The sequence below is a fragment of the Diadema antillarum genome, unplaced genomic scaffold (assembly GCF_040938485.1).
Source record: "Diadema antillarum isolate AM-2024a unplaced genomic scaffold, OU_Dant_1.0 scf00000225, whole genome shotgun sequence".
Taxonomy (NCBI): domain Eukaryota; kingdom Metazoa; phylum Echinodermata; class Echinoidea; order Diadematoida; family Diadematidae; genus Diadema; species Diadema antillarum.
Genome location: NW_027271114.1, coordinates 444,833 through 559,132, shown reverse-complemented (window position 1 = coordinate 559,132; position 114,300 = coordinate 444,833). Strand labels below are relative to the sequence as shown.

The 114,300-nt window shown below is 38.7% G+C and overlaps 1 protein-coding gene across 1 annotated transcript; it reads right to left on the bottom strand.

Moving 5' to 3' along the window:
• Positions 1 to 10,310: 10,310 nt before the first annotated feature.
• Positions 10,311 to 66,552, bottom strand: LOC139724641 (adenylate cyclase type 3-like). The gene is made up of 20 exons (XM_071635774.1): positions 66,538 to 66,552; positions 59,554 to 60,842; positions 48,432 to 48,581; positions 47,181 to 47,299; positions 27,921 to 28,032; positions 27,096 to 27,223; positions 25,518 to 25,676; positions 22,111 to 22,255; positions 20,359 to 20,472; positions 19,279 to 19,409; positions 18,690 to 18,851; positions 17,691 to 17,895; positions 16,905 to 17,009; positions 16,152 to 16,306; positions 15,531 to 15,615; positions 14,488 to 14,646; positions 13,329 to 13,475; positions 12,381 to 12,603; positions 11,947 to 12,071; positions 10,311 to 11,093 (listed from the first exon to the last, which is right to left on the bottom strand). The coding sequence occupies exons 2-20, from the start codon at positions 60,220 to 60,222 to the stop codon at positions 10,917 to 10,919; spliced, it is 3,270 nt and encodes a 1,089-aa protein (XP_071491875.1). The 5' UTR covers positions 60,223 to 60,842; positions 66,538 to 66,552; the 3' UTR covers positions 10,311 to 10,916.
• Positions 66,553 to 114,300: the final 47,748 nt, after the last annotated feature.

Here is a 114,300-nt window from a genome sequence, read left to right as displayed (position 1 = left end):
ATATGACTCTGAAGATAGATGAACTTTGACTTACCCCATTATTACCTAGTTAAATTGTTTTGACTCATGAATTTTCTATTCGAAATTTTCAGAAAGTAATCACTGACTGACGACTGAGCAATAGACCGTTCAATTCAGTTCAATTCAATTCTATTCAAATCAATTCAATTCAATTCAGTTCAATTCAATTCAGTTCGATTCAATTGTTTTATTATTCCCATCAACAATGGTACCCATGATACAAAGTGGTACAAGCCCTACTGGAATGAACACAGTGTCCCACAGTGTGTTCACATAGTCGACTATGTGAAAACGCTCGAATTTAACAGTGTGGAGATGATTTCACACTGTGGTGTGGTTTCACAGTGTTCACATAGAAATGTTTCGTTTCACACTGTGAATTGATGACTCACACTGTGTTCACACTGTTAAAACGCTCGAATTTAACAGTGTGAAGATGATTTCACACTGTGGTGTGTTTTTCACAGAGTTTTGACATAGTAATGCTTTGTTTCACGCTGTGAATTGATAACTCACGGTTGTTCTTTCTGTGTTCCTTCCAGCAGGACGTGTCAATTCGACTTCAGTTGGGAAGGACAAATCACTGAAAACAATACAAAATATACGCACGAATGGTATAGCAAAAAGGAAAAGAAACAATGTGCTCTTTGCCACCTTTAGCTTTCATAAAACCTTTCTTACGTTCTGATTCCAATTTGTTTCTTTTTTTTTTAAGTGATTGTCATCATGACCGCCATGTTAGATGTGGAATAATCCGGGGATTGGAGCTGCTTTTAACGAGATTTTGTGCTCCATATAGAACCCATCTAAAAATGAGAACGATCTACTCTTGTTCATACTCAGTACTTGACAAAGTCTATTCTCACGCCGAGATCTTTAAGCAAGTGGATTTCACTGAATTGGCGAAGAACCAAAATCAGTCTTCTCTGGTTGATTTTTTTTTCCCGATAAAGCTCCACCATCTCCCGTGCTCCTAGTCCTTAAAATCAAAGTCTTATACAGATGATATTCATGTTATTCATGATCCTCATGAGCATAGAAAAGAAAGGTGCATTTCAGGGTTTTGTCGCGCATTGGTCTCTGCCACAAAATCAGATTTCTATATTTTTTTTAACACGTGAGATTTCTCCTTGTGCACCATTTCAATTTGTTCACAATCATCCTGTAAGTCAGAAAAAGAAGTACGGCAATTATGCCTCTCTTGCACCATTGAAATGTTAAGAATATTTTCATGTCTAAGGATTTCAGGTGCTCGTCTCTATAAGAATCGAGCATTAACAAAATTAATACGAATATCATGAATACGCATAATGCTTAAAGAATCATATTGACATCTATATAGTGGTCATCGATGCAGCCATTTGTAATGAAGTACATTGTAATTATATAGAATATGCAACAAGTTTGATAAGAATACGAGAAGAGATGAAGAATATTAAACAAGTTTCGGCGCATAAACCAGTAGGCCACACTACTTACTCCAGCCGAAATTTAGTAAGTTCACATCTTTCGAGCCATATTTGACGGCCATGAAGCCATTTTGTATTCCTATTCGGCAAAATAAAATTGTAAGTGGTATCTTGTTTTCATAAGCTTCGGTATGATGTGAATATTAATCTTTTCCACCCGCGTATAAACACTACATGCGGCCATTTTGAATACCATTGATTTCTGGCTGATTTCATATTTCATTCGCTCAACTGACTTGTATTTGAAAATATGAACTATTGCTTTTCACCCTGGGTTCAATCCCCTGCTTCGCTTTAGCGCACAATATTTCACCATTCATATAAAGTATATAATCCGTATAGGAATTTCCACTTATTCAGGACAGTTTTGAATATCTCAACTCTTTCAAAGCTGCAAGATTTGCATCGACCAGATACGGCTTTAGTACCCTCGAAATAGGGATAAGGCCATCAATTTATTTCCAATCTTATTATCATTTATGAGAGAAATTTTCATATTGGAATTTCCATTTTTGGCAGCCATTTTGGCAGTCATCTTGAATATTAGAAGTGAAAACCTACAGGAATGCAAATGTTGTATCACTGTCAGATTCCGCATTAGCTCCCACGAATTGGAGTAAGAACGTTAAAAAATTTTAAAAATATTTTACCATTTAGAAGAAAATACATTTGAATGTCCGTTTTTTGATGGCCATTTTGGAGGCCATTTTAGATATCTCAAAACCCTGCAGGATACAGGAGTTTCATCATCCAGATTCGGATTCAACCTCCCCGTAAAACCATCCAAACATAGGGCAGACGGCAAACAAGGTTCAGCCTCTGGCACCCAAACTAACAAGTCCTAAACTTACTAGACCCCCCCCCCCCCCCTCCCCCGAAAAAAAAGAAAAAATACGGACATTGCTTAGTCTTTAAAAATATGAAGAGTTTTATTGCAAAATGGTCTAAGCCCCATTTTCAAACATTTCAAAGTAAGTCCATCATCAGATAGAGCAAATTAAACGTTTCCCTAATACCTCACTTGTAACATAACAAGGAATATTCTAGAAGTCATGATTAAAATTATCCTGTATTTTCTTATAATTTTTTTTTGCTTTTTAAGCAGCTTTACTCACAATAATATCTCAACTTAACAAAAATGGATTTAGCTTATTTTGCGATAAAGCTCTTCATGATATCTGTATTTTTTTAATGTATGCGTTTACTGCTCACGTAATCATGTTGGTAGGCCCTACTTCATATGTATATACACTGTATTAGATTAACAAAAAGAGAACTAAGCGCCAATATAGATGAACGCCAGTTTCAAAGTTTTTAAAGTGATACCATTATTAAAAAGAGAACATGCCACTTTTAATGACACAGCTCTAGTTATTCACTACAACGAGTATCTCAGAAGATGACACATCTCTAGTTATTCACTACAACGAGTATCTCAGAAGATTATCATTAAAATCATCACAAGTTATATTTTAACTGTTTTCTTTGTTTGTCAGCAACATTAATCTTAAGAATCTGAAAGGGGAAAAAACTTATGCATAATCTTTGAAAGTTTGAATGGGTTAAGAAGGTAATCATGCATAAAAATAAAGAAAGGAAATCATTTCAATTATGCCGCACTTGTTACATAACAAGATATCCTTTTAAACATAATATTACAAGATCACATACTTTCCAATTATTTTATTTTTTACGAGATCTAATTTCGAATAACTGTAGATGATTAAAAGTAGATATATCGGGTCTGTTCTGTTTGGATTTTGTTTTATTTTGTTTGTTATTATTATCACTTTTTTGCATTGATACTCCTCAAATTTACATGAATATAATCTGATAGTGGAAAAAGTAGGGCCTAGCGTCTGACACGTATTCGGAGTTGTCTTTCGTGTTTAATAGCGACAATGTTTGGAACTTTGTGATATATTTTGTACGTTCTATGACAGAAAAGCAGCAAACTATAAAATAAGACGTATGGACCACCTTTCTATTCTAAATTTTCGCTTCAACGAAGAATGGTCCTCACTCCAGGAAACCCAACATTGAAATCTGACAAGGATCCAACCACATCATCAGAGTTTACAGACCAAATGTGACCGTGCATCACAAAACGAACAAAAAGTCGCACGAAGAGAATTTGTGTGAGGACTTGAAATAGGTGAAATGGGTCAACCTAGCCAATCTTCAGTTTTTTATATGTTCTGAAAAAACAAGTCTTCTTCTACATTATGTTAAAGTTTGGGATCATAAAACAAACAGGAAACTGTGTTTTTAGCAGTTTTTCTCACACACTTTATTGTAGAAAAGTGTGATTAGATGTTTCTATTAAGAGAGTCCACATTTCATTTCTTAAAAATCCTGTACACACTCTTCACTTTCAACTCTAATAACTTTTTAAAGGATTATGCTACTGCTTTGAAAGTTGTCATTAGTCATGGACAAAATGTGTTGATAAAGCATGCCTAATTTAAGCTAAATCTAATAATCCCTTCATTGTTATCACTCCGGTGGTTAACACCCTGTTTTTTTGTCCCATTCATGATACAACTAGCGTGGCTTGGAAAAGAATAAGCGCTTGAATAGACTCTACTTCAGAGCCTCTTTTCTCAGTTCACACTTTTCCTGAGTTTGTGCTTTCTTTCCAACATTTAGATAGGTTAGGAGAGTCCATTTGAATTGAGTTATGCATCATTTTAAAGCTCAGAATCTTCTCTTTTAGGATATGCCCTTAAGTAAAAATCCGTGTCTGGCGACTTTTTGTTTGTTTTGTGGTGCATAGTCACAAAATATATTCTCTATCAGAGGGGATGATTTAATGAGATAATGATAATGTAAATATTAAGACAAATGAATAAAAACAAAGGGATAAGCTCCTTTAAAATCTCGAAACTGGTTAAAACCTGCATGAGGAACGAAACTAGAATATGAAAACCATAATTTATATCGAAATTGCTGGTACATCTCACTAGCAATGATAAACAGTTACCTTTAGGACGGGGCAAAATGTAGCTTTAATGTGCAGCTGCTTATGGTTTCTGACATCAGAAAATAACAATACACCCCGTCCCAAAAAGCCAAATATCTTACCTGCATTTTCTGAAGCCGTCTCTGCGTTTCTTGACAATGAAAATATTCTCGATTCAATCTTGCAATTCGACTTTGTAACGTGAAGCGGAGAGGTTCGTCAGGATAAAAATGTCCCAGCTCATGCAACCCAGCTGCCCTGCCACTTTACCCTCGTTATGTGACGTTGCTTGTTACTGTAGCTACGCCCATCATTCCTTCTTGATCTTCACAGTTGATTCAAGAAATATTCATCCGCCATTAGGGTATAATGAAAAAAAAAATGGCATTAAAACAGTATAAGCACCCTAAGGAGAAATACAGGCAATCAAGGTGTTTGTTCGGTTAAAACCAGGAAGAACTTCAAGTAATGAACGGTGAAAGATCCACAGTTTATTGTTGCTGTTGTCGTTGTTGTTTCCTCTAATATTTGAGTTCAAAAGACCTGCCTCCGTCCAAGCTGAACAGAACATGTGTCTATCTGACTATTAACTTTAAGAACTATCTTACAGGCGCAAGGATCAGGGTAAACCTCTTAACGTATCAGCAAGTAGGCTGTATATACATCCAGCCCTGTCAAATATTACGTCCTAGAAAGGACTTCGGAGATCGACTGCGCGTAGTGGCAAAGAGAAGCCGGTAAAATGTTCATTCAAAGACTTGACAGGGAAAAGTCAAGAGTAACCATATCCACAGCGTCCAGATGGCGCTTCCTGCAATCGCAATTCTATTTTACGATGCAGCCAAATGCATACGGGGCCAAAGCGATATAACTCTCTTAAACAAATTACCTATCTTTTTAAAGCTTGAATTGATTTTGTTTTATTGATTTATTCTCTGTATGGCATATCACTTTACAATGAATTTCTTATTTTTCCCCCGCAGCAAATATATTCTTCTTCCATTGTATAATCACAATGTTCCTGTTACATGGTTAGCAGCGAGCGTGATCATTATTACATACATGTATAAGCACTCATCCATGCGTACATATCATATTCACACATATATTTTGATTTTTTTTTTCATTATCACACACCTCCCGATGACTAGAAGTTGTACGCCGTACCGTCATTTACGCGTACATAACCACACATATTATCAGTTTCTGGCAAATGACTTCAAGCACTAAATTACAAGTGTGTGTTTTTTTTTTTATAGAGATTCAGAGCTAAAAAAAAACAAACAAAAAAACAAAAAACAAAAACCAGGTTCTTACACTAAAAAGGGGATGATTACGCAACCTCAAAGTTTTGTAAGGAATTTTGTCATGGTAAATGCATTAGAGTCGCCGACAAAATTATTTGTCAAAGTGCATTCACCTATATAATGAAGACACACAAACTTCGGGTACGTGGAATTTGATTTCTGAAAAATTTGAAAAAAAAGTGCGAAAAATAAATTTTCCAAACGTGGAATTTCTCAATTATTCTCCTACGTGTGCGTCTCTGCATTGTGTAAGCCTCTGCGGGGATGTGGATCTGGAATAGTTAAATCGTGTAGCCTACTTATAACAAGATTTGTGATTGATCAAATCTGATGCTCTCGATATAAACTGGTCGGTAATTGGTCATAATGCAATCACGTGACTAATACATTGAGTATAAATTCGTTATATTGCGAGTAGAGACGTCGTGATAGGTAAAATTATGATTAGCACAGAATTTGACTGGCCTCCGATGGGGCTAGAGGAATGGAACAATGTGCATTCATTAGATTAAGCCTTTATGATGTAACAATATTGTCCTGTGTGTCGTTATGATATTACACTCTATACTCCCTTGGGAGTCATATTTTCCTTTCTTGAAAATAAAATCTCTTGAGAAAAATAAAACTCCAGCGGTTATGTCTAGTATAAAATAACTCCTCTATTTAAAGACAATAGATCACTCTGCATAATATTTTTTCTTTCTTTTTACACACACACACACACACACACACACACACACACACATATATATATAAATATATATATATATATATATATATATATATACATATATAATATATTATATCATAATATTATATCATATATATATACATATATCATGTTATATTATATTATATTATATATAAATATATATATATAATATATATATATCGTATTACCAATCATAATATTGTATTATTCCGTTATATTACGCATTGCTGTATAAGCTTTGATGAATATTTAAAAGCCGAATACATCTAAAAACAACAAACGTTTTGATAACCATTTTTTTTTTCATAAGTGTCTCGTTTTTATTATCGAAAGTAAAGAAAGATACTCTCTTATAAGTACAAGGATATTGCACATAGTCGATGGTAAGAGGGTATACACATCAAGATATCATTGCACGCCTACAGTATAATCACAGCTTTAACACTAAGGATACGACAAAAGAATGTTACACTCTAAAAATCATCGAAAATGTATCTAAGCAGTTCATTTCCGATTCAGCTGATATTCTGATATACGTGTTCATAATTTTCTTAGAAGAATGAACTTATTTTTTTTTTCCTTTACGCGGGAGCCTGGAATGATTCAACTTGAAAAGGTATCAGATTGTCAGAAGTGCACTAAAAAATCAAAACCTTAACAATACCTCACCACAATTTCATTTCATGATATCAGCAATAATTAAATGGTGTAACAGTAAAATCTGTTAATACGAACTAGATCATAATGAATTGAAGTACACACGTAACAGTTTTCTCTTTTATTGACCTTTAAGATGACCCTATTAATTTCTATGACGTATTTTCTGTCGAGGGACCTGCTATTAATTACCATCGTTACGCCCATGTCAAGTCAATGGCAGCAAATACCTGGATGAAAGATGCGTGTAGTGGTACATGGTGCACCCCTCATCCAGGGATGTACGCCTAGTCACTTGAGCGGGAATGTAAGTCTAGTCACTTTAGCGGGAATCGAAGCCAGGAACTTTCCCGCAAGTGCATTCCCAGCATTCTCATCCACATCATAGTGTCCCATCAATCTCAGAGATATTTCAATGATATCAGGTAAAAATCATAAAAGGAAATAACTTACATCAACATTCAAAGTTAAAGGCTTATATAAAAAAAAAAGAAGTTCACACCGTCACACGGTTTAATAAAAGACAATTCATCAAGATGTAAGGAGTTTCTTTCCCTTGTTATTTCCTGAATTTCATTTTCTCGATATCTTGTAGCAGGTAATGAAACGATTATGGCAGTGGTGGTGATCTTCACTAATTATTCATATCATTACTTTTTAAGCTTTTTATCGTTATCACTATCATTATTATTTTCACTACTATAACCATGATCATCACTATCATTATCATATCCAAGATTATTACACGATATACTTACTTTATCATTATCATTAACATCGTCATCATCAATCCAAAAGTACAGATTCTTGCCAGCAATATAGTTGTGCTTTGTGACTTTCAACAACAGAGAATGCACATGATATATATATTTTTTGTAAAACCTGCAGTGCTACATTTCCGTTAACATAATTACGGCATACAGAATCATCACATAATTGTGCCCCCCCCCCCTTCTTTTACACATGGTTACACTCAACGTTCATTTCCGAGTGTTTATCAACACGAGAATCTTAAAAAACTGCGTGACCAATATATGTGTCTAGCATAATTCAACTCCGTTTGGCACACACACAATTTTAAAAGGTTTTGTTTATTACACTGCATTATGTTGGCTCGTGCGATGTGTTGAAAAAAAAAAAGGACGGGCAAAGGACAAAACGGGAGCTAAGACACAAGTATATACACCATATCCATTATTCGTGTCTATTATATATTGTGCTGTCCAATAATGCTAGTCATTAGATCCTAGATCTGCGACCGGAAGGCTAAGACGACGCTAATTAGGCAAAAAATGGTGTTCTGCACACGCGCGAAACAGCTGTTTCCATTGTCCAACTCGGGATGCTGCGTTGTCTTAGCGTTCGCGTTGCAGATCCAAAACTCGCTAATGCTAATAGGAGGAAGAAGAAGAAGACAAATACGACATCGGTTCAAAAAAAAAAAACATCAACAAAAGGCATACAGGAATAAATAATCATAAAAGACAGTACTATATGTCACGTGACAAAGCAAGGTAGGAATGTGATGAATGGGAAAGAGCACGCATTCCATTCACTCGTAAAGTAAACTCTCAGTTAAGGCACTTCTAATCACGACAGAAGAATTACAGAATCACACAGTAAACACAATCATAGAGAAAAAGAATCAAACCAAACCGCAGATATCCACTGTCTGGTATTACAGGGATATAATAGGCACTCAATAGAGGGCGTTACGCATATTTTCTTTTTTTCCCCATGAATAACTTTTTGTACAATAATTTCGAGGCAATATTTGTATATTTCGTTTGTTTTGTTCGAGTTGATTAGTCACTTGTTCCATTGGCTACCGCAAAATAAAGAAAATAATGGGACACGATAATTCCTGAAGTTTGCAGCCTAGCTTTAATATAAAGTCGACTATCAGGTGATCATTCAACGGTCGACAGGAAGGACAAAACTGATTGGACTAAATTTGTCCAAAACTTCATTGCGATAATGGGATTGGACACGAAAGGATAAGAAATAACAACACTTTGGCGGAATGTAATCATGTTCTCGACGAGATATTACAATTCTAGTAATCCAAACGTCAACAATGAATTAGGACAACGGATATACCAGCATATGCTGCGATGCTCTAACTGCGTGGTGGGGGAAAAAGAACACCCAAGGTAATCAAAACAAAATAACAATCGAACAAAAACAACAACAAAAGACGTCAAGTTTTGGACGTACTGGAGCGTGTTACATCACTTGGAATAGAACACCAAATTAAGGCAAATAAGCCCTCATCAAAATAAAAGGCCCGTACGGAAAGTCACACAAATACAATGATTAGGTAAGATTTTGACAATATTCTGCTTAAAATTAAAGAGATATGTAAGTCATATACACTATCACAAATAAACATGTTCTCATTAGGAATGCATAGGGAGAGGTATATATACACCTTTTTTTTGTATATTATATACATCTTTTTATTCCTAAGCTCTATCTATCAAGAATAAAATATATTTACATAATATTCTGTCGTATCATACACGAAATTTGTAATGTTTCCTCCATAATCTCCTATGTTATATGCATAGAATTAAAATCGAATATCTACATGCACGGTGCTTCATTTGCATAACGATGAGAAAGCTCAATCAAGGTATAAATATGACGAATAACTTTAGCTGCAGTCCAGTCGCGCTCACTTTACTAAAACACTCTTCAGCAGAACGTCTCATAAAACAAAGCACGCCGCTATCTTGTTCAAGCATGCATGATAGATTTTGATATTGAAAGGAAAAAGGAGTAAGAATCTTCAAGGTTGAAAGAAACAGATTACTGACAAGAAGAAGAAGAAGAAGAAGAAGAAGAAGAAGAAGAAGAAGAAGAGTAAGCTGATCAGATGAGAGTACTATTAGCTAAGCTGAAGTTTGAAAAAAATAATGTCTCCAATCCAACGGTGAACAATAAACAATCTTGGAAAAAAATGAAGTGTCAACAACATGACAACAAATAGGATTGATGATTTAAAGGTCAAGATCAACATTATCCTGACAACTCTCCAGAGGTGTCATCTCAACACCACTGACTCATATCAATTATGTAGGTAAGTTCTCTTTTCTTCAACAACAACAAAAGAGAAGAAGAAATATCTTTTTTTTTGCTGTTGTTGTTGTAAAAGCGTAACGATAAAACGAGTCCGACTTACAACATTACACTGACCGTGCCTGGTCTACATTTCTTATCATTGGCTTTGTTGTTTGTTTGTTTGTTTTTTATTAAACACGATTCGTGGGGCCAAAATCGACCATCGGCAAAGCGCCCTCGTACTTCCATATCGGTAACAGATTGCGAACTTGTCCTCAGCAAAATTAAAGGTCAACGTATTATAATATTAAAAGCAGAATTGCTGTATTACACACACAAGGTTCAGCTTCAGTATCAGTCGAGATAAGCTTTGATATGATTTTGAATATCGCAAAATTTCTGTGATTCGCTCTTGTTCGTATCATGCTTATGTGTATATGTCTTCGTCCATCCACCTCACATGTACTGTATAGTAACATCGAATATCTGCAAACCAGTGTATTGGTGTCGTAAGGTTTGCAAGTATACAATAAAACACTCTTGCTGATTACAAGTTATAGCGTAAAATCAAACTTCTGGTGTAAAATACCCTCATTAAAAATATCCAGACCAGCTATCACAAAAGGAGCGCACACATAGGCTCGCGCACCCACACACACACGCACACACAAACCAAACACACGTGACCAGGGAGTTATAAAACAAGTAAGCCTTCTGGAGTCGTGTTATGTCGCGACGACCATGTTGGGCATCGAATTCTCCAGATCGCTGGTGGTGGTAACTTCGTCTTTGCCCGTCAGGTAGTACGTCATCAGCTCCCCTTTACCTTTGACCTTGACCAGGCCGCGCTTTTGGAACTTGAAGCCGTACTTCTTGAGTATTAGCATACATGCCTCCACAACCTGCAACGAGATTCAAACGGGAATTTTTCAACCTGGGTTATTTAATACGCTATATGACATCGCCACTATACAACGTCTTTGTCCTTTAACCACCAAACCTTCATTCCACTTTGTTGATGTATCAGCGCTGGATTCTCAACAGTAACAACAAAAATGTTAAAGTTCACTTGGTGCCTAGAAAAATCAAAGAGGTCATGAACAGGCACAGGTTATTCGACTGGAGTCACATTAAACACAATTGGTTACAATATCTAGAAAAATGGTAATTCATGATGGCAATGGTTATCCTCGAAATTGAAAAAAAAAAACTGCGACGTCACAGTAGCTGTTTAAAAGTTTTAGGCGACACTGGGCGAGCAGTCTTTCGAAGGATTTGTTTTATGCTCAAATTGTTTCTTCAGAGTGTTCACAATGTCATTCTCTCAGCTTTGTCAAGCGTAAAACCATCAAAATTCTTCCGCGCTTAATTCAATCGTGCGAAATACAGCACCTTAACCTTCATGAACTTTTCCTTTCTTTTCACGAAATATACATCAAACACAATTAGACTCAAGTTCTAGCGAGCGAGTAAATACTATAATCATGTTAAACAGGCATACGTTGTGTAAGGTGTATACCTGGCTAGAAGGACCATAGAAATTAACAATGAACGAAGCATCGACATGGCAGAAGGTTGTAAATACTTAAACACCCATATATATACATACAATAATCTTCACAAATGTATGTATATATATTTATAACTTTATTACTATATTATGTTAGAGATCCTAGATAGAGGGATATATAGAAAAATTATGGGATAGAAAACTTACAGACTACAGATACAGACCTACTTCGTATGCATTTTTACCTGTATGTGGCCAGCTTGTCCCGTGCTTTCCATTCGACTGGCTACGTTGACGGTGTTTCCCCAAATGTCGTAATGCGGCTTCTTTGCGCCAATCACACCGGCCAAGATAGGACCGTGATTGATACCTGGAGTTAGAGACATACATGTATCAATGAAAGCAATTATATATTTTGATTTTAACCACAGTCATTTTAATGCGTGATATAGTGCCTATGTGTAACAGTCATGGTTGTGGATGCATATATATGAACTAATCCATCACAGCATTGGAGTAGACAAGTTAACTGAGATGTAAACAGGAATAGAATTTCTAATTTTGCCAGTTGATTTGGTGTAGGGCCTACCCAACAACGACAACAACAACGACAACAACAACAACAACAACAACAACAACAACAACAACAACAACAAGAAATGTTCGATGGATGGCGTACCGATTTTCAGCATGAAGTTGTTGAAGCTTTGCGCGTTGATGGTTTCGAGCGTGCTCCGCAGCGCGAAGGCGAGGTCCACCAGATCGGCAAGGTGCTGCCACCGCTCCATGTCATCGCGGTAGTGGATCTCTTCCGGGTTGGGAAACATCCCGGATGCTGCCATGTACGTGCTGTTGATGGTTTTGATTTTGCTAATGTTCTTGAAGCGCGGTTCGTTCAGGAGCTGAAGATATAGCAACAATGACGGTGAAAAGACATAAGATATAGGATATAGTAAATATTGTGCTCTTTCATTTATAATTAAGGTACAATCGTGTAATATTTTGCCACGTAAAATATAAGATAACCACACAGATGTGTAGGTAGCTGGGATTCCTGCTACATACAGGCTTGTGTCCGTTTTAATTGTGGCCAGTTGTTGGGAAAGAAGCGAATGGACTGGCTGTCTATTCGATTGATGCTCCCAAAAGGTTTTATGAGGCGCATTAGCCTGGAATTACGTGAGGATTCTTATGATTTTAAAATCCATAGGCCTCTATTGCTGCAATTGTTTGTGTTATTGACCACGGGAAGGTTTAATGGAAATATCTTCCACCAAAGAGCCCACAAACGTATTTTATTATCTTATTTATTTACGTGTTGTGTTTCGGTTCGGGGGGGGGGGGGGTTATCCCTCACCAACAGGCTAATGTTTGTATAATGATGGGACTATTTCACAACGGACTTTTAAACTATTAATTCGAGTTCACAATACAACTTAAATCACATTTATGGACGCGTTGTCCCTACAGAAACTGCAAAGCTGTAAGTAACAAACAAGGCAGACCTCTCCATGGAAATATGTTCCCTTCCCTTCCCCCAGTGCATGAATTGGTTGCAAGGAACCCTCAAACTGAGGACAATACGTTATTGTAACAAAAACCATGAAAAAAATGGAGGAGCACTCACATCGTCAAAATCGCTGATGATTTCGTTGAGAAATCGGAGGCATTCGGTACCCTGATTGTTAATGGCATCCTCCGAGTAGAAATCGGAGAAGTTCGGCATGGAGGCGAACATGACACCGGCCTCCGTGTAACTCTGGGCGTACAACTCCTAGACGGGTCAAAGTTCAAATTGAACATTGTGTGAATAATAAAAGTCATCACGTTAACTTCTCGACATATTCACAAAACTTTCGTCGATAGAATTACTGCTATTAATTTGAAATATTTGAAAAATAACGAGTGAAGACACTTTCTTTGCTTTGCATCATTACAAGGACAGAAGCAAACAAAAAATAAAAACAGGAACAACAAAAAACACACACAATGCTCTGTTTCTAGAACGTGCCATATCTAATTTGTGTTGTCTTAACACAATGATTACAACAATTAATAAATCATCGCTATTATCATACAAGGCATGGCCTATTGAGAATACAATAATAAAGTGGCGATTCTATCCACTTTTGAGGATCACGGCGTCGTAAAACTGGACCGTATTCGGTGAACATCAATTTGCACAGAAACGACGCAATAACATGACGTCAAATTCAAGAGTGGACTGAGTTAAAGAGGGTGAGGCAAAGTAGGCGGCCGATATCAAATTAACACATTGTGTGCATTGAGAGCCGATGGACACGGAAAACTCCATAGCGTTGTACACACTGACCGAAATCCCCGGCACAGGAAGGGTTAAAGGGATGGTATAGTATTTGTTGAGGTGAAGAGTCAGCTGTTGACTTTTTTGCGAGATACTTAGAAACCGCTTTGTGAAATATTAAAGAGCATACAATTCTAAGAGGAATTCACAGTTTATTTGATGAAAATTGGTTTTGAAATGGCTGAGATGTAAAAAAAAAGAAGCAAAACAAGGTGATTTTAATACTAGTAAAGAGTGGGTCCCATCTTTTATTAGGGTCGCTTTGTTTTGGATATCTCAGCCATTTCAAAGACAATTTTCATCAAATTAACCTTGAATTTCTCTAAAAATTATTTGCTCTTTCATATTTCAAAAGAGGTTTCTCATTAATAAAAAATAAAAAAAAGATCATCAAACAACATTGAAAACCATGAGGTCCCATCTAAACCGAATTTACTGTCCCATCGCTTTAAGTATAAAGTACCTCATCACTCTTTCTGCTTCCCAGGAAGTGCTTGGCCACGTGTTCGGGCATGATGTTGAGCACGAGGTTCTCATTCTTCACCCTCATCCGACCCACCTCCTCCTTCTGCTCCTTGGCCTCCGTCTTCCAGTAGAAGAGAAGTCTGGACGTGACCTCCAGCTGTGCGGAGTATAATTAGCCGAAAGGGAGGAAAACAAAAGTGCGGAGCATAATCATCCAAAGTAAAACTATCCAAAGTATGCGTAGTATAATTAGCACCATGTTATATACGACATTTCAGTATTATATAAGAATATAAATTATTCAAGTAGTACATTCTCGTGTAGGTCGATGACAAATCTGTAAAGCCCTTACATCATAAACTTATCTAAACTGCGTAGTGTCGTTTCGATCTGTCTTGAAAAGAAAAAAATATCTTTGGTCTTTTACGACGTTTTAACTTTATGCCCCATTTTGATTATATGTCATTTTTGTCCGTTTGCGTTGTATTACGTAGTTCGCTCAACAAACAGGTAAATACTTTCGCATGCAGTGTAAACAATGCTTCGGTTCACATCACTGTTTTATGTTACCTCTCCTTCTCATTCTTTCTCAAGCTATTTTTCTAGTTTTCTGCACTGTTTCTTCTTCATATTGGTTCATGACAAGTTCAAGTGTAACATTCTCTAAAAGGCTGCTATCTTGTTCAAGCATAATATGCTTACAATGGTGGTCAAACGACAACTCAAGTTAGTGACCAGCTATAGATTGAATTGAATTGAATTCATTTTCCATTTCCATGGTAAAATTGCCTGAACGGTTAAAATGGTTGACAATAGGAATGGAAATTAAGAGGCAGAGAAGAAAATACTTATCAAGCCTAGGGTGGACCATATTGTCGCATCATGGGAAATGACATAAAATTAAGCTTGTGCCGGGTTGTATAGTCATTATGTGTGGGTTTTTTTGGCATTTGTTTTTGTTTTTGTTTTTTGCTGGGCATGTAAATCAATACACTTTGCCAGGATTTTGAAAGTTGTCACGTGAGAGTTAAGGATACTCACGTGAGAGTTGAAGTAGATGAGAGCGGCTGCCACCACGACCAGTTGAACGGTGTTGGCTATCCGAGTCTCAACACTATTACATGGTCTGTATGAGGAAGTGGGAAAAACAACAACAACAACAACATTATTATCATGTCAGAGCAGTCACCTTTTCTTTTATTGTTCTAGCGGAACTGTTTGGCAGAGCATTTGCACCAATGATAAAACGAAATATCAAAAAGCTATGCAACAGCAATGACAACAACTGATTTTGGCTCTAACTTATTTGCTTTTTATTTATGTATTTTCACCTTCATCAAGAACCCGTGATGTGGTGATGAGCCATGTACTAGTAGTTTCCGTATCCCTGCTTTGTGCGTGTCAATTCATATCATATGATTCAATATTGGACGCACTTATTGCTAATGCATCGGAGCAAAGTCGAAACACATGACGCAAAACATTCTGTTCTCGGTTGCACACGACAACCAAGCGGAATGTGGGGGTGAGCACGGCACTTTTTTCTTTCTGTTTTCTGGGGGGGGGGGGGGGGGGGGGGTTCAGTTTGCGAGAACACAGTCCAGGCCAGAAATTTACGTCAACCCACGAAGTCACAAAAGAGTGACGAATGTTCGTCCTTACTGGTCATCGGTGACCATGGCTTCGAGGTAATCATCGTGTCGGTTGTAGAGCACGGGTTTGATGACGTTCATGAGGACGCAGTAGAAGACCGTGAGGAGGATGGTGAGTGTGAGCTTGACGAGGTGCGTGATCTGAAACATGGTGGTGATCACAGCCTGCCACCAGAACAAAAACAAAAACGAAGAAAAAGATGCTTAGCATTGCACGCGGCGCTTCGGACGTTACGTGATGTGTGTTGTTATTTGTTTGTTTAAGTAAATAGTCAAAACCATAATAAATATAGTGTACAGTGTAGTGTACACAAGTTAATGTCAGGATGCCACAAGTAACAACAAAATTGCAATAACAGTAGTGACATAATCATATGGGCAAAAATATTCAAACCAGATACGACGAGGTAACGTGGTAATGTTTCAACGATATAGATAATGATTATAATGATGATTATGATAAAAAAGAGGGGGAAAAAGAGAAGAATAAAGATGGAAAGGGGACATTATATATTCAATGTCGACAGAAAGACAAAAAGAGATAGATAGATAGATAGATAGATAGATAGATAGAAAAGAGAGAGGGGGAGTGGTGGAGATATCATTTTAATCAAGTAAGACGAGTTTTGACTTATCATTGCACTCCTTCCCTCACAACCCCATGCCTTTTGCTCCAGTAAATAATGACTTTCTGCCTCTCTATAGAAAAGATGTGGTTACTATGGCAACCAGACTTTGTGCGTATATGCACTCAATATCTCACCATGACAAGGAGCAGCATGTAGTTGAAGTACTGTGGGTTGAGGCAGCGTGCATCTTGCGGATCGAGCGAGGTGACGTTGCCGTATGGGGTATCTTTACAGGTGAGCTGCGTTAAACGAAAGAAGTAAAGAGATGCCGGGATGTAAATAAAGAATCTAATAGTGGCACAAACATCAAAAACTGCTTTGTGGGCTGTAGAAGTAAAAGAAGGACCAAACTACAGCCTCACTTCCTTTTAGACTTTTAAATAACTCCAGCGATGAACATTCATCAAGACACATTTGAAAAAAAAAATCAATATCAATTTGAAAAAAAAAGTCGTTCAGGCGGTAGGACTATTTATTCGTAAATAATGTGGGAACTACTTGGACTTAAATGGGATGAATGCAATATCATTTAGGCTTTGAAAGATTTCTCGTGTTTGTCCTGAACCCAATTCATCATTGGTAATGGCAGTCGCTTAACATAAAAAGTTAAACAAATTATATGTCAGTTATTAATGTCATTATTGTCCTTTTTGCAATACTACTGTAAACTATATGAAACGAAATTTCTATTGTTATTGCTACTATACTGGTCTAAACAAGGAAGAAAAGCGACAAATAATCGTGTGTCGGCTGTATTTATCATTGGTCATTGCTTATTTTAATTATATTTATATTTAATAATTTTGATAATTTATCAGGATGACGGACGCAGCCTCTTTGGGCATTCTGTCTGCTGTCGGCAGCCGGTAATCGAGTACTGCCTGAAAAAAGAAGAAGAAGAAACTATAACATGCACATACCACATCGACGATGTCGGTGGCGGAGACGAGGGTAATCACAAACGTGGCGCACGTGATTCTCGCCCAGGGCGTTCGCTCGACGAACGTTGCCAATTTGATGAGGATGGAAGGATAGTGCGCCTTGAAGCTGGGCGCGAGCGACACGTAAGTGATGATAGCTAGGACGGCAGCACAGACGGAGAACGTGGCATATGTCAGGCTTGTTCTGTGGTGGGCGCAGGAAAAGTTAGACAAAATAGACGAGTGTATTATACCTAAAACACAGCCCTGTGTCAGTTGTGGATGGGAATGCACGAAATGAAGTATAGACAAGAAACGGGAGGAAACAATCATGAGAGAGAAGTCGGAGTGAACAAAAAAATAAAGGAGAGATTTGAATCAGAATTTGTGATTGATTTTTATTCACTGTGGAAATGTTAGAGTCATTGGTTTTTTTTTTTCTCGATTCGCTTCAAGGATGGCAGTTTATATAAATGATTACTGAACCCAAATGTACCATTAAAGCAATATTACATGTATTATACATGAATGCACATGAATCTTGTGTTCAAATGTTACTGCTAGTATTGCCCAACAGAAATAATACTTACTTGTATAACACACACACACAAAACAAACGCACATACATGATACATACATACACAACAACAAAACTGTCAATACACAATAACCCACAATATCAATTTTCAGACAAATTTCTATCTGCTAAACGCATGAGAACAGGGAGTTGACTATCAATTTATAACCTTTTGTTCCTCAGAGGTTACCATTATTTTGCCAATTGCAACTCTGATTCCTGCTTGAACACGAAAAGCACTGTCAGAATTATGCCCTAATCAATGATTCAGGTAAACCGTACATAATAAAAGACGCCAATCAGACTGATATCTGCGTAAACTGCTGCAGACACCGCAAAAGAATGATGCAAACAAAACAAAACAAAACAAAACAAAACAAAACAAAACAAAACAAAACAAAACAAAACAAAACAAAACTCACCTTGGCAACATTAGAAGCTGGACGAAGAAAACAAAGAAGACGACGGTGAGGGCGCTCGATATACCAGCTGCGCTCATTCTGTCTTTTCCCTGTTGGAAGCGGGACTCCATTGATTTCTCCTTGAAGCGCAGAGTGAGGAATTTCGTCTTTTCTCTCAGCTTTCTGCACAGGAAAACATCACGAAACTCGTAAGAAAAGTCTAGGCTACTTCATAAACCTCATTGGCGGAAAAAAAAAGAATAAAAATCTGGCAACATTTCATTTATCTTGGAAGTAGATTGGGGTGTGGGATAATGTGATCACATTCTGTTTTCATTGCTACATATTTTAATTCATTATTTCAAATCCCCTTCCCGATTGTTTATTTTGTTTTTGCAGTGACTCCGGGCAAAAATTATACTTAATCTCTCAGTCATTGCATCGGAGCGGCATTCGAGTTTAACGTAACATCATCATACAAAAAATCTTACATATATTCATGTTGGCACAACCACCAGACATTTTTTTTTTCAGAGATTTTCGAGTTGTTAAGTGATGGAAAATTCTTCATATCCACCAGCCTGACCAACTGGGTGACGTCATTACTCACGTGTTACTCTCTCTGTCCGCAATGGCTTCGTCTAGCCTCTGATTCTCGTCCTTCTGATCCTCACGAGCTTCCACTTCCGGTTCAAAGGACACCGTCTTGGCCTTGTCCTTGAATTTGATCTCAGTCTCCATCTACGTTTGGATTTTTTTTTTGTTGAAAACCATAGGCAGAGGAGGTCGGTTATACCATCCGGTCTCAGAAAACAATTTTCCGTGGTTTGGTGCTTCATCTCTTATCATCAATCTTACGATCGTACATTTAAAAATTGTACATTTCAACCATTCATTAATTATTTAAATCTCCTTGGGGCAGAGTAAAAATAATGGGGCTGTTATTTCAGTCAATAGCTGCTCATGCATAACAGTTCTTTCTTTCAGTTGCAGGATTCTTAAATACATCTTAATTGCTCCAATTTGTCACTAATTTTGGCAACACCTTTTATAGAAATACGAATCTTATTTCTCTGACAACGTGGCAAATAACTGTTCATTTCATTTGAAATTGTGGTGATGGAAAATAGCAATGTTAAGTACCTGACAAATTCAATGAAACCCAATCATGACACATTCTATAGTCTTGATAGAGATTCGTATGTAGAAGTTGAGAATAATGGAAATCGATTTAATCATTCAAATTGACAACACATACGCCTCAAAATAAGATTTTAATCATTTCTTTTTTTGTATATCAGGAAGGAACATGCTCTGTTCTGTCAATAGTAAGGTAGCATTCTGCCAGCATAAAACAATTTGCTGAAGTTGAAAAAAAAAAATCGCAGTTGAATGTTAAGGCAAGTCAGGGAATTACGCCCTATCAGATTGATACGACACCTGTATCAGAAGAAAAAATAAGCTGACTGACTTCTTCCAAGACGATTCATTTTCAAAATGTCTTAAAGTTAGAGTAACACCAGCATACATGATGTAAGAAAACATAGTCTCCTTTGCCTGTTTGCAAAGCTCATACTTATGATGGTTGCCTATATGTATAGCGCCACCACACAGCACTGTCAGTAAACTACATCAAGACGGTAGTTAGCTGCGTATCCACGCAGCAGCTGCAGTAGTCGGCTTATTATACCTCATCTTTCTTGATCTTGTCCACGCCTTCTGGTATGCTTTCGGATGCTGGCTCGTCCGACGTCTCCGTCGCCTCGTTGTGGTTGTTCATTGACAGACTAAGCCCTGAGGCAGGCTGCACGGACCAGATGAGACAGAAAATCAATTGATTAATCACACACACTGGAAAAAAATATAGACTGACTAGACGTTAGGATAATGATGATGGCGATGATGGTAAATATTTTCGTTAAACCTTTCCAAATTATTGTGTAGTATTCAATAACTCAATAAGATATTATGGAATTGGGCTTCTCTTGTACCTTTCTGTTCTACACCTCACAGTGGGATTTGTGTTGACCTTCTTAAAGATGAAGAGTACCTGGTCTGTCGAGGTGCTGGTAACCAGTGCCTGAATTGTTGTGACTTTAGCAGTGACTTCGCAAATTTGCAGCATACATCATGCCTGTGAGCCGCAAGAGACTGAAGTTGTGTTATTTCGTTGTCTCTCCTACTAGTGACACTGAGCCAAGAAGGAGAACATCATTCTTTCCCCAGCACCTTCCTTGTTGTATCCCCCCACCCTCTCTCTCTCTGTTTCTTTAGTCTATTATTTTCATCATTATTATTACCATCATTTTCAGTCACTTCCAAGGTACCAGTTGCGTATAACAATGTCTTAAATCAGCCAGGGACCTTCTTACACGTTGGATTACATCCTAATCGTTTACATTACAACTGCCCTTTACACGCCTAGATCAAAATGAATTTATTTGTTGTTGTTTTTTTATTATATCATATTGTTATGCGCAGTTGAGTATAATTATGTGCTTCGTAGAAACTGCGCAATATAAATTCACAATTAAGATCCACCGTTAAACGTATCATGTAGCTTTGACCCATAACCCTTTTAGTGCTTTGGGTCCCGATTGGAACAGAAAACGCCACAGCATCGTACACGTCTCTGGCACAGATAGGGTTAAAGGGCCCCTGAAATCCAAATGCATGTTAATTTGTGTTGATTTATGATACTTTACGGTGAAATGAATATCTGGAAACATTCCATACATTTTTAACGATTTTTTTCTTCTATTTTTCTCATCTGTCAATCATTGCTAAAGTACTGAAATGTTTCACAAAAGACATTGGAATGCACCTTTCCCTCGACTCAGCATAACTTGCATGTTTTTGTGATATTAATGTGACTAACAAAAGACATGGCGAGGGAACATGCAAGTTATGCTGAGTCGAGGGGAAGGTGCTTTCCAATGTCTTTTGTTAAACATTTCAGTACTTTAGCAATGCTTGACAGATGAGGTCATCTACAATCTGAGGAATATTGGTTTGGAAGGATTTTTTGTGGGCGTTCCCAAGTAATCTGAAGAAAAATAGAAGAAAAAATCGTAAAAAACATATATTATATGGAATGTTTCTAGATATTCGTTTCTCCGCAAAGTGATGTTGAGGGTATCATAAATCAACACAAATTAACATGCATTTGGATTTCAGGGGCCCTTTAAGATTGAAAAGACTTTAAGCATGACTTTTATGAGCACTGCAACCTCGTGATCATGTGTACAGAATGAGGCATCAGTAGGGCTGAGCATCGAGTGGACGAGTTCGCTTGCACGTTCTCACCTAGCCTTTTGTCAAGGCCCTCTCGCTGTATAGTGAAGAGAGCCCAGCCGAGTGGGGTGCGCTGTCGCGCTCGGCTGGGCTCGCCCGTTGCAGCCATCTTACAGCGAGAGGAACTAGACAAACGGCTAGTTCTCACCTGGTTTTGATTCTTGTTGACTTTGATCAGATACGTCTTGATGCCGGCGTGTTTGATGTGATCGCTTCTCGTCTCCCCTTCACCAGGCTCCACGTCGAACTCACCATTCAAGCAATCAAATGTGCTCTGAGAAATGTGAACACGCCTGTATTTTTATCGGAGAAGAAAATGAAGAAACAAAGGGTCACTCATACTATATCAAAATGAAGATTGAAACACAATAATTTTCAGTCAACAAAAATGATTACACTGATTTGTTTTTTCTTTAAGTAACAGGTGTGCACGCAATGTGTCCGTAAAAAATACTGACCGGATCGAACAAGAATAACAAGAGGCCTATATTTATAAGCTCTGACCAAACTTTGATCCAGAAATATATTTCCGACTACTCAGTTATTCACCCCGGTCAAGCTGCAACTGTACGTGGTCAGAGAAATGTGAACACAGTACGTCAAGTCTACAGCAGAATACAGAAAATGTAATGCCAATGTACAACTGGTACAGTGGAGACTGTGGTCTTCTCATAAATGAGGATATTTTGCTTGTGATGTTCGCCCTGTCATACTTAAGCACATTAAGAGACGTTAGCGCGAATCGTTTTTCCTGGATGGTGCCGGGAGTGGAAAGTGGGTGGCGGAACAAGATACAGGGAAAAGGGAAGGATGAAGCCACTCATTATTTTCTGGGTTAATGATTAAACAATTAGCCAAGATATCAGTCATTCCATCCCCACGTGGATTGGGATCCTGGTTTCCGCTTTGATACTTATCAATCGGATATGTTGCCTGGCTCGAGCTATGTGCTCTAATATAGAATTATGTACAAAAAGAGCTTCATTCTCTCTCTCTCTTTTTTTAGGGGGGGGGGGAGGGGTTGGACTCCTACATGAGACATTTTTTTTTCTCAAGAGAGTTTGTGCAATCGTATTGTGTGCTGTTCTTCATATCGGATAGACTAAGATCGACTTAAAGACTTCGTCGTGAAGCATAATTCATGAAATGCATGCATGGTCGTATTGACCAGTTAGCGCACTTGAGTCTCACCAAAAGCGCCCTGCGAGGTCTTTGCAGAGTTTTGTAGCGTTTTGAAACATCAAACAATAAACAGGTAGCCAAGGGCAGGTGCCCATTAGGATAGGACAAGTTTTGTTAGATGTAAACGAACAGTCACATGCGTGAAGTTCACACTCTCAGGTGTTTGGGCAGAAAGTACAAGCACCAATGAAATCGATTCACCCATGGTACACAACACCTCTGGTGTTAAGTGTTCTTCCACGACTTCCTGCAAAGGTTACAAAGACGGTTAACGTTCGTAAGATTTTCTGTAACACCGTTCCTTTTCAAAGGTGCTCCCTATGATTTAGCATAATTATGTGTGACTTAATGTGTTTTTATCGAGGGAAACATAAAAGGCCATTAGCGTTTTGACGTTGTAGGTTGTTTAGGTGAGAATCGCGTCCATTAAGATTGACGATTGCTTCGCGTGCACGCGTTACAATGCACATCAGCTTGACTTCGACTTGGCACTCAATCTGGTTGTCTTTTTGTACACCATCTGCACACTCTCAAAGAACTTTTCTTTTCCTGTTGATGTGACTGAGATATGGAAAACAGTATAATGGATAAAGAGAGAGAGAAAAGGGGGACAGGAAGGGAAAAAAAGAAAGGGTGGGGAGCCCGGCGGGTGAAGAGAGGGATATAAAAATGGCGGGAGAGTCGCCGTGATAGATAGTGATAGATTGATCCGAAATTTAGGGAGGGAGAGAAAGAATTAGATCTGCGAAGAGATTCGACGAAAGCCGTGATTTTGTACACGGCGATGAGCGCAAAGTACTTTCTGGAGCTGTAGCTATGGTTACGGGAGATTGAATCCCCGATAAACAGTGCCCTCGCTATATGCTCTGCGGAGAGAATTTGATCTGAGAGATCGGAAAGCGTAGAGCATTAACGACTGTCTACTTAACTCTCTGTTTGAGCAAGCGCAATTAGGTCTTGGGTAATAAACAGCCGGGAGAATTTGTTGAATTAAAGGCTCCAAGACAATATCGCAATGAATTGGAAAACCAAGAGCAAAATCTGATATCACACTCACACATAAACAAACACACACACACTCACTCATACAGACAGACAACTGTAACGAGTTTGCTAAATAGATAAACATATAGCTTTATGAACAGCTCTAGTAGACGAATATATGACTAGGTATGCAGAAAACGTGTGTTTGTTTAAGAAATGGATAACCTGGATAGATGGGTTTGGCGTTTCAGGTCGACAGCTATTGTCGTTAGATGGAGAAACAGGAGGGAGTACAGTACTAAAAGATAAGCAAATAGACAGACAGGCACACCATTTCATAGATAGATAGGTAGATAGGTAGATAGATAGATAGATAGATAGATGAATAAAGAAATACAAAGATGCATAGATACATAGATACATAGACTACACAGCTAGCTAGACAGATATAATTATTATGTATATCACATCCAAAGCCATAGCCGGGCAGATAAATAGGTATGTAGAAAGAGGAAGAGATAAATCATTGGAAACCGTGAATAAAAAACAATACAAACGCACAGATTACATAAATTTAAAGCTGATATGAAACATATATTACGTCAAATTTCCTTCGCCCATACATGATTTGTATTAAATTTATACTGTATATTTGTTGTTGTACGAGATATATAAGGACCCTATCGTCAGAGCGAAGAATCAAGAACATGAAGAGGATACAAAAAAAAAAAAAAGACATCGAGATAACCAGAAGAGAACGATGCTCCTTTCAAGGAGAATGTGGCCAGATATTAGGCGCGGTCAGACTGGCAAAAGATCGAGAAGTTTAAGATCGAGAAGTTTAAGATCGCGAAGTTTTGGGCCATTCGTACGCGCGCAAGAAAGAGTGCGCCGTCCGATGGCTAGTGATTGTGACGTAACAATGCACACCTGTACATGACAATGGTCTCGCGCTTCGGAGACAACGCCCGCAAACAGATCGAGACGTTTCGCGAGAAGTTTCGCGGAAAGTTTGCGGTCACACTGGCAAAACTTCGAGATCTTAAAGATCGCGATCTTAAACTTCTCGATCTTTTCCCAGTCTGACCGCGCCTATCGAAAAGAAGTTGATGAAGAGACCATGGCTATTAGGAGACAGGGGAGTAGGGGATTTTAAAGTACAGGAGAGACCGGTTGACCGGGTATGTAGAATTCTTTCTCTATACATTAGATATGTACATACATCATGACGAACATACATACAAACATACAAAAATACAAACATACACGCAAACATACATACATACATACAGACAAACGTACACACACACACACTCATATAGAAACATTCATTTATACATGCATACGAACACACATACATACATACATACATACACGCATGTAACCTACCCTGGTATTCCGCCGGACTCCATGTTGTTGGCCAACACGACGTCGGTACTCCATACGTCGAACTGCCAACGCTTTTGACCCATGACGCCTGCCAGCACGGCCCCTGTGTGTATGCCCACCCTCATGTCGACGCCCGACTGCGTGCTTTTCCTCACCGCCCTACCGACAAAATTGATGGAGAATATTAAAGAATGAGGGTGGTACCAATTATTTCATGCACGGTCGATGGCACCTGGAAATTTGACTCCAGTCACTACAAGCACTTTATCCCCTTTTATCACACTTAGAAACAGAAATATAAAAAAAAGATACACGATTAATAAAGTTTGATCGCAAAAACGAATAAAGCGCCACACATTGGCATTTTTAAGTAGGCCCATAATCAGATAAAGCAAAATAAAACCTTTTCCAGCGATACCTCACATGTTATGTAACAAGGCGTATTCTTGATTTTATATTGAATATGTTTAAAGATATCGTAGGCCTACATTTTCATCATTTGTACATTCTATCGTACATGTTTTTCTTTCTTTTTAGCAAAGCTTTAATCTGAAATATCTAAAATCAACAAGAATTGAGTTAGCTCGTTTTTGCAATCGAACTCGTATCCATACATTTGACCACTCTCTTTCCAGAACGGTAGCCATTCGTTTGTGATTTTTTTGAAGCACTAAAATTATAATGTCAGAAAGTGGCAGTAAGCGATTTTCCACGTTTCTAAGCGACAAGCACTTTGTAAAGCAAAAGTGTATTGTTACTACAGGGGTCAGCGCTATACAAGAAAAGAATTAAATACCAGCATAGATACAGATCGATATGAAATCATAAAGAACTAAGATAGTGACAATAACAGGAGTATTACGTTAAACGCACAGAGTAGTCTCTTCAATTCAGCCTCTACTAGAGACCCATATAGTTATGACTACCGCATTATCAAGTATGTTTGGTCTACTCTGTTTAAAGCTAGAGCATAGTACTCGACAGCACTCAAAATTCGTCTTTCATCAGTTGGAATTTGCACACGAGAACTATGTTTTTTACTTTCATGGTTGCAAAGAAGGCAAAACACTTCCATTAATTCAGGATGAGTAAATATCACCTACAAGGGGAACACTTGTATGGATGTGATGTATACAGATTTGACATGGGCTCCATAATGATTGTGTGTTAGTATTAGTATGTATGTATGTATGTATGTATGTATGTATGTATGTATGTATGTGTGTATGTGTGTATGTATGTATGTATGCATGTATGTATGTATGTATGTATGTATGTGTGTATGTATGTATGTGTGTATGTATGCATGTATGTATGTATGTATGTATGTGTGGGTGGCGAGGGGTAAACTGTATCAGGACAAAATCCCTCCCCCACCCCCACCCCCACCCTTTCCCGGCTAAATACTGGTTAGTGATAAGGTTATAGTAAAGATTAGGATCAGGGTTAGGTTTAGGGTTAGAGTTTGGGTTAAGGATCATTTTCAGGATTAGGAATAGGGTTAGGGCCAGGGGAAGGCGGGACTGGGGTAATTGCCCAGGGGGTAACTGCCCTAGACCTGTAAACAGATCAACTTACGCGATGGCGACGACCATATCGAGCCCCATCTGGACGCTGCACACGGCGTGGTCGGCCCGCTGTTCGGGCACACCGCATATGCAGTAGTAACAGTCCCCCAGGATTTTGATGCGTAGCTGGTTGTTGCGCTGAGAGAGAGATAGATAGAAAAAGATAATAAGTATATTATGCAGTATATAACTCCATATAGTGGAAAAACATAGCAACATGGGCGTAATACATTAGTTACATCAATATTTAGGAAATCTGAACCTCTCTGCAAACAAAATGAATAAAATCCAACAACAACAGACGATACTAAACAATAATCGTAGCATTAACATGGGAATTGTGAGAGAAATACAATGACTCACTAAAACAATCGTCAGTTCAATTATGCACAAAACATTAATACAACGTGTAACCATAATGATAATAATAATAATAATGATAATAATAATAATAATAATAATAATAATAATAATAATAATAATAATAATAATAATAAAAGATAATGATAATAACAATAATAGTAATAATAATAATCATGATAATAATAACAACAATAATAATAAAAGATAATGATAATAATAATAATAATAATGATAATAATAACAATATGGTTCATGCAATCCTTAAACATTTATCATTACATTATCATAATTCTTATTATAAATCATTATTACTGTTATTTGTGTCATTGTTGTTAGTATATATTATTACTACACTAATATCATTATCATTATTAGCACAAAATTCAGCTACTACTACAATTATAGTAGCAGTAGTAGCGTAGTAATCGTACAATACAAGTTGTGCGAACGACGGAAAAGGATGCATGTTTACCTCGGCGAGTTTATCGAAGTTGGCGAAGAGGGCGTTGAGTGTCTTGACGAGTTCCTGGGCGGTCAGCTTGGACGACATCGCCGTGAAGCCGACGATGTCGGCGAAGAGAATACTGTGAGGGGGGGGGGAGAAAACGAAGATCACAAGGTTAAAGGTACTGTTTACCATTGGGTGCAGTGATTAAAAAAAAATGTTCGAGTTATTACATTTGATGTATAATGTGTAGGTCAGTTGTATCGGAAAACCTCCTACCATACAAGAAATTTGCAACAAAGCCTAAAGTACGCGGAGATATCATTACTTTTCTCACTAAACCACAACTGTATATGATTTAGTCTAGAAACAAGTTCATTTTAACTACTGTTCACATTTTGTATGTTAACAATACAAATCAACATTGATCTGCAGATTATACTGATTAACTTTTTTAAACTGACTGTTTCTATCCCTAACTCACATTTTCGAACTATTTTGAAGCAGTAAAGCTGGGTTTTTGTTTCATCTGCGAATGGTATAAAACAATCCCTTTAACCCTTTGTTCCAAGACTATAGTCCGGACCAAACTAACTTGTATGCAGGTGTACATTATGGTAAAAGGTCGGGTGGAAGGGCTCTTAGGACTTTCTGCGTCCAGCATTAAGAGTTAAGAGTGTTATTGCATTCTCTGATACACATACGAAGCTAAAGGCTCACACATGATTATCATGCAAAAGTTCATACATGTATGAATTTAAAATGGAAGCCATAAGTTGTAGGTTTTTGTTTGTTTTCTTTTTTCCTTTGGGAAAATATCTTAGTGATACACATCAATAGGAATGACGACAATATAAGGTGGGGCAGAAAGAAGCCATATCAATGCACTCATAATAGCAAAATCAGATCGTCCCCAACGGGTTTAAACTGTTGTAGGCAACACGTCTCCAAGTCTTTAGAACGCAACGAAGTGCGGGAATAGATTCTCTCTCATTCTTGAGTCGCTTTATTTTGCGTTGATCTCACATCCTACTCATCGACGTCTCTTTGTTTTCTTTAGTTTTCTTTCCTTTTCTTTTCTTTTCTTTTCTTTTGTTCATTTCGTTGACCAAGCGAAATGTGTTCAATGTGCTGATGAGTGGAATGAAACATCTAGACTTCACAACGAGATATATATATATTTTTTTCACAGATACTGCAGTTTCAGTGCTTTGTTGTTGCATACAGCAGGACGTAGTAGAAGTAGTAGAAGTAGAACGGCAATGGATATTCCAGACAAGGTCGTGACAAATTTGAAGAGCATAATGATAATAACAGAATAACAACAGCAGAAGCAACAACAAAGGGGCCTTGTATAGTTTTCCAATATGGAACTGCGACAATAATTATATTAATTTGACTGGTTTCTCTTGACAAAGGTGAAAAAGAAAAAAATGTACCTGAACAAAAGTCATCATGCGACTTAAAGAAGAGAATGAAGTGTACCAAACGAGTTTATGAAGTGGGCGAAAGCTAATGAGCTACTCGTGAGCAAAATGCAACGTCAAAATTGAAAGTTGCGGGCTGGCACGCACACGAGCTGGTCATAATTATCTATAATTTATGGGAACATCTCTGGCAAACAAACCTCGGAGTTGACAAAATCAACGAGAGGCAATGCGTGTTTCCTGATTGTGCATCATTGACCTCAAGTACGAAGCTTCTATCAATTTTGTCTGGAGTTCTTCCAACTCTTTTAGAGATGACACTAAATTGAAATCTCTTCAGCGACTAGAAAAAAAGATAATGATAATGAAAATAAAGATAAGGCATTCACATCCCTTCTTACCTTTGGGACCGTAAGGAGGACTAGCGTTGTTTTACTCAATTAAAGGATATCAAGAGGAAAGAGGACATAATTGGAACAGCATTCTCCAGATAAACAGAGCGCTCTTGGCAACTAATTTGTATTAATATAGGTCCCTCAAAAAAATCAAACCAACATCTGGGCGGATATTGGAATGAGATCTCCAAACGGATGTCATTAAGATACCATTGGGATAGACACCGTCTCTTTCCCTCACTCCCCCCCCCCCCCCCATCTTCAAATCCTCCTCTCTCTCCCGCGTCTTTCTCCCACCATCCTTTATCGAGGCGCGCCAAACATAAACTGATGCCTTCCAGAGGACAGGGGGATATATAATTGCATCTCCTCCCTGGAAGATGATACGGTGGACTCGGGAGGAAATGAAATTTATCACCGGCTCGAAGAGAAGGTACACCGCTAATGAAGATGACTTCTTCGGAAGGCCATTGTCAGGAGTGTCAACAAGCGAGGATAACGAACACTAAGAAGGAGTAGTCGGGAGGAATTCAATTCTGTGCGGAAAACAACAGACATGCCAAAGGAAATATCGAAGGAAGAGAGGGAGAGGGGGAAGAAGGGGGTCGGAAAAGAGGGAGGGGGAGGGAAGAGGGGAAGGGGACATAATGGGATAATCATGATGATACCACTATATCATGGCTTGGTTCATGATGACTGCCTGACAGAAACGCCATAGTAAGTCCGCAACACGTGGCTATAAACCTATTCCAATCTGAGATATTCATTCCGCCCGATTCTCTGTCTGTCTATCTGCATGTCTGTCTGTCTCTATCAATCAATCAATCAATTCTTCTAATTATCTATCTTTCTATTTATCAGTCTATCTATCTATCTATCTATCTATCTTTCTATCTATCTATCTGTCTGTCTGTCTGTCTATCTATCTGTTTGTCTGTCTATCTATCTATCTATCTATCTATCTGTCTATCTATCTATCTATCCGTCTGCCTGTCTGTCTGTCTTTCTATCTATATATCTATCTATCTAACCATCTATCTGTATATCTAATTATCTATCTATCTGTTTGTCTGTCTATCATAATCCTTATCCACTTATCTATCTATCTATCTATCTATCTATCTATCTATCTGTCTGTCTGTCTGTCTGTCTGTCTGTCTGGGTATACATCATATTGGCATAAATGCATATAGAGACAGAGAGAGGGGGCAGGCATGCTTTTAGTTATTTAGGTGCTTGCGAGAAGTTGGGCTTTGTTTAAGTATATCATACTCATTATGAGATTGCTATTGATTTTCAAATAATAAACTGATAGAGGTTGTATCAGTACATCATCAAGAGCGTTAGCTTCCTGTTGATACTAAATTTGGCTTCGTCGAGCCCTATCTAATGAAGACTCGAAAACAAAGACTGGCCCGTAGAGGGCCTTATCCAATTTCGACGTAATGCGAATTCATTAAAAACAAAACACACACACAAAAATGATTCATTTTGGTCCACTTTAGCAAGTTTTTCTCCTCAGAGAACAGAGTAATCTTTCGAAGTTTCTCTGATATCTTTTTTATATATATATTTCTGTAGCAGGACACCGTCTGAATTATTTCGCTGCTTCGCACCGACAGACAATAAAAACAAGACGGCTTGAGACGGAACGTCGCAGCGAGGCAGACACGCTTATTATCGCAGGAGGCGAAATCGAGAGGCGAAATCGATGCAAATTAGGTCTCCAGAGCCGAGGACTCTGCATCTTGGAAGTTTATTATGCAAACACGGACTTCGCATTCCGCTTGAAGTATATGATAGGACGAAATGAAGGGAGAAGAGGAATCATCTCTTCGGCTTGTTAAAATCAAAGGATGCGGAGACCTTTAGCGGGTCAAATTTCTTCAGAGATAATTATGATGCAGTCATAAATCAGATAAATTGAGAGAAAGACAGAGGGAGCAAAACAGGATGAGGGGGAGGGAGAGAGGGGAATTGGGTCCAAGGGAGAGGGGAAATGGTTGGTTCGAAAGAGAGAAAGATTATATTAAGAAGAGAAAGAGATATACTGCTTGAGAGAATATACATTTAGTGGTATTCACAGATAGAGAGAGAACAATGATCCGAGAGTGAGAGAAACTATCTATGTGCGTGAATGTGTGCATGTGTATGTGTGTTTGTTTGTGAGAGAAACAGAGAGAAGAGAGGGAGATCGAGAGAGATGGAATATATAAATATATATAGAGAGAGAAGAAGAGAGATAGAATATAGAGAGGGAGAGGCGGACATGTATAGATCGTAATGAGTTATGGGCCGTGCTAAATAGCATCAACAAACAGGAAAGCAAACAGCCAGGGGAGCACTTCTGGCTGCCGAAGAGTCTTTCTGGAGGAACATGATATACCGCCAGTTGGCATGGCGACCGCGGCAGTGCGTATATCTACCTTTCACTATTTGTCTGTCTGTCTGTTTCTCTCTCACTCTCACTCTCGCTAAACTTTTGGTAAAAGGTCAGTTGGAAGGGCTCTTGGGACTTTCTGAGCCCCGCATACTTTGGCAGAAGGACGACGCGTCGCGACGGTCGAATGAGGGCCGTTAATATGGTGGTCATCGAACTTTATGGGTCGTGGAAATTCTCTAATTAAAAGAATTATTACATGCTCTGAGTTATATAAGGAGCGAAAAGCTTCTACTACATGTACCATGTAAACTTTTATATCAATGTAGAATAGAAGCCATAAGTAGGCCGCTTGAAAAACATCTTGGTATAATAACATTCTTGGTATAATAACACATAATTAGGAATATAGCGACTAAGGGTGGGGGGGGGGCCTTTAACTCTCAGTGCACCCATTAATCATGCACTGTATCTTTTGGTCAGTATAAAGTTAGTGGAAATCTACTGTGCTGTGGCAGATTTTGTATTAACCATAACTGACAAACACAGGAACAAAATTATACTTTTGTGGGAGCATCGATAGCGGGTCAAAAATTTACACATCTATATGTTCTACGCTCACAGAAAGAAAAAGAGAATGGTATCACGTTCACAAACAAGGGCAAGCATCACAACTACAAAAAAGCACATCATCGCCTAGTAAGAGCAAAATAATGTAGAACTGTTTTCAAACAGAATCCTCTGACATTCAGTCTTTATATTTTTCGTCTTTCGTAACATACTTGAATCACAAGAAAAAAATATAGACCTCGATGGCCACGATATTACGAACGATAGGGACAAACAAATATCATTTTGTGACGCAGTTGTTGCATAACCAAAGCTAATTTCCCTGCGTACGTACCGTACATATTAAGGAAGAGATACTCATCAGCAAGACTGTCTAGATCATCACAATGTTACAATTATAATGCAAAAGATGAAAGTTCGAAAATAAAATGTCCTGTTCGATTTGCAATCAACCGCTGCTAGGAAGGACTATTAACTCATCTCATATCTACCATAGATTTCAAACGGCTTCGCCCGATTATACTCTTCACAGTTCCACAAACAACGATAAAGGTTCCTGCGACAAAAACAATTAATGGCATGCGGTGATTTCGAGAGCGTTACCAACTAAGGCACTAAAACTAAGTCCCTATATTTTCATTTTCTCCGAAATATAATTATGAATTTGATTGCTCGTTGTTTCTGGCAGAACATATTCTGCTTCTCAACCGTAACCTTCTTCCCTATCGCCATCATCTTCTTTCCATAATGACCATCATTACCATAATCATGGTGATTATGACGTAGACTATGATTACGATGACGCAGACAATGATGATGATGACGTAGACAATGATGATAATGATCATGACTGTCATTTTCGTTAATGATAGAAAAACAGCATTGTAGCGTTGAATTCATAAACGTCAGCATGCACTCTATGCAGGGGCTTGAGTGGGCAACCTGTACGGCACAGCAGCCTGTTGACACGGGGAAGGTTCGGGGCAAATCTTTCGTGGTCACTTCCCCAATTTACGCAATACCACTTTGAGACACTGAGTATTACAAAACAAAAGCAGTGAAATAAGACATTTCTCTCAAACCTTTAGTTCTCTTTTCCCTGCACATAGGATATAGATTTGCCACTTTGTTTGATCATACGTTTGGCAATTTCAAAGTACAACTCGTTTCCTTTCAGTGTGGGGATATATATATATATATATATATATATATATATATATATATGAATATATATATATATATATATATATATATATATATATATATATATGAATATATATATATATAAATATATATACATATATAAATATATATACATATATATATACATATATTGATATATCATATATATATATATATATATATATATATAATGTCACAACAGAGGAATGCATTAATTGCCAATCTTGATTTTAATTATTCGCACTGTCATCCATGACGAAGGGGGAGGACCTCCGAAAATTCGGATTTTTCATTAAAATCAAGATTGGCATTTAATGCATTCCTCTATTGTGACATTATTATTGCTATTTCTAGTACTGCCAATACGCGGAGCAACAACAATATATATATATATATATATATATATATATATATATAATGTATGTATGTATGTATTACAATGCGTGAGAAAATGAATAATACAAAATCACATTTACGGAAGAAATATGTGACTCCCGTTCTTATTCAATTCCAGCATCGATCTCTTATTGTACTCTTATTCGTAAAGAAACCACCCTCCTCACAAAACTTCGATGCACGATCATGAAGTAATCCAATAAATGAGCATCCAGCAAGCTGTTTGAGGGAAAAATATCTAATGTAATAACCTCGCCTCTAACTACCACATTGGATTGCCGAGCATAAAATACAAGCATGGTAATTCAATAGACATTCGTATATATTGTGAAGTTCTCGCGTTTTTGCTGCGTAAACCAACACACCTATAACGTCAGTAGCAGTCCCATGATTGTTAATTGGAAGGCAAGACAATCGCACTGATTTAATTCACAGTTTTTTTTACTGGTGAAAGCTTTTTCTTTAAATGATAATTAAGATTCAAATTACAATCGATTTTTATTCATTCTTCCTTTTTTATTTTTCTTGTTGTTGTTTTTTTTTAAATCAGAGGTGGGGATCCAGAGCACATGAGGTAGGGTTGATATATGTTTTAATTCAACCAGCGTGGACATTGACAGATATCGACGTAATTCGCATCCCCTGCGGTACACGAGGAGTGCAAGATTGCTATTTTCATTCGTTACGTCGTCTCCAATCTCCACTGTTTATTTTCTATTACTTTTACTTTTTCTTGTTGTTATCGAGCTGCGGGTACCGACTTCCATTGATAACGCAGCAACGTCACTGGGAGTTTGCCGCAGTTTACCGCACCACAATCACTTGAGCATTATAACTAATATGCAATTTTTTCTTATATGCTCGAACGAATTGCATAAGAATGTACGTGTATTAAGTAGCATGTGTAATGTATGCTTATGATTTACTCTGTGTTATGTTTTGTTGGAGGAAAAATGAGAATGATAAATAAATGAATTGAATTGAATTGAATTGAATTGAATTGAATTGAATTGAATTGAACTGAATTGAATTGAATTGAATAGAATAATGTCCGAGTGTGGGTTTGAGCGTGCATACAGTAAATAAAGGGGGGGGGGCGGAACGATGATAGCAAGCGTGTGTGCGTGTGTATGGGTGTGTTTGGGTGTGTCGGGGGAGGGGGTGGTGGGGAGGACGGGGAAACTGGTCGTGGTTGGTATGGTCAAGGGTCAATGCACCTTTGCATGTCCTCCCCCACCCCCACCTCCACCCCCACCCCCATCCCCACCCCCAATCCAATGGAAAGAATCTCGGGCAGTGTCGGGGCAGAACCTACGAAAGTCACGGGGGTTCTTGTGCTTCTTTTTCATTTTCAAACCTTTTATTTTTCGCTGCCCCCGAACTTTATAAAGATGTGTATAATACACCTATTTACTGTGTACTCATTTCTTTCAAGACGACAGGAATTCTAAATGAAGGCAAAGGGAGCTTATGAAGTTTAAAAGAATTTAATAATGTCATGAATGAAGTATCAACCATTAGGTGATCAATCGAGGAATCATCCACAGTAAGTTTGAATCTTCAGTAGCCATTGGCAGCAGAAACAGTAGATTAGCTATAAAGTAGGACGTGTATTCTTTCCACCTTGAACCTCGAGTCTTTTGAAATGTCTAAAAACCGGAAAACGCGTGGTATGTGTAAAGTGGCGTGACGTGAACAAAATGACCCCATTCACATCTCGCAATGCCGATATGACACTGGAGACCTAATTATTCCAATAAAATGAAGGGTGGTATACTAGTACCTCAAGGCGTTGCTGCAGTGATTGAGATGGTGACTGAGCGTGATTTACGTCGTGATGTCCTCGGGATAAATGAGGGCATGGATCAATCGATGACACGCAGAGAAGCGATTTGTCGATGACAGGGGGTTAATGATTCAGATTCGGAATTATGGTATTCGCGTAAATTACAATTTAGTGATCTGGTTTTCATGGTGACAGGGGATCGATACTTATAAGACTGCACTGCGTAGTTTGCAAGAAAAACAATGAAAACAAAAACAACTCTAAGCTGAAAATTGAGGGAACTCCCCAGTGAGAACTGCGTGGCTCATTACATGGTTCGTTTCTACGCTTGAAGCGTGAATCTCAGAAAATCGTTACGGCTGATAATAACTTGTCCACCATGTTCATGATGTTTTTAGTCGGAGGTTTAGGTAATTGCTATCTGACTGACTATATCATAGTGACAAGGCTAAATGCAAACTTTTTGCCTCCGCCTATACCGTGTATACACAGAGAATACTTGTAATGTGGAAGGCGGGCATAGGCAATCAAGATAACAGGTATATTTTCAAAGCAATACAATAATCGCGGAAATGAATACAGAGAAATTGCAATCGACGAAGACTTTATCGATCGTCTGCATGATCGCGCTAAAATTCCGCAAAATAAGGGAAACCGCTTGTTGCATAGAACTCTGCATCCATGGAAACGACAACTGTAAACATAACTTTCACAGAATCGTTTTGCTGGAGAGGCATTCATTCATTATCAATAGAAACGATGGCTATAGAATTGATCGGATCGGAGCATCCTCTGATTAGATGATTAATTCTACAGCTTGTGTTTCATTATACACTAAATGAGCGCTCGTCTTTTCGCCGAAAAAGGAATACACGCGTAGTCATTCTCTTTATTGTGGATCACTTGTTTTGCTTTTGTTTCTATTTTTCCTTCTTGGCTTCATCTTTGTCGATGAGACAGAGGGGGAAAAACCCCAATGTTTTTCAAAATTGGGAGAGAAATTGCTGTCTATCAGACGCATCCGTGATATTATCACCGCACGGAATTCAGCCACACGAGCTTCAAACTCTAACAAAAGTTGGCGTCGCTTGCAACTGATGAACCCATCATTTCTATTATGCCCATTTTTTTTCTTTCTTTCTCATATTTGTTCTCACCGTCCATTTGATGGGTTGCATCCAACGCCTTTTCTCCATGCACGGATGGCACGTGACCATACATGTCGCTGATGCATTAAAAGCTTTAAAGGTCGACACCCATATTTGCCACACAACGGCATGAACAATTTACTGATGACGCGAGTTTACTCTACAGTGGGGTAGGAAATTTTTTTCAACAGCGCAGTTATTTGACGAGATAATGTCTATACCGCGTCGGAAAAGAGCAGCACAGAAACCCATCATGGTTTTCATTACCGCCATTAAGAACACCGTTCGTGTGTATTGTGAGGGTGGGTATAGTAGTGTGTTTGCATGTGTCCGCGAGTGCGCATATATCCGCTTGTGTCCGCGTGCGTGTGTCTGTGTGCATGTCGTGTGTTACAAAGATAAGAGATCATTTTGACGTCATTTCATTGGAGAGTTTCCTTGGGAAACTGGTATATCGAGAGAATAATCATCAAAATTGAAATCAGTTCTCAAATCAGACAGGAAGATAAATCTCCCCCCATCCTCAATAAGATGATGATGCGACCAACATACACTGTTGTCTTCATTTCAACGTTTTTAATTTTCTTGTGTCTGTCATTGCGGCGACTACTAGTAATAGACATACGAATTTATAATTCATTATCAAAATAGTGAAGAGAGGCTAACAAGCTATCAAAGCTCACGTATAATTTTTCTGTTCTTTTGTTTTCATGGTTTTGCCTTTAATTATTTCCCCTATAATGTCTTGTTTTCAGTCCGTAAAGATTTTCGTGCCTGACTATCTCCAATGATCTCCGTGAGTGACAAATTTTGTGTGTGAACATCTACGTCTACGCAAGATAGTAAACTAGGCGAGCTCGCCCAATACCTCCTTGGTCTATGTGTGTGTGTGTGTGTGTGTGTGTGTGTGTGTGTGTGTGCGTGTGTGTGTGCGTGTGAGTGTGTGCGTTGTGTGTGTGAACACGTGTAAGAGTGCGTGTTAAATTTTTAACTATAATTTGGCAACGTGTAACTACCGTAACTAGTTTAGAGCTGATGGTTTAATAAAACGCTCTCCTTCTGCAACCTATAAATTTGGCCGTATATAAACTTCAGACGGTGTTGATGATAAATGACAAATTTGACGCGGTCTTATTTCCTTTCCGTCTAAAAAAGAGTGGGCAAGGAAGAATTGTTAAGTATTTAGTGCCTCTTTGCATTTATATTACCGTTTTCTTGTAACTCCTGAATAAATTGTCCCTAATCACCTCCTTACTTACATTCCCTGTATTCTTTTTTTCGGGGGGGGGGGGGGGGGATAGGGGGCGGGGTAGAAATTGTGTGCTAAAAAAAAAACAACAGAATCAAACATAAAATTTAAACAGTGTGTCTGGAGAAAAGAAGAGATGGTAGACCTAAAAATCCCACTGTTCTTTGTCATTTAAGTCAATTATGTTTTACAGAGCTGCAAATTTAGACTTCTGTTTCTGGAAGATACGCACACGTGTGCTCGACGTCAAAAATATTCGATCTACTTATCGGTATGCACGTCACGAAAAGATAATTATCAAAAAACAAATTAAAGAAGAAGAAAAAGAGGCATGATTCAACATACCAATCAATGAAACACTGATTTCGTGTCTGGGTTTCGTCTGGAACCATCACTTTCTCTCTTTTTTTTTTCATACCAAAAGTTAAACCGACCAGCGGAACTTAACAAGTAATAAATTATAGAAACATAAAGAGATAGATGATGCATAGTCAAGAATAGAAAGCATTATGTTCATTTACCTTGGTGTAAATATATATATGTATATATATATATATATATATATACGTGCATTTTCTTATCTCCCAAGAATCACTATGCTTTCAAAGAATTGACTATCGTTGCTGTTGTTCCTGGGTATAACGATGGTGATGTTACTGTGTTGTGACATGATTGTTCAAAGCGAGAATACACGCTGTCTGATTTTCTAACAGCAGTCGGACGTTTGGAAATTCAAATGCGACATGAGAGACGCGTCGCACCAGGCTGCAGGCCCTGGTGCATGATGAATAATGTGCAATAAACACGATAATTTTAATGATACATGTAGGCTTGAGAGTGGCAGCAAAGAAAGGGACGAGGGGGGTGGGGAGAAGATAACAGCGATACAACCCAAAAGGAAAACAGATAAAAAAAGAGAGAGATGTTCGGCAAAAAGATCACGTGTCGACTCGCACCGGGAATTCTGAAAGATGTCAGACTGATACGTGATTCCGAAATGCCAGATGGGACTATTATTTACAGATGGCTGCCTTTTGAAATGTCAATTCGCAGAGATGGAGAGAAAAAGAAATACCAGTCACCTCACCGAAGTCTTCAGAAACTTGTGCAAATATTCGTCACTAAAAGTCTAAGTAATTTCAGCAGCTGCCGGGATCGCTGCTAAAGCGCCCCGGCACACTGCAACACAACAAAATTTTATCTTCAAAGCAGTCAGTGAAAGCGACTGGTGTTGAGTCTACAGATAATACGTTTGAGCTTCATTTGAGAACACCCAGAAGAATAACGCAAGAACGAAAAATAAAACAAAACAAAACAGAAAAACACACCAAAATATATGCCCTTGGTTCTCTTTGGAATTACGAAAATGTGCTGGACAAAAATTTTAAGTAATGATAAATCACAAATCTTGTAGGTAGAGAAACAAAACAGTGCATGTCTACCTAGAAAACTAATGGGGCATACATGCTATACAGCCGATAGTATACTCTTTCGGATGCCCTTACATGCATAGACAGCTATAATTTAAAGGGATCGTATAGTTTTGGTTGAGACCTAATTTCAAGTTTCATTTTTTGGTGAGATAATGAGAAACATCTTATGAAATATGAAAGAGCATGTAATTCCATGAGGAATTCAACGTTTATTTGATGACAATTGGTTTTGAAATGGCTGAGATATACTGTATATGTGTGTGTGTGTGTTACCGGTGTTGTTTTTAGTTATTAATTTCCTGTGTGTCAAAACAGTGTGAATCTTTGCAAAGAAAAAACAAAAAGAAAAACAGAGTGACATTAACGCCTTTCTGTTCGCCTTTCGCCGTGCTGCAGCAGCAATTCCCCAAATTGTTTGACTCAAATGAGCTTGGCTGGGAAAAGGATTCCCCAAGGAATATCTCCAAAACACATCACACACACACACACACACACACACACATACACACACATTCACAGGCTTATTTACAGATACAAAAATACACAAACACGCACACGTATCTCGAAAGACGTTGACACTTATAAAAGTCGCACGCAAGAGTGAAATTGGCACACGACGTAAATATTTAAAAAAATGCATATATTAACAAACAGATTCCGCAGTAGGGCTCCATTACCACCAATGCGTGACACATCCCGCTTTGCAGTAACCGTAGTTATGTCATGCATGGAGCGAGAGGGAAATAGAGACGAAAGAAATATATTAACAGAGAGACAGAGAGGATGAGGTGACAGAAGGGAGATGAGTAAATATACTGCGACAGACATACATGTATATATAGAAGATTTCAGGGTAGACAGATAGAAAACGAAAGGGAAAGAAAGACACGCTGTAAGATGAATAAATTAAAGATTTGAAACTAAAGAGTTCCATGACATTTGCTCCTGCGACAAATGCTCCCATGAAATAATCATCTACAAGCTAAGCCAAACATACATTCTACCCACAAACATAACCCTAACAATAATCATAACCCTCACATGAAACTAAATTTAAAACCCTTGCACAACCCTAAACCTAACCCTAAGCCTAACCTTTAGAATAACTTTATTACACCCTCTTAAAATACATAACAATTAACAACAAACAAAAACAAAGGCAGAGAATGAAAAAACTTATCAATATGACCATTAACATCAATAGCATTAATCAGAGAAGATGAAAAGTCCGTGTACATTAAGATGATCTGAAAAGATGTATGAAATACCGGATGCAGCCAAAGTAATTATCTTCCTATCCATGTGTCAAGAAGTATACGTTTTTATTTCAGTTGAAATCAGAAGCATTTGCTATCATAAATAAACACTGACTTTACCTTACTTGTGAAAATATGCTGGAGATAAGCCCGAAATAGCATTTGAAGAAAAAAAAATACAAGCACTTGTACAGAATCCTTGATAGAAGGGCATTTCTCCTTTGATGATATGCTTCACTAAAAGTGCTTTCATTTTTACATCAATATCTCTCAAAGCTGGAACGACGGAACGAAATGAAAATGTCTAATCCTCGCAATACACTTAAAAGATCGTTACGAGAATAATACGCTAAAAATTTCAAATGTCCTTGCATTAATGGCATCCTAGGAGCGTCATGTATGGAAGACAGATCAAGAGAAAATATCGATATTACATCCGTTTCAATGGATGACGATATATTATCATTGCACTGAAATAACGTTCTGTTTGTATAAGAAATGGTCACCAGTCTTCAAAGACTGTTAATGCAGCGATCATATTCCACTTGTGACTAAGGACATTACCTGTCAAGTGCGATGGAAGTGTCAATTTGTACCGTTCCTATTAGTAAACAGTGATATATTATTACGGAAGGAGAGAGAGAGAGAGAGAGAGAGAGAGAGAGATGAATATATAGAGCGAGAGAGAGAGAGATATGAAATACAGAGAGAGGGGAGGAGAGGAAGAGATAAATATACACAACGAGAGAAATATGCAATACAAAGAAAGAGAGAGGGGGGAGAAAGAGAGAGAGAGACAGGAACGATCGAAGAAAGAAATGAATTGATGAAAGTCATTACGATCTCGATGACACTCCATAGTTCAAAATGTAATTTCGCGTGGAGATTGCTCCCAGAATTCAAATGACAAAGATTCAATAATATACTCAAGAAATAAAGAGAACCTGGTGATGACGGCTTGAAAACATAGTAGAAGAAACAAATAGGAGTGGGAAACAGGGATAGCAAGCGTGTGGGACAGAGAGACAAACAGGCAAATATATACAATTAGGAGATATAAAGAGAAAACAATATCATACTCTATATTAATTCATCAAGAAAGAGGGGTTAAAATAAGTTGTTCATCAAGAGAGAAATGGGATAAATTATGCCTATCGTTGACACTACGCAAAGAAGTATACGGATATGCATTTCTGGAGAGAAAAGTAAGTGAAGATGCCAGAACGGGAAATAAAATACGGGAAGGGTGAGACAAACAGATATATAAAGAGAGTGAGAGAAAGACTAAGATAGAGAGAGAGGTAAAGATAGAAAGATAGATAGATAAATAGATAGATAGATAGATAGATAGATAGATAGATAGATAGATAGACAGACAGACAGACAGACAGACAGACAGAGAAACACAAAATTCATATGTGTAAAGACGCAGCTGCCAAGTTAGTGACAAAGTCTGCCTCAAACCAGTGATCAACAAAACCACATCAACCGACACCGAGGGGTAAAAATACACCCCCCTTTCCTCCCCCCCCCCCCCCTCCAGCCCCATCCCATCCAACGAGCGTTTTTAGGGTACATAGATTCAGCACGGTAAGAGACAGGTGAGGAATGCTCCCTGGAAAACAATCACACCTGATAATTGATTCACAAAAATCGCCGAGCTATCCGTGTCAGCACCTCGTCTTCCAGACGACTGACAGGTATAATCTTCCCCAGATGTGAAAACACTGGGGTTTGTTTTTTTTTTCTTATCCCTTCTGTGCATAAGGCAATAAAAAGTCAAATGGAAATAATGGAGGTATATAAAGAAAAACAAGGGCATTTACGTAGAGGTGGCAATGTTTCGGGTAAAGAGAGTGAAAAAAGCCCCGCGATATTAAGATCGAAGAAAGTGACAAACACCTAAAATGCTTTAATACCTAGTCGTTTTTACCTAAGTGCTTCGACGGATGATTGCTCCCATGATATTAAAGGAAGACACACAAATACACACATACAAACGCACACAAGCACACGCAGACACACCACTCATAACAGATCAATCACTCCTTTTATCATAAAGCAAAGGTCTGACGTCATAACTCGCTTGCATCAAAGTCGCGGAAATTGCCCGCTAAGATACATGCATTTTGCCGTTCATTACATCATACGCAAAGTGAACACACCGTGATATAGCCCCCATGCTAAAGTAAACGCTATAATCTCCACGATCAAAAAAGCACATAATGCGGTGTGCAGCAGTACGCAAGTCAGGGATGTACATCACGTGTGTTCCTATTGAATCCTATTGCCGAAAGAAATAACCGTACAAGTCTACTTATTACCATAATGAAACAGCTCTTCTTATCTAGTACAATGTCCTCAAATGTGATATATGTGCCTGTGTGTGTGTGTGTGTGTGTGTGTGTGTGTGTGTGTGTGTGTGTGTGTGTGTGTGTGTGTGTGTGTGTGTGTGAATATTCATCACCTAGAAGCAACATGTAATTGAGATGACCGTGTATAGTACATGCAACAAAACAGAGCCATAGATACACTATTCTACACTCATTTCGATAAACCTGTAAGAACACGAACACCTTAAGATACAATTTACCCTTAATTCCTTCTTCTTTCTATGAGGATGATAATTATTCGAAGAGTGTTTCTCTGTCATTGGCATATTTGAAAACAACAACAACAACAACTTGCAGCTGATGACACCAATAGTCGCCGGTCATTGACCTTCAGCGAGTTCGCACCGCCATGGGGAAGACCTGAGCTTGCAAGAACACCTGTGCATTGACAGACAGATAAGAAGTGTCTCGCGTTGTTTCTGCCCTTCAGGAGAAACTTTATCGAGCTGCATTTGAGCAAGAGAGATGGAGTAATGTTATGAGAGGCAATGTGCGCATCTATATTACTTTCGATAGAAGGAGTTTTGGCGCCAACTCACAGTTGCGGCTGCCGCGAGAGAGTAAGATAGTCCGAGAAAAATTAACGAAGATCGATTTTATGACTGTTGCAGCATCTGACAAAGTTCAGACTCATTCGGAAACGACAAAGAGGAACCAAAGTGGTTATATCCGTCCTGGCTCGTAACTCATGCGCCTTTTGTTTTGGGGGAAGCTACCACGCCTCACTGCGATTGATATATTATAGGACTGAAGCAACATGGTGCGACGGTTTCGATCTAAAGTGGATTTCGATTTGGATGAGGCCAGTGGTATTTTCTTCCACCGCGAACGAACATCAAACAACGAACCATGACATTCGAATGAGAGCCGTAACGCACTGCACGGTAAGGAGACACGATGTCAAAATATTTAGTTTGCCGCCTGAAGAGAGAAAAAAAAATACAGAAAGAACAGAGGGGCTGGAAGACGACGGAATGATAAACAGCGACAAATCAAGACTGACGTAACCAAAGAGACTAGTGCTAATGCGCGCTACCGACCAGCGGCGTTGTGATAGATACGTGCACTGGGAATTCAAACGAGCAGCTTCGGAGGTACCCGGATTGAGAAATCTAATTTCGAAGCGGCTCCGATTTCTCAACCCCTCTCTTCGATCAATAAACACAGTACTTGTGCAGAAGCATGTGTGGAGAAGAATGAGAAATGGAGAGTGGATGGGTAGGGTGGGTGGGGGGGGGGGGGTGGGAGGGGAAGAAAGAAAACGATCGAGACAGAGAGAAGATGAGCTCGACATGCCTTACTGGAGGATGAAAGTGGTTTTTGAGGAGGAAACAAGGTGCCCCTGATTGCTTCTCTGGCACGGAATGATTGCAGTTTACATGAGAGTTGAGCAGGAGTTATTGCAACTGCACAGTTTACCCTTCTTTAGCCGCTCTGAAGGACCTAAATCTTCGTTTGTCTTCTTGAAGGTAAAAATCTTGGTAATTGTGAAGTAGATCTTTCACTTGACAAGTACTACTACTACCACTTCTACTACTACTACTACTACTACTACTACTACTACTACTTCTACCACTACTAATAAAAATAATGATAATAATATATAACAATAACAATAATATGAGTTATTTACCCAGGGTAGCCTCTTCAGTGTTGCCACTGCTCTACGAGAGGGCCCTGCCATTATCATTGCCCTAGCGTTGCCAGGTACCCATTTATACACCTGGGTCGAGAGGGACATGGTGGGCAAAACATCTTGTAAAAGGGAGTCAAGAGTCTTATCCACTATGCCACAGCGCCCCCTAATTATGAGAGAATGATAGGCGGATGGAGGATCATCCGTTAATCTGTTGCTACTTGTTAGCGAAGCAGAGATAGCGGAAATTCTCATACGCCTCATCCGTTCAGACCGTGTTCACAGCTATATGAATTATTGTCAGTCTAATCCTGACAGCACTGTTCAGCGCCCATGGATGCAATTACATTCATGTATCAAGCTGGGGGGGGGGGGGACAAAAAAAAATCAATTTTCAAATTGCAAAACATCTCGCTGGAGCACGCAATCACCATAGTTACAGCCGCTATACTTCGGATTCCAATACTCCACCAACAAAGGGATCTAGGAAGAGATGATTTCCCAGATACACCAGTATACAAACGACTCCACATAATTTGCATCTAAATATATATGTAACTTCAATAATTTGACCTCGATGAGCTATCTGCACGCCTCTGACATACCACGAAAGCGCGGCAACGAATCATTCATGATATTGAATTGAAAGGGCAGTTGTCACAACACGAGTTTTAATTGGTGTATAGCGAACACTCGTATGCAGTGCGAGAAAACAAACCAACCAACAAACAAGCAAATAAGCACACAAACAAGAACGTGGGTCATTCATCATCTTGAAATCGAGGTGAGTTCAGAGATTAATCGCAAAGTGCTCTGGCTTTCATTGACGAGGCAGAATATTCTGTGTATTATGACAACGCACAGATTTTCAGTTTTCTTTCTCTATTTTTTTTTCTTTCCCGGCTGGCTACACTCTGTGAGCTGATGATTAACGTGCGAGTGGCCTAAATTGACCCGAGAATACTGGAGAGAAGGCCGCTTCTATTCTCGAATCTCAAAGACGAACGATGGGAATACACAAGCTCGATTTCTGTGGAAGAAGCGAGGAAGGAACAGACGATATTTGGACTGTCGTTGGACAGGAATGACTAACTGATTACAAAAGAAGCACACTTGAGCTGCACTCCTTCTCTCTCCCCTCTCTCTCTATCTCTCTCTCTCTCTCTCCTATTTCTCTTTCCCATTCTCTATATATCTATCCATCTATCTATCTATCTATATATCTATCTATCTATCTATCTATCTATCCATCCATCCATCTATCTATCTATCTATCTATCCATCTATCTATCTATCTATCTATCCATCTATCTATCTATCCATCTATCTATCTATGTATCTATCTATCCATCTATCTATCTATGTATCTATGTATGTATGTATGTATGTATGTATGTATCTATCTATCTATCTATCTATCTATCTATATGCCTGTCTGTCCGTCTACCTTTATATCTGTGATAGATTATTTCTTTCGAAGGCTCCGCATTTTTTACAGTACTACCCCACCTAAAAGCATGTTCTATCATAGTAATCGAATTGCGAGTCAGTCGATGACATCATCAGAAATGCTGCTGCGCAGTTTCAAAAGCACCTGGTAGTTAAGCGGTGTCGAATATATAAACCCGTGTCTTTCCCATTATTCTTTTATACTCTTCAAATCATGATTACACAACCTTCTGGTTGCAAATGAACCCGAGGAGGTTCAATAATGTCAGTGATCGGGTCTGATTAACCCAGGGCATCCTCCCAAACGTTAGCACTCCTCTCCTAGGGGGCCCACCCATTATCATTACCCCAGCGATGCCAAGCACCTATCTCTCTTCCCGATGGACATAGAATCCGGTAATTGACGACGCTGTGACCATGGGGTCGCTATTGCAACAGGTCATTATTTGGGGGCCATTACTTTCTATTTTAAGGCCAATAGACGTAAATTCGTGCCTCGAACATAACACGACATGAGAATAACAACCCAAACGGTCGTCACAGACACAAACACGCCATCGGAGAAGGTATAAACATACTGGTCTTACCTAACGTTTTCGTGCCGTCTGATGTAAATCCGGTTGAACTGTCCAGTATTCTTTTTCCCCATGTCCATGACCATTTCGTCCGCTACGTGCTTGGGGAGGACGGACAGTAATAACCCTTCCTAGAGAAGTGGGTTATAACACCCAAGAGAGGAGGGCAATAGAAAGCAAAAAGAAACAAGAAGACGCGGGTTAATAAGAATTGTTAGCTGCTGATTTTCCAACCAAGAGGAGAAAAATTCAACTCCAAATCTAGCTCTGCAACCCAGTAATACCCAGGGTAAGTTTCCACTTCAAAGCTGTGAATAACCATGAAGTTTTGCGCTCTTTTTTCTTTTCTTTTTATTATCCGGGAGCAGCTCTGAAATGCCAATGATGTTTTCTTCTTCCTCCGCAATTTGAATCTTTTATACAAGGATGGAAGGTACTTTTATTATTGTCTGTTGAAATGAATACAGAAATTTGCCCTTAACTAGCGTAGTAAAATGTCATGATTTGTACGTAGCATAGGTGTGTATAATTGTCTCGTGTATGATCTGTTTTTCGCGTGCTGTTTTGTTGACGCTTACTCAAATTTTGGGGGATTTTCTTTTTCATTCATTCATTCATTCATTCATTTATTTTTCATTTCCAACAGAAACATATAAATATTATTACAGAAATTGAATACAAGTACATAGATTTCATCATAATACAAAATAAAGGATAAGTTTACAGAAAAATCGTAAGTATACGAAAATGTTGGAAATGGGGAGGAATGCTAAAAAGCTGGGCTTGTAGAATTGACTGAAATGAAGTGATACATGAGTGAACTAGAGGTATAGTTTTGCCCTTATCTGTCTGGACGTACCCTGCTGGGTGGCCTGCTTACTCAAATTGTGGAACTAACTGAAATGAAATACTAGTAATATAATGAGTAAACAGGGAGGTTTGTCCTCCTCTGCCCGGACATTACCTGCTGGGTGGCCTGCTTACTCAAATTCGTGAGACTAACTGAAATGACTAGTAATACACGAGTAAACAGGGAGGTTTGTTCTTCTCTGCCCGGACATTACCTGCTTACTCAAATTTGTGAGACTAACTAAAATGAATAGTAATACATGAGTAAACAGGGAGGTTTGTCCTCCCCTGTCCGGACATTACTTGCAGGGTGGCCTGCTTTTTAATACAGAAATTGTGGAACTAACTGAAATGAAATACTACAGTAATGCATGAGTAAACAGGGAGGTTTGTCCTCCTATGACCGGACATTACCTGCTGGGTGGCCTGTTCCTGTATAGTAAGCTGTGTCTTCATCGACTCGTTTGTCTCAAGGAACGCCATCCGGTGCTGTTTGTCCGACACGAGGTAGCACACGCAGCCGAGCACAATGGAACACAGGTAGAGAAGAATGTTCGCCCCAATCTAGAGAACAACAGAACAAATTTCAAAACAAAACAAAAACGATATTTTATTAGCTTCAAGGGGCAGAGAAGGTATTTTTTTTTACATTTTGGTGTGACACATAATACATTTCAGATTGAACAGAATGAAACTTAAAGGGATGCCATGGTATATGCAGTTTTGGTTGAGATGGGTTTCAGGTTTCAAACGTTTTGTGTGTGAGATAATGAGAAGCTCTTATGAAATATGAAAGAGCATAATCATAATTCTAAGAGGAATTCAACGTTTATTTGATGAAATTTGCTTTTGTAATGGCTGAGATATCAACAACAAAGTGATCCTAATAAAAGATGGCACCCACCTTTTATTAGGATCGCGCTGTTTCAGTTTATTTTTGGATATTTCAGCCATTTAAAAACCGATTTTCATCGAACAGTAAAATAAACTTTGAACTCCTTATAGAATTGTATGCTCTGCAACATTTCTTCAGGGGTTTTTAAGTATCTTGCAAAATTTTAAAAGTTGAATCTTTATCTCAACCAATACTATCCATCCCTTTAACGAGCAGCATATCTGTACAGCTTTCCATGACAAGGCACTCGTAAATCGTCCCGGTAGTACACTTCAGTCTTGATTTATTTTATTGGTATAGAGGCACAGAACTTGAAACTTTGCGGCCGCAGAAGGTTGTGGGTTCACATCAATGTTCGGGCCAGCTTCCATTCCTGGGGATGTTTCACGAAGTATTTAAGTCGATCAGACAAGTTAAGATGAACTTAAGATTAACTAAAATCACGGTACTGTATGGCACTGGATTCCCTGTTCAGTTTTATTTCATGTTTTTCCAAATCCACTTCAGGTTGTAATCTAAATTTACAAACATATAACTTTGTCACTTATCTAATTTTGTATCTGCTGCTACTGTACATGACAAAGTATTAACCATTTTCATTTTCATCAAGAAGTTCAAATGTCCTTAAAGACACCACCATGATTTTACATTGATCTTCACTGTTATGATCGACTTCAATTCTTTGTCAAACACTCCCCCCTCCCCCCCCCCCACACACACGCTAGTAGTTTTACCCACTGTTCCCTCTTCATTCGAGTAAGAAACTAGGAACAACAAAGCTATGATGGGGTAATGATAATGCCAACGTCAAAACGTAACATGATACAAGGTAACAAGCAGAACATTTAAGGAGAAAAAAACAACAACAGCGAGAGATAGGTGTAACAGTGTACATGTACCCACCCCACCCCCATATCTACCGCTGATGTTAACATACAAGGTCGACGAACATGCGAAAATGTTTAACCATGAGGATTACCACTGACGACACTATGGTGGGCAATCATGAAGACAATTTATTTCATTTTCATTTGAAAGCCTGGTTAAACAGACGATTCAGAAGTAAAAAAAAAAGGCAAAGGCAAAAGCCTGTAAAACATAAAGATTTACGTAAGTTGCTCATAGCCCATTGCTTAGAAGCAGAAGGAGCGTTGTCCTCGTCTATACATGAGCTCTCATAGAAGTATTCATTTTCGTGAGAAAAGAAAAGGTGTAAGTATACTATGTGTAGGTGTGTTCCATTACGCATATATAGATATAATTTACAGTAACAAACAGACCGCACAGACTGGTTGACCTTAATTACTTTATGATTAATTCTATGAACCCCCACAATATTCCACTTTCTGTCCTTTCATTTCATTAGCATGTGGTTTTTTTTTTTTTTTTGGTTTTTTTTTGGTTTGTTGGTTTGTTTGTTTTCTTTTTGTTCCGCTGAGGAAAATTGCTCATTTAATGCCTGTATCATAGACAAACGTTGCTTGCATAATATACTGTATTCACTCATGCAAAAAAAAAGGGGGGTAAAACTACAATATTTTACTTTTCTTTCATAGTACATGTAGTAACCACGGTAACAGTGCAGATCCTTAGGACTCATTTGTAGGTGAAATCAATAGGAAATAGAAAATGTTAAAAGAACTCGATAGGAATTAGTGATAACGCTGCAGAAGTATATGCAGACAACTTTTCATGAGATTTTGATGTATTATTAATACCTTTTTCAAAGGCCACCAAAATATGCCCTTAATGTCGTAATTGACACGGTATCTGATAGAAAAGTGTATTTTATCTTTTTAAGGTAGAAGTCTTTTTGAGCACTGCATCGTAATGAAATATTTACAATTTTAATCAACCGCCGAACCTAACAGAGAAAATTTAAATCCCTTTTCCATTGGGGCATAGCGAAGGCACAAGAGTACATCAAACACTTTGTGCGTGTATTGGGAGACGACATGCATATACCCAAGAGCAAGTGCGGATAAACCATGTCACCATTTTCTGGAGTAAGCTTTACCTGTTGTGTGTGTGTGTTTTAATATTTATTCAGCTTTATAAGGCGCGTATTCCGCCGCTGCCATTACCGGTGATTTTGTTTTGCAAAATTCATACATCGTCCGGGCCGTTTTGAGCTGCGAGATAGAATTGAAAGCATTATTCATTGATATCATTTTTCGTTCCCAGCCATCCGCGATGACTCGCTCTGAAAGTACATAGTGTGGATACAAGGTTTCATGATCATGATGATAGACACTGACCATTGCTGACTTAACTCAGTCGGTACCATCGGGCACTACACTGTGCAAACTGTCAATGGCTATTGCATAATGGTGCCCCGAGTCGGTTAATATTCATGCAACATAATTATGTATGCTCTCATCTATAAAGACAGACATGCAGTGTATTATGTACATTGTAGAGATACCACACGTCTATATCCCATTACTCCCGCATCGCCGCGTACATTAATATTACATGCGAGCCCCGTTCTGCACACGCTTGTCGTAATTGGAAGAAGGATATAAACGTATGATGGCTCAGCAATTACATCCAAATGAGAAGGACCCAATTTAATTATGTCGGGCTGAGGGACTGTAGAAATATAGCACACTCTTCGCGTATCTTTGAATTTCATTGCTGTTGTGTGACTAGTGTTGTTTGTATCTTAACAAAAATAGCCAAGGACATTGCTGAATAAGAAACATATTTTCAACTGTTTTTCGGGTTTTTAAGGCAAAATTAGCAGACTGTCTACATTGAATAGCTCGTCTACAGTAACATAATGAAAAATTTAAAACAAAAATACTGGCAAAACGTAGTGTAAAACATGGAACAAGTGGAGGTGTTTTTCATGTGCATGTACGTGGTGATGATGATCATGATGATGATGGCGGTGATGATGATTATGATGATGGTAGTGATGGTGATGGTAATGATGATGGTGACGACGACGACGGCGATGATGATGATGGTGGTGATGATGATGATGGTGGCAATGATGATGACGATTGTAGTGATGATGATGATGGTGATTACGATGACGATGATTATAATGATGATGATGATGATGATGATGATGATGATGAAGATGTGTGTGTGTGTGCGTGTGTGCGTGTGTGCGTTGTAGAAGAGGCTTTTAAAATTTAACATCTCGCGGTAACAAACTAGCTTAAAAACATACATATTCTACGAGGAATAACCACATCTATATTATGTTTCATGTTTATTGTGGATCCATCGGAGGGTGACTTGCCATCATTAAAGAGTATAGTGCGTCTGGAGCATTACTATGCGTAATCTACTTGGAAAACAAACAATAAGCAATAAAATATTGTTTAATTACTGACTCTGCCCTTCAAGGGATGATAGTACAGTATTGGTGGAGATAAGAATTGGGCTGTTAACTTTTTGCGAGATACCGAGAAAACACTTATGAAATAGTACAGAGCATACCGTTCAAAGAGGAATTCAAAGTTTATTTGATGAAAATTGGGTTTGGGATGACTGAAACATCCAAAAACAAAGTAAAACAAAGCAATCGTAAAAAAAGTGTGGGTCCCACACTTTTTTAGAATCGCTCTATTTTGGATATCTCAGCCATTTCAAAACCGATGTTCATCAAATAAACATTGAATTCCTCATGGATTTACATGCTCTTTCATATTTCATAAGGTTTCTCATTATCTCACCAAAAAAACGTTAGAAACCCGGAATTAGGTCTCAACCAAAACTATACGATCCCTTTAATGTTGAATGTGGATTTCCCTCCCCCCCCCCCCCTCCAAAAAAAAAAAAAGACAAACGAGAAAGGACTGGGTGATTTCAATGAAAGATGCAATGTCATCTCATAGCTATTATTTTTAGTCGTAACAGAAGTAATACTCTGATTTGATCACCGCAAAATAATTTGTTCTCGTGCGTTTCGTGACTCATCGCTGTCTGAATATATTCGTCAGAAAAATTCCCCATCACTGCTGAATGCACACGGTATACATATTATGTCTCACTAATCCAATTTGGTAAGGTGCACTAAACTTAATCTTAGCGAATTAATGCATACTATATGGCCAGCTTCGTTGGGTTTTGTTTTCAAGTTGCTGCATCATTTTTTTTTTCGTGCTTTTGGCGGGAGCATAGAATGTTTCTATAATTTAATTCAATTAGTTGTAGCTTCCAAATTCAATATATCAATAGTGCTATTTCAGAATAACTATACTAACTCACTTTACTCAAACATTTTCGGGAAGTGTTTATTGTGTGTGCATTTTTTCTTTGTCGTATTTGGGTGAATCACGGAAATGTCAGTGGGGAGAAAAGTAATGTAAAAATTCGTTTTGATACTATTTGTATTGACCTCTCATATATATCATAAACCCGTATCTAGTATATGCATAAACATGGTATGATATGGAGATAGAGAGCGGGTGAGATACAAGGAAAAATTCAATCATATCATTATTACATAAAAGCATACCCAAAGATTTGGAATTTGGAGTGTCTGTTTATGTCAATAAGTGTTATTTTTGTATTTTCTCCAAACACTATATTCACAAAATATTTTCCCACCAGAATGGTCGTATACTAATACTAACTAGACGAAAACTGAATGCATCAGAATGCAGCATTTTTGCCTCAAGGGAAGGCTCGATGACTTGGGCACAAAATTTGCCCAGTATACGTCATTATTTGTTAATTGCCAGACCCGACTCCTGGCGAATAATTTACCTGGGGATGCTTGTTTTCTTTTTAATGCGATGGCAAGAATATTCGTAATGGATAACAATGGATAATACACAGGAAATGGAGTCATCGCGAAAATTGGTTCCAAATATCCTTGACGGGAATGATTCAAGCGGGATTCCATTTTCTTTACTAGCATCGACGGGGAGAAATTAGGATAAAGAGCGTGATCTATAAAGGTAAACACACTCGCACCCAAACCAACGTTGAAAGCTTTAATTCTGATGAGGGTTATAGAAAAAAAAAAGCAGAAGGTGGATGGATTGTCTTTACGATTTAGTGGGTTACGTCGGTGAGGTCCAATTAGCAAGATGGAGAACAATGGCACAAATTAGTAAACAGGGAAAAAGGGGCAGAGGGCATTATACTCGCCCAGAAATGGACACTAAACAGTGTTGTGAAAGATGATGAAGAGATACAATTCGAGATTAGGGAGCAGTGTCATAATACAATATAATTGGTACCAGTAGGGACCTTGATAGATAGATAGGTAGCTAGATAGATAGATAGATAGATAGATAGATAGAAACACAGATAGATAGATAGATAGGAAGATAAATAGATAGATAGATAGATAGATCTTGATAGATAGATAGACAGATAGATAGATAGATAGATAGATAGATAGATAAACAGATAGATAGATAGATAGATAGAGATAAATGAATAAATAGATAGATACACAGATAGATACATAGATAGATAGATAGATAGATAGATAGATAGACAGATGGATAGATAGATATAGATATATAGATAGATAGGTAGATAGATAGATAAATGAATAGATAGATAGATAGAAGATAGATAGATAGATAGATAGATAGATAGATAGATAAACAGATATAGGGAGATGTGGAAATCTATGACATGTGTGTAGCTCTAGGATTCCTAAAGCTATCACACAGTACATACACTACGCATAAATATTTAATGCGTAAAGAGAGAGGGGAAGAGAGAGAGAGAAAGAGAGTGAAAGCAGGATAGAACAACAGCAAAAAAAAAAAAAAGAAATTAAAAAAGCACCGTAAATTGCGGATATGATGATTAATTCATGTTGCCTTGATGTAGGCTAGCATCAAACTCCCACTCACATGTCGACTGCGATATTGAGGTGTACGCCGCGTGCGAGAAGCACCATATTGATATCGGGGTAAGGTGTGCGCGAAGCAAATTATGCCGCTCGTTTCAGCGCCATCGCGCAAACATGGCGACATGGCGTGCCGTGTCTATGGCAACGCTGGTACCGATGCCACTGAACGTCATGTCCGTACGTCGCCGTGGCCTACGCATCGTCTGCAACGCAGACATGCATGATTCTATGGGGGAAAGATGTGTTCGTAACACGACAGGCAGCCACCCAAAGAGTAGCTGTCAGCTTGCAATTCTTTTTGATTTTTTTTTACTTTCTCGTTGCATTCAATTTTAATTTCAATTCAATTCAATTTATTGATTTCATAAAAGCAATACAGCCAATATTTGTACAATAATCAAACGTCGAGGAAAACCACGAAAAAGCCAGTGGCTTGAAGATTGTGATTCCCTATGCAGAAGTACATTAAAAAACAGATTGGCATGAAAATACAAAATGCAAAATGTTACATAATAACACTAGATACTAGATACTCAATAATAGAAAAAAATATACACATAAAAACAAACAGTACATAAATACAACACAAAACAGAACGCCATGAACGTGTAATGTTCCAATACCTTGATAAAACGTAATTAATCATACGATTCAAAGAGATATTGTTTCAATTTCAACTTAAAATTATTTAAACTCATAATGCCCTTAAGATTATATTCCAATGAATTCCATACTTTTTCACCTTCATACTGCACTGAGTTCCTATATTTCATCTTAGATCGGCATAATGGCGAGACAAGGTTTTGTTTATAACGTGTATTGAAATTATGACTCATAGAATGCGTTTTAAAATAATCATCAAAAATACACGGCAATACCAAATGTACATATTTAAGCATAAAAATACTCGTTCTATAAAAGATCCTATCTTTGAGGGATAAGCAGCCTACGTCTTTGTCTATGAGTAGAATTCCATCACTGAATACGACAAGAAAAGATCGTATTTCATATGAGAGTTCGGATGCCAACTTATCCAAGATGTTTTTTTTTTTGTTTTTTTTCACTTGTATGTGTCAAGACCAGGATAAACCTGCTGGCAATTCAAAAGGTAGTAAGTGACATGGGTGACAATTACATTTGCTCCGCGCCACAATTGCTCCGGTCTTATCTTCTCCACGGACTTCGAATTAGGGTAAGGGTTGAGATAGGGCTTTAGGTTTAGCTTGATGTGGGGATTAGGATTAGGATTAGGATTTGGGTTATGTATATGAGTAGAATTTATGTTTGGCATAGCGTGCAGATATTTCATGGGAGCAATAGTTGCAAGAGCAAATGTAATGGAACCGGTGGCATGTTACCACGAAAAGACACAATCAGGATTCAGATGTAGGTAAACGTAGTAGAGCATTTCATTGGAGCTTGCAGTATCTTAGTATTGCAAATCACTAAATATGCATGGAGAATGAATGAGGACAGTTTAATTGCCACAGTGAAAATTTTGACATTTTGGAAGACTGGTAGACAAAATGTGTGATAGAGACATCAGCACAGGTATATGATTTCATCGAAACCAGATGATAACATGAATATCCGGAAAGCCTTCTGGTAAGGGTTAGGCGTCTGCACCGACATTGACTCAATGCGGATTAAACTTTTTCATTTTTATAGCTAGTTGCTAGTTTTGCTTGGCGGTTTATTTTTCACTTTTTCCTGCACTCGGAGAAAGATCGAAAAATATGTAATCAGCTCTGAGGCCACGTACATACCTGAGTCTGTTTAGATGGTAAATTAACCCATTCGGTACAAATCTATTCATTTACTAAGTAATATATTCTTCAATGACCTTCACTGAGTTGAATTATGCATTCGTAAACTGTGTATTCAAAAACCGGCGCTCAAAAACACAACGATAGCAACAATAGCTTAACCCTGTTCATGCAGTACTGCACTTTCATGCAGCAACAGTTATCTTATAACGCCGCCTGAAGCAAGCCGTGCTCAGCTAAAAACAAAAACAAAATAAAAAAACAAAAAACAAAACAAAACAAACAGAAAAAGCAACAAGTGCAAATCCACCTTGAAAAGAATAAAGATACGAACACACGAACTCATACATCTGTCATATATGGGGACAAACATTAAAGGGATTGTACAGTTTTGGTTGAGACCTAATTTCGGGTTTCTAACATTTTTTAGTGAAATAATGAGAAACCTCTTATGAAATATGAAAGCGCATGTAATTTTATGAGGAATTCAACGTTTATTTGATGAAAATTGGTTTTGAAATGGCTGAGATATAAAAAAGAGCGTTTCTAATAAAGTGTGGGACCCACACTTTATCACGATCACTTTGTTTTACTTTGTTTTTGGATGTTTCAGTCATTTTAAACCCGATTTTCATCAAATAAACTTTGAATTCCTCTTAAAATGGTATGCCCTGTACTATATCATAAGTGTTTTCTTGATATCTCGCAAAAAGTTAAAAGCCCAATTCCCATCTCCACCAATACTGTACTATCCCTTTAAAGAATAAAGACAAACAAATGGAGAGACAAACACCTCCACAGACCTAAATTGCTGGAAACATTGTCCTACTCCATCAGTGGAACCCTTCCATACTTAAAATCGCCACCAGAAAAACAAATCCACTAATGGATTATAACTTTAACTATGCATAATGCTCCTTACCATTTCCAATATTACGCGCCCCACTTTTTCCCTGCCCCCCTGTCTCTCTCTCTCTCTCTCTCTCTCTCTCTCTCTCTCTCTCTCTCTCTCTTTTCCTGAGTGTGTTTTACCGTGGACGACGATTAAAATGTAAACGACCTAGCATTGTATTCTTTCTTTCTTCTTTCTTTTTTTTTTTTTTTGAACGATATGCTGGCGGGCAAGATTTCACTTCGTCGTACGCCAGATGAAAGAAAATCCACGCTAAGAGAAGAGAACTTGCCACAAATCCTGCCAGGGCTTTTCAGAATGAAGTGGTATTTTGCCAGCACGACGGAGATAGTGGTTTACTTCAGGATTTATTACATGCGATCAAGGAAGGGGGGTGGGATTCGAGCGAGGTAAAGGACCCAATTAAAAGACGCGAGGGCGGACACGCCTAGTCATTGTCGCTTCTTTCACAGTGTCCAAACTAATTTGTCGCATCACGCCTGTGCACCTGAGACAAAATATTGACGGATGATGGAATTTGTTTGTTAAAGGACAGAGGAGGTGATATATGAGATATTATGAAGAGACGAGGAAACATGATAGAATATTACAAGGAGAGACTTGAAAGAATTAAAAATGAGTTCGGTAGATGTAACTAAAGGTTCTCAAAAGGAGGCATTATCGTCCAAATATGTCAGCGATGATAGTAATTGTATGGCAATGACCTAATGATATCAAATATGAATATAATCACGAGTAGATGGTGACGGTGATAATGATAAGTAATGACATGTAATCAATGCTGACAATGATATGAACAAATATTATACGACTACCACTGCCATTTATACTACTACTACTACCACTACTATTACTACTACTACTACTACTACTACTACTACTACTACTACTACTACTATTACTACTACTACTACTACTACTACTACTACTACTACTACTACTACTACTACTACTACCGTACTACTAACTACTCGCTATTACTACTATTACTACTACCATTACTACTAATACAGCACTTCTAATAATGATGAAACATAACTATCATAATCGACATTGTCATCGTCATCATCACTACAGTATCTTTCATAATGATGATGACAATAATGATAATCATAAGGAGGAGAAAGAGAATGATTACATCAATATTAATGATAATGATACTTTTTATTATAATAAACCCGGTGAAGAAAGTATTTTACGCCTACAGACTTTTTTCTTTTCAGTGTAGCAGCACATTTTCTCTAAAGGGCCCTTCCATTATGATTACCCCAACCAGCCAACCATATTAACTAAGAAGCCGGATCAAGGGAAATATCATGTCAGCACTTGTGGACGATGAATGCACGAATCAGGACATGAATCGAAAACATGACTTTTCCTTCTGATGTTTAAGATTTTGACGTCCTTTTTCCGTTAGTCAACATTGGAGTGTTTGGACTAAGGAAGACTGATCGAAGCGTAGGTAGGGGTCTGTTGTGATAGGTAGACTCCTAAAGTCAACAGGGAAGACGAATATTGACGAATGCGAAAATATATATATATGTAAGCAGAAGTTGGGGAAGAAAGAGAAGAGGACACAGAAAAGGAAGAGAACGAGAAAACTGATAACAACGCGAGGGAATAATCTTGAGATGCAGACGACAGAGATTTAAAAAAGATCAACAGCATCCTATATTCCTTATATTTGGTTTACTTATGCATTGGTTGGTGATTGGTCAAAATACAACCACGTGATTAATGCAGAGAAGATCAGAATTGATATATTGCGTGCAGTGATATCACATCAGGTAACATAATTCCAGGAATTGACTAGCCGCCGACCGGGCCATAAAATGAAAAGATGTGGACTTGTCTAGATATTATGATAAAACAAATAATGCCTTATAATCATGTCAATTAAAGATAACACTTGACACTCTCTTGGGTGTCACGTATTCTCCTAGAGACAATATTTTCCCTCAGCGCTGCGAACTTCGGGAAAATATGAGCTCTTGAAGAATATATAATTCCCGGGGAATGTCGAGTGTTATGTTACACATCGTAAAAGGCAATATGCATGACATTATGCAAGGTATATTCACTTTACTGGAGAAGAAAAATCAGAAAGAATGAGAACTTCTTTAACCCACCTGATCGGCCATGTATTCCCTGTTTACCGTAGAGAGGACTCCTACCACGGTGCAGTGGATCGTGATGGCAATGGCACTGAGCAATATCATCGCTACCAAGGGTACGGGCAGCATGGTGAACGAGGCGAAGATGAAGAACACTTGCCAACCGACACCGTCACTCGGTATAAGGGGCTGGAAGTACAAGCCTAGGTCCGCGAAGGTCTGGACGCACACCAGGCTCCAAATGACGTAAGGCATGACCCGAGAAAGGGCCGAGTCGGTGACGAGGCGGTAACGAGCTAAGGCGAAGAGAACAATGTTCGTAATGGCGCAGATCGCCATGATGGAGATTGCCTTGACGCGGTTAGGGTTATTCTCGTCCAGGTAGTACAAGATGAGTACGACCGCGTCAAAGAGGAACGCGAAACCGATCATCACCGGCAGCGTTTCGATGCGACGTCGCACGAAGAACTTCTGATACGACTTTTCCATGTCGTGGGACTCAAAGCGCCGGTGCAGCGGATTGTACCGGCGTGACCGCGGCCGTCCTTTGTTCTTATCGCGCTTGCCATAAGCCTTGTCGACAAGTTCCGTGTCCATGACGGTGCTGAGCTCGATGTCCGGCGACACACTTCGGACCATCGGCTGCGTCGACGCGCTTCTCGAGCGCGACCCTAAGATACCCATTGTGATCGCAAAGCCTGGTTGACAGCGACGTCGACAAAGAAGTCGTTGAAGCTGTGTCTCAATGGAGAAAAAAAGAAATCCACTGGCCTAGCGGCCGTCAAGAACACGTGGACGGCATTGTGATGAGACGTTTTCGTTAAAATATACGGCTTCTCGTTTCAAAACCCCAAAGTCATTTCTTCTGCAGATCCAATTACGCCACTTCGGCTCACTTTATCCGAGTTTTTCTTTTCCCCCGGGTCTGGAGGAGCTATCAGCTAGCTGGCGTCTTATCTCAGACATCACGGCAAGGAAAACTCCCTCGTGTTATAAAAGGAGGAAAGATATTGGGAGCCCGGGAAGAAAATATTAATTCCTGATGCGTTCCCCAGCGAGAAAAGTGCTATCATATTACGGTTCACTCCTTTGCGAGCAAAAAACATCAAACGCAAGATATTATCCTCACGCAGTGTTGTTGTTTTGACGGTTGGCTTCGACTCGGGTTGATGTAGGTACCTCGAGTGTGTATGCCCAAGCCGAGTGACGATAATGGATAGGACCGATCGATGCCAACTCTTAGCCGTTCGTTGCTACAGAATTTCGTTTAAGAACGCCACGTTGAACGTTGCTTTCTGCATCGTCTGCAAGAATAATGATATATGGAATTACATATTGTAAAAATCAAGAAAAATACTGCTATATTTTTATCAAAGGGGCAAGAGAGATGGGGAGAGGGGTGGGGGAATGGAATGAAGAGGGAAAATACACATAATCGAAATTATGTAGGTAGACAGTATAACGCGCATTACACAGATTCATTTCTTATTCACGAAGATTCATATACTTAACCATACTTGTCCTTCAAAGATCATCTTATCCATCCATGTTAGATATTTCTCTCGCTCTTTTTTAGCCAAACATGCACATGTGAAACATGTAACTAATTATCAGTGTTATCGGTTATAATAGCGCAGTCCGTAATCACAATGTGTGATACCTCCTTATGTAGACAATACTGAATACACGCAGACGGATGATTATGTCGCAGTTCCAATCACACATACAGACATACAGACAAACACACACACACACGTACACACACACGTAAAACCTTTACTATAGAGTAAATAATATCCATCACTGAATACACGAGTGTTCATAACGTACACGGTTTTCCACCATTACCATAGATACAGTACTGCAGGACGTCCGGAGTACAATACCAAATCACATGCACGACTAAAGCCTCATTAACTAGCGTGCACATAGCATGTGTTGCGCCGATGCTGCAATATTCTACTTTAATCAGTAAATGAAGAATACGTAATCAAGTTCTTGACAAAATTGAAGCAGGTAAACGCCCAATACGTAGCGACAAGGGAAATCAAAATTTTCCCCCATAACAATTCTCTGCATTTTGTTCTAGTCCCTTATCGTTTTTACAGTGGCGGTCTAAGAGCATCGTAAAAGAAAGAAAAATGTAAAGGTGCTACCGAGCACCCTGTTATTTGACAGTTTGTTATTCTTACTTCGTTAAATTTGGTATTTATTTATTCTCACAAGAATAACATCACACGCTGGTTGCTGATAATGCTCATATTGTTCGCTTTGCAATAGGAGGGTGCATGGAGAAAGTAGCTGAACGCGGATAAGATACTCTTTTATCGCAGCTACGTTACTTCTGCTGTTTGCATTCTGGTTGGCGGCGTTGTTGCTGGTAATAAGATGTGTGAACCTATACCCACGATAGCATGCCATACATTCGGACTCGTATTTACACACACTCACAAAAGACAAACCCAAACACGCAGGTAAGATAAACGAACGTGATACACATTTACATGTATATATGTGCATTATTATGTTATCTAAATTAGCTTCCCCGTCCAATAATGATATGGTGATATAATGTGTCATACATTTTGGCATGACTGTGTTTATGACATTATCTGCGAGTAACTTCACATAATGTGTGTAGTGTCACAGTCGGATTACTATTTAAAGCGATCAATCAAAGGCATACTTCACCATATTTGCAGATGAAACAAAAACCCAGCTTTAGTGCTTCAAAATAGTTCTAAGATGTGAGGTAGGCATATAAACAACCATTGTAAACATTTTAATCAAGATGATCAATGTTACTGTAAGTATTCTTAAATATACAAAATGTGAACAATAGCTATAATAACATTGTTTCTAGACTAAACCGTCTACAGTAATGGTTTATTGAAAAATACAGTAATAATACCCCTATATTTTAGGTCTTATTGCAAAATTTTTATATGATAGGATGTTTTGTGATACAACTGACCTACACATATGCATCAAATGTGACAACTCGAAAATTTTTGAAATCACTTCTCCCAAAGGTAAACTGTACCTTTAAATCCTAGAAGTCGTTCGTGAAATCAATGATAGAAAATTTTGCATATTCTGACAAAATCAACATTATCATACATTGTACTCGGACAAATTTCATCCACGAGCTTTTTTCCTCTCTCGCCTTCAAGGATAACCGTAGACGATCGGGAATCAGTGGGAAAGAGCGGGAGTTGGTCAGCTTGGTTTCTCGTTCCGCGGCCGCGCCGCCCACTGTCGAGGCCTACAGCATGAGGAGAACTGTCACATGAGATCAATACGGTGGAGGCCCCCAGCTACTGAAACAAGCTCAAAATAATGTTCACTACTACCAGGGAAAATCTCAAAAATAATCTACCAGTAGTAGCCGCAGTCAAAGCTGCATATCTGATATGACACAGGGGGAGCAAAGCCAAAGCTTAAGGGTCCATTATTTCAAACATAAGAACCTGGGATTAATATGCACTCATTCACATCTGTGTGACGTTGCTTTCTCTTTTGTCCTAGTTTATCTTTTTCTATAAATGTAAATATTGAAGAGTTTGCATGTAAGTATATACACATTCATTCTTCCTTTATATGCATATATATAAATACATATGTATGTATGTATATATATGTATATATATATATATATATATATATATATATATGCATATATTATAAGCATATAATCATCCTCGCTTATCTTTAGCTATAATGTTAGTATATGAATTCTTTCTCTATATTGTAAACCTACGTATAAATACGTGTTTGTTTGTGTGTAGAAACAGATAATGATTATAGATGGATATGCATTTTGGTAAAAAGGGATTGAGACATGGTGTATCGTTGTATATATTGTGGCTGAGACACACTGGTCTCCAGGTGGCAACTGGATCATGACAATCACTGGCAATACTGCGTACAAGTTCCTGTATATCAAATAGCTTATACACATTTGTGCTTCTTCATAACTGCATCCTAATACACGATTGAATCCTGGTATAGTCTCATGTCTAATGATAACACGTGATTCACTAATGATGCGCGATTACATTCCTGAGATTCGAATTTGAACTCAACAAAACAGTAACGCAGCGCTTTACCGAATCGTTCGAAAAAAACACGCCATAATGACCGTTAAACTATGATATAGCCACAGGTAGTCAGACGTCATTATACTTTGACTATGTGGGCGGTTATACGAATTTTGCAGACAACAAAGCTTGCTGTCATACCAAGTACAGGATGATGTTAAGTGTTTCTAGGCAACAAATTAATATTTGCTCTTGTCGCTCCAAAAGACTGCCCCCCCCCCCCCCCCCCCGACCAAAGCATTAATGTGAAATTTGTGTTAAGACAAGTGCGCAGTGGCAGTAATGGCCGGGTTGAACAGCCAGCAGGTATCTGTTCAACAGATCATCATCACATCACGGACGACACGATGCGTCATCACTTCAAAACAAACAGTGTCACGATAGTTCTGCTTTGGTTACGAACAAGGACATGGATTTAATTGGAATTATAAGTGCTTGATCACTATATGCACGGAAGTTGCAATAACGTTTAACACGCTTTCATTAAAATAATGCGGTCTGATCCGAGATATGGGCGCAGTGAAAGGAAAGCTCAGCAACCTGCTGCTTCTACCCACCGGGCAATTTAACCGAACAACCTATCATTTATTTATCTGGAATAAGTGTGTGTGGCTACACGTGCATGCCGTGGGGAGGCTGCAAGGGTGAAATTCCAACAGAAAAAAAAAAGAAAGATAAAAATACGTTCAAGCTTCACAGGGATGAACACATGCAGCTCTAGGACAAGCATGGAGAGATGAAGCTGACTTGTACCTCCTGCCACCTTCTGTGGCATGGTCATTGAAAATAACAACAGTGTTCACCAGGGCACCGTGTAATAAAAGTTGTCAGCCCTGACAAGTTGTTAGTGACAATAGTAATCACCATAGTAACAGTCGCTGACCAGAGCTTCTCAGCCAATCAAAACCAAAGATTTAACTGAAATGGTCAGAAATGACAATTTCATGACCTCACGGCCAATTATTATCTGGTATGAAATACCTTCAGACACTGCAGAGATACGGGGAAATAGTGACATTTTAAGAATTTGAACTTGACCTTTGACCTCTTCTACTCATCATACGTATGCCAAATTGCATTTAGATAGCTAAATTAATCGTTAAGTTAAGCTGTCTGAAAAATCGATTCCGAATGAACGAACGGACGGACGGACGACCCCAAAATACCATGCCTCCGGTGACATTTCATGGCGGAGGCACAAAACATATAGCCACTTCAAAAAATAAAAAAGTCCTTTTGAAGTTTAGCGGACATGCTACCATTTTAAAAGCGGATACGCATAAAGTTGAAATAATGGCTTCCAAACGCCATAATATGATAATTTGGAAATACTGAGGGGGCTAATACACCACGGGAAACTAATTTTGTGAGGAGCAGGCTAAAACCTAAGGGACTGAATATACAATAAATTTGGCAAATAAAGGTAACCACCACGGGGCTGAGGATGGAAGAAAAACACAATGTATCGTGAGAAATAAGATGATTTGGGGGATTTTCATCCTGTCTTTCTCAAAAATTTGCGCAATGATTATATTTTAGACTCATTTGATACACTCGGCTTCGTCTAGAACGGTTGACTGCTTTAGTTATCATTACCAAGACAAACAATAACTTCAACAAAAAAGAAGAAGAAGAAGAAGAAGAAGACTAGCAGTTTAGAAATTCTTTCTTCGTTCTTTGAGTCCTCCATATCAGCATTTATTATATCATCGGTGATTATGTTCTCTCGCTCTCTTTCTTTATTTTTCCACTTATTTTGTAAAAATGAATAAATAAAGAAAGAAAGAAAATTGACAAATGACGGTATTTTGACAGCATGTTTAGCGGCTCGGTTAAAGTGTGCAACAGCAGGTGTTGAACCCATTCCGCACTGGTGAATTAATGTGCCACGTGCAGGTTGATCACGCTGAAAGATGGGAAAGATGATATCACGCATATTATGCAGCCGCTGCCGCAGCCCATCGGTGGTATTTTGAATAAAAACCTTTTCATTTTATCATTGTGCGGTTTTTTCTGAAACAGTGAGAAAGAACACATCACAATCCACAATTATGTCTGCCTGACTTTTTTTTGTGTATGATGTGTACACACATTATTTTGTCAAGCATAAGGCCTACTACATCATTTTGTGTTACGTGACAAATTAATGCATGCTATATCATCTGTTTTTATCTGCTTCGTCAAATCCATTGATACAATTTCAATTTAAGGTTTGATTGTCGTTTCTTTAATTTATTATTACTTGCCATGATCATGTGATGATAGATGGTTCTATATGGCGGTCACCATCGAGCTAGCAGAGCTCCTCATACTGTAGCTACTTTTCTGGTTTGCACTCTACCCCAACATACCACTTGTCTTGACCAACTATCAAAATCTATCCATAAGTAACTACACAACATAATTATGCAATATAAAAACCTCAATATTCAAGACAATCTATGTAATACCTATATGTGCAAAACTGTTGTTGTTTTTCCCTGAATGTCGCCATGTTTCAGTTGCCTTCATAATTGAATGTCGCACCTATAGGAAGGAAAAGGTTTCAAAGATGGTTTGCAAGGCAGAAATCAGTAGTTCAGTCCCAGTTACTACAAGTGGTGTTTTTTTCTCTATTGGATTGACTGCCTTTGGATGTTGTCACCCGAATCTTGAATGACGGCGATCGCCTGAAACTAGCCACGCGCATCATTGCGTCTTCATTAAATTAGATTTTCACGGCAAGAGCATTGTATCCATTGCTACAGGTTTGTTTACCGACCTCTCAGTATCGGAGGCAGCAAGCACAGGTTCTATACTTCGTACAGTCTGTGGCAGGCTTCTAGCCGGCGCCCGTACAAGATGGATTAATTCAATTACATCCGAGATAGAGAGAGAGAAAAAAAAGGCCTCAGCTGACCTGCTTGTCTTGGCTTCAACAGAGGCACAGACGAGTTAACTTCTATGACAGCGATCCTGAAGAATAAAATAAGTAAATACCGATGAAGAAGAATAGTAACAACCAGGTACACGCATCTGTAGGAATGGCGTATGTGTATTGAGGGCAATAGCGAGGACACAAATGAACGTACAATCACATTTTAGAGAGGAAACGTAGAAAGGTGACCCCCATCAACGCAGAACGCCAGCCGACACGGGAGGCGGACTCACCTAGACCCACCGGCATCCTTTTGGAGTCATGATGCGACACGAAAGGTCTCCGAAGGAAACAAAAAATGTATCCTTGAATCGACAGTGACAGGCTCCCTTTTTAAGGCCAAGACTCGTTCCGCACCGTTGGGAATATTCGCCCTCGATTTAGTCACAGGACGTGAGGATTAGGCACAGAACACGACGAGGAACGAAGCAGGGGCATATTTCAGCTGCTCAGTTTGGAAGGAGAAGGGGAAAAGTGATCGGTCGTCTGCCAGTGGTTTCCACGCATCTGATCCACAGAGTACCCGTGCCGTAGCCCCCGGGCTCGCGCCGTGACGACAGCCAAAGTAGTACTGTATCCAATACAAGCAAATGGCGTAAACGGGAAATGCACACAGACGCGGCACACAGACCCACAGACACACACGGATATACACCCACACACACACACACATTCCAGTGATACACACATAGTTTAAATACACGCACGCACACAGAAGCGAAATACGGACGTGCTATCATCAGAAGACGAGCGCCACGAGATTCTACACGCTATTCAACACGCACGGCGCCACAAATACATTAAATGCATTACTGGCATAATGATACACCGATTCACTTCGGCAGGCTTGGCGCTTAATATGTCAGCGTGACTTGTATTTTAATGTCATTTAGTTTCTGTTTTTCTTGACTTTTCGCCATCTTTCTGTCTAATCGTCTAATCGAAGTGTGAACGACCTGTATTCCGCACTCCCTGTCAATAACATCCTTTTGTTCCGATTTAATTATATCAATATCTTTTCTCATGTCATTAATCTCCCTGTATATGTATGTATGTATATATATATATATATATATATATATATATATATATATATATATATATAATTTATATATACACGAGTGTATATAATTAGATATGTATACATACATAAATATGTATATACACATTCAATTCAAATTTATTTTTTGACATTTCTTAAGAACATTATCATACAAAACTGTAACAATACAATACAAAAAAATGCAAAGTGCAAACTAGGTGAAACTTTCACCTAAATGTACTCCTGTCTTGAAATGAAATAAATATAATGGTCTGTTTACTGTAATTTTGGTGACTATAGTCTTACAAAGTAAAAGAATATGAAGGGAACTACACAATATTGTAAGTAAGCCTTTTCAGTCATAGGCTCCGCCCCTCCCCCTTCCCCCAACAACAAAATACACACAAATGAATGAATGATAGTCAGGCAAAGGGAAATACACTGGTGGAGTATGGATGTCTACGTATAGACCAATAATTGAGGAAATAATGATAACAACCAAAACACACACCCACACACACACACACATACACACACACACACACCGGAGGGAGGCGTATACACCATGAGAAAATGTTTCTATTACGTGAAATATAATATACGTATATAATAAACACGAAACAATATGCATGGACATTTAATTTTTTTTTTAATTCTGCTCCTTATAATTCTGCTCCTCACATGGCTTAAATCTGCTTAAATAAGTGTGGTCAAAAACTTTATTGCCCAAGCAATGCACGGGATATACTGCTGATTGCATTCAAAAAGATTCATCATAATTTATGGAACGCGTCACTGCTAAAAACAAACAAACAAAACAAAACAAAAACAAAAACAAAACAAAACAAATCATGACATAACAACTTTCGAAATAATATTTCGCTATACACACACACACACACTCTCCCTCTCTCTCTTAAAAATGAAAAGAAAAATATGCCGAGAAATGACTCACATTTACTGGCTTTAGGACGTAGATTAACATAATTGAGAAAGCAGCAATCTACCAATCCATGGGGAAATATATATACAAAAATGTACTTGATAAATTGAATACATACGGTATGGGAAAAAAAACCGTAAGGAAACAAGCAGCAGTTTTTATGAACAAACGGACAAATATTTTGATAATCAATATATTTTCCCCATAATCCAAAGAAATGAAGGTCAAATTCATTCTCGTTTATCACACAATTTCCGGGAAAAATACACGTGTTCATAGTATTTGACAATCGAGCGTGTTGATTAATAATAAATTGCGCAGGAAGAGAAAACGTGAATTATATTATAATGAGGCATGATTTCAAAAAAGAAAGTATATAAGATATCAAGAAAAGGAGAGATATGAAAAAATATGAACAGAAACGACAAAAACGAGAAGGAAAGCAAAAACGAGAAGAATGTGTAAACTGTAAGGGGTGGATGGAGGAAAAAGAAAAGGGAGAATAAAGGAGAGAGAGATACATGTAAAGGAAAGGCAACGAACGAGCTAGTGTCTGGAGGAGGAAAAAAAGGGATAAATTGATTCATCGACAATGGTGAAAATGTAGGGAGGATGGGAGGAGGAAGAGGAGGGGATAGATAGATAGATAGTTGGATAGACAGACAGATAGACAGAGAGATAGACAGATAGACAGATATATATTTATATAGATAGATAGATAGATAGACAGATAGATATTTATATAGATAGATAGATAGATAGATAGACAGACAGATAGATAGACAGATAGATAGACAGACAGATAGATAGATAGATAGACAGACAGATAGATAGATAAATAGATAGACATATAGATAGATAGATAGATAGACAGATAGATAGACAGATAGATTGATAGATAGATAGATAGATAGATAGATAGATAGATAGATAGATATAACTTTTCTGCCATACTACTCAAAACTCAATGAAAATGTAACATATGACGCTGTGTATAAAATGGCTCCCCGGCCTTGCACGGTAGTGAATGATTGAACAAACGTTGACATAATTATACTGGCAAGTACTAGTATGGCATGTGCCCGCCCTCAGTTGTCTATTGGAGATTCACTCTTACTAGCAGATTCAATTTACTTAATGGACTATACCAAAATGGTTTTGTTATTATCTCCAACAGGGTGCCAATGCCGCTTCGCGACTAATTACAGAACTATTTTGGCAAAGCGAGAAGTAAACAGAATGACAGACAGAGAGACAGACGCACACACATATGTACTCACACACAGATACATACACACATATAACACACACACACACACACACACACACACATACACAAGCACACAATGACAATAATTTATTATTATTATTTTTATTTTTTTAAGACAACTCTCACTGGATTGACATACGCCCGGGTGATAATATTGACTATCCCCTAACCCCGGAAATGCTTTTAAAACAATGGACTTTATTTATAATGTCACAGTTTAATCCCTAAGATAACTACTATGGACTGTTTTACCCGTCATATTGGTAACCTGTGACTATCCTGCGATGAATGTTGAGTTTCATCTATAGTAACGTAGTCTGCTGTGTTGTAACCTGCAAAATTTAACTTAACGGTGGACAATTCTTTTCAATGCCATCATAATTATCTCCATTATTTTTCCCCTCTGAATCCGCGGAAATATTAATGAAGATTTCAGTTTCATATCTTAAGTTGACTTTGGGCAAAGAGCAAAGTAAAACAAAAGTAAGAATGTTATCGTCAAATTTATGGAAAGGAACCGAGCGGGGTGAGGGTGATACGATGAAGCTGTTGCATTTTTAGAATTGGAATTCAACGATCACGTGCACACTTTTGTTGAAATATTTGTACAATTTTTTTTAATCAAAAAGGTAAGAAATCACATAAGTAATCATTGATCAGTAATCTAGTAAGAATATCAAACATGCAGCGAAAATGAAAATGTCTAAGTCATGGTATCTGTCACCTGTTGTTGAGCTTGGATGGATAACCAGAAATAATATTTTGATTAGTGACTAAACATAAGAGAAAATAAGCAAAGTTTTAATTCCTTCGTTCTTCATTCACCGATAAAATCAGTTGAAAATCCCATTTCTGGCTGTAAAGGAAAAGAGGGGTTTGACATGTTCTTTTGGGGGTGCAACTGCCCCTTCCCCAAACCCCCGTCCCTTCAAGGTAGAGAATAGTACGGGAAGAAACAATCACCTTTCTAGCATTCATCTCCATTCTAGTTAAATACTTACGTCAGTCGCCTGCTCTCAAAAGGTGGGAAGGACCTACTGACTTAATGACCATGAATATAAACGTTGTGGGTATACTTGATGACCGCAAGGCTTAGATCTACATCTGCACTAAGATGGGAGATTTCTTTGATACCGCCCATAAAGCTCTCCTGAAGTACGGCTTTCACTCGTAACAAATCAACAATAATGCAATTTTTTTTTTCTCGCAGAGCAACTATTTTTATACGTCACCTACATTCTCACACCGACTACCTTAACTGAGAGGCGGGTGACGAAACCAGATTAAATTCTTGATCAAAGGAATAGCCGCTATTATCCGGCAATTAATTGATTCATCAAGGACATACGGGTCCTTGTGCCTAGTATGCTCTCTACGTGCTATTACCTGCAATAATTGCTGCTTCTACGGCAGCGCCAAAAGAACAACAACAAAAAACAACAAAGCTGTCAAAGAGTTGTGAGCATGAAGTCATTGTAATATGTAGTGAATGCATTTATGAGAACACGAATTAGATTGTTGTAACGGATTCGAGATATGCTGTCACAGCATCACACATTGTGCACAATGTGATTGTTGTTCCATGATGACCTTTTTCCACGCCAGACACAACCCTTCATCACCATTCATGCAATGTGCCCTTCACTCGAAGGACATAGAACGGACAGAAAGAGAGAGATTTTCACAGCGGCTTCCTCAAGTTGGTACAGAAGACTTACCAATCGGATCTTGCGAAAGGCGTATCCATCTGAATGAAGTCTAGACACGTTAGCTCTGATTTGATTTTGTTGCCTGTCAAGACTTGGTTAGCAGTTATAAGACTAACGAGTAAAATGGGTTCTCTCACATCCGATGTCACTCGTGGAACATTTTGATAAGGTGGTTTTTCTCCGATCAGCGTATTCCGAGCGAGGTGCGACCGACTAACCTTTTCCACACACACATACGCACTCATACACAAGGACGTGGCGAATACACACGGGTGTACGGTAACCCATAGACTTTTTCATGGAGAGGAGAACACTCGAAAACACCTCACTTTCTCTTACCCTCTCCCCTTCTGAGTGGTTACAGTTTGGCCAGGGGGGATCAACGTTGACCAGACGAATGGCATCAATCTCCGAGTAAACAATACGAGGACAATGCACCCCATCTCAAGTGGAGCAAAAGGTACACACACAACAATAAAGGAGGTATGTACTCATCGTTACTTTTTGTTCCGCCCACCGCGCCGACACAGGACTACACAAATGGCAACAGAGAACTGAGATCATAATGCAACAACTCGTCGGCGGTTTCGAGGAGCTAAGAGCGTTGTTATGGCGCTCCAGCGATGTCTGCCGAAGAGAAGGAAGTGTCAACATTGACGGAATGTGCCCGTCATAATCAATTTACCCAAATTAATGGTTAGTCATCAGCTTGACGAGGAGACTGTATGGGTTAAAGTCCTATTAATAACTGTTCAAGATTCAATTCCTCCTCGGTTACTTCGCATTTAAATAGGTATCACAAGAGCCGTCAGCTCTTGTTCTCAAACCGCAGTGACTTTGAAAGGAAACCATTCAGGCTTGTCAAGGGGTTGCTAGGGGCAACGAGGTGACAATGCCAAAGAGTGGTCCCTGGCGGAATGAGGGGGCCAAGGGATGCACCCACTTTAAAAGAGGCCCATTACACGCCCATTATTGCAGGTGGTGGGGCGAAGAATGAGGGGTACTTAGCGGGCTCATTATCAACTCCCTTTTTGATACCGGCGGACGGGCATCGATTGGCCCCCATCTTTCACTGGTGGGAAAACAGGAGTGCAAGACGTACGAGGATATTGACTAAAAGGGATTAATATCATCGATCAAACCTGATTTGGGAGACAGAGGCACACACACACACACAGACAGCGAAGGAGAGAGGATTGTGGAAGAGGAAGGGGAGGGGAAATCGAGAAAAAGATGGAGAAGGCATTGAAATTAGCTGCAAACCGAACTCCTTGGATAGGCGAGTTTCATGAGAGATTAAAAATTCAGGGTCACGCCGAGTTATACCACTTGTTTGTTTGTGTTGAAAGCATGATTGCCTCAAAGATATGTTCCCTGTGAAGATGCAAGCAGAGGCACATTAGACTTCCGTCCTGAAAAATGAAATCTAATGAAATCTAATTCCAGACAAGAATGGAACATGTTTGACTTTTGAATGTCATGAAGGTAGAGATTACGTGAGGAAAAAAAATATGACTTTATATTGTAAACTTTCAGTGGTTCGGTAAGGGCGGGGGAGGGTGAAAATCCAGTGCAAGTTTCGTCTGCAGCAAAAAAAAAAAAAATATATATATATATATATTATGCTAGACAGTATTAAATGAAAACGAGAATTCTCTGGATGGCAAATTAAAACAAGAATCGTGCTAGACAGCGCATGATATTGATCGTAACCAGAGAACAACCTGCTTAATCCTCACAGTAGCATACACAGTATTATGATCGGGATTCAACAGGTTGTAATATACTGATGCCACCACAGATGTACTTACACGAATCTCCTACGTGAGGCGCTTGCCTGTTTCGCCTGTTTCCTGCATGTAGAAATATCTCCGGGGAGGGGGGGGGGGGGGGGGGCATTTCATGAAGCATTTTGTCTGACAAAGTTGTCGGACAAATTTGCTCTCAGCCAATAAGATGCAAGGATTTCAGCAGCTTGTAACAGTTTGTCAGAAAAATATCCGACAAAACTGCTTCATGAAAAAAATGCTTCCCGGGTCTCAGGAACGGCCATTCGCCTTTTCATTGTCATTCTCCTCTTGTTATCAATCACTGAAACAGCTCACATCACTATGAAATAGTTGTGGACTTGTGAATAGTTGATTTGTACTTTTATGAAAACCCGTTAAGATAGGTAAATAAAAACAACAACAACTACAGAATGAGAAATTGGTTTGAATAAGTGAATGTGAGGGATGGAAGCTAATAGGAGAGAAAATAATAGCAGCTCGGCGTGTTTTTAGCCATTTTGATGTTAGCACACAGCATACGGCCTCCGCGCGCCTACTCCAGTAAGAAATAGGAAGGCGCGTTGCCATGGCCACGGGAAATCGGCTGATAATCGGTAATTGTGCGGGCGATCATTCACGCGCTGCGATCGTTCATCTTCCTCTTTCCATCATGATCGTCGCTTCTCCGTTACGATTGAATTGTGTCAGTTACGTGCCGACATGCGAATCAACATTTGCCGTACCTGAAAGGTCAGAGCTATCTGTTGATTGCAACGGCCAGTTTCATCAAACTCCATTTCCTCATAGAATTCGATGTCAGCCAAGCGAATTCTTGCATATGATACAAATGAATTCAGAGATTGACAGTGAAAAAGGAGGGCAAAGCAAAGCAAATGACCGAAATACTCCAGATTTTTAAGTTACTACTCTATATCCCTCATTTCGTCATTGGTGTTTTCTCTCTACTAGTTCCATATTCTCACCAAATATTAACTTCGCGATGTAGTCCGGACGGGTTATTATTTCACATCCAATAGCAGGCGAAAATGAGAATTAATGTGAATATGATTATAATGTCATTGTCCCCCTGAAAATCAGGTTTGAATGAGGCAAATGAAAGAGATAGAAAGAATTGATGAGGGCTGTCGATTGACATTTCCTTCAACAAAAACAAACATCGAGGAGGAGACATTAGAGCTGATTGCAATCACATGTTCACAGATAAATGAACTAGTCCTGAGCTTCTTTTCCTCTTCAAGAGGAAAAGTCCTTAATACGATTCAATTACAGTTTGCCTATATGCATTTCCTTAAACTATGTTTTGTTATAATAGATCTAAGAAAAGAATGAGCTGCATTGATTTCGCTTGGACATGCAAGAGTCATATTGTACTCTAAAATTTGATAAAGGCAAATGTCATAAATGAACTCTACATTTTTGTCCGAAATGAAATAAAATGAAATGAAAACGAAATGAATACACGAGGAAAATGCCAAAGCAATTTGTTATCCTCATCAATCTTGACTATGCAGCCTCGCAAATGATAACGCAACAGCAGTTAACCGTGTCATTACCGCTGGCTGCCCTATGGCACACGATAACATTTTGAATCTTTGGCTTTTGAAAGACTTCATCAAACGGGCTTGCTTTGAGCTCCAAGCAGACTGCAGGATACAAGCGCGAAATGCACGAAATAGAAAAAAAGCATGTGGTGTATACTGAGAAGAATTGATCGAGCATCCTTCTTGGCGGTCTCAGATTTTTCCTTACCCCCTCCCCTCCTCTTCCTTACCCTGTATGATGTTGGAAGCAGTGGCGAGTGTGGGGTGGGCTAGCGGGTATATGACTCGAACACAAATAGGAAATGGAATTAAATGATGCATTGGCAAATACTGGTGTCAGCAGGCGAAAGATGAGAGGGAGAGAGAGAGAAAAAAAAGAGCTGAAAGCCGATCGACGAAGGCAATGAAAAAGAATGCATCGCCAAGGGGACATGAATGATGGACGAGTTGTTGAGGAGTAAGCGAAGCTGCGATTGAGGGAAGATCGAGAATGTTGTGGGCGATTGAAAAGGGGGTGATCTATAAAACAATATTGCCCCTGCCACTGGTCTTGCATGCTTCCTCTCCAATATTTTCCCCCTGTTCTCTCTCTCTCTCTCTCTCTCTCTCTCTCTCTCTTTCTCTGTTTTTCCTCTCTTTCTTTATTCCACTATTATATAATTTCGCTAATTATGTATCACTACTAACCTATCTATTTATGATTATCATTTTTCACTTCAAAGAAAGAAAGCCCAGTCAGTAGAAAAACTAAAATTCGAAGGGATCCATATGAAAATGCAATGGCATTAGAATCACGGACCTACAGGTTACAGAAATAAGTATAAGCAACAAAGTAGTACAAAATACCAAAAAAAAGAAATCTTGATAGATAAGATATGTCGAGGTTGACTGCGTAAGCATGTATTTGTACGTTGATCTAGCCATTCGTCCGTCTCTTTTTCCTGATTATGTTTTTGTTGTTGATGTTGTCGTTGGAAATTATATTACCTCTTTTCTTTTGTTTGTTCTTTATTCACTGCAAGCGCAATTTATTTCTATGTTTCTATATTTCTATCTTTGTTGCATGTTTCCAATTAATGAAAGTCACCTTTTATCTTTTTCTCTATCTCTTTATCTATATATCTATCTACCTAAAATATCTATCTATCTATCTATCTATCTATCTATCTATCTATCTATCTATCTACTTATTTTACCTAACACACTTTCTACATATCCATTTATATAGCCATCCGTCTTTTCGGCCAGTCTGTCTGTCCGTCTCTTTGTCTTGCAAGTCCGTCTTTATTTTTAAAATCTCTCCGCACCATTTTCAGTGGTTCGGCCATTCTCTGCCTTCACCACGATTCACGTTTGTCAATTCTAACTAATGTTCTCCCATATATCCTGTCTTTTGTTTCAAGGTTTAAATTGGTGAAATCCTATAGGATTGATGGAACATATAACTCCAAGCAGATTTCCTTTCTCTGTAAAGGAAACACTTGGAAGGTATGACTAGATTGACATTGATCTCTTCTGATTTTCATTACACAACCCTATACCCTTTTATTTCTGATTCCTTAGGCACAAGCGGCAACTTTGAGCTGCAATGCCAATACTGTTTTTGAAATGCACTGTATATGTACGTATATTATACACGTAATTAATATTTTTTCTTTTAAGTAGGCATACCCTTGTTTTTATTTTGACTTGAACATTTTTGTCTTTGTCATAATGATGACATTATTATGTACAAGAGGATATATAAAACAAACTGAGGCTTAAACTGTGCAAACGCTTTCATCTCAATATATTACATTATATTTCGGATCAAAAACGTATCCTCTAGTGATTGGTTGAAAGAGCTTCACAAGATTTTATAGGTATTTTAAGATAGGTTAGAATGTTGGCATGTTTGATACTCCATGGCGGATAGTATTTGCAAAACTGACATAACTTTTAAGACGACATTTTGCAAACAGTATTTACTATTTGCAAAATGATGTCACAAAACAGTTCTGACATCACGCATTGCTTCGTACTCATGGTACCGTCACTCTGTGAAATGTAACAGTTTCTAACAAAACAATCGATTACCTGAATATAAAAACGACCTGAGTCCATTACAGAAAGTTTAGAAAAAACAGAAATCATTCAATAATTTCCTGATATTTTCAGTGTTTTGTCAGTGAGTGGAATGTATATTTATATAAATTTCAATGTAAAACATTCATTTGACTGAATGGTATCTATTTTTGCACAGCTTTGTAAAGGGTCTCCAAAGACGATAACCAAATCTGCACTTGGGTCGTTTTTACATTCAGGTACTCAAACATCACTTAAGCAATTCTGACATCGTGCGCTGCTTCGTACAGTGTATGATCCCTCCACAACACGCATCCATCACATGACATTTCGCCTCGCATTTTCCCTCCTTTTGTTTAAATTTCTGATCCAAAATATAAAACAAATATACTCTGCTGCTTAATTTCCAGTTTCTGGTTAAAACTATATCAGTATAGGTCTCTGTGCCTCCAAAAGTACAATTCACTTCGGGGCTGCACCCCTCAGTGAAAAGTACTATTCTGGGGTCTCCTCCACCCACAGTTTTAACCAGAAACTCTCAAAGCATTATTTGTATGCTAGCTTGATATGCACATGCAACTATATACCGCAAGTACAGCCTTCTCATTCCATTCCATCTGGTATAAGCCTACCACTTTATGCACCTGGAAAGAGAACGAAAGGATTAGCCACACAAGCATCTACCTACTCCCCATGTGTCTCTATAATTGGAAACGGAAAGACGGAAGAAGAGTGGAAGAGAAGGCATCGACCTCATTGAGTGGTTATGCTTTTAAGTGGACCTCTCATTCTTTTTTTTCTTCTTAGCATAACTTTGTATTTTGCCGGTATGCATGTATAATTTTATTTGTTAACCATTATCTATCCTGTAAAGTTGAATGTATGCCTATGTTTTAATTCCTGATTTATTTTGTGTTATATTTTGCTGGAAAAAAAAGGAATGAAGATAAATGAATTGAATTGATTGACCTCCACGAAAAAAAAAGAAACAAGCAGATCTCATAGGTCAGACTACCACTATGCTGCAAATTTTGCACTGCTGAAATTATTCCCTTGCACAGATAGACCCTCATCCAACGGAGTAGCACGAATGGTATATAATTATTTCATAAAGGCGTAGACAGAGTTGTCATTTTGTTGATCCCTATTTCGAATTTGGCTGGAAATAGAATAAATGAAAGCACACAAGAAACCGTTATCAGCGTGAAATGAAATACAGCATTCACCTCAAAATTTTTAGATATGGAAATGAACTGAATGAGGTGGGGAGAGACAGACAGACAGATAGACAGACAGACAGACAGACAGACAGAGATAAAGAAGGGCTGAACTTCCCAAATATCGCGTCATATTCATGATGAGCATAAATTGTCACGAGGTATTTTTTTTTTATTTTTTCGCTAGGTGTAGTCTGACTTGGAGAGACAGGAAGATGAATATTTCTTCTTGAGAGAGAAGTAGAATTAGTCTTCTCTTCTTTCAGACTTTGGAGACATGTAACACTGATTGTTATCGTTCGTTCACCGCTTCTCCAGAATGTGATTGAAACAGACCACAAGACTATCTTGACAGCGACGACAGCAACGAACCTGTATGTTCTCCCGAAGCTATGTCGTCTGCATGCTCCGTGTCTATCGTGCACAGCGAAAGAGCTAGCAGTTTCTAGTTACACATGAGTAAAATCCCACTCTGATTCGTCGACATTGGTGGCATCAACACACACATACGTTGCCAATTTGCTGCCGAGTGCGAGATCGTGTTACGCGCGCTCCCCGGAGAAGCTTTCATTACCGGCCAATCTCGGATAATCTCGTCCCCGCTGATTGCATTAGCAACTCCTCTCTCTCTCTCCTAACACAAGAAATACGACAACAATAATAACAACAGAGGCTACACTGATGGAAGAGTCCATAGGTTGTGGGGATAAGCAGAGATCTGTCATCATATTTCTCCCTTCCTTTCGCCATCCTCCCTATTCCCCTCTCCCCCCCCCCAAAAAAAAAAATACGATGTCAGAATATCAAAAATGAGAAATGCATTACCCTGTATCATTCAGATGGTGTGGATGTACGAAGCAGTATATACAAACAACACACTGCAGATACATACAAACGTAGGCCTACATACACAACGATTATGTGCACAAATGTCAAAAAATGCCCTTCTAAATGTTCAAAATTCGATGTAACAACTACAATATCAAGAAAAGTTCGCACTACAAATGTAACAATATAATATGAAAGACAAGGACCTAAGTAACTGTCTTGCGTAGATATTAAACTGCTGACACAAAAAAAAATGTTGCAACATGTCGCGAGAACCGTTCGGCTACCAGTCCCCAAGGCTTAAAGCTATATTCAAAGGAATGGTCCATTACACAGACACAAGTGACAGACGAAGTGTATGACCTCCCACATGATGAAATAAAAGCAAAAAAGTGGGCAAATATAACCAAACACGACGACGAAGAATTAGTAAAAGGGTTAACAGAAATATTCATCACGATGACGCTGGAAGCTTTTAGGTCTATCCACCTCGGATCGTACGCTTGCAGGCAGTCGCTGTACAAACACTGCGTGAGCTCCTTGTAAAATGTTACAAGCGTTTCCATCTAGGATATATGAATGCCAGGTATACACACACACACACACACACACACACACACACACTTTTTTCAGCAAAAACAAAAAACACTAAAATCCCCTCTCATCTCCATCGCATGTCCCTCCCCTCTTAAGTTCAGATCTCAGCACACATTATGCTCCAAATCTAAATTCAATATTCATCAGTCAACACTTATCATTTTGGAAGACTACATAGAGAGAAAGTTGATAGCAAAACCAAGTAATAATTATTATCATGATGATGAAAGTCATGATGATGATGATGATGATGATGATACTACTACTACTACTATTACTACTGAAGAACAAGATTATGATAATGATAATAATAGTGATATTGACAATAATAATAGTAGATAGTTATGGTAATGATTATAATGATATATGATGATATTAAAGGATAATAACTATACGAGGAGAAGGAGAAGGGTTGGGAAAAGGGGGAAGAGTCGATTTCATACATATCTTATTTCACTGTACCCCCCCCCCAAAAAAAAGAAGAAAATCGTGGTTTCAAATAGAAAGCAAGAAAAATGTCTTAAGGAGGTCCGCAGATGAAGAAGGCGGGAGGAGGAGGGGGGGGGGGGGGTCCAGGTAAGAGTAATCACAGCCATGTTTTGATATGAGAATGTTTAGTTTCCTGATATAAAGTGTCTCGAAAGGTTAGAGAAGTGGTACGCCATGTCACATTCAACCTGCAATAGCAATCCATGCATTGCAATCATGATGTGAACAAAATGACTGGAAACAAAGAATTATACATGAAGTTTTTGGTTTGTACGTTTTTATTTATGTGTTTGTTTGTGTTTTAGGACTACTAGTATCTTATGGTTATTACTGACAGATCTCAAAATTATACAGGGGTCATCCCAAGAGACAGACATCCACGACTCATACAGCCCACGCGAGTTAATTTGACATTGAAAAAGGATCCATGGGTCATATATCCCACGAGTCATACAGTCCATGAGTTCGACGCTAGGTCAAAACTAGGTATATGATGATATAATAAACTGAATTATAGATAGATGATATAAATCAGTATTACCTTGAGTGCATTTATGATATATATCTCTCTATACGGTGATGCTTTCAATGCATTTTCTACGATTTGGTGTAATTCAAACTCATCACTTATTGAAGAAATTCCATTTTTCCCCCTCGCCCACCGACTAATGACAATGCTATGAATATTCATCGCTTCTTGATTAGATTAGTTTTTCAAAAGTCCCCGGGCATGGGAGATCCATACACAGTTTCAGCGCGTGTAAGAACATAATAAATGCTTATTATGCAAGAAGATCCATTCCGTTAGTGCTGTTGCTATATGCACACATAATAAATCACGCAAAACTAACAATAATCTCCGGCGCATGCATAGGGCTCTCATAAATATATCATGATGAAAATAAATGAAATATAGAATGAAATAGATGTGAACATCAAAGCTTCGCGCCGCGAATCATTGTGCAATTATGCCTGCAGCAATATCATGTCTTTGCCTCTCTTTCTTCTTGGTAATAAATAGCGGACACTTTGCCGATGCCGATAATCCCTCAAAGTTATACTTTAAGGGCATGCAGCATCGTATATACAGCTTCATCTATCCAGGGTAGCTATTACAGTTCAAGTGTTGTCACTGTTTTACCAGAGGGTCTTGCTATTACTAATAACAAGGCACTGCATGCCTGACACCATACAGACACCCGGGTCGAGATGGATATCGTGGGTAAAACACACAAGCACAAACGCACACACACACACACACAGACACACACACACACACACACACACACACACACACACTTTTCTTTATTTGAATTTCATTCAATATCAGGTCCATGTTAACGAAATTAATATGAACAAAAATTAGCATCGGTATTCTTCTCTCTTGTGCTGCTAAATCATTTTTTTCTAACATACGGTAGGCTACAATATATATATATATATATATATATATATATATATATATATATATATATATATATATATATATATATATATATATTATACCATGTATAAGAGAAATGACATGAAATTCTGCATGACTCTCAGAAAAAGCTATCTTGATCAACCTATATATGTCAAGCCAATCCATATCTGTCTCATTTCACAGAAACTTGTGCTGCTGAATCACACACACTCACACACACACACACACACACACACACACACACACACACACACACACACACACACACACACACATAAATCTTTTGCAAGGACGGAAGCGCGTAGTTGTAGGAATTCGAACTCCCGGCTGCCGTTTGAAAGTCAGAGCTTTATCCACCATTTCACAAAATTATGTATCACATACATCACATAAATAATAGTTAAACATTTTATGCATACAAGTATATACCTAGCCACAGTATAATGGCAATAATGGATTTCCATACTCTGCTCAACACTAGAATATCATGATCGTATGCTGACAGCCACAATGGAGCATGGTACGGAAGTCAATCATTAGTTGAAATCCGCTTACAGATTTATGCTCCCTTCAAAAGCGTAATACCTGCGAATCTCAATACCCAGCAAGTCGTAGATCATAAGGTATGACTCAATGCAATTCATTGTACACGTCTCATGACAAAAGACCACCACGTTACATCCCCAAACATCTCCTCCTCCTCCTCCCCCTCCCCATCCCATATACCAGGAAACACCAACAAAATAGCAATAATAACATTTAGTTGCTGAAATCTGCTTACAGATCATTCGCCTTTCAAAAGCATAACACCTGGCGAATATAAAAATATCTCAGCAAGTGGTAGATTATTTATGATTCAAGGTAGTCTAGTGTACATGGTCTCATAACAAAAGACAACCACATTACATTTCCCCACCATGATTCCCCCCCCCCCCCCCCCATACCAGGAAACACAAACAAAATAGCAATAATATAAAGAAACAGGAAAATGTATAAGGCCTGAATCAGACCACGAAATAGCTAGCAGACGAGGAGGGAAAGAGGGGAAAGAGCAGCGAAGATAACATAGCGCGAGAAGGACCGCATCATGTACCATCTTACCCATCGCATGTCACATCAGAATCGACTCACCAGCATAATATACGCGCTGCTGCTGAGTTGGGCAGATGACATCAATTTCCGGTGGCACGCCATAAATTGCGCAAAATTACGCCGAAAACGAGCCACAACGACGTTCTAATTAAGGCAAACAGCTTCTCCAGCGAGAACTCGCTTTCGATTGACGAACATGAGTTTTAATACCTGCTGGATAAGACGCGGAGAGCATTTTGAGTCGTGAGTTGATCAGTGGTGGAAAGACAAAAGGAACGTAAAGAAGTAAGCTGGAAGGAGCCCTGTCGAAGCTGATCAATTCTCAAGACCCTCGTTAATTCTCAACCCTCCCTCGGAGAAAAAAAAAGAAACCCTTTGGCAACATCTACTCATTAATATGACGGATTCTGTCTCTTTGGGTTCAGTCTGATCACTTACATCTATTTAAAGAAACGTATCAATGGCGTCTTCCAGAAAGCGGGTAATATAACTCTTAACTCACAACGGAAATCGCAAACAGTAACAATTATGATAATGATGAGGATAATATTAATAAGAATGATGATGATGATGATGGTGATGATGATGATGATGATAATGATAATAATAATAGTACTGAAAATAATAATGATAATAATGCAAAAATTACTAATAATGTAAATAATAATGATAAAAACAATGATAAATATATTGACAATGATAACAACAATAACAATTCTAACAATGATTATGGTATTATACATTAATTGAAACGAAATAACATAGGCCTTTACAAAAGATAACTTCATTGGTAATACTATATGCACTGTTATCCTGGCAACAGGGTATCAAACAAGGTCAAAAAGGTCAAAAAAGGTCAAAAGCTATCAAGGTCAAGACTTCCTCCTGGGCCAAGATGGACAGGGTGGGTACAACAACTTGTCAAAGGGTGCATCCAAACCCCCATTAAGGATTCGAACACTGGAAGAGTCCATTAGCTTGTATCCCTTTATTACATTGTTCCTCCAGTGTCAATGATCTTATTTCGATCTCCTTATCTCAATCTTTATACATGCTTTTTAGTGGATCACGATTTTCCATAATCGAATTTATTTGTCGCTCGCCCACGAAGTATTTATACAGTGTTTTCCTAAATATTGTACATGTTATATGTTGTTCTATAATTTGTCTCGTATATATATTACATGAATCTTATGCAAACGTTTGAACAATATTTCATCACATGTATACTTTGTACTATGTTTTTTGATTTTCGATGATTGGAAATAAACTATGATTGAATTGAATTGAATTGAATACACTCAGTTCATTGGTGGAACCTACGCGTAACAAGCTTACGTAGGTTCCATCATATTTCTTTAGCATTTTTGTACTCAGATTCAAACTTTAATCGACTAACCACGATGTTCTATATGTTTACAATAATTCATTGTGCATCCTTGCCGGATATTATGTATCATTTTCTTTTGTTACATTTGATGGATTTTTCATTGAGAAATATGAAAATAAATTGAAATTGAAATCAACATTAACATTTCAAACTGCCTGCAAGGTCTCCTTGACTATAACGTGGAAAGACACGTACAAGCTCGCTTGTTTGATCCGCTCGCTGCAGGTAACCATGCATGCTTTCGGAGGTATTCTCATTTCGAGTTAAACCATAGAATGATCTCATCATCTGTACCTTGAAAATGAAGCCTCCGATTGAAAAACGACAGTGTCAGCTCAAAGCACTCAACGAGCACAAACCTTCACCAAGGACACAGAATCTCTCTGAGCCATCGATACAATTGTGGAAAGGATTACAAAAACAACAACAAAAACAACACCACCACCACCAACAACAGCAATAATAATAACAACAACAACAACAACAACAACCTGTTCCTTTTCCCATAACGGACCTAGATACGCGGAAACTTTCATCAAAATCTATTCAAAACTCTTCGGATGATATCCATGACAGAAAAAGAAGGAGATGTTTCTTTTTCCTCAAATGACGTACGCGGAAACTTTCAACAAAATCTTTCCATGACTTTTCGAATGATTCGATAGAAAAAGAGGAAGATAAAGAATAAGCGGAAGAAGAAGATGAAGAGGAAGAAGAAGAAGAAGAAGAAGAAGAAGAAGAAGAAGAAGGAGAAGAAGAAGAAGAAGAAAAGGAAGGGATAGGAAGAGAAGAAGAAGGCTTAAAGAAGAAGAAGGGGATGAAGAGGAGGAGAAGAAGAAGAAGGAGGAGGAGGAAGAGGAGTATATAGAGAAGTCCTTTACAAAACGCACGCTTCTGCTCTCCGTCACGCATTGCAATAATAATCGAGTGGCATAACATAGTCATGCTTTTTTTAGGCACTTACACACAACAAACGTGCAGAGGCAGAGAATAAGATACAGAACTACGTGACAGGAATACCATATCCAATGTATTATATTTCAAGAACTAACATTTTATCCTCCTTTTCTTCCGCATTGGGACCCCAAGAAGGGTCGACTGAATTTATAGTTGTCGCGGTTATAAATCATGTCAGTGTTGTAACACACACATACACATTCACACACACACAAACGAATAGAATCATTGTTTCTGGACTTTTCAGAAACAAAACTGTGAGACAAAACACTCAGTTTTGGACATTGAGAAGATTTCCATGGAGTATTAACGTGCTGATGTCAATGCAGACGATTGCATTGCCCTTTTACAAAGAAGAAAAACAAAAACGGGAAAGGAAAAAGAAGACTCAACATCAAAGGCTATGTGGAAGTAAACCGCGTGAGAGCTTTCCTATTATACGTCTGCTCGGGAAGACTATGACAATGCGGCGTTAAGGACGCTGTTCCCATGGCAACGGTGTAAACGAGTTATTACACGTCTAATGAAAGCGAATGCATTGTCTCGTGGTACTATTACCGGTGATGGATACGACAAGGTGGGGGAATAACGTGAGCGTTGTGCTATACACAGCGGGATGATGGAAGATTTCCTATACCATGTATACTCACCAAGGGCTTGTGCCCCGACAGACAACTCAACTCTTCGATGTACATGACGTGATGAGATGATGAAATGTGTTCCCACATCATTAAGTGAGAAAAGGAGGGGGTGGGGTGGGGAGAGAGAGAGGGAATAGTCTCACCAATAAGACATCTAGTAGTCATTTCATCAAATACACGTCAGAAGTATAATAATTATATTCAAACAGAGGAGGTACATGTAGTGATAACCTCACATCGCACTGATACAATGAAATAAACAATAAAGCGATACAGCGAGAGAGAAAGTGATGCTAAGTTGGAACTGTTTTAGTCAAAGAGGAAGGCCGTTTTGAGTCATAAGAATTCTGTCATAGAAATCGTTAGATCTGCTCCTCGTTGAGGTCAATTTCTGGTAAAAGCCATGGTTGTTTGAAATAATTATCATAAAGCACTACATGGATGTGAGGCTGTGTGTACCACCATGTTTGGTTGAAAAATTGTCATCGATGTTCAGTCGAGTGTTATGAGGTGTGTATAGTGCACGATGAAGTGTAAATGTAAAGTGAATAATTATTGCTAGTATGTAAGTTTGTGTATGTGTGTGTGTGGGGGGGGGGAATGTGTGCGCTTGTGCGTTTGTGTGTGCATGTGTGTGTGTATGCACGAGCGATTCAAGGCAATAAATCTGTGCTGCAGACTCGTGCAACCATTTGCGGAATATGAAGTGAGATTAGTCATAATAAATTATTCTCCTTGCGCTGGTTAGCGGACAGGGATGATTTATTGACGGGGAAATGGATAATGTGTTTGCCTTTGTGTTTTGCAAATACATTCAGTTCTCCGTCCCCCCCCCCCCCCCCCCTCTTTGCCAACTCCCTTCTTCCATGCTCTCGCCATTTAGGTTTCCTAGGATCTCATAACGCCAAACCATGTCCATGATTTATTAGAACGTCAGAACGATAGTCAACATACGTATTTGGCAGGAGACTTTCCAGCTACTTAGCTAAATCAAACTTTTGTTTGCGCATGCATTTGTTTTTGTCCAATGTTTTCTCGTCGTATCACACTTCTAGCCGTCCACTATTTTCATCATCGCGGTGGATTGATGCATAGTCACTAAAGCAGGTAACCGTGTAAATATAAAAAGGGCAAAAAGATAGGAGAAAGAATATACCATTTCGTCTCCTGCTAAATTCACAAATTTGATTGACTACACTACATCATAATATGAAAGAGCGCATTAATACACCTGATGGCACATTCACGGTTACACAATCAGACGTAATTTTCACTGCCGCGATATCATTCGAGATAAATGTGTAATAAAGTTTTCGCCCGTTGACCGAATCGTTGCCATAGCAACAGTCAACATCAACTGCTGGTTGTATTTACATTTTTCCCACTTTCTCTCTCATATTTCTTTATCAAGGAGCCTCGTTTTACCTCGTCACACTAGGACAATCAGTGAATGCTGTAGACACACTCGGGGTGTGATAAGCGACCCGTCGTCACCAAAAGTCACACGTCATCGCTACACATCGATTTCCCAACCTTGGTGGGGTTTTTTTATTACATTTTCAAGACTCCGCAAGCCCTTAAAATGATGAATAACGAAATGAATTGCCCTTTGATTTTCCTTCTGAACACTTACTATACACAGAAATAAGAAAACGGCAATGAAACTGGCCACCAAGTTAGCGAAATCCTGAGAAAATCGGCTTTGATTGATGGACGGGGTTAGGCGTGAAGGTGTTTTAACATTGAGCCACAGTAGGTCAATTCAATACACAGTTCGAACATACATCAGATAGCTCTGACTTTCGGACTCTATACAAGTCGGACAGGAGGTAGTACGGTTAATAACCCTACGATTTTCGGTAAGAAGAATTTCTACCAATTACCAAATATCAATTTGCCGCTTCGCCACTCAGCAATGCTTAGAATATAAGTGGCTCTACCAAAGGGTCTGGCAGGGGGAATGCATAATGGGAGGGGTGGGGTGGTAAGACAGGTGTAAGCAAATATTGGATGAATTCGACAAGTTGGAAATAGCTGTAACAGCATCAACTTTGGTGGCGCTACACCAAAAAAAAAAAAAAAAAAAAAAAAAAAAAAGGTAGTGACGCCACTGCCGGTGCTGACGCGCATAATGTACAAAGGGCTTTAACTTGTGCATTATTTTTGCATACGACTGTCCTCTATGACAACTATACTAAATTTAAAGAGAGAGAGAGAGAGAGAGAGAGAGAGAGAGAGAGAACTCTCAACAGCAGTAGATGCGAGACGTCAAGCGGTTAAAGTTTCTAGTGCAAGACGCCACGAGAACAGGCCGCGGAGGGGAACAAACGGTTGCTTCGCGAAGATTGATAGAACTCAAAAAGCACTTCAAGCTTTCTTCAAGACAATGATTCTCTGATTACGAAGTCGACTGCCAGTGTTACTCCTATAAAAAAAAAAGTCATATCGCTGACCTTTGTTTGAGATTTGTGTCACATAGCAGTCACTGTGTCCATACATACTGTCTGGCTAGTAGTTACGCGTGTCTATACATAAAATCATACATACAAAGAGAAACTTGAACTACACTATGCTCGTTTAAGGCCGTGTCACATCTTTCCGGGCAAGCCTTGCGTGCGACTTTTGAAGAACAATTTTACTACCCGGAGGTCCCCCCAGATGACCCGCACATGACAGTACCTAGCACGTATCTCACCCGTAGTCGTCCGGAGGTGCGCACGAAATCTTTTTACCCGCAACCCTGTTGAGGCCCTGTCACACCTTTCCGGGCATGGTACGCGGGCTTGTTGTGTGCGGGGATTTTCCAGTGGCTGCATACCGGACAATTTCTGAGGGCGGACAAGGATTTGAGCGAGTCAGAGCATGTGTCTTACTTGCTGGACGCGTTCTACTTTTAAAAATTCTACTTACGGGTACGAGTATACTATGTGGCCTTTGTACCAGTCGCGTGGGTGGTGACAACTCAGTGAAGGAATTCCTCTGAAGGAATGGCAGAAGTCCCACAGAATGTCATTATCTTGGCTGCATGTACGGGGACTGCGAAGTACCTGCGTGGAAGTTGCCTGCGAGGTGCTGCCGCTAAGGGCCTCCTACTGGTGTTCTGCGTCGACCTCTCCGGGCATCCCCGCGACTCACCCGGAAAAAAGTTTTGATCATGCTCAAAACTTGGCTGCAGTTAAATGGGACTTGCGTGCGCACCTCCGGGCAACTACAGGCGAGATACGCGCTATAGGATATCTGTCAGGTGCGGACTAACTGCGGAGAGCTCCGGGTAAAGCAAATTTGTTTCCCCGCAAGTCAAGCCGCAAAAATTCCCAAGATACGGTATGACAAGGCCTTGAGCATGCTAAAAACTTGTTCCGAGTGAGTCGTGGGGGTTCGCTCGCAGAGATACACGCAGAACACCAGTAGGAGATCCTTATCGGCAGCACCTCGCAGGTAACTCTAACGCAGGTACTTCTCAATACCTGTAAGTCGCTGGTAATAGAAAACGAATCGCTTTAAAAGCTCTCAGGCAGGTCACACGGAGTACCCGCAAGTAGAAGATAAGTAGCACGCGTCTAGTAGGTAAGAAACAAGTGCGAAACTCGCGGACATTCTTGCCCGCCCGGGGAAATTCTCCTGCGTGCTGGAAAATCCCTCCACGCAACAAGCCCGAGTAGCTTGCCCGGAAAGGTGTGACACGGCCTTTACATTCCAGTATGGCACAATGTTAATATATCTCAGGTCATAAACGACAACGTGAATGTAGGCTGCATCTACATTTAAGATACCTGATGTTGCTAATCGTTTCTTTAAAACGTGAGACAAAGTAATGCCCCATACTACACTTACACAGACACATATCTCTTCTATGTTTAAAAAAAACATTCCTCATTTCAAGTTGTAAAAAGAGAAAACATATTTTTACTGGGGAAAAAAGAATCTATATACTGCTGCGAAAATCATTATGACCATCACAATTATAACAGACATAATCTTTCCTAATCAGTTGGCTTTCATTGAACCTTGCGTAAAAAGCAACAGCAGTGATAATTGCTATATAGGGTTTATTTTCGGGCACCACTAAATCAGGCTTCATCATCTATAGGAGATGAAAAAGCAGCTACGTAGTAATCTGCACACAATCACAACGCATGGTTCATTAGACGAAGGACACAATCCCCCTCTTCCCTCCACCCTTAGCCAGAAAATCAGTTGATTTCTTTCTCGTCCGCCCCCACCCCCCCCCCCCCCTTAGGGACGTGACGAGAATCTTTGGACGTCTTTCCGTGATTACTAAAAGCTAATTACATGAGTGGTAATCACTCCGTCGGCTAAAGAGGAACGCCGAACCAAGGACATAAAGAACAAAAAAATAGCAAGTATAAGCATGGAACATTATTCAACCAATTTCTGTCTTCAGCCACGAATGTAATCGTCAAAATAAACAATAGAGCGACGTAGAATCCCCGTCAGTAAAGCGTAGATTATATCTAACATTGTGGAGGCGCAATGCCAAGAAAGTGTCGCCTTTTGCTCTCGAAGCTTATTTGGTGGTGAGGTGTAAGAGGATGAAAGATCTTCCATGCTTATCATGGCTTGGAAAAATTTGTTCTGTTTGTTTCTTTGTTTCATTTTTCCACCTGAAAAGATGGCTGGATAGCCAATATTCAGCTGCACTTCCATGAAATCCAGTTTGATGTGAGGCGAGTCCATTTCACCGGGTTATACATCCTGCTTTTTTCGATGAATGAAGCGGAATCTTTTACGTACATGAGATGTGACTCTCTCACACGCGGGACCTCCATTTACTGGCGATGTCCTATCCGATGAACAGCGTGTATTGCCTCTTATTAGATGGAACATTGATAAAATATACTCGGGAATCGAACCTGGGTCCTTTAGATCTGGTGGCAGACGCGCTACCGACTGAGCCAAGTCACCGCCCTTTATGAGCCAAATCATCGCTCTTTGAACTATGTTGTCACGTTTGAGAAATCTAGGACTTAGCATCACCATTGTGAAAAACCGGTTCCGAAGTGTCGTAAGTGTATAGGTATAAAACAACTATACTATGTATACTGTCGGGGATGTGTGTCATGGAATGCGATCATTCACAGAATTTTATCTTTGGGAAACATTCAGCAAGCACTTTTATTTGGACACACTAAGAAACAATGCCGAAGTTACAAACTGGTGATCTAGTCATCAAAGTTTTGACTTCCAAAGTAAAGAGGTCTAGTCAGGGAAATTAAGCTGAGTCATCCTTTATCAGTCTGATTTGATTGTGATGATGACTGCATTTCGTGGTAAAAATGATTCCATCTTGAAGTAAAAAGAAGCGACCGTATAGAATGCTTTGAATCGAATTCTCTTGTCAAAACTAAGGCTCAAACAGCATGGATAAGTGTTGGCTGATATCAGCTGACGGGGCAAACAACCAATCGACTGTTTTATTAGGTGATCCGAGTATCCTTCGGATCACCTTCTGTATCTGTACGGATTCTTTCTTCTTCTTTCTTTCTTTATTTCTCCGCAAAAGTTGTGCAGAGGTTAGCTCAGAAAGTCCGCTGCCTATCAATTTCAAAATTATACCATGTATGCATCATGTCCCAAAGACGACAAATCTAATGTATCATTGTGATCAGTGGACCGTGACGTCACTATGACGTCATTATATGAAAACACATTCTCAATCATATCTCATTAATGGAATGAAATTTTTCAATGAAATTTACGTCACATATATTTCAAATTATGCGCATTCTACTCATGTTCTCAAAATTCATATTTTCTCTTAAAACGTGCGCGTACGCGCGCGTTGAAATATTTGTATGCTCCAATCGAGCTCAAAATTTTTTTGCACACGTTTCAGACCATTTGGAGCATTTTTTGAAAAATTGAAAAAATCGGACGGACGCGTACGCGCGCGCGCATATACGCACGCACAGCTCATGTGCAATTGAAATTTCCAGTTTTTTCACTTTGATCGGATGTCTGAAATGTTAAGGAATATTTATACCAAGTTTCAAGTCAATCCGACTCAATATGACGTCATACGGGCCCGTCAAAGTTGAAATTCCGCGCGCGCGTCAATGGCGATATACAGTGCAACTATGCCAAAAAACTGCCAATTTTAAATCCGATTTTACTCGTCAGGATGGACGGTGACCCCCCATTTTCTGTACATATTTTGAAAGCTGATGAGTTGTACATGTCATTTCATGGGGTGGCAATGCTGACAAAATGATTAAAAGATATCAAATTTCTTAATAAAGTAAAAAAAGTAAATTTTCAAAATGACGTCATCAAATTTTAAGTTCATTCGAGCATATCTCACTAGTCCTTTGTCAATTTTCACCCAGATTTCAGTATGATGTAGCTTATTTCATGTTCTTTCAAACATAAAATTACAATATTTTGATTGGATAACGGTATCACCTCGTAAAAATGGATTGAAAGTAATCTTGTCAAATTTGACCAGTTTACGTGTTATCTCTATGGGAGTGCAGTTTTTCTGGAAATGAAAATTGACATGACTATCTTTATCGAGCACTAGCTCACTTAAGCTTCGGTAAATTTCTCCCAGATTTTAATATGTTGTAGCTGAGACTTTACGCTACCGTAAGTGTGCCCTTTGTTTTTTCATACGATGTCAGAATCACGTCAAAAAATTGGGTTGAAATTCAGGCTTATCTTCGATGTATTGAGATATTTCTTTCTTTCTGCAACTTTCTTTGCAATAACTCAAGAAAAACGGCCTCTATCACTTCTATATTTTGCACATGTTTAGTTCATGTCACGTGAATTATTTCATAAAAAAACAATTACTTGATCGGACACCATCTTGGGTATGTAAATTAGGGTCAAAGGTCATAAGTGTTTCACCCTGTATCTTAGTGAATACATGTCCTATCTTTCCCATATTTTGCATACGCAAAGACCATGTTACAAGAATCATTTCACAAAATAACCACTTTTTACTCAGATGCCATCTTGTCTGTACAAATTGAGGTCAAAGGTCATATGTACTTCTTTTTGTATCTTCGTTATGACGTGTTATCTCTATGGGAGGGAATTTTCTTTAATGTGAAAATTGACATGATTGTCTTTATCGAGCACTAGCTCACTTACCCTTCGGTGAATTTCTCCCAGATTTTAATATGTTGTAGCTGAGACTTTGCGCTATCGTTTAGTTTCCTTTGTTTTTTCATACGATGTCGGGATGACGATAAAAAATTGGTTGAAATTAAAGCTTATCTTCTATGTATTGAGATATTTCTTTCTTTCTGCAACTTTCTTTGCAATAACTCAAGAAAAACACGCCCTATCACCCCCATATTTTGCACATGTTTAGTTCATGTCTCGTACATTATTTCATAAAATAACAACTACTAGATCGGACATCTTGGGAATGTAAATTAGGGTCAAAGGTCATAAATGTTTCATCTTGTATCTTAGTGAATACCTGTCCTATCTTTCCCATATTTTTCACACGTATAGACGATGTCGCGAGAATCATTTCACAAAATAACCACTATTTCATCAGATGCAATCTTGGGAGTGCAAAGGTGGGTCAAAGGTCATATGTATTCATTGCTGTATCTTCGTTATTCAGTGTATACAGAATTTGGTACCAAAGATGGCAGATATGACTCCCTTTTCTAAATGAGAATGCAAACATCACACGGCCAATGTCTCTAAACAGAGATGGAACTTGTATGGTCATGCCTATTGCGATCAGGACTCGAATCATTGATAAAAAAAATCGGATCACCTTAATTTGTCAGTGATGACAAATTACAATCTCTAGTGTTAAACTTCCCGTTGTCACAAACAAGTTCTTTCTCCTCAAATGTTGTGTAGAGGTTAGCTCAGAAAGTCCTCATCCTATCAATGTCAAAATCATACCATATATGTATCATGTCCCAAAGACGACAGATCTAATAAAATCATAGTGATCAGTCGAAAGTGACGTCACTATGACGTCATTATATGAAAACACATTCTCATTCATATCTCATTAATGGAATGGAATTTTTCTATGAAATTTACCTCACATATAGTTCGAATCAAGTTGATTCTACTCATGTTCTCAAAATTCATCTGTACTCTTCGAACGTGCGCGTACGCGCGCGTTCAAATATTTGTATGCTCCAATCGAGCTCAAAATTTTTTTGGACACGTTTTAGACCATTTGGAGCATTTTTTGAAAAATTGAAAAAATCGGACGGACGCGTACGCGTGCGCGCATATACGCACGCACAGCTAATATGCAATAGAAATTTCCCGTTTTTTCACTCAGATCGGATATCTGAAATGTCAAGGAATATTTCTACCAAGTTTCAAATCAATCCAACTCAATATGACGTCATGCGGGCCCGTCAAAGTTGAAATTCCGCGCGCGCGTCAATAGGGATACACAGTGCAACTATGCCAAAAAACCGCCAATTTTAAATCGGATTGTACTCGTCAGAATGGACGGTGACCCGCCATTTTCTTTACATATTCTGAAAGCTGATGAGTTGTACATGTCATTTCATGGGCTGGCTATGCTGATAAAATGATTAAAAAATTTCAAATTTCTTAATAAAGTAAAAAAAGTAAATTTTCAAAATGACGTCATCAAATTTCAAGTTTACTCGAGCGTATCTCACTAATCCTTTGCCAATTTTCACCCAAATTTCAATATGTTGTAGCTTATGAAATACTCTTTCATTAATATTATAAAACAATTTTGATTTGATGACGACATTACCTCGAAAAAATGGATTGAAGGTAACCTTGTCAAATTTGACCAGTTTACGTGTAATCTCTATGGGAGTGCAATTTTTATGGAAATGAAAATTGACATGACTATCTTTATCGAGCACTAGCTCACCTATGCTTCGGTGAATTTCTCTAAGATTTTAATATGTTGTAGCTGAGATGTAGGGCTATCGTGACTGTGCCCTTCGTTTTTTCATACGTTGTCGGGATCACGTGAAAAAAACTTGGTTGAAATTGAAGTTTATCTTCGATGTATTGAAATATTTCTTTCTTTTTGCAACTTTCTTTGCAATAACTCAAGAAAAACAGCCCCTATCACCTTCATATTTTGCACATGTTTAGTTCATGTCACGAAAATTATTTCATAAAATGACAACTACTTCATCAGACGCCATCTTGGGTATGTAAATTAGGGTCAAAGGTCATAGATGTTTCATCCTGTATCTTGGTGAATACATGTCCTATCTTTCCCATATTTTGCACACGTAGAGACCATGTTACAGGGATCATTTCACAAAATAACCACTTTTTGCTCAGATGCCATCTTGTCTGTGCAAAGTGGGGTCAAAGGTCATATGTACTTCTTTTTCTATCTTCGCTATGACGTGTTATCTCTATGGGAGGGAATTTTTTTAGATGTGAAAATTGACAGGACTCTCTTTATCGAGCACTATCTTACTTATGCTTCGGTGAATTTCTCTCAGATTTTAATATGTTGTAGTATCAGGACTCGAATCATTGATTAAAAAAAAAAGATCGGATCACCTTAATTTGTCAGTGATGACAAATTACAATCTCTAGTTTTCTTTTTGAGTTTTGTACATTAATGCGTTCTCAAGAGACGAGAACATTTTAGCAAATGCTAATTTTGATTTGCATATCAATCTATCCCTACATAAAGTAATAAAGTAGGGAAGTAGCAACAGTTGCAAAGATATCGAGATTGAACAGTATTAAGTTAGCGCCACTATTTATACGAAACATATGGACAACACTGTCATTTTTTTTTTCGGATGGATGAAAATGTGCCTCCCTTTAATTAAGGTTTAGACAGTTTCGTGACGAAAATTTCCGGACGTTGAGGGCGAACCACAGTCTTCAACTCCCGCCCCCGGTTCAACTCGAACAGATCTATTCACGGAGTGCATGGACATCAAGAATGTTCAGCAACGAAGCTGCGCGAGCTGGCGAACTTTGACCCTGTATACGAATTAATTTGTAACGTTTGATGCTATGATACTGCAAAGGATGCAATATTAGTGAAATAATGGCCTTGAGTTGCTGCGCCTGACGTTTAATATTTTTGTGATTCTTATAGATTGGATGGGAGGGGGGGGGGGGGGCTGGGGCGACAGAGGAAAGGTTTACTTTCCAATTAATGGTAAGGAGATGAGGACCGTTCACGACACTAAAATATTAACGCTCTCCAACTAGCAAACGACAGTGGAGGGCAGACTAAAGAGCTGTACAATTCTGAGTAATGCTTTTAGCAAAGTTAAACGCCTAAACGCACCAATAATTCACAGGAGCCAAAAAAAAAAAGATAATTGACAATGGAAGATGGGTAGGGATAGAAGAAAATACAGCTTGTCTAAATATCTGAACATTCTGTAACACACTTATGGTACTTATACAAGAATAAATAACGTTCTGCTTCAGGGTATTTCCAATGAATTAGGAGTATCATGCAAAGTTCATGTGAGAGTTACTACAGCTATATTCACAGAGAAAGAAAGAGCGAGAGGTAGAAAAAAAAGGAGTGTTAAACTCTGAGGCTGAGTGGTATACCAAACGACGTCACTTTCTATACATTATCACGACTGTAAGGCCATGCAGTTTCTCGCCTAGTAGCTAAGTCCTTGAGAATGGTCAATGCATGATACTAAGCATTTGCTTGATCGTCTGTTTCCAAGAAAGGGAAGACAAAGACTCCTGTAGATCATATGAATCTAAATGTGTGAGCCATTTATTTTGGAACGAATTCCACTAAAATTAAATGACGGAAACAAATATAACCTCAGCAAAAAAAAAAAAGTAAACGCTTTTTCAAGTTTATATTTCTCACAGAATATTTGGCTGAAAGGTAATTATTATATGCCATATTAAAGGTAATTTAATTGGCTATCAACTTGGTAGGTCAACAAAAAGAGGAACTATACGCATGAGTGAACATCATTGTTTTTCCTCTTCCAAGGCACAAAAGTAAAAATTGCAAAACTGAACAAGTTGCCATTCATGCGTATGTGCTCTCCCATAGAACAATAAGAAGAAACAGCAAATTTCACACAAAAGGGAACATGAATTAGGTTGCAAAAATAAATCTTTGATCTCTATGATATCTTTAAGCCCAAATCATCAATGAAGGCTAAAATACAGGATGAAAATAAAGAATCTTATGTCAAATCTAAATTCAAATGAAATAAAAAAGATGTAATAATTATAAAAAATGGTAAAAATTTGAGTTTTTTTTCAAATTAGGAAATTGTAAATAAAGTTTGGTTCTTGAGTTTGTCTCATGAATTCTTAAACCACTAGATTAAAAGAAATGAATAAAGAAATTCTACTCATTTTATCATCTGTCTGCTTATTATTCCCTATGTCCTTTGAAGTTTGACTTGACAGAAAATTCTTATTTTCCCCTTTAATTTCCCATTTTGCTTTTCCCAGAGGTAATAAAGAGATAAAGAGAATGAAAACTTGTTTTTGCTATTTCACTCATGTCTCTCATTGTGTTAAACTGGTCTTTTGTTGTCAATGTTGTGTTGAAGGACATTTGCCAATGAAAGAGAACATGTCAATTTTTGCCATTTTTAATTTTGTGCTTTGAAGGACAAAAACGAATGTGCTCACTCATGCGTAAAGTCTTCTTTTCAATCAACCTATGAGCTTATTAGCCAATTAAATTACCTTTAATATGGTACATAATACATTGATTTTCATCACAATCTTCTATGTCAAATATGACCTCGAAAAAGTGTTTACTTTTTTTTTTTTTTTTTTGCTGAGTGTATTTCGTGTCCTTTTCTAATGCGGTCTTACCTCTCGGATAGAGATCTCTTCTGCTGTTAAAAATACTTTCTGAGCTTGCAGCGGGGGCCATAGTATTGCATTATCATTAACTAGTTTAGATTTATTGCCAAAATCCATAGCGAAACCCAAAGCTTGTTTTTGTACAATAACAATAACGAATTTCGTTCAGACAAAATTCTAATGGTTCATTCTTCATTCAAACTTCTCTGTAAGTGATGACATCTCTGTAAGTAATGACATCATAATGTACATTTATACTTTAATGACATGCTGATCTAGAGAGAGCCCTTGAAACAGGTAGGTACTGTACACGTACAAGGAGGGTGTAGAGAGGTTTAATGATGACATTGATGTAATTGATCGTATGCTTTATTTGGAGTCAGACTTTAGCATGAGGCCTCGCGTGTACGCCCATCAACACTTCATGAATGTTGTTGTATATTCTCACGATGTTATAAAAAAAAATGTGTTATGGCTTGTTATAAAATGGGTTCAAGAATGTAGCCAATTGGAAGCGCTGAAATGAGTCACGTGTGCGTGCATTAATTTTTACTATCATGCACGGCCTTGCAAAAAAGCGTAAAGTCACTGACGTCACAATGTTTACACTAGCAGTGCGCACTTAATCAGTTGTTACAAGTGCGTCGCGCGCTACCATACGCGCTGTCAATCCTGTAAACAACTTCTCGTTCGGGCTGCCAGCCGGCCTTTCTTGTGCACAACAATCATGTGGCGTACGTATACGCTTATACGTACAGTACTTACATGTGCGGGATTTCCGAGTGCGACGTGCGTATATGTTTGGGACGAACATCCTCGGACGTCTTGACCCACAAAGGTACGTGAAAAACGCTGACAAATGCCGTTAGTTTTCGAATTTTCGACCCATTTTATAAAACAAATGATGCACAGGATTATTTCGTGGCGTTAGTGGAGGCGTAGCTCACTCTCGGGTATTTACAATGTAGTGCAACATGCACTCGGCTTCGCCTCGTGCATGTTTCACAATTGTAAATACCCTCGAGTGACTATACGCCTACACTAACGCACTCTATCCTGTGCATCATTTGTATATTATAAAATGGGTTCAAGAATGTAGCCAATTGGAAGCGCTGAAATGAGTCACGTGTGCGTGTATTAATTTCTCACTAACATGCGCGGCCTGACGTCACAATGTTTACACTAGCAGTGCGCACTCAATCCGTTGTTACAAGTGCGTCGCGCGCTACTATACGCGCTGTCAATCCTGTAAACAACTTCTAGTTCGGGCTGCCGGCCGGCCTTTCTTGTGTGCATGTGTGGCGTACGTATACTCTTATACGTACAGTACTTACATGTGAGGGATTTCCGAGTGCGACGTGCGTAAATGTTTGGGACGAACATCTTCGGACATCGATTCTTGAGCGAGTGCTACATGTAGCTGACTGGTATTGACCCACAAAGGTACGTGAAAAATGCTGTTAGTTTTCGACCCATTTTATAAAACAAATGATGCACAGGATTATTTCGTGGCGTTAGTGGAGATGTAGCGCACTCGAGGGTATTTACAATTGTGAAACATGCACGAGGCGAACTAACGCACTCTATCCTGTGCATCATTTGTATATCATGCCTTTTGTTTGTCTTATCTGTTTTATGGATGTCTTTTTTAATCAATCACAGGGGCAAATTTTTCAACAGAAATTGTCCGGCATCGGATAAAAATTCACAAATTTGGAGCGATTAAGGCTTACATAGGTTATGAAGAAGTGACTATTTACCATTCTGATATACATGTAGAAGAAATTTCAGCCGTATTTTCGCCCAGTCGCTTTCTAGCGGCAGCTAAGCAAGTTCACGGTCAATGCTTAAGTTCAACGTTTACTATTTTGATTGTTGTTGTTTGGGCTGATCTTTTAATTTCGCTTTTCGTTTTGTTTAAATGTGGTTAGGCATTCTCGTGCCCCTCATGGGGAATTGAGGGTATAAGGTCTTTGTCAGCGGGTAAAATGTGGACTTCTCTGTTACATCCACAAGACTAGGACAATATAGGAGAAAAATGTAATTTATACGGGCAGTCTTGTCAAGAGAGCGGTGGTAGTTCAAGCGAAGAAAATTTTGGTGCCTGTTCCGATCCACATCGCTTCACACATTGGCAGATTCTCTGCAATTATTTTGTTTTCTTGTTTAGTGTCGATTTTAAGAGCTCAGACTAATAACTAGATGCTCTCCTAAGAATAACTTATGGCCTAGAGAGGACCTGACTATTGGTTTATTCAGCTCCCATAACCTCACAGTCAAATGCACATCGACCACGGAGCTGGCACATGAAATTGCGCAGCGTATGAGAGGCGAATGAAAATTTAACGAGGCGAAAAGAGTCTGGCTTCTACATAGAAGACCAAAACATTCACTCCACTAAACTTGACAACCGGGAAAATAATGAAGAATAATGGGCAATTCTGTGCAGCTACGTAAAATGCGGTACCCATCGCTGTGTAATCCCCCGGGCCTTTATCCCCGGCACGATTCGCGCGGTTTTCTTACAGACGACAGCTCTTCAGGCTCGATTACGATTCCATTGATTATCACCTGCGATGGACGATTGCATCCATCGAGAACGTATGAATATTTATCATGTTCATCACACACGAACTTGTTGCTGGCCAGCTCTCTTTCCCCCTCCCCCTCCTCTCTCTTCCCCTCACCACTGTAGGTTTGGATGTTCTCATTTTAAAGGGATGGTATAGTATTGGTTGAGGTGAGGATTCAGCTTTTTATAACTTTTTGCGAGATGCTTAAGAACCATTTTATGAAGTGGTTAAGAGCATACAATTCTAGAGAATTTAAAGTTTATTTAATGAAAATCAGTTCTGAAATGGCTGGGATATCAAAAAAAAAAATGGCTGAGACATAAAAAACCCAAAGTAAAACAAAGCGCTCCTAATAGGAGAGTCCCACTTTTAATTAGGATCGCTTTGTTTTGGATATCTCGGCTATTTCCAAACCAATTGTCATCAAATAAACTTTGAATTTCTCTTTGAATTATTGTTCTTTCACTTATCAGAAGGGGTTTCTCATTATCTCAAACTATCATCATCAAAATAAGAAATAAGTTGGAAACCTGCAGGCCCATCTCAACCGAAACTGCACCATCCCTTTAACTCACCCTTCCTTGTTCCTCGACTCACCTTTCATGAGAGATTTTTTTTTCAAATATATCTGCCCATCGAAAGCGACAAGAGCCCTCTCTCCCAAACTCAGATCCATTCATATGGAATATATAATATCATGAAAAGAATCTTGTCCATCGATCAGTGACAAAGAATCAATAGCTCGCGTTCTAGTTTTTTGATCGTGTAGTCGTAGTGACCAGTTGGGCCTTTTGCATGAAAGTTTACGCCAGATTGGTCAATCCTCCAATGCACCGACTCTTGTTGGTCAATTCCGAGTGCAACCGTTGTCAGAATTAAACCTCTTCCTTTCTTCTTCTTTTTTTCCTCACAGAGCTCGCTCGAATCGTGTGTGTGTGTGTGTGTGTGCTAGCCTCTCGACTAATTTCTTTAATCTATGTTACCCCTTTCACCAATGCGTCCCCCAATATTATTATCAGCATGAGAGAAATGTGGACGATTCAATGAAAATATTGTGTTCACAGGCTCTGAAAATAATCCGCACTTTTTTACGTAATTTGACAAACGAAAGCCTGGATGAGACATAATCATCATTATGGCAATTGTACATCGCGCAACCCCCAACCCCCCCCCCCCCCCCCCAGATAATCATTGATGAAAAGTGGGGGGGGGGGGGAGGGGGAGTGTTCTTTGACAACAGCATGGAAATAAGCTGCGTTATGATTTTTAAATTGCGTTCACAAACTCCCAATTCTGGTCGCCGTGTGGATACTATGTGGATAATCGCAGCGTCGAAATACTGTGGATTACTCTGGTCACGCTCTGACTAATCAAGTTGAAAAGGGTTTAATACCATTTGAATGTGGTCGTCTCATATTTTCTGTACACAGAGTGCATATGATCAGATCCAAATTCGGAGATGTGCGAAATCGTAAAAAAAAAAAAAAAAGTCAGCCGGTCAGTAAAACAAGGTTGGTCAAAGGATATGACTTTGTAGCACAAAGGCATGATTTCTTTACCGTCAATGCCTGGTATACTCCTAAATATGTTTTAGTTTCAGTTAAATTTCCATCTTTTAGCACTGAGCGGTGATATCAATAGATCCCACCTTATCAAACTTCTTATATAAAATGTTAAATATTTTCGAAAGATTTCGTATTTCTGCCTACACTTAATTCACAGAATGGAACCATTTCCCACGTGGACATTCTTTCACAGCAAACATATTTAACTACCAAAATCGAATAAAAAAGAAATGTATACCAAAAAGCAACTTAAAAGCGTTAATAAGTTTCGTGTCAAGTGTCCAAATTCAAATTATTTGATGATGACTTTAATCTTGACATTTGCTGTCGTGGACATCAATCAATGTTTTGAGTTTTCTGCTTCTCTGTTTTGGATTTATTGCAATTAATATGTCACTATGTATTGTTGTTTTTTTTGGGTTTTTTTTTTTTTTGGGGGGGGGGCATATCTCCGCTAAGCGGTCATTTATGGTAAACTAATGTTTTATCATTACGAATGCACGTGTTTGTGAACGTGCTCAACTTAATATCCAGTGTCCCTTTGTCTATGGTTATGTTAATATCTTTCCATATACATTTAATTCATATCACCTTCCTAAACACGCAAGGACGTTTAGGGTGTTTATTTTCCTCATCAGTCAAATCCCACGTGAATTTGTGTGAGTGTTTCCAATACAAAGTCATGCTATTAACACTGTATCATTATTCCATCTCAACACATTATCACATTGCGCAATTGGCCGCGAACTATTCACCCCAAAATTGGAATTACTTAATCAATATGAAGGTAATGATAATGATTGGAAAAAAAATGAAATGAAATGAAATGAAGGGGAAGCATGTTCGCAATCATACCAGTGTGGCTCGTTGAGGCGCATTATGATGCCGATGGTGTGTGTTTTTTTTTTTTTTAATATGTTCCGCAATATGCCACGCTCTCACTCGAGGCGACATTTGTAAATGTGTAATGTTATGGTATAAACACATAGATATACACACTTCCTTGCTATAAAAAAGAACGCCTACCACAATATCTTGCAATGTACCACAGGCTCCTTTTTTTTTCTCTCTCCCTCTTTTCAAAGTAAAAATAGCTTTAGTGATTCATGATATCCCTCCTGAATATTTATATCATCTAAGATATCGATATACTATGCATGTATGTATGCATGTCCACCTGCAAGACAGCTATAGATATATGCATACATACATACACACTGACATACACACACGCATGATTTACATACAACTTGTTTAAAGGAAAAGGATAGTCTCTCGTACAAAGTTAAATTTTGTCTTTCTATAAACGCTATTTTGATGTTATGCTCCACTTATCGCCTACTCCACTAGTATAAGCTTTAGCTTTATCTATACTTGTCTGAGGAAATATAATTCATCATAACTAAATGTGCAAAAACATATTTTCAATATAGAAAGAACTTTTCGATTCTTATTATTTGTAATGAATCAAGGAGATGCCATACTGGTTGTTTATTTCGTGAAAATAATATTTCCAAAATCAATGATTTGTATTGTTTGCAGTTAGAACAATTTATGTACAGTTCACCTGTCACTGTTTCTCTCTTGTATTCGAGTCCATGTTCATTAAAAACAAAACTGTCCACTCATATCCCACCGGGCAATCAAATGAATATCACTTATCCTTGACTAGGATTTTTGTTTTCAAAATATTTGCTTTATTTTTCTGGCCCTAAATTTTGGAGTTCACTTTATAACAGCACAAGAGAAACCATAAGTTTAAATACTTTCATTTTTAAGTTAAAAATCCTTTTCCCAGAAATTCATATAGAGCAGCATGAGTTATATATACTCTTGTAAGTCCTATTTTCAGTTCTTTTTCATCTGTCATTAATCTTCTTTTTCTTCTCGATACCATCTACACCTTGCTGAGCCCTTGTATCTCGTGCCTCAAGAGCGCTGTTACCCCCCCCCCTTCCTCAGCCCCTTTTCCTTTCCTCTTCAGTGTCTTTCTGATATTCCTTCCACGATAATCATTCTTTCCGTAAATATGTACAAACTTCGCCATTTAGAGGTCTTCTATCTCCATCCTTCTTATAACTCATCACTCATATGCTTATAACTTAATTCTCATCAAAGATATATTGTACCTCGGGTTTTTTTACTTTGATAATTTGCTGATATTTCTTTCCTTTCAATTTTATTCACGCTGTACGTGGGTTCTATTGATTATGTTGGGGATGGAGAGAAAAGAATAAACATGAATTTAAACTTGAACTTAAATCTGTCTCCGAGCATTGCACTCCCTGTGACAGGTCCTTGAATTCGTAATTTCCTTGTCAGACAAGGTCATATTTTCAAATGTTACCCAAGCCATGTCACAAGGCATTATCTTCAAATATTACCCCAGCCATACCATGCAGGCAAGGGTTATATTCAAAGATTAGCCCCCCCCCCCCCCCCCCCGTAGCCATGTCATATACAAGGCATGAATATCTTACGTTCCTCAGCCTCAGTCATGCCAAGTAATGCAGTATCAACAAATATTAGCTCAACACTGACAGGCAAGGCCTTATAAGATTATTTCTTCCATTATGCCCAAATATTCAAGCTCGTTTAAGTCTTTGCTTAATAATTGTGCAGTCAACTAGTTTTGGTTACTCGGGGCATGTGGGCAAGCTGACTCTGAGCACCTGTAGCCTACAGCAGTTGCTCGTGTATGTATACATCTGGGCAAGGGGGGGGGGGGGCAATAGAATAAAAAAACCTAACCTCTAACATCTTCGTTCGGGAAGGGATTCGAATCCAAGAGATTCCCGGCTAATTCTCTACTTGTATATCGGATATCGCAGTTCTGCCAAGTATAATTTTTGGCATCCATGCTCCTAATTTTCATTCGTCTTATTAGCAAAACCCGTCCATCTCAACCACCAAGTCTGAAGTCATTTATTGTACAGCATCATAATCTGCAGATCCTGTACAACAGGTATTGTATATTTGAGATATAACAGTGTTGAGTACAGCAACGCTTTATCGCTACAAGACATTAATGTATGATAGACAGCTGAACTTCGTAAATTCATGTATTAAAAGCGGTATATTCCTTTCCTTTCCTATCCGTGCTCATCGACGATATACCAGCCGAGTGCATGCTATGGAAGGGCAAGGTCATAAGATATTCTAGGCTAGTTGCAATAACTCTAATGGAAGCCTTCACGTTAAAAGCGAAGAATTTCGAGCTCAGTGATATTAACATTGCAGTATATTGAGCATATTGTCAACGCGCGCTCCGACTTGTTGGGCTGGGAGACATCGCAGGCCACTATCGCCTGTAGAATATTGTACACGGCGAAAGCAACGTTCCGGTGCCAATGGACTCCTATAATCAGACAACATTCAATCAGAAATCGGAGGCGAATAATGCTTTACAACAGAAGAATTAAAAGATACTCACCAATCTCGGGTGGAAACTGGGGTACACAGAAAAGTGATTCTCGTCCGATACACGGCTCCTACAACCGCAGACGGATATCCTTGTGCAAACTTTCTCCTCCGACACGGGTTTATGTCTCGTATCGCATGTACGATGCAGGAAGCGGAGGTGTAGGTAGAAGGCTACCTACTACTACGGTAGACTGGAAAACCTACCCCTGCTCGTGGGGGGAAAATGTACGGGGGGGGGGGGGTGTGCAGATTCGAAGGATGTGACACAGTGGTGTCGCTAGGTTAAACGTTGCTAGGGGATCGCACTCTACTCGCTGGATGAAAGATTTCGCTGATTGGTGTCAACCTGAGTGGAAAGCAACTATCCGTGTATCTCCGTGTATGTATCCTCTCCGTCTGTCTGTCTGTCTCTCTCCCTCCCTCCCTCTATCTATCTATCTATCTATCTATCTATCTATTTATCTATCTATCTATACTCTATCTATCTATCTGTCTTTCTATCTATCTATCTATCTATCTACCCTATCTATCTACCCTATCTATCTATCTATCTATCTATCTATCTTTCTGTCTATCTATCTATCTATCTATCTATTTATCTATCTATCTATCTATACTCTATCTATCTATCTATCTATCTATCTATCTATCTACCCTATCTATCTACCCTATCTATCTATCTATCTATCTATCTATCTATCTTTCTGTCTATCTATCTATCTATCTATCTATCTATCTATTTATTTATCTATCTATCTATCTACCCTATCTATCTACAGTGTATCTATCTATCTATCTTTCTGTCTATCTATCTATCTGTCTATCTATCTATCTATCTATCTATCTATCTATCTCTCTGTGTCTGTATGTCTTTATCTATCTCACTTTCTGTCTGTATGTCTATCTGTCGGTATGTCTTTCTCCCCACTTCCCTTTCTTTGTTTAACGGATACATTTATGTATTTATGATGTTAACTCCATTACCTTGTATAGACGTTTGCAGAATAAATATGCTTGTCTTGCTCTCACAAGAAAGCAGTAATCACGTTATATTACATGACATGTGTATATGTACAGTATACGAATATAGACATTATATGTGTACAGTGTATATTGGAATAAACGACATATATTGATCTTTCTCAATTCAGTTAAATCCAATTCATTTCAATTCAATTCAATTTAATGATTTATTTATATCCATCATCTTTGTGTGGGTTTGCGTATGGGATTTTTATTCGTAACGTTCGCTTGTCCATCTGTCATGTCTGTCTAACTTATGTTGTTGTTTTTTTTTGTGGGGTGCTGTCAGCGTAAACATTAATTTTCATTTTTCCATTAATTCTTTTTCCTATCTTTCCATTTGTCTTTAATTTAGGATTACCCCTTTTTCTTTTGATCAGTCAAAAATGTCAGTAAAATTTACATTATACGTATCTTTCTTCCATTACGTTTCTTTGCAACCCACCTTTTACTTTTTTATCTATCTATCTATCTACCAAAATATATCTCACATCTTTAGAGTATATATATATATATTACCTCCCACACGATCTCATTAGCATGATTACCATAATCTTTCTAAATCGAGCATATTATTAACGAACAGTAAATTAGACAGTGGAAATATAATTTTCTCTCCCCCATCCATCACTCCAGGAGCATGGTAGAGCCTCGGGGATTGATTGTTGTTTTATTGTCTCGAATTTCTCATCTATAGACCACTTGACCGAGTGAGTGAACGTGTCATTCTATAATAGTAAACCATTATCAAGCAAATTGCAAGCGCCGGTAAATGTGTGGTATATAGATGATACATAGATGATGAATGATATAGATACATGATGATGAATGTTGTGAGGATACAGACTAAATAATTGTAGAGCTCAGAAGCCGAGAGTTTTCTTGTCATATACCAAAGCTTGAGGCGGTTGTATGGTGCAGAATGGCAGAGTTGTGTGCTTTTATTGACATTTTGGTCTTCAACACCAGACGATCCAGACAAAAAGTGCGAAGATAAAACAACCCCCTTGAACGTAAACTTTTTTCATGAAGAATATGAGTAGAGATAAAGCGTCAATTTCTTTAATTGTATATTGGTTTGTTTGTTTTTCTTGTCGTTTGTTGTATTTGTTTGTATGAGATGTGTATGTATCTTTCATCTTCAAGTTATTATAAAATCTCTGCTGTTTTTTTATGTCTCTAACTCTTTATGCGTCCAAACAGAACGGGTCTATTCAGCTTCTGTGTTATACTGTCCGTATACTTGTTTATTTGTTTTATATAACGAACGTTATTTCTTGATCTAGCGCTGTGATGCAAAAGACCATAATTATCAGTTGCAAAACAGGAAAAAATGAACAAAATGATGGAAAGCAGTAAGAATTAAAGGAGAGCAGGAGCGAGAGGACATATATATTTCGTGAGTTACCTCATGCATCTTTGGGCAGTATTTTGGTCACGTGACTTAGTTCGGACTATGATTCGATGATGCAACATGATGGCACCAAAAAATAAACAGGTCTAATTATTCTGAGATTATAGAGCAGTGACCTAGATGTCATGTTTTGTAATCACACAAATGAAGAGAACTAAACAGGCAAGTTTAGAATCATGTGAGCGTGGCAGCCATCTCAACCTATACTCGCGGGCAAAAGTGACAAGAAGCGCCCTTGTCTGATTCCAGGTACAAATTCCAGGTGCAATGTACTCATAACCTTCTGACTCTATTGACTCTCCTGGCATAATCATTTCCCCCTTTTCCTCCTCCCCATCTTCTTCTTCTTTTCTTCTTTTTCGTTCTCCTACATTGTTTCCTCGGTCTCTTCTTCTTCTCCTTTCATTCCTTCTTCTTCTATACCTTCTCCTTCCTGTTCTTTTTCATCATTCTACCCCCTTCTAATTCTTCCTATCTCATTTGTCATTTTGATATTCATCTACCCCAACTCCTCCTCTTTCCTCCTCCTCCTCCTCCTCCTCCTCTTTCTTCCCCTCCTCCTACGCCGTTTTCCCCTTTTCGTCTCTTTTCTACTTCTTTTTTGCGTAGTTATCATTGAAATTCTTTTTCATCCAGCATGGTAGGTATTAGAGAGATACAGATCAGTGGCGCTTTATGGAATTTTCCTGGATCTGTTTTTAACTGCGTCAGGTTTATCACTCTAGTTCTTATTACCCCATTATAACACTCTTTTTACATGTCTCTGAGCGGTACATTAGCTCCTGGATTTCCCAGTGACGATTTGCTAAAGTGAGTGACAAATCCTTTAAGCTTTTACCTGTCGTCTTCAGCACTTTCAGGGAGATTATCTGAGAAAGATGTCTTAAAACTCCCACAAGTCTATACGAATATGCCTGTCAATTTGTGAACAGCGTCAAGGCAATCCATTAACCACCTTGTTTACGACGATGAAGTACTTTTTAATTGCTGTTCGTTGTGAGCATTGATAGAAAGAGAAGAGTAAGAAGTAAAGGCATTATGAAACCAGAGAGTGGGTCTGTGTTCGTCAATTAGGCGTGTTTTTCATGTATAAAAGACTGCGATTCGAGTTAACACAATGCACAAGTTAACTGTAGCTACGGTTATACCGCAAATCGGCGGATAATTTGCTTATATATATATATATAATATATATATATATATATATATATATATATATATATATATATATACGGATTTTTTTTTCAGAATGCTGTATGTTAAAGCAACAATGTTACAAAATATCTGCATGAATGCATTTTAATTTGTAATTCAGTCCGGCTCACAGCACTATTATAGGCAGTTCATGACGTGGGCAGTTGGAAAGAAAATGAATAGGGGTAGAGATGAATAAACACAGACAGAGACATACATAGGGACAGACGGAGAGCGAGTAATATTGACTATGTATCCGTGGTAACGTATTCTCAAACAGTCTGTCAAATATTAAAAGTGGTTTCTTGACTATTTGTCGTGTGATCACATCAGCAAATCTAGAACCTTCTCTGGGCCACCACTACAACAAACCTACAGCGCCTTCTATTCTAAATCTCGAATTCTCACAATCAGTATTCAGGATTGATGATATTGTATCAAGTCTAAAGTCTAAAGTGGTGTGATGGAGCATTAGACCGATTGTAGCGTAAGTTAATACACAGCGGTATACTTGAGAGAACAGTATGAGTCTCGTCGAGACAGTATGAGAAACACTGTTGGTTTCATCTTCGTCAAATAACCGCGTCTCAACTTTGCCCAATGATGGTGTACCCCATGAGCTGCTTGAGAGTCTCATTTAATATGTGCCAGCTTTCTTAAAATTACCTTTATAAATGTTATCTAGACTACCTTATACTATAAAATCATTTGTCGACAAAATATTTTGCTAAATCTATACTTGTTATTTGACTTTGACAATATTCTGCAATGCTTGCTTATTGGCTTAATTCGAGTGGTGTTCTCGATCCACAATGGCACTCCCAGTTTGTCTGTCCAGCATTGCGGTCTTTATCTCGTTGGTGTCTAGACCAGTGAATATGTGCACAGTGTGGGTATTCGTAATATTATTCCATTAAAGTAAGAATAATTGCTCTCGTGCGAGTAAAACGAACGATCCGTTAAAGGGAAGATAAACCCTAAAAGCAATGTGGATTGAGTGAAAGCAGCAACATTAGTAGAACGCATCAGTGAAAGTTTGAAGAAAATCGGACAATCGATGCAAAAGTTATGAATTTTTAAAGTTTTGGTGTTGGGACAGCTGGATGAGGAGACTACTAGAAGTTATGACGTATGAGTGGACAAAAATACAAGAAAATATAAAGAAAATTCTACAAAAATCCATTTTTCATGAAAATTACAAAGTCCTTCAACTTGATACTGACATATATTAAGGGTAACAATTATTCCCCCTGCTTTCTGAAAGCGGTTAGTCAAGTGTTCTTTCATAATGCTAGAAAAATGAAATTTTGTTGAATTTCCTTTATATTTTCTTTGTATTGTTGTCCTCTCATACGTCATAACCTCTAGTAGTCTCCTCATCCAGCGGTTCCAACACCAAAACTTTAAAAACTCATAACTTTTGCATCGATTGTCCGATTTTCCTCAAACTTTCACTGATGTGTTTTACTATTGTTGCTGCTTTCACTCAATCCACATTGCTCTTTGAGTTTACCTTCCCTTTAAAGGTATACCCGGACTCGGAATTTGAGAGGGCGCTATTGGATTGCGTGAATCATGAGTGGACACTGGTCTAGCACGATGATCGCCATCTTCAATCCGAAGATCGACGATGTAAAGTTAGTTAACTGTCAATGAAGTAGGTCACGTACATTATATTCACACGTATAAGTCTCCGCAGCTATAGCTGACAAGCAGGTTTTGTCTTTGAACAGTCCGTGTTACTAGGCGGAACCAGCATGACCAGCCAGGAAGTTTTACGACCGAGTCAATCGACGAACTGATATTGACACTATTTCGACCACTTTCGAGATACCACATTAAATATTTAGGACGTTTGTAATACCATGAATACCACAGATGCGTAAATGTACCGTGGGTCGATGCAACAGCTCCCTCGAGAATTCTAGTTTGTTTCCCTTTTAATATTGAGAACATGGCTAGAATGTTGTTCTTAATACACTTTGCCTTATTTTTATGTTTGTATGCTGTAGAAGTAATGAAACACATAGATTTACTTTGGGACTGTAGGCGGATTATCGAGTGACTTTATCATAATAGGATTACCATTTCACATTCACCTGTGCAAGTGGGTCTATACGAACTAGGAGACGAAAAAACATGAAATAGATGACGACTGAGGAGAAACATACAAAGCGATCTGTCCGGAAGGCAGGCCGGAAGGCTTGAAATGCTATGTTATATGAAGAGATTATAACTTTCCCGAAATAGCATGTCGAACCCTGAGGTTACGACGCAAAAATAAAACTGTGTATCATGCTCTACTGGTTAGTCAAAGCATTTTGAGGGTAACGCAGATGTGCAACAAAAGTATACGAGTCAAGCCGTGCAGAAGCGGACACATCAATTTCGTACACCTCTTATTTCATCTGTATTACACCTTGCCATGCACACTGTATATAGGAAGCCATCCAACGAAATACAGACTAGTATCTTAACAAAAAAGAAAGAAAAATAGCCAATATGAGTTCGAATGTCAACCCATGGACACCGAGTCTACCGCCATGCATCAGAATCACCATGGTTTCTGTAATCTAGCAGACAGCAGACCTAAATCGACCGACACTGTATCATTCTGTGCGTTGTAAGATCACCTATATATGTGATAATGACAGGGGATAAATGGGGATAGGCGGAGTTTCCGCCATGCAACCCGTGCAGGAGGTTTAACATTAAAATAAAGGCAATCCAGTTAATATCACAAATCGTCACCAAGGCTCTATTACATCATATCTATGATAGGTTCACATTATATCTTGTTGTATTACCTCATCGGCGGAACTTGATTAGAATAAAAGCTGACGGAGGCGCGGAAAGATTACTACGACCACCACCACCACCACCACCACCACCACCACCAACAACAACAACAACAACAACAACAACAACAACAACAACAACAACAACAACAACAACAACAACAACAACAACAATGTGCTATGTCACACACACCTCCCGCCAAAAATGATCATGTGACGGTGGGGGGGGGGGGGGGAAGGAGGACAGGGGGAGTAGGGGTAAGATGTATTGTCCCAGAAATTGGTCATGAAATTGGTCATGTCACATTGACAAGAAGGCGATCGACGGCGATGTCTGATTCCAAAAGGGCATTATCCGACGCTTTTAACTGGAACTGACAATGTACCTGCCATACAATTTCGGAATATGTTTGCAGTATTTCCGCACTTTGGCCATGGATCCTCACACAATGTCTCGTTCCAATTTGAACTAATAGAACATGACAGGCACACAATGAATCGAACATGATTAGGAAAAGAGTGATATCAATTAATCCCCCCCCCCACACACACACACACGCACACGCACGCACGTAAGAACTGCACAGCCAATCGACTTTGTGCAGAAAAGAACATCACATTACCGCTTTTAGCTCTAAGGTGGCTCTTAACACCAAGACATTGCATTTATCTCAGTAGCTCCAAACTGAACACGCCGTCTGAATTTGAAATACGAATTCGATGTCAACATCTCTATACACTATCTGACTATAGCCACAATAATTATCACGCATATACAGTATTTACGATTTTTCCTCTTCTAATCTCTTCTTCGCGGTAAAGAACACGGCTATAACGAAATTCCGGTTACAACGAAGTAAAAATTCAGATCGCAACATTATCCGCTCTATATTTTTGTTGTTTATTTGTTGGGTTATAACGAAATTTTGATATAACGAAAGAAAACTGCCGGTACCTAGGACTTCGTTATAACGGGAGTCTACTGTAGTCTGCTTCCTTCAACTGTGAAGATTCTTGCAGTACTTCTGCCGTCATAATCACAAATTCTGACCATCATCACAGTTATTTGTTTGCGTGAAGACAGTTCGAGGAAAATGGTTGAGTCCAACAATAGAGCTCCTCTATGATTTACCTTAAAGCAAGACTTTGAAGGGAGACATTTTACTAATACATGAGCGCATGTTGCTGAAATAAAAAGAAACCCCCTTGACATCTCCATGAAAATATTGTGACCTCCACTCTGCTGTGCGGTCTATCAAAAGGGAGATAGTTGTACAGGTTCCTTTTGTGCGTGTACGTGTGTGTGTGTGTGTATGTGTGTGTGTGTGTGTGCGTGTGTAAAACGTGTGTGTGTGCGTGCGTGTATGTGTGTGTGTGTATGTGTGTGTGTGTATGTGTGTGTGTGTATGTGTGTGTGTGTGTATGTGTGTGTGTGGTGTATGTGTGTGTGTGTGTGCTTTATAGCTTTGTTTTTGTGATGTTTGTCCAGAGGGCGTTGTGACAGTACACTTACTAGAGTTCCTATGAATGATTATGCTTTGTTGGTAACATGAGCGTATCCCTGGTAATGGTAGTGAGGTATAGGTGCCCATTTTCATCAACCAGTAGAATCAAAATTGATGATTAAAGCACCTACAACAGGAGCACAACATATACAGTGTTTGGGATGCAACTTCCCATCTATAGAAATGAGTTGAATACTTCGTTGCGAATGCGAAATGGCGTGAAGTTGAATATGGCATGTATATCATATATTATGCCGTTGATTGCATCGTGGCGACAAATGACAAAATCGAATTCCAAGAAACAGATCGATGAATGCCTTGTGTTAATAGCCACCATATTTAACAATACCATATTGAGTGAAAGAGATAATGTTGATATTAATTTTTTTTTTTTGCATTCAACAGAATCATAATCAAGACGTGTCAATTACCCTCCTACTGAAGTGTACACACCGGTTTACTATCAAAATTGTGTAGTCTTGTGATAACTTTGAACTAGTGAATTACAATGGGTTGGAGGCTGCATTCTCTGAATAATCAACCTAACGCATAATTTTAAGAATATGAAATATTTGTTTACAAGTGTTGTGAGGCGATGGCATCAGGTTCCCTTTCAATGCGCGTAGAAAAGACATGTGGAGTTTTTCAAATTGCTTAATTCTATTATGTCATATCTTACTTTTATGAGGCTTCGCTGTTTGTTGTTGTTATTGTTGTTGTTTGTTTTCTTTTTTTTTTGGGGGGGGGGTCTACTGTACCTATAATAGCATGAACTCGGTATTGTATTACATAATGAGTTGTGATTTAAAAAAGAAAACAGTTATGGACCCGAGGAAAAGATGGTGGCAAATCAACACGTCACACGTATCATGATCAGTGACACCAAACAGATCACCACCAGACTTTCTCTGAGTAACAGCAACAGAACTTTATTCTTGCTCTTGAGCGTGATGTCTTTCCGAAACCCTCGAAGTTTTCTGCCCCACCTGGGCTGAACACGTTACACTCATAACTTACATAAATACATATTCATGACACAAACGAATAAAAAAAAAAAACAGATGACGTCTATCATGAAGGCTACTTTGCGGGGCCTCCTCTCGCGAAGGACACATCAGGAAGATCCGGTTGAACATTAAGAAAAAAAAAAACATCTCTCCCGCGACTGTGACAGCGAAGTTGATGCATCTTCACTCGAGCGAGAGAGAGGCGCGCGTGAAGAAAACTTCCAGCGACAGTTACAGCTCCGCCAGGAAGGGGGCTCCCTCAGGGGGGCTAAGCATGTATCGCTTATAACTTCTTATCAATGTATGGGGAGATGGGAGGAATTATTGACTACGAGTTTTCTTTTCGTCATATTTGGCGGGAGGGGCAGGGGGAGGGGCAGGGCGGAGAAAGAAATGAGAGAGAAAAGACACAGGAAAGAAAAAAGACTTAAAAGGAGACGAAGAGAGATTGGTTAAATGAACGAAT

Bases quoted from the DNA above. Each gene is read 5' to 3' on its own strand.
- LOC139724641 (XM_071635774.1), bottom strand. From the start codon at position 60,222: ATGGGTATCTTAGGGTCGCGCTCGAGAAGCGCGTCGACGCAGCCGATG. The intron at 48,582-59,553 runs GTGGGTTAAAGA...GTTGTTCTCTAG, and splicing joins GGGAATACATGGCCGATCAG to ATTGGGGCGAACATTCTTCT. The intron at 18,852-19,278 runs GTGAGTAATGAC...TTTCCTGTGCAG, and splicing joins GCGGACAGAGAGAGTAACAC to AAAGCTGAGAGAAAAGACGA.